The following is a 144,179-nucleotide window of genomic DNA, read 5'->3' on the forward strand; positions in this document are numbered from 1 at the left end:
GCACCCGGTACAGGTTCCTGTGAGGCGAGAGCACCCGGTACAGGTTCCTGTGAGGCGAGAGCACCCGGTACAGGTTCCTGTGAGGCGAGAGCACCCGGTACAGGTTCCTGTGAGGCGAGAGCACCCGGTACAGGTTCCTGTGAGGCGAGAGCACCCGGTACAGGTTCCTGTGAGGCGAGGGCACCGTGAGAGCACCCGGTACAGGTTCCTATGAGGCGAGGGCACCCGGTACAGGTTCCTGTGAGGCGAGGGCACCCGGTACAGGTTCCTGTGAGGCGAGGGCACCCGGTACAGGTTCCTGTGAGGCGAGTGCACCCGGTACAGGTTCCTGTGAGGCGAGGGCACCCGGTACAGGTTCCTGTGAGGCGAGGGCACCCGGTACAGGTTCCTGTGAGGCGAGGGCACCCGGTACAGGTTCCTGTGAGGCGAGGGCACCCGGTACAGGTTCCTGTGAGGCGAGGGCACCCGGTACAGGTTCCTGTGAGGCGAGGGCACCCGGTACAGGTTCCTGTGAGGCGAGGGCACCGTGAGAGCACCCGGTACAGGTTCCTGTGAGGCGAGGGCACCGTGAGAGCACCCGGTACAGTTTCCTGTGAGGCGAGGGCACCGTGAGAGCTCTCCGTACAGGTTCCTGTGAGGCGAGGGCACCGTGAGAGCTCTCCGTACAGGTTCCTGTGAGGCGTGGGGACCGTGAGAGCTCTCCGTACAGGTTCCTGTGAGGCGAGGGCACCGTGAGAGCTCTCCGTACAGGTTCCTGTGAGGCGAGGGCACCGTGAGAGCTCTCCGTACAGGTTCCTGTGAGGCGAGGGCACCGTGAGAGCACTCAGTACAGGTTCCTGTCAGGCGAGAGCACCCAGTACAGGTTCCTGTGAGGCGAGGGCACCGTGAGAGCACCCGGTACAGGTTCCTGTGAGGCGAGGGCACCGTGAGAGCACCCGGTACAGGTTCCTGTGAGGCGAGGGCACCGTGAGAGCACCCGGTACAGGTTCCTGTGAGGCGAGGGCACCGTGAGAGCACCCGGTACAGGTTCCTGTGAGGCGAGGGCACCGTGAGAGCACCCGGTACAGGTTCCTGTGAGGCGAGGGCACCGTGAGAGCTCTCCGTACAGGTTCCTGTGAGGCGAGGGCACCGTGAGAGCTCTGCGTACAGGTTCCTGTGAGGCGAGGGCACCGTGAGAGCTCTCCGTACAGGTTCCTGTGAGGCGAGGGCACCGTGAGAGCACTCAGTACAGGTTCCTGTGAGGCGAGGGCACCGTGAGAACACTCAGTACAGGTTCCTGTCAGGCGAGAGCACCCAGTACAGGTTCCTGTGAGGCGAGGGCACCGTGAGAGCACTCCGTACAGGTTCCTGTCAGGCGAGAGCACCCAGTACAGGTTCCTGTGAGGCGAGGGCACCGTGAGAGCACTCAGTACAGGTTCCTGTGAGGCGAGGGCACCGTGAGAGCACTCAGTACAGGTTCCTGTCAGGCGAGAGCACCCAGTACAGGTTCCTGTGAGGCGAGGGCACCGTGAGAGCACTCGGTACAGGTTCCTGTGAGGCGAGGGCACCGTGAGAGCACTCCGTACAGGCTCCTGTGAGGCGAGGGCACCGTGAGAGCACTCCGTACAGGTTCCTGTGTGGCGAGGTCACCGTGAGAGCACTCAGTACAGGTTCCTGTGAGGTGAGGGCACTGTGAGAGCACTCCGTACAGGTTCCTGTGAGGCGAGGGCACCGTGAGAGCACTCCGTACAGGCTCCTGTGAGGCGAGGGCACCGTGAGAGCACTCAGTACAGGTTTCTGTGAGGCGAGGGCACCGTGAGAGCACTCAGTACAGGTTCCTGTGAGGCGAGGGCACCGTGAGAGCACTCCGTACAGGTTCCTGTGTGGCGAGGTCACCGTGAGAGCACTCAGTACAGGTTTCTGAGGCGAGGGCACCGTGAGAGCACTCCGTACAGGTTCCTGTGAGGCGAGGTCACCGTGAGAGCTCTCCGTACAGGTTCCTGTGGGGCGAGGGCACCGTGAGAGCACTCCGTACAGGTTTCTGTGAGGCGAGGGCACCGTGAGAGCACTCAGTACAGGTTTCTGTGAGGCGAGGGCACCGTGAGAGCACTCCGTACAGGTTCCTGTGAGGCGAGGGCACCGTGAGAGCACTCCGTACAGGTTCCTGTGAGGTGAGAGCACTCCGTACAGGTTCCTGTGAGGCGAGGGCACCGTGAGAGCACCCCGTACAGGTTCCTGTGAGGCGAGGGCACCGTGAGAGCACCCCGTACAGGTTCCTGTGAGGCGAGGGCACCGTGAGAGCACTCAGTCCAGGTTCCTGTGAGGCGAGGGCACCGTGAGAGCACCCAGTACAGGTTCCTGTGAGGCGAGGGCACCGTGAGAGCACCCAGTACAGGTTCCTGTGAGGCGAGGGCACCGTGAGAGCACCCAGTACAGGTTCCTGTGAGGCGAGGGCACCGTGAGAGCACCCAGTACAGGTTCCTGTGAGGCGAGGGCACCGTGAGAGCACCCAGTACAGGTTCCTGTGAGGCGAGGGCACCGTGAGAGCACCCAGTACAGGTTCCTGTGAGGCGAGGGCACCGTGAGAGCACCCAGTACAGGTTCCTGTGAGGCGAGGGCACCGTGAGAGCACCCAGTACAGGTTCCTGTGAGGCGAGGGCACCGTGAGAGCACCCAGTACAGGTTCCTGTGAGACGAGGGCACCGTGACGGGACCCAGTACAGGTTCCTGTGAGACGAGGGCACCGTGACGGGACCCAGTACAGGTTCCTGTGAGACGAGGGCACTGTGAGAGCACTCAGTACAGGTTCCTGTGAGGTGAGAGCACCCAGTACAGGTTCCAGTGAGGCGAGGGCACCGTGAGAGCACCCAGTACAGGTTCCTGTGAGGCGAGGGCACAGTGAGAGCACTCATTATTGGGCTAGCCTTGGGGTGGGCATACTGTCATACTTTTCTCACCCACAGTAATAACACCTTAAAGAGTTATTCTCATGATCTGTCTTCAGGAGCACTCTGTTTGTTGGAGGCAGTGCACTCCTGATGATTGCTAGTCTGGACCAGGGGCTTGGTGGAACAATTGACCCAAACTGTGTCTTCTTCCATGCTACAAGCAAAGGCAGCTTTCCTCTGCTGCATCAGAAGAGTGCAGCAGCATTGAGGTTGGCCGGATCGCTAGAAAGAGCGTGTAAGCGCTACTCCTTGCCTAGGAAACCAGCCATCTTTGATAGACTGCAGCGGTGGCCGGTAACCTAGGCAATGAGCAAAAGAACCCATTTAAATGATTGACAGCAGCAATCGGAGCTCAGTTCTGGCTGCTATTAGACACAGATGCTGGCTATGTAATACGACATATATAAGCCACATACTGATCAAGGAAACTTTTTTTTTCTCCTGTGTAGGACCTTATGTGGAAGACCAAAGCACATTTTTTTCAGAAATTTTTGTCACAATTATGACAAGGAAAAGGATTATCCTGAGATAATCCCCTTTGGTTTTAAAGGAAACCTGTCATGTAAAAAAAAATGCTATTAACCTGTAAAATATGGTTAATCTGCAGGTTAATAGCGTTTTAAAGTCGTGCGGCTCCTGCACTGAAAGCCAACTGCTGAGAGGAAATTGACTTAATTCCTCCTGGCAGCCTCGGGCTTTCAGTCATAGAGACGCAGCTTCAGTTATATATTAGCACACAGTGAGCGGCAGCTGTAACTACGTCCCAGCGCTGACTGACAGTCGGCTCTACAGCGCATCATCTGGTTATTGCCGCTGCTCACTGTGTACTGAGCGGTGACTGAAGCCGCGCCCCTATTACTGAAAGCTAGAGGCTACCCAAGGAATAAAGTTAATTTCCTCCTGGTAGCTGGGTTTGTAGAGAAGCAGCTGGACAGGGCTTCAGAATGCTATTAACCTGCAGATTAACCCCTCATTTGCAGGTTAATAGCGCTTTTTTTTTTACATGAAAAGTTCCCTTTAAAGGGAACCTGTCACGTCCTAGTTGCTATGTACATGAAAACAGCTTGTTAGTGAGGCACATTGCATCACTAACAACGCTATGGGGGCAGTGTACATAGCAACTAGGATGTGATAGGTTCCCTTTAAGACAGAGCTGCCATTCAAAATAAGAGAAGGGAGGGCGGAGATAGAGGGAAAAACAAGTAGGTGAGAAGGTGCACTTTAAATCTTTGACCACACGAAGGGTGCACCGATCGCCTGAACTTGGTTTGATCAGTCATTCCGTGCAGAATCTTTTTCACCCTGAATGTTTTCTTTCTGTGAATTGTGTGCCTTGAAAGGTCTGAGTTGGAGGAGTAGCATTTGCCACATTCTATAGGGTTGTTTTCCTTTGAGAAGTTGCATGTGCGGAAACAGACTTGACCCTGAAATAAAATTTGCTTCACATTCCAAACAAACATAAGGTTTCGTCTCTGTACTGCTCCTCTTGTGTATATTTAGACTGGAGAGCATGGAGAAATGTAATCTGCGATCTGAGCCTGCAAATGGTTTTTCTCCAGCATGAGTTCTCATGTGACAAGCCAAGCTGTCTTCTACTGAAACATTTCTCACAGTTGCCCCAGGAATCCAGCTTCAGATCAGGATGCATTTTGTGGTGCTTGGAGCAATCTTCTTTATTAAGGCTGTGTGCCTACGATGCGTTTTTTAAGCGTTTCCGCAGCGGCAAAAACGCTTAAAAAACGCATGGTAGAAGGCCTGCCATGTTCCCCAATGATAATCCGCATGTGCTGTGCACATGCTGCGGAAATTTCCGCTGCAGATTATCATTGCGGAAAAAAACGCAGCACTACCAATTATTTTGCGGAAGTGCTGTTTTTTCACCGCCATTGACTTGCATTAGAACGTGCCAATTCCGCAAGACTGCAAATGTGCGGATGGTACCCGAGAGTGGAGGACAGGAGACTCTCCTCCACACCCAGGTACCCTAAAAGCTGTAAAAAAAAAAAAAGAATAAAATAAAAAATAAAGATTATATTCACCTTCCGACGGCCCCCGGACTCCTTCCCTGTGCAGATCGTGCAGGACTGAAGTACAGCGTACCGCGATCTGCCGGCAGCCAGCACAGGAGCGCAGCAAGACTTTGGGGGCCATAGGAAGGTAAGTATAGGTTTATTTTTTTTATTTTTTACCATTCTTTCAGTCACACTATATAAATCCATGCTGTTTGCATGGATTTATATAGTGTGACCGAGTAGTCAAGCACTTTCCAAGTGATGCTAAAATCGCTTGGAAAGGCGCTTGACACCCGCATGCGGAAATGCATGTGAAGAACGCTTCACATCCGCATGTCCCTGGCAGGAAAACGCATGTACAATCCGCATGCGTTTTTTTTCTGGCAGGGAGATGCAGAAACGCTCAGGAAAAAATCCTGAGCATTTCTGCATCGTGGGCACATAGCCTAACAGAAAACTTCTTGCACTGGAAGGATCTTTCAGCAGTATGAGTGTCTAGAGGCTCATTCAGTCTGGACTTTAACCACTGCACCCACGGGCAATTTTCTGTGTTTTTTTTTTTTTTCGTTTTCATATTTCCCTCCTCTTCCAAGAGCCATAAGTTATTTTTTTTTATATTTTTTCATCCACATAGCCATATGAGGGCTTGTATTTTGCAGGGCGAGTTGTACTTTTGAATGATATCATTCATTTTATTATGTGATGCACTGGAAAGCAGGGAAAAAAAGTCCAAATGCATTGAAACTGCAAAAAAGTGCAATTCCACAATTTTTACCATGTTCACAATATGGGAAAACTGACCTGGCAATATGATTCTCCAGGTCATTACGATTACGTAGAAACAATACATGTATAGTTTTTTTTTATTTAAGTGGTGAAAAAAAATGGAAATTTCTACAAAAAAAAAACAAACAAACAAAAAAAACTTTGCTTCTGTCGCCATTTTCCGAGACCACTAAGGCTATGTTCACACATGTATTTTGCTGCGTATTTTGCAGCAGATTTTTATGCAAATTTTCAGCTGCGTCTTGCAGTACCAACAAAGTGTGCGAGAAACCAGAATTCTCTGTTCACATATGTTGCTTTTTGTATGCGTATTTTCTGTTTTGCTTGCGTTTTCGGAAAACAGAGCATGTCACTTCTTTCAGCGTTATTTCACCTATAGGAAGTAATGGGTGGTGAAAAAAAAGGGAAAAAACGCATCAAAAAACACTAGTCTCAACCAGCTACACCAATATGAACTTTGCTTGGATGGGGCGTGACTACGTCCACCCATCAAATTTATGAAAATTTACACAACTTTAGTGGCATAACTTACTCCAGAAATGTACTCCATATATGTCCCTGGTTGGAGTATATTTCTGGCAGAGGCACATGCCAGTTAAGAGATATGCATAATTTATTAAGTGGCGTGCACCTCTTAATGAATTTGGAGCATCATTCACCAGGGAGCCTCTTCATTAAGACTGGCATATTCAACGCCACTGTTAATGAATTGACCCCCAAATTTTTAATGTATGCATAACTAACTGCAACTCTGGATTTTAAAGTGAACATGTCTTCAGATTTTTCCTAAAATATAAATTGCCACCATGTTCTACAGCCCTTTAATCCATTTCTAACAAACCCAATATATCCACTAGGTTACCTTAGGGTTACGTGTTCCTTAGAAAAAAAAAAAGCTTTGAAGTTTTCCACAGCTGCATTCCAATGTGCACCGAGCGGTCCGATAGGCGTCTCTGGACTGTGCTCAGTTCGTCCTTTTTAATTTGTAATGCTACCCCTCTGTGGCGACACAGAATTTAATTTTAATTACACCTGATGCAAATTTAGTAGGCTCAATGTCATAGACTATTGTCTGAATTATTGAGTTTTAAGTTTGTGTTTCTTTCTTCGGTTTGTCAAGAAGCATGGACTTTTGTCATAGGAGTCTGAATGTTGACTCTTCTTGTAGGTTGAATTGTTATTTGTAACTTGATGAATGGCTGTTATTTACCTCTGGTATCAGCTCCTACCGTTTATTGTACTGTTATCTTTGCAAGACTGGGACGCAGGGTAATTGAACAATGATATTTGCTAATGTGTTGATTACACATTATACCAAGCCATACAGTTTGTTGACTTGCATTGTTTGAGTATTTATAGTTTATCCTTCAATGTTTGCAAGTCAGCATTGGGGGATGAACTGTGGATGCTCAAACAATGCTAGTTAATATCAGAACCCCTTCCTCTTGACCTGTGGTTGATGGCTTGAAGAACAGTTGTGAACTATATAAAGGGGTCTCTGCGTCTGTTCCAAGTGACTCTACATGATGTCAGCTTAGGGGACCACGGCCCCAGCTGGAAGAACACAGATCTTCTCCATTGACCATTGCTAATCCCTCAGATGTTTTGAAGAATCCAGGTTGGGACAATGAGGTCACCTGGTCACTTACCCCCATGGACTGTCAGCTTCCTAAGCTTGCCGCTACTTCCTCTCTGTGGCTGTCCGCCCAAAGTTGGGTGCCACTGGTTGGGGTAGTTGGCCCTGGAAGACCCAAAGTCGCAGCTACCATAGAAGAGAAAGATCTGCATTACATGCTGACTCCAATGTACATTACGCCCTTGGCTTTCTTAAGGGCGAAACGTACGTAGGAGTCCAGCATCACATGCTATCTTTCTCTTTTATGGTATGTTGATTTTGTAATATATACATGCAGTATATCTATTGTGAGGCAATGACTGAGATCGTATACGAGGGACGGTATATATCCCCCAGAATGTGTACAGAGACCTATTAAACCCATTGAAGTGCACTGCAGTCACAGACACACCTGCGGCTGCAATGCAGGAATGAAGGTGAGCATTGACCTGGTCAGGCTATCTGGCTAAGGCAGATTAGTAAAACCCGGCAGGGCCTGGAGGAGGCTACAGCAAAGCAGTGGGAGAGCCTCCTCACTCCAACATGGATTTTCCAGTGGCTCTTGCCACAGGTCCTTTAAAAACCCTGCATTAAGGATTAGTGTTGTTCAGTGTTGGGATCTGCAGGAAAGCTCGGCGGGCCTGTGTGTAGCTGAACCCATGCCTGGGAAGGCTCTGCACCCATCAGGCTCTAAGCGGCCCGGCGCAACCGTTGCCCACAGCAACCGTTATTTATTGACTTGTGTTAACCCAGCTGCGAACCGGAGGACTTTCTATTTACCCGGAAGTTGCTGAATAAAAGCTGTTTATGTTGGACTTGCTTGGGTCACTGCCTCAGTTACTGCACGGTGTGAACACCGCCGCCTTACAGCTTGGTGGAGAATGCGGGCATTATGACTGAGACATACCTCACCGGCAGCTGCATGACCACAATCTGGCCTGCCACCTTTCAGCCCCACCCTGTGGACAAAATGGAGGAGCTGTTAAAGCAGCTGGTACTCACACAGCAGCTGCAGTCTTAGCGGCAACAGCAGGAGCAGCACCTGAGTCTCCAGCGGCAACAGCAGGAGTGGGAGCAGCAGCATAATCAGCAGCTACTGTACTAGTAGCAGCTAACAACAACTGAACTGTTGCTGCAACAGATTGCTGCCCTGCGGGAAACGGCCACAACACTGATTCCAGAATGTCGAGAGGCCCGGGACAAGGTTCACTCAGCGTTGAGGAAGATGGGACCGGAGGATGACGTGGAAGCCTTCCTGGCCATCTACGAACGCACAGCAGAGCGGGAAAACTTACCAGCGGGCCAGTGGGCGGAAGTGGTGGCTCTGTTTTTGGTCGGCGATGCCCAGAAGGCCTACTTCAACCTCAGTCGGGAGGATGCCCAGGACTACCAGAGGCTCAAAGGTGAGATCCTTGCCCGGCTGGGGGTCAATACGTACGTGAGGGCTCAGAATGTGTTTTCATGGGCCTTTGTGGAGACCCGACGTGCCCGGTCTCAGGCTTATGACCTTTTGCAGCTGGTCAAGAGGTGGCTCCAGCCTGAGTCTTTGACTCCAGCCCAGATGGTGGAGAGGGTGGTGGTCGACCGGCTGGTGAGGACTCTGCCAGCCGCTATCCAACGTTGGGTGGGGCAAGGGGACCCCGGCACCCTCGACCAGGTGGTCAGCCTGACCGAGCGCTACTCGCCCACTCAGGACTTTATCCGGGACTCTGCCCCCTCGCGGCTGTCATGCCGATCCCAGCCAACCCAGGAACCAGGAAGGGGGTCGCATCCCTCTGCTGAGGACAGTCAGCACCGTACCCGTGCTGAAGGGGTACCCAGGAGTGAGAGTAGCAGGAGACCGGTTCCCTCCCAAACAGTCATAAGAACTAATAGTACCCCCACCATTAGGTGCTGGTGGTGTCAGGGGCCGGGACATGTGGTTGCTAACCGCCCCCTGACTACGGAACCCATGGACTGCGGGTATAACCGCCGGGTCTCAATGTACGCCCAGACCGTCTGCACTGCAAGTGCTGACCCCTCGGACAGTGAACCCCAACTGTGCCAGGTACTGGTTAATGGGTACCCCACGGAGGCCCTCCTAGACTCGAGGAGCCTAGTGACTTTGGTAAATGGGTTGCTGGTGGCATGAGACAATCCCAGTGGATGGACAGTCAGTGTTGTGTGTATCCATGGGGACCTCTGAGAGTACCCAACCGCGGAGGTAGTTTTGTCCACGCCATGTGGCGACATAAAACATGTGGTGGGGGTGGTGAAAACTCTTCCCTATGGGACTCTGTTGGGAAGAGACTTGTCCCTGTACTGGACTCTGTGGAAAAACAAAATCCACTGTCCTCCGGTAAAATTTATTACAGGCGCTGTACCCAACGAACCCGAGTCAGAGGTACCTGCCGTAGGGGTGTCCAACCTAGGGACAGAGTGTGACCCCAATAGGTCTCCCCTAGAGGTGCTGGCAGGAGAGGTCGAGGAGACCCCATCGATCCCCGAGCTGGAACCGTCCCGGGTCACGTTTGGGACAGCTCAGCTACAGGACCCCACCCTGACTCAAGCGTGGGAAAGAGTGTTAGAGGTAAATGGCGTGGCTCAACAGCCCGATGTAGATACTGTATTTCCACGCATGGTAGTCAAAGTTGCTCTATAGGGTAGACAAAATCAGGGATGAGGTCGTGGAACAGTTAGTGGTACCTCAGTCGTACCGTCGGGCAGTTTTGGAGATGGCACACACACACCTGCTGAGTGGACACTTAGGGGTTAAAAAGACGCAAGAATGTATCTTGCAACGGTTATTTTGGCCTGGGATTTATGCGGAGGTCCAAAAGTACTGCAAATCCTGCCTTGAATGTCAAATGACCACACCCACCGCCAGTTTCTGTAGCCAATTGGTACCTCTGCCAGTGATAGAGGTACCTTTTGAGCGGATTGCAATGGACTTGGTAGGGCCCATTGTAAAATTTGCTTGTGGCCACCAACATATACTTGTGGTCGTCAACTATGGTACCCGGAGGCTGTACCGCTACGCCACACCTCGGCGAAACTGATTGCACGGGAGCTGTTTGCCATGTTCTGTCGCCTTAGGCTACCTAAGGAGATCCTGACGGACCAAGGGATCCCTTTTATGTCCAAGGTAATGAGGGAACTGTGCAAACTGCTAAAAATAAAACAATTGTGCATCTCGGTGTACCACCCTCAAACCGACGGGCTAGTAGAACGGTTCAATAAAACCCTCAAGTCCATGTTAAAAAAGGTGGAAGGGATTAGGACATGTTGCTACCCTATTTGATGTTTGCCGTCCGTGAGGTACCCCAGGCTTCCACAGGGTTCTCTCCCTTTGAGTTATTGTACAGCAGACACCCTAGGGGTCTGTTGGACGTAGCCAAAGAGACGTGGGAACAAGAGCCAACTCCACATAGGAGTATAATTGAACATGTGGCTAGTATGCAGGACCGGATCGCGGCGGTCATGCCCATCGGGAAAGAACATCTGTTAGATGCCCAAGCAGCACAGAAGAGTACATATAATAAAAGAGCCACAGTCAGGTCTTTTAACAAGGGCGATCGGGTGTTAGTACTGGTACCCACAGCCGAGAGTAAGCTCATGGCCAAGTGGCAAGGGCCATATGAGTTTCGAGAAAAGGTGGGGAAGAAAAATTACCGGGTGAATCAGCCCGGAAGGAGGAAACTGGAGCAGCTTTATCAGGTAAACCTGATAAAACCTTGGAAAGATCGAGAGTGTTTAATTACAGATGTCACTTCGGACATGCCGCCAGAGAATTCTCTACCTTCAGCCAGGGATGTGTCCGAAGGAGAGGTCAGGATAAGTGATGCTCTCACTAAACAGCAGTGATGGGAGGCTCGCTGGTGCAGCAGAATACCGACGTGTTCTCAGAGCTACCGGGTAGGACTACGGTTCTCCAACATGACATTGTCAGCGAACCTGGGGTAAGGGTGCGAATGAGACCGTGCCGCGTACCCGAAGCCCCGAGGCAAGCCATCACGGCTGAGGTAAAACAAATGCTTCAGTTAGGCGTTATAGAGGAATCACGGAGTGAGTGGGCTAGCCCCATGGTACTGATTCCGAAACCAGACGGATCTTTACGCTTCTGTAACGATTTCTGGAAATTAAATGAAGTGTCGAAATTTGACCTGTATCCAATGCCCAGGGTGGATGAGCTGATTGAGAGACTGGGGCAGGCCCAGTACTTTACCACGCTCGATCTCACCAAAGGTTACTGGCAGGTACCTCTCACGGAATCGGCGAAGGAAATGACTGCCTTCATAACTCTGGAGGGTCTATATCACTATGTGGTCTTACCTTTTGGGTTACATGGGGCCCCGGCTACATTCCAGAGGTTGATGGAAATAGTGCTCAAGCCTCATCAGGAGTACGCGTCCGTGTATCTAGATGATATTATCATCTTTAGCACCGACTGGCATATGCACCTATCCCAGGTACAAACGGTGCTGGATTCTCTCAGAGCTGCGGGGTTAACGGCAAACCAAAAAAAATGTGCGATAGGGCTAGAGGAAGCCCAATATTTGGGGTATGTGATTGGTCGAGGAGTTATCAAGCCCCAAATCAATAAAGTTGAGGCCATAAAAAACTGGCCTAAACCGTCAAGTACAAAGCAGGTGAGGGTGTTCCTTGGCATCCTTGGGTATTACCGCCAGTTTATACCTAATTTTGCTGGGAGAACGGCCGCCCTGACCAATCTCTTGAAAGGAAAAAAAATGGTAATGGTTCAGTGGAACCCTCAGGCAGAAGAAGCCTTTCAGTCCATGAAGATGGCCCTGTGTGGACAGCCTGTCCTCAACAGCCCCAACTTCAAGGAAATCTTCATTGTACAGACAGATGCCTCGGAGGTAGGCCTAGGGGCGGTATAGACACAAAAAGTGAATGGTGAAGAGCACCCACTTGAATAGAAAGCTTAACCCAGCAGAAAAAAACTATAGCGTGGTAGCGAAGGAGTGTTTGGCTATTAAGTGGGCCTTAGAATCGCCATGTTATTATTTACTAGGGTGTCAGTTCCGCTTGTTGACGGACCACTCTCCCTTGGTATGGATAAGGAATGCCAAGGAGAGGAATGCGCAAGTCACCAGGTGGTTTATAGCACTGCAAAATTTCAGTTTCTCTGTAGAACATCGCCCTGGGAAGTCGCAGGCAAACGCGGATGCCCTGTCCCGGGCACCTTGTATGGTGATATTCAACCCCACAAGTTTGAACAGAGGGGAAGGATATGTGAGGCAGTGACGGGGATCGTATACGAGGGACGGTATATATCCCCCAGAATGTGTACAGAGACCTATTAAACCCATTGAAGTGCATTGCAGTCACAGACACACCTGCGGCTGCAATGCATGAAGGAAGGTGAGCATTGACCTGGTCAGGCTATCTGGCTAAGGCAGATTAGTAAAACCCGGCAGGGCCTTAATTTTTTGGAGGAGGCTACAGGAAGGCAGTGGGGCGGCCTCCTCCCTCTAACCCGGGTTTTCCAGTGGCTCTTGCCACAGGTCCTTTAAAAACCCTGCATTAAGCATTAGTGATATTCAGTGTTGGGATCTGCTGGCATTATAGCAGGAAAGCTCGGCGGGCCTGAGAGTAGCTGAACCCACGCCTGGGAAGGCTCTGCACCCGTCAGGCTGTAAGCGGCCTGGCGCGGCCGTTGCCCACGGCAACCGTTATTTATGGACTTATGTTAACACGGCTGCGAACCATAGGACTTTCTGTTCACCCGTAAGTTGCTGAATAAAAGTTGTTTATGTTGGACTTGCTTGGGTCACTGCCTCAGTTACTGCACGGTGTGAACACCGCCGCCTTACACTTATCCATATAAGTATTTATACATTTATTGGTATAATTGATAGATATATGCTACATTTCATTTTTATATGTAACTATAGTATTGAAAACATAGCCATTAGCCCCTCCCACATACAGTTGTGCTCAAAAGTTTACATACCCCAGCAGAATTTTTCCTTTCTTGGCCTTGTTTCAGAGAATAAAAATGAAAACAAAAAAACTTTTTCTCCACTCATGGTTATTGGTTGGGTGAAGCCATTTATTGTCAAACTACTGTGTTTTCTCTTTTTAAATCTTAATGACAACCAAAAACATCCAAATGACCTGATCAAAAGTTTGCATTCCCTGGTGATTTTGGCCTGATAACATGCACAGAATTTGACACAAATGGGTTTGAAAGGCTACAAAAGGTAAAATCCTCACCTGTGACCTGTTTGCTTGTAATCAGTGTGTGCATAAAACCTGAGTGAGTTTCTGGGATCAAGACAGACTCTTGCATCTTTTATCCAGCCACTGACGTTTCTGGATTGTGAGTCATGAGAAAAGCAAAATAATGGTCAACGGATCTATGGGAAAAGGCCTTCACCCAACCATTAACCATGAGTGGAGAAAAAGTTTTTTTGTTATCATTCATATTCTCTGAAACAAGGCCAAGAAAGGAAAAATTCTGCTGGGGTATGTAAACTTTTGAGCACAACTGTATATCTCATGTATACATTTGTCGTGAACTTTCTTATTTTTTCTGTGTATTGCTCCCCAACATTTTAATATATTTTAATTGTATGTATTAATAAAATCTATACCTTTTTAATATATTTTTAAGTTTTGTCTGTGGTCATTCAATCCTTTTGTGTAGTCATATTTTTTTTCGTGAATACTCACATACATCAAACAATGGTAATATTTTCTTATTTGGGCTTGTATTCCCATATTAATCTGGCTTAACACGACATAGTTTGGTAAAAAGTTATGAGTTTGGATTCCCCCAGTAAATTGCATACTGTTACTTCAGTTGGAGAAGAAAGGAGGTACATATGTTAGACCATGTTCCCATGCTGTTTAAATGCTATGTTTCTGTATGCAGAAAAACTGCTGCATTTAACAATTTCAGAAAAGTGGATATGATTTCATGAAAATTCATACCACGTATGCGTTTATCCCCTTACTGTCATCCGCTGTACAATGCAATGGGAAAAAAAAAGTTGCATTTTTGTACATGGGAATTAGGGTCACCAACTTATTTTTTTATTTTTTTGGACAAATTATCCAAAAAATCAGTCAACATTTTTTACGGACACATTGTTAAACCAAAATTAATCATTAAGACTTTAAGTTGCATATGTCTACCGCCTATAATGATATAAACACATCAGTATTCACTGTGAACTGTAAAAAAAAGATGATAATTGCAGTAATAATAATCTGTACAAGTTTCTCCTGCTTCAAAAAAATTCACCTCACCTTTTTTGAGGAAATTCACTATTATTGTGGACTGTCCAGGAATTTCTAAATGGCTGGCAGCCCTTGTGGGAACATGGTATCACTATGTAGGATCTTTTCCAAATTTCATGCTTCAATATATTACGCAATAATTCAACTCCGTTCCCTGGAAATTCCAAGGAGGGTTGTCTGACAAGTTCATCATTATTGGCGTGTTAAGTTTAATAACCACCAGAGAAACTCTACAGGCCCGTCTTGTCGTATTTGTTACAATTTTTGTAACAAATTCATCAAAATGGCGCACATGCTTTATGGCTTTTGCACAAAATAAAAAAAGAAATTCTATTTTTTCTTCAACCCGATTTATAAGCTTCTAGTGGCAAAACTCATGTTTCACAAAATGGCACAATAACTTGCACGCAAATAGCTGGTGTACATAAAATCACTTGAGGGGGTACTGGTGTGCATACTCACCAAGTTTGCAACTTTTTGAAAAAGTAACATTTGATGAAATAGTCTGAAACATCTGGAATAACCTCAATGACGTAAAACTTAGAAAATGTACTAAACAACAAAAGACAACTTTAAAAAAGATGAAAATCATTTGACGATACTGTCGGAAATCTAAAAGTCACTAATTGAGTTTTTGTATATAAATGTAGAATAGTTACATGGATAATACACTGAAAAAAAAGATACATCTTCATCAAGTGAAACGGAGGAATGGGAGAAGATAAAAGGAAAGGGTATATGTTCAACCATAATGCATGATTCAAAAAAAGCGAATTTTTTTCTTCTGAACCCAATTGTCGATCTACTGGACCAAAAACTGAGAAAACATAATACATATTACAAATTGTTAATAAAGCCATAAATAAAGTCAGATTTTAGAAGGAAATATTCAGCCTGCATGTACAAGGTTCATAATCATGATTATCACGATTGTTCAGAACTAATAAAAACTGAGATGATAGAATTTCAGAATGTTGTTGAAACCCCAATTACCAAAGCAGATGAAGCACGTGAGGAAAAGTATGGAGTCTAGGTTTGAAGGGCCATTCCAATTAACCACCCCAATCTTGGTTAAACTGGAAGGAAAGACACCTTAGATATACATTTCTCAATGTAAAAAAGTTTCGGTAATGGTCAATAAGAGTTGGAAAATACCTAGTTATTTTCTCTTATTATTCTACGGCTAACAGCTTAGGCGATCGTAGGTGTTCCTTTAGCAGATATATTCTTGTTATGAATCTGGTTGACATATTAACCAATGGAATATAATACCAACTACCCTGTGAAGTGTATTTTGCTTGTGGACATAATGCTTATTAGTGCTACCTAACGGAGCAGGGGCAACATGCACCCTAGCTCAGCTTCAACTAGCCCTGTGGGTCTGGGAAGTAAAACATCTGCTTTATGAGAACATGCCTGCACTTATGTTAGGGAAATGGAAGGTAATTGAAGCCAGCACCTCCACCATAGCTTAGAGCAGGCTTCTCAGTATATGAAATGTGTGACAAACAGCCCTGATCTCCTAGTCTAACCTCCAGCATGATTAGAAAGCAAAGATGACTAACACTTTTCAGATAAGGTTCTTGTGAGGAGAGAGGCACCACAGCTGAGTTTAGCTGTGTCACATTAAAAACTCTTCTATCAGCTCTCCTCCCCCACACTGTCTGTACAGAGATGTGACAGCAATCACACTTATGTCTATTATGCCCATCCTGTAATCACTCTGCAATGAGATCAGAGCAGGCTGTCTGCTCTTGTGTGAGATATAATGACAGCCTGCTCACACTGCAGAGCAATTACAAGTTGCTTGAGCACAACAGACATAAGTGTGATACTGACACACTCAGTAATCAGGAGAGCTATTGGAAGGGTTTGTTATGTAACACAGCTAAAATGAGCTGCGCAGCCCCTTCCACCAGACTGACTCATGCAGGTTAACCTTGCGTTCAGCGCTGTATCTGTAACATTGGACGACGAATGTAACGCTGGTGGATGTGGACCCACTGCGCCATAGGCCGAGTTTACCCTGGAGGGGCGTGACTAGGTGTCTACCGGGTCTTCAATAGAACCTCTGGTGAACACAGGCTGGGCTGCTGGTAGACACCAGGTACCACTCCAGGGCAGTCCCTGAGACTGTAGGAACTGACCAGAGGGGCAGGTACGAGGTACAAGAGGGCGAAGACAAAGACGTGGTCAGACAGTCCGAGGTTGGGGCAGGCAGCACAAATACAGAATACGTAGCCGAGGTCAGGAGCAAAGAGGTCATACAGAATGGATATATGAGCTGGGTCAATAACAGGAGAACTGGACACTAGCAGAACAAACTTACTAGGATCCAAGGTTAAGACAGAGATGTGGGTGGCGCTGTCTGATATAGAACCTGCTTACACGGTATAGGCCGGGGAGCCTAATCTCTGCAGTACACAGCAGGGTTGTTTTCCTGCAGATATCGGCCAAGCCCCTCTAAAGCCAAATGGAAACAAACTCAGATGCAGCAGTGCTGCAAGAGGCAAAACTCATTGAGCCAGCCTAACTCAGGAGAAGCCGTGTGATGACCATGGTGAGTAAGGCAACACTGAGGAGGCTTGCGCGTTACTGCTGTGACAGTATCATTACATCTCACACACTGAGAAAATTGCTCTACGCTAGACCGGGGCAAAATACAACCTTTTGGCTGTTCTGGTGAGGACTGGGATAGCGAAAGGGCTTTATGCAGTGGCATCCTGCACCACGTGGCCACCCCCCCCCCCTAAGGGTCTCACTTTCACTGGTACCTAAATCGTTGGGCTGCAGATAGAGTGAATACAATGATGGACAAAAAATTAGTGATCAATATAGCCACCTTTCTTTATGATGACACTCAACAGCCTTCCATCCATAGATTCTGTCAGTTGCTTGATCTGTTTTCGATCAACATTGCATGCAGCAGCCAACACAGCCTCCGAGACACTGTTCCGATAGGTGTACTGTTTTCCCTCCCTGTAGATCTCACATTTTATGATGGACCACAGGTCCTCTATGGGGTTCAGATCAGGTGAACAAGGGGGCCATGTCATTATTTTTTCTTCTTTTAGACCTTTACTGGCCAGCCACGCTGTGGAGTAGTTGGATGCATGTGATGGAGCATTGTCCTGCATGAAAATCATGTTTTTCTTGAACGATACCGACTTCTTCCTGTACCACTGCTTGAAGAAGTTGTCTTCCAGAAACTGGCAGTAGGTCTGGGAGTTGAGCTTCACTCTATTCTCATCCCGAAAAGGTCCCACAAGTTCATCTTTGATACCAGCCCATACCTCCACCTTGCTGGCGTCTGAGTCGGAGTGGAGCTCTGTGCTCTTTACTGATCCAGCCTCTGGCCCATCAAGAGTCACTCTCATTTCATCAGTCCATAAAACCTTTGAAAAATCAGTTTAAAGATATTTCTTGGCCCATTCTTGATGTTTTATCTTATGTTTCTTGTTCAAAGGTAGTCATTTTTCAGCCTTCCTTACCTTGGCAATGTCCCTGAGTATCGCACACCTCGTGCTTTTTGATACTCCAGTAACGTTGCAGTTCTTAAATAGGGCAAAACTGCTGGCAAATGGCATCTTGGCAGCTTCACGCTTGATTTTCCTCATTTCATGGGCAGTTATTTTGCACGTTTTTTGGCCAACACGCTTCTTGCGACCCTGTTGGCTATTTGCCATGAAACGCTTGATTGTTCGGTGATCACGCTTCAAAAGTTTGGAAATTTCAAGACTGCTGCATCCCTCTGCAAGACATCTCACAATTTTGGACTTTTCAGAGCCCGTCAAATCTCTCTTCTGACCCATTTTGCCAAAGGAAAGGAAGTTGCCTAATAATTAAGCACACCTTATATAGCAGCACACAATGTTATTAGACTATATTACCGCTTCAGGAAGAATGTGTCTGGCCTGCTGCCATTATATTAACTTGTCTGGGGATATGCAGGTAAAGCGCAATATAGAACAGGTGAAAAAACTGAATAAGTAATTCCAAAAGGCTAAATCACAAGAATGAAATACTGAATGGCCCAGTTGGCCTTCTTGTCTAAATCCAGCTAACTGGTTTAAGGAAGTAGGCAGTGGTTTTCAGGAATATTATTAGTGGTAGTACAAGTGCTTACTATAGGATTAATTATATATGTAGTGATAAGCATAATAATGATTTGTGCACCAGCTTGTGAAAAAAGGCTAACAAGAGGTTTCCAGAAATCTAATGGTGCAATTTCTGTTCCAGCAAAGTAAGTTATTTGACAGGCATTAAAAAAGAGGTTAAAATACGGAAGGGGTTAATGTCATCCAGCCTTCCAAATCTCATAGGGAGTGATAGATCTTACAAGATCGGCTCAGAAAAAAAGAACTGATAAGGAGTAGGACTAAGCTAGGTGGAAACAGGGGGGGGGGGTGTCTTTTATTTATGATTCATCCATAAATTCTGCTATTTGCTATCCTGTATGAACTGCCTAAATTTATGCATGGAACGCCTATATTCATGACGGGTATAAAATAAATACTTTTTTAAACATTGAGGATTGCTGGAAATCTCAAGTCTGTGTATTTCTCTATTTCCCCAGGCTGTAAAATGAGTGCCAGAAAATTCTTAGTTGCAGTTGGGGCTACTCTAACATTGTATGGTGGCTTTGTGGACATAATACTGAGCGTTGAGGAGCTGTGGGGGCTTCATGTTGTGTTTATGCGAATGTACTTTGGCAGCACCACTATGGGGACATCATACTGTATGTGTGTGGCATCATAATGTGTGTGAGGTGCCGAGAGGCCCTCGCACTGTATGTGGAGGCATTCTGAACATCATACTGTGTTTGGGTTTTGTAGTCGGGTCATTATACTATGCGTGGGGAGTGCACTGTGGGGGCATCATACTGTGTGTGGGGAAATGTACTGTGATGGGAATTATACTTTGTGGTAGATGTACTGTGGACACATCATATTATATGTGGTCTGCTTTGAGGATATCATACTGTGTGTTAAAGGGGTTGTCCACTACTAAGACAACCCCTTCTTAAACTAAATGTTTGGCCCCGATAAAATAATGAAGCCTATACTCACCCCCACCGTGCCGGCTCTGTTCCAGCGGTGTCAGCACTCGCAGTCCTGGGGCTGTGATGCGCTGGAATGACACATGATGCCCGGCCCCCAATCAGCGCTCGTATCACTGTCCCCGCCTTCGGACAAACTGAACATGAAGAGGAAGTCCGGGATCAGCTGTAGCTCTGGCTTCCTCTTTATGTTCAGTTCGTACGAAGACGGGGACAGTGACACCAGAGCTGATTGGGCGCCAGCCATCATGTGCCATTCCACCGCATCACAGCCCCGGGACCACGAATGCCAACACCGCTGGAACGGCAGGAGGGGAGTATGGGCTTTACTATTTTATCGGGGCTTAAGATTTTGTTTAAGACGGGGTTGTCGTACTAGTGACCTTGAACCCGTTGAAGCGCCGGAAGGCAGAGAAACGGCCGTCGTCCTTTTCTCCTCTCCCCCGCACACCCTCCGGGGTCTCAGTCGAATGCCGCACGCTTATATATCCCGCATATAACAATAAAGGACGGATTTTTTAAGAAGGCTTGGTGAGTGCTACCTCTATCTCTGCTCTGTTTTTGAAGTTGTCGTACTAGTGGACAACCCCTTTAAGGCTCACTTGGTGAGGTGGATTCACTAAGGCACAGGTCAGAATGAACACAGGATCCATGGGAGATGCCACAGTGGCTAAACTTGTCAGATGGTACATTGAACAGTGAGAACCAGGATAGAAATCAGACAAGCATAGCAAGAAACACCAGAAGATATAAAACCAGGGATGTAGACAAACACAGGAACTGAAGATGTATAAACAGTCCAGGATTTGCAGCAGCATTTGTAATGTGAACTAGTCCACAGGCAAGCTCTTAATGCTTACAGCAGACGAAGGATTAATAAGCAAACAATTTATAATTGCTGGCAGAAGAAATGAAGAGGGAAGCTTGTGTATGGAGAAGATACGCTCTGTTTCAGTAGTGATAGTAAACTGAACAGTCTCTACACTGTGCACACAATTATTAAGCAACTGAGTATTTTGACCACATCATCATTTTTATGCAGATTTACAAGTTATATAAACTTAAAATATTTATTGGATGAAGTAGATGAGGTGATATGTATAATGGGGAGGGTGCATCCTAAGGATATTATATTACCACCCTTTATCAAGAGGTGGAGAATTATTAGGCAGCTTGTTTTCCTCAGGCAAAATGGGCCAAATAAAGGTTTTAATGATTCTGAAAAGTAAAAAATTGTTACAAATCTTAAGGGGTGTTGCTGCTCTCTTCAAATTACTACAATATCTTGCATTGACTTTATGCTAACACAATTTACCTATTATTGAATATCTATCAAGGCCTGTATCTGATCATAAATTAGGTAGACTTACTCTACAGTCAGACTATATTGTGAGCTTAATCCCACATGGCTAAAGCTCCTCCCACCGTCTCATTACTTTTGAACAATGGGACCATGTTCTTTGCAGAACATGCAGAGAGTGCCCCTATTATATGAGAAGCCATGTACACTTCATTTGTCCATTAGTGATCTTGAAGGGAATCTATCGCCAGGTTTTTGCCACCTAATCTCACAGTAGAGATAGAGACTCTGATTCCAGCAATGTATCACTTACTGGACTGCTTAGTGTAGTTTTGAATAATAAAAAAAAATCACTATTTTATCAGCAGGACACTATCACTACAGGACTAGTAAAACTGCTGCCATGTAATCCTCCATATTCATGAGGTCTGTATAACCCCACCCAACCACTGAATGGCCGCTTTCTGTGTAAACTGTACATGGGCAAAAAGCTGCCAATCAGTGTTCTGGGCAGGGTTATACAGAGCTCAGCATTCAGAGAACTGATAGATCTGCTGTAGATAAAACAGTGATTTTAATTAAAATGACAGCAAGCAGACTGTATCAAGCCAATTTAATGAACTCTGCGCAGATGGTCTTCTTTTCCAGATATTCTATGAATGCAAAGAAAAGTAAGGTAGATTTCTAGCTTACATGGCCAAGGTATTATCAGAAATAGTGTCCCAATAGGAACACCCACTTCCAATCAAAAGAGAAATACTAGACACCAGTCATAACTTCTAAGATGATCTATTTTACACTCAGAGGTGTAGGATCTTGACATAGGAGCATATTCAGTTTAGTTAGTGTTCTATCTGCTTTGGACAGGGATTTCCTCGACCAAACTTTCACTACTAAAGAAATTTTAGAAGCTATTGCTACTTTTCAACTATCTAATCTCCAGGTAGCAAAGGAATTCCCATCAAGCCCTGATTATCAAATTCTACAAAGAATACACAGATTAACTGGCACCAGTTCTCCTCCGTGTGTATAACAACTTTCAAGAAATTGATACTAACCAATTCGATATGTGAGGGGACAAAAATTGTCCTTCCTAGACCAGGCAAGGATCCCAAGTTATGTGATGCATATAGACTAATTTCCTTACCATAGACAGACATCAAAATTCTTGCTAAATTGTTAACTAGAAGACTAAACTCCGTTATCTTCCCTAGTTCTTTCTGATCAAATGGGTTTCATGCCCAGCAAGCCCACCACACTTGACTTGCACAGACTTTTCACAAATGTACAAGCATTTCACATGGAAGTGGGCTCTAGCATGATCTTATTCCTAGATGCCACAAAGGCTTTCAATTCCATTGAGTGGAGATTTTCGTTTCATACCCTCTCTAAATATAGTTTTGGCTTGGTGTTAATCAAATGGCTTAAACTTCTATATTCAGAGCCAAGCTATCAAATTTTGATCAATGGATAAAATATTATTTTACTAGAAAAAAAAATATATATTAATTATATGTTTACTTAGTTTAGATATTGCCTGTCAAAGTAGTATCTGTCTAAAGATTTTTGTTTAATGTACCTATTTTTCAATGGAAGAGCGCAGCTATCTTGTGAATAGCACGGCTTTTTGCTGATCCCTCTGTACCACACATTTCTAATGCCATGCGCAGGCAGAGAGACCGGAAGCAGGCTACTTTATTAGAACATTTTTCCCTGCCGCATTTCAGCTTCATTATCAGTCACATTGGTTTGCGCTCTGATTGGAGGGAACGCCTTCGGATCAGAGAAAAGACCAGTGTGATAGTGATAGAAAGGGAAGCTGCAGAGCAGCAGGGAAAACTATAATAATATACTGATCGCTGGTGAAGGAAGGTGGTGGTGAGCAATCTTCTAATGAAGTGGAGCAATGTCCCTGGGAACCGCACCTATTGTAACACTTTCTGGACTCTCCTTACTAAGCAGAGATCCCGCAATAACTAACAGTGGCTGCTGAGCAGAATGAAACATTTTTTTTTTACTTCATGTCTTGGATGCGAAGATATTAGCAATCAAAGTAGTTTCATTGAGTTTAATTTTTGTTCAGTCCAAGTGGGTGTTATCAAGTTTTGCTGGAGTCATGTACTTTTTCCCCTGAATGACACTGCACAATGATAAGCAGATAACAACATTCAGGAACAAAGATCACATCCCCCAGGTTTCTCCATGTGTGAGATGTATTGATACAGTCCTGATCTCTTTGTCTAACTTCCTGCATTAGAAAAGAGCTGGGAGAGCACAGATGACTAACATGTTTCAGGTAAGTTCCCTGTGTGGTTAGGGGCAGCACACCAGAGTTTAGCTGTGTCACATTACAAACCCATCTATTAGCTCTCCTTTTTTCATAACACTCTGCTATATTGCCCTACCTCCCACATGGTCTTGAGATGTGTCAGTAATCACAATTATGTCTGTTGTTCTCAGGGCAACTTGTACTCCCTTTGCAGATCAGAGGAGGCTATCATATGTTTCAGACAGGAGAAGTTTGCCTCTGGGCTACTCCTGTGTGAAATGTAATATAATTGCACCAAAGAGGCCAAATAAAAAAAAGTTTTACTCTGCTCTGCAGCCTATATTTCAACATGTCTCAATTTCACCATGAAAAAAATGGTGAAAGGTCTTCTTTAAAGAGCTTGTCTATTATCCTAATTCAATTATTGTTTTGCTATAAATGCTTAGGACTAATGCACCTAAAGATCCTCATATAACCTTTCTGCTAGTTTTATTGCTTTCGGCCTCACTTCCTTTGCTCTGGCATCAGCTCTGCAGTCACAGCCATCACTTGGTCTTCAGAATGCTCTGCTCCTTTCTGACATTTCCAATCAGCTTTTCTGCTATGCTGCAAGCCACCAGTGAGCACACCCCTTGTAACTGTTCCCAAACCCCTCCCACTCTTACCCCAGTACCACACACAGCATCAGTGTGTGTACAGGGCACTTATGCTAAGTGCCCACAATGCAGAAATGCTCTGGATCTTTTCCTGAGCGTTTCTGCATCTCCCTGGCAGAAAAAACAAAAGCGGATTTTACATGCGTTTTTCCTGCCAGGGGCAAGCGTAATTGAAGCGTTTTTCACATGCGATTTTGCATGCGGGTTGTCAAGCGCTTTCCAAGCGATTTTAGCATCACTTGGAAAGTGCTTGACAACTTGGTCACACTATATAAATCCATGCAACCGGCATGGATTTACAGTGGTGGCCAAAAGTATTGGCACCCCTGTAATTCTGTCAGATAATACTCAGTTTCTTCCTGAAAATGATTGCAATCACAAATTCTTTGGTATTATTATCTTCATTTAATTTGTCTTCACTGAAAAAACACAAAAAGAATTGTCCTAAAGCCAAATTGGATACAATTCCACACCAAACCTAAAAAAGGGGGTGGACAAAAGTATTGGCATTGTTTGAAAAATCATGTGATGCTTCTCTAATTCGTGTAATTAACAGCACCTGTAACTTACCTGTGGCACCTAACAGGTGTTGGCAATAACTAAATCACACTTGCAGCCAGTTAACATGGATTAAAGTTGACTCAACCTCTGTCCTGTGTCCTTGTGTGTACCACATTGAGCATGGAGAAAAGAAAGAAGACCAAAGAACTGTCTGAGGACTTTAGAAACCAAATTGTGAGGAAGCATGAGCAATCTCAAGGCTACAAGTCCATCTCCAAAGACCTGAATGTTCCTGTGTCTTCCATGCGCAGTGTCATTAAGAAGTTTAAAGCCCATGGCACTGTGGCTAACCTCCCTAGATGTGGACGGAAAAGAAAAATTGACGAGAGATTTCAACGCAAGATTGTGCGGATGGTGGATAAAGAACCTCGACTAACATCCAAACAAGTTCAAGCTGCCCTGCAGTCCGAGGGTACAACAGTGTCAACCCGTACTATCTGTCGGCGTCTGAATGAAAAGGGACTGTATGGTAGGATACCCAGGAAGACCCCACTTCTTACCCCGAGACATAAAAAAGCCAGGCTGGAGTTTGCCAAAACTTACCTGAGAAAGCCTAAAACGTTTTGGAAGAATGTTCTCTGGTCAGATGAGACAAAAGTAGAGCTTTTTGGGAAAAAGCATCAACATAGAGTGTACAGGAAAAAAAAGAGGCATTCAAAGAAAAGAACACAGTCCCTACAGTCAAACATGGTGGAGGTTCCCTGATGTTTTGGGGCTGCTTTGCTGCCTCTGGCACTGGACTGCTTGACCGTGTGCATGGCATTATGAAGTCTGAAGACTACCAACAAATTTTGCAGCATAATGTAGGGCCCAGTGTCATGGGTCTTCCAGCAGGACAATGACCCAAAACACACTTCCAAAAGCACTATAAAATGGTTTGAGAGTAAGCACTGGAGACTTCAAAAGTGGCCAGCAATGAGTCCAGACCTGAATCCCATAGAACACCTGTGGAGAGATCTGAAAATGGCAGTTTGGAGAAGGCACCCTTCAAATATCAGGGACCTAGAGCAGTTTGCCAAAGAAGAATGGTCTACAATTCCAGCAGAGCATTGGAAGAAACTCATTGATGGTTACCGGAAGCGGTTGTTCGCAGTTATTTTGGCTAAAGGTTGTGCAACCAAGTATTAGGCTGAGGGTGCCAATACTTTTGTCTGGCCCATTTTTGGAGTTTTGTGTGAAATGATCAATGATTTGATTTTTGCTTCATTCTCTTTTGTGTTTTTTTCATTGAAGACAAATTAAATGAAGATAATAATACCAAAGAATTTGTGATTGCAATCATTTTCAGGAAGAAAATGAGTATTATCTGACAGAATTGCAGGGGTGCCAATACTTTTGGCCACCACTGTATATAGTGTGACCGTAAAAGTATGGTAAAAAATAAATATCACATGACTAAAAGGACCAGTCACATGACTAAATGACGTCATGGCAGGTCCTTTTAGACCACCGCGAGCTGCCGGCAAGCCAGGACGGATCGCTATGGAGACCAGATGTGAGCAGAAGGTAAGTATAATGTATATTTTTTTATTTTAAATCCTTTTTTTTTTTCTTTACAGGTACTTTGGGGTCTGGAGGAGAGTCTCCTCTTCTCCAAACACGGGTACCATCCGCACATAGTGCTGCGGATTTTTCCTCAATGATAATCTGCAGTGGAAATTTCTGCAGCATGTGCACAGCACATGAGGATTATCATTGGGGAACATGGCAGACCTTCTACCATGCTTTTTTTTAAGTGTTTCTTGCCACTGCGGAAACACTTAAAAAACGCATAGTGGGCACACAGCCTTACCGGGAATTGAAGTAATGCACACAGCACAAGCCCTGGCAATAAAGATTCTCTCTATTTCCCCTCACTAATTAATGGATAGGGAGAGAGATTTAAATGTATTAATAATATAGAGTGTATACAGCAGGGTTTATATGCATTAAACAGGGTAGAGAGCGGTGTATGTATATCTTATATATACACAACCCACCCACCCTACTGTATACATTAAGATACGAGGAGAGCCATGTCTGCAGAGACAGTTGTACCTGCAGCAGCATGCACAGGAGCAGTGTGAGCTCTTCTTACAGAATGATTTGAGAAAATAAGGCATTTATAAAATTGCTGATCTATGGTAATTAATTCACATGAAAGGGACTTGTAAAGTAGTGGCCAACCCCTTTAAATACTGCACCCTTTTGCAGCAGATCCGATCTCTCTTATATTCATAAACATTTTTATATACATACCTTTTATCGCTTATCTTTCATTACCTATCCCTTTTTAATTGTAATTCTTATTCTAAATACATTTTGTTTTTATTCAAATCACCTGTGAAGACTGGATCTTTGCAAGTCAAATTTTACATACCACACTTCAATGACTTCCTAATGGCTACTTGGGTCGCTAACCCTTATGACAACTGTGTGAAATTACATAGTTGGCCTCAGAGCCCTGACCCACCCCAGTATTCAATAATATGACACAGCTGTTTGATATACTCTACCATAAAGCTTCATATCCGTTAATATTGACCCATAATATAATACAGTTGTGCCATATCATAGTTTATTGTAGACCTTTAAAGTCCTCATGACCCAGCTGTGATAATATAAATGGTTCCATAATAACACTGTAATATGTGTCATATCATACAGACCCATTGAGATCTCTATATTTTCATGACCATGATACATCCATATAAAAACACAGATATAATTATCCAATTAAGGCATCATATAACAAGTGATGCCATCCCGTCAAATATAAGAAAGACACAGAAGGAAAAACTTTACCAAACTGCAGTAGTGGATATTCATATTAACAGATATACAGTAATAGTCAAAAGTATGGACACACCTTTTCATGCAATGGTTTTCCTTAATGGAATGTGCACATTGTAGATTCAGACTGAAAAGCCACAAAGGAATATATATGGAAACACGGAGTAAATAAATATGTGTGAAAGAAACAAGAATATGGGGCCGATTCATCAAGTTGCGCATAAAGTTAGAATCAGCATCGTCAAAACGGCCACGCCAGCCCATTATGTTTTTTTTGTGTGCCAGAAACGCGTGCCTAACAGGAGTAGCATTTCTGGCGCGGCAGACTGAGACGCACGCCACTCAGAAGAGGAGCCAAATTAATTAATTTGCATACGCCTTCTACTCCTGCAAGACTGGCATACAGCGAGCATGTGCTATGCCAGTCTTGATAAATCAGCTCCTATGTGTACTTTGCATTCTCAGAGTATCCCCTCTTTTACTTTGATGACAGTGTTAAACCCCTTTGAATTCTCTCAAACAGCTTCATCTGGGGGTCAGCTGGACTGGCTTCCAATGAACAGATATGCCTTGTCAAGAGTTCATTTGTGAAATCACCAGCCTTAAGTATGTTTGTGACAATCAGTTGTGTTTTGCAGAGTCAGTGTTGATACATAGTTCCATGCAGTGCTAAGGCCTATTCCACAAAATGGCAAGAACCACTCAAGAGAAACAACAATCCATCATCTCTTTAAGACATGGATGTCAGTCAATCCAGAAAATTGCTAGAACCTTGATTGTATCCTCAAGGGCAGTCATGAAAACCATCACCAATTGCTATGACGAAACTGGCTCTTTTGAGGACTGCCCCATAACAGAAAGACCAAGAATGACCTCTGCTGCAGCGGAAAGTTCATCAAAGTTACCAGCCTCAGAAACTGCAAACTGATAGCAGCTCATATAACAGCCCTCGTATATGATGCACAGATACCAAGTAGCTGACAAATCTCAACATCAACTACCCCCAGAGTAGGCGGCAAGAAGCAGGCCTTTATGATCAAATTGCTGCAAGAAAGCCTCTATTGAGGACCGCAAACAAGAAGAGACTTGTGTGGACTGAACAATACAAGAATTAGACATTAGATTAGTAGAAATCTGTACTGTGGTCTCAGGAGTCAAAATTTGAGATTTTTGGTACCAACTGCCATATTTTTGAGAAAATAGAAAAGGTGAGCAGATGGTTTCTACATATGTGGTAATGTGATGCATAGAGGAGGAGGTATAGCACCAACATATTCTGCAGCACTTTACATTTTAGAGGGGACTTGTACAGACAATAAAGACATTACAGAATAACACATAACTCAACAGATACTAAAAGGAAAGAGGGCCCTGCTCGCAAGCTTACAATCTATGAGTATGGTGTGATGGTGCTTTGCTGGTGACACCATTGGTGATTTATTCCAAATTCATGGCCCACTAACCCAGCATGGCTGCCATAGCATTCTGCAATGATTTCCCAACCAGTCTGGTTTACATTTAGTGGGACCATCATTTGTATTGCAACAGAACAATGACCCAAAACACAACTCTAGACTGAGTAAGGGTTATGTGACCAACTGTGTAGCAACATTGACTCTGCAAAACACAAATTATTGTCGCAAACACATTCTTAAGGCCAGTGATTCACAAATAAACTGTTGACAAGGCATATATGTTCATTGGAAGCCAGTCCAGGTGATGACCTGAGGAAGCGGAGTTCAGAAAATGTCAAAAAGGTGTGTAAAGTTATCAGAGTAAAAAGGGGGGAACTTTGGCGAATCTAAGGTTTAACACATTTTCTGGTTTGTTTCTTTACTCCCGGTTTCCATATTTTTACTTTTGTGGGTTGCTGCCTTTAGTCTGAATCTACAATGTGCACATTTCAAAGAAAACCATTGCATGAGCAGGTATGTCCAAACTGTTGGCCAGTACTGTGCTTATGTTCTAAGCATATACAACATTAAAGTGAAATTTTAAAAAAGGATGGGCCATTATTGTGCAGCTTTCTATCACATGCTGGTATCCCAGCAATTCTTGCAAGTCTGTGTGAGAAGTGTATTCTTCATCAACAGAAAAAAAGTATTTTTGGCAATAGTGGTCTTCTAATGTCTAAGAGAATATATAGAATATATAGGCAGGAAAAGAGTACACATTGAATGTAATGTAACAGACTGGCAGTTTTGTTTTGGCAAATTGAGGGCCCTTCTGACTGTGCAATATACCTACTCTGTATGTTGCAGGATCTCTTACCATTCCTGGCCTACTTCAAGATGTCATCATCACTAAGAATCTTCTTGTTCATCATATTTAATAAGTGTCCTGCTGCTCTGGGTGCAGAATGCTAGACTGGACACCTGCAGGAAACACTTTTGTCTATTACATGAAATAAGGTTTTTATTTACCAAGACCATGTAAAGACATCAGGCTGCGGCTTTTAAGACTGGGGTTTGTCCCTCAGACCTAGTGCATATGATGGTCTAAAAGGAACAAAACTATATTGGCAAACAAAACCAGATAGAAAAACGTACGGTTTCCGAATGTTTAACAGCAAGACAAGGTGGCGGTCAGATTTCTCGCGCAAAGATAATCGGTTATCTTTGCTGAAACAGAGAGTCAACGGGAAGAAATTATAGTCCCTTGTCACACAAGGTTGTCTGATGATATTCCCAGCTTGTGAGCAGGTAAGTAAAACATTATTCAGTTTTGGTGGCAATCCGCTTCGAACCATAGTGAGTTCTTTGATGTTTTGCAACATTGGACTGGTTAGAGAAGCACTTGCCACACTCAGGGCAGGGGTACGGCTTCTCACCAGTGTGGACAACCTGATGCTTGATAAGATTAGACTTGATGGCAAAGCCCTTACCACATTCGGCGCACAGAAAAGGTCTTTCACCCGTGTGAATTCGCTGGTGTTTAACAAGGTTGGATTTGCTGGTAAAACCTTTTCCGCAGTCATGACAACAAAAAGGTTTCTCTCCGGTGTGGATTATCTGATGTTTTACAAGGTCTGAACTGCTGGTAAAACACTTTCCACATTCTGTGCAAGAATACGGCCTCTCCCCTGTGTGGATCCTTTGGTGCGCTACCAAGTTTGTGTTGGTGGAAAAACATTTCCCACAGGAAGCACAAGGAAATGGTTTCTCCCCGGTGTGTGTCCTCTGGTGGGCTACGAGTTCAGAGTTACAGGTGAAGTCCTTGCCACAGTCTGGACAGGAGACTACTCTTCCAGAGTGCATTCTGTGGTGCTTAACAATTCCTGACTTGCTGGTAAAAGTTTTGCCGCACAAAGCGCAGTCATAAAGTTTTCTAGTAGTTTCTGGAGACAAACCTTGGTTGGCCATGAAGACAGAATCAAAGTCAATGCGAACAAAGTCTGGGAGTGAATTTTTCCCCTTCTCTATGGGCTCATCTTTAACTTGAGTTAGAGTGAAATCTGTCTGAGTGTGTTCTGAGCGCATGTAAATTTTAGTATCGTGCTCCTTTTTTATAATTATGGACATGTGTTCATCTTGTGCTTGTTCTGGGCTGGTGTCAGCGTTTATGAAGGTGTCGTCTTCACAGGAGGCAGAGTTATTTGCTACATATCGAACGGGCTGCCCTTTCCTCTTCCGAGGCTTGTACATGCTTGGATAGTGTCTCATTTGATTAATGTTCACCATGCTTTTAGTTTCAGAAACCATCTTGTCAAGGGACTCACTCATATCTGTGGAAGAGAAATAATTGATCATACCTGGTAAAAGATACAATAGTTAACTATAGTCCAACATTAAAATATGCCCAAAAAGGCTTTTTGAGCACCATGAACTTGTGTTAAAGTGGATCCGTCATCAGAATATGTTGTCCTGTGGCACCCAGCACAGATGATCACAATCTTTGAATAGCAGAGCAAAGTACTCCGTTTTCACTGCTGTACAGAGAAGGGTTTTTCAATCCTTATTATTAGTGTTGATTGAGTTTGTATCATTAACCCTTTCCGGCGAGCAAGCTTGGGTACTCGCCGAGTATTTTGGCAAGATTGCCATGACACTTGCAGGCGCGGCGACAGTGAATGAAACGCCCAGCATGCCAAAATACTTGTGAGCACCCGAGTGTCCTCGACGGGAAGGGTTAATGATACATACTCAATCAACACTACTTATTATAACAATAGATGGAGACTAATGTGACAAAGTGACATGTAATAAAAAAAAGTGCTGTGTGACAACTGTAGATCAAAAATTGCTAAACGTGGTTTGGAGAACCAGGGAAAAACTACAAGTGAATTTTGGCAAACAGTTAGAGAACGAGTAGAGATGTAGTTAACGTTCATAAAACATGTAATGTGAAAGAATGTTTGTACAAAAGGTAAATAACACGGCCAACTGAGTGGCCATGCTATGCACACTGAACAGGCATGCAATGGTAACCACAAAATTGTTTAAAGGCCTGTCCAGACTCCGGCTAGGTTCACACATCATGTTTTTGCTGTGTTTTCCCAGTGAAAAACTCAGCATTATACTGAAATCTCATGGACATGTAGCTTATTTTTTCCTTGCAGATGTGAAGAAGATTCAAATCTGCCAAATGTCAATTCTTTATGCGTTTTTGCAGCACTTTTCACCCATGTTAACGAATAGGAAAAAACACATCAAATACATACGAAAAAACATGATCTTTCTGCTGTAAATACTGAACGTGTGCACATACCCTTAGAGTGGCTGCAGACTTCTACATTCTGACAGCATGTGGTGTGCATACTATCAGGATTCTCCGCTATTGCCGGGAGCACATGCGTATGATTTGCATACTTCCAGCTACATTCCGACTAGACGTGCTCGTTATTGCTCAATGCATTTCTATTAATGAAGGACGAGCATGTCTAATTGGCGTCTGATCGCAAGTATGCATATTGCATACATGCGGTCACGTGAATGCCCACTTGCACCGGCAACACTAGAGAATCCTGACAGCATGCACACCACACGCCGCCAGGATTCAGAAGTCTGCAGTCACATAGAGTCCTGGACAACCCCTTTAATGCCTGTAGCATCTGTAGATGACACCAATGTTCCGACACATCAGTGCAGAGCATAGTAGTGTGATGCAACCTATATCAAATGTATAGGATACACCATTAGGGAAGACTGACTGAAGAGTACGACAATGAGAGACTTAAAGGGGTATTCCCATCTCCAAGATCCTATCCCAATATGTAGTAGGTGTAATAATAGTAATATTAGCAAATACCTCCAATTAGAAATGTAGTATAGTATTTTTGATTCGCTATATCTCTTACCTCACGTACAGGCATCGCAGGACCTTAAGTATCCATGGTTACGACCACTGGCAACTTGCTAACTAACTGTGACTTTATCAGTGGACGTAACCATGGATACCTAAGGTCCTGTGATGCCTGCACATGAGGAAAGAGATAGCAAATCAGAACAAATATACTATATTTCTAATTGGAGATGTTTGCTAATATTATATTATTACACCCACTACATATTGGGTTAGGATCTTGGAGATGGGAATACCCCTTTAAGGTATTTTTCAATTCAAGACAGTAAACCCCACTCCTATAGAAATTGAAGCTTAGCATTTAAACCTATCTGTAGTGGCCTACTTCACCTGTTTTGAGTCCAATTTTTGGAGGGGCACCGCGTGGTGATATGAGCACTATTTAGGAAATCCACACTTTTAAAATCTGTCTTTAGTGAATTAAGATTTTCACATTGCTGAGACAGGAGATGGCAGCTGGTGTTCATGAAGTTGTATGGAACTTCCAACAGAATGTCTGTCTGCCTCTAGCTTCTTCATTCTCCTCCCCCTCCCATAGAATTATATTTAAAAGCACCAACTATCTCAGTAATGGGAAAATCTGTCTTCACTGAATACATACTTTACCCATGAATGGAGAGTGAAAGATCAATTCAGGAGAAGAAAGAAGCCCATTTCTCTGATATGATATTTTCATGTGTAGTATTGATTGATGAAAATTGAGGATTACTCGTTAATTGTCCAACTGTGCTGTCTCATCCAAATGTATCTACTGCGTCCATCAAATTGGCCTGTTGCTGTTTTGCTGCCTATCCACATGAGTATAATGAGTAAAGTAGACCCTCTAAACACTTTTGTTTAGTAATTACAAAACATTTTGGTTGTTTTCACCTCATATTATGATCTTACACTTGGACTAAACACCAGCCACTGCTTTCAGCCTTTATTGGCCTTATGTAAATCAGTATACCTTTGTTTTGCAATACAGAATAGCATTATAGACTATGCAAACTATACCACAGTATACAGTGTAAGAAAAAAAAAGTATATTGCACATCTCTATCAACCTGTGGGTGACATATGCAATCATATGCCAATACAGTAGGATACTTTGCTGTCATCTGTTGAAGATATACATTGGCAGCTGTTCCTGGTGTATATGTCAAATGATCCAGTCTGAAAACGATATGGAAAAGCATGTGGCTGTAGGGAGGCAATAGTTATGCCAGCACAAAAATGCAGTGGGTGGGGAGCTAATATTGAGTGAGATACAGAAAAGCTGGGTAGTAAAAGGGCAACTTGCAAATGGTTGGATTTGGGGTAATCTGAATTCTTAGATCAGTGTATCAAGTGGAAAACTGGTGCTGGACCGAAGATGGTCATTAACAGAAAGGTGTAAGCTATCACTGTATGCAGATATATGCATGATCAGTATAGGCATGCATAAATATATATATATGTTCACTACACAGGCACAATACATACATTCAGGTGAGGCCACATACTCTGCTTCCATACAAACAGCCATGCATATGCACGCTTATCATGGGCATTTGATAAAATTGTCCCCATAAGGGACAGTGGCACAGTCACCTAGTCACATGGTAACTTATCAGTCTCTGCTATAAATGGAACCTCAGAGCTGTAATGAGCAGAGGATGTGCTGTACATTTTTTTCATAAAAATTTGGGAAAGTTATGAAATGTCCTATAAATGTCTGTTCTTTTCCTGATCTAAGGCTCTCTGCTTTTAGTTGAGATGAATCTGTGCTGCACTTTATGTACACGCTCAGTAATGATGCAGTGCTGTGGAGTCGAAGTCAGGGAAATTGAGGAGTCGGAGTTGGAGGTTTGGCTTACCGACTCCACAGACCTGATTCTATTGCTCCCATTTTGTAGTCATTTTCGTTTTTCTTGCTCAGATGTAGAATCTTGCATTTCTCCCTGTTAAATACCATTCTATTAGTTGCTGCCCATTGTTCAAGCTTATCTAGATCCTCCTGAATCCTTTCTCTGTCTTCTCTAGAGCTAGCTATCCATCCTAGCTTTGCATCATCTGTAAATTTGATTAGTTTACCTTCAGTTCCCTTATCATTTATAAAAACGTTGAACAACACTGGGGCCAGGACAGAGCCTTGTGGTACCCCACTTTAAACACACTTCCAATTGGATGTGCAACAATTTATTACCACTCTGAGTAGGATCACTGAGCCAGTTATGAATACACCTAACCGTACCCTTGTCAGTCCCATGCTTGGTCATTTTTTTCAATAAGTTCAATAAGGATAGTATGAGATACTTTATCAAATGCTTTGCTGAAGTCGAGATATACAATATCAACCGCATTTCCCTGATCCACACAGTCAGTGATTCCATCATAGAAGGAATTTAGATTAGTCTGGCATGACTTGTTTGCTACAAACCCTAGCTGGCTTTGGTTAATTATGGTATTCTTATCCAAGTACTTACATACATGCTGTTTAATAATTTGTTCAAAGATCTTTCCTGGTATAGAAGTAAGGCTCACTGGCCTGTAATTTCCTGGCTCCATCTTCTTTCTTTTTCTGAAAATAGTGACATTTGCGCTTCTCCAATCTTCTGGGACTTCTCCTGTTCTCCAGGATTTTTCAAAAATTCTGGTTATTGGTTCTGCAATTTCCACTGCCATCGCTTTCAGTACCCTAAGATGTAATTCATCTGGACCAGATTTAAATTCATGTAACTTAGCTAAGTGTTCCCTTACCATCTCTCTGTTTATAGATAGTGTGGATTCTTTTATTCATTCAATAGCACTGTGAAGATCAGTTGATGTTACATTTGCTTTCTTAGAGAATACAAATGCAAAATAGGAATTTAACATTTCGGCCTTCTCAATTACATTTTTGTCCACTTTACCCTTTTCACCCTGTAAAATTCCCATAGCATCTTTGACTTTTCTTTTGCTTTTGACATATCCCCCAAATAATTTTTTATTGCTTTTGGTCTCCCTTGCAAGCTTCACTTCATTACTGGCTTTAGCTCTTCTAACGCTTACCCTGCATTCCCTGCAGACAGCATTATATTCTTCTTTAGATATACCCCCCTCTTTCCATTTGATATACATTTCTTTTTTTTTCTTTTGTTTTGAAGTGATGCGCTATTATGAGCAATGTATTTATGTTTACACAATAATTGTTGTCTGCAGACACCTTGATGTTCTTGTAACAGATGCTTGTTTGATACTTTGAAATAGACACATTGTTGGAGATCATAACTGATTACATATTGCGTGTAATGTACAATCGTATACATAGTGTCAGTAGGAATCATCTTCCCCTTCCTTTATCTTGGTCATAAATTTTATAAATTATTTTTGTGTTTACTGATAAAGTGTGTAGAATTATCTTTGTGGCATATAGTTATTTATATATAGGACTACTCCCTTTTATTCAACTTTTGCACTGGTGGGTGGAGACATATTCAAGTTTTGGAATCAGTTACACATTAGGGTGACCTAGGGATATTCTACGTTGAGAGGGGCGACATAAATAAAGTATTATTTTCTAGTTTTTTTTTCCTGTCTCTGGCTGATATATGGTGGTGGTCCTACCAATGGGAATCACACCAATCGATAGAATGGGAAAATTTTAACACCGAAAGAATTGAGCAGCACTGCATATGCTTGAGAGCTGCTCCATTCATTCCCTTCAGGGCTGCTGTGCTCTGCACTCAGCTTTTTCTAGCTGCCCTATAGAGAATAAATGGAGCAGCAGTAATAACATGTTTTATCTGGACAACTCTTTTAATTTTGTCTATTTTAACTACTACAGTGGATATAAAAAGTCTACACACCCTTGTTAAAATGCCAGGTTTTTGTCATGTAAAAAATCATACCACTTTTTCCACCTTAAATGTCACCCATAATCTGTAAAAATCCATTGAGAAACAAACTGATATCATTTTGAGAGGGATATCAAAATAACAATACTAAAATAATGTGGTTGCATAAGGGTAAACGTCCCTAAAACAGCTTACAACACAGCAAGGGAATCTCACTGATGAAAGTTATCAGTAATGAGAAAGGTACAAAAAAAAAGTTTTCAAGGCATTAAATATGCCAAGTAACACTGTGAAGACGGTCATCAAGAAATAGTTTAAATTTGTCACAACAGTGTCATTACCTAGAATTGGACGTCCCTCAAAAACTGATGAAAAGACTACAAGAATATTGATCCAGGCCTTCAGCAACATTAAAGGCAAGCACTGATGTACTACATGTGATAATAATCTCCCGTAATAGTCATATGTCTGGTCTGTGGGGGTAGGATGGCAAGTAAATGAAAACATCCAAGCTCAGCTATGTTTTGCCAAAATCTACATCAAGTCAACATTTTATGGGCTGATGAGGCCAAGGTTCAACTTTTTTGTTAATCATTCCAAAAAGGTGTGCTTGGCGCAAGACCAATACTGTACATAACACCCCCCCCCCCCAAAAAAAAAAAACACCAAATCCACAGTGAAGCATGGTGGAGGCAGCATTATGCTTTGGGGCTGTTTTTCAGCAGCTGGAACTGGGGTTTTAGTCAAGTTGGAGGGAATTATGAACAATTCCAAATATCAGTCAACTCTGCAACAAAACCTTCAGGCCTAAAAAGTTGAAGATGAATTTTATCTTTCATTTGTGAAAATGACCCTAAGCTAATCTCCAAATCAACAAAAGAATGGCTCCGCCAGAAGAAGATCAAAGTTTTGGAATAGCCCAGCCAGAGCCCAGACCTGAATCCAATAGAAATCGGTAGGTTGATCTGACTAGGGCGCTGTATACAAGAAATAAACCCGTAATCTGACAGATTTGGAGCTACTGCAAGGAAGAGTAGGCAAAAATTGTCAATTCTAGATATGCTTTGCTGACTGAAAAAAAGACAATCCTGTCATAAATTCAAAGGGTACTTCAAGAAAGTGTTAATTTAAGGGTGTGCATAAATATGCAACCACATTATTTTAGTTCTTTATTTTTACACCGTAAAAGATTTCAGTTTGTTTTTCATTTGAATTGCAACATTAAAGGTCGAAAAAGTTCTGAAATTATTATTCTTGGTATGATTTTTTTTAGGTGATTAAAACCTGGCATTTTAACAGTGGTGTGTAGACTTATGTCCACTGTATTTTCCATTTTTCTCTTTTTTTTTTTAAATGCTTGTATGTAAGTTGACAGGTCATCATTTCTGTATGTGGACATGCTATTAAAATATTCTAATGATACACAGTTGGTACATAGACACTTTTTAGCCTTTTTTTCCTATTTTTTTACATATGGTTAGCAATAATGCTGACCGAAAGTGTACATGGCTGGTAACACAAGAAGCCAAGTGCCAATTGTAAGTGAGATAGGAGAGCTTCCCTTATGACCAAAGTAGACAGTTACTATATTCTGTTGTAGGAGGAGGAGGGAAGGAATCCAGCACAACAATCCAACGCTAAAATCCAGTTTATTCACAAGCCATTAAAAACAAGGATCCAACGGAACATATAAAATCTGACGCAACACAGGCGCCCCTAGTCATAGGCTAAGGACGTCTGTTTTGGGCTAGAAACGCGGCAGTTTTATAGGTTTCCTTGGATCCTTGGCTTGTGAATAAACTGGATTTTAACATTGGATGGTTGTGCCGGATTCTTTCTTCCTTTCTCATTTTCATGGCTGTGCCTCACCAGCAGAAGCAGCACCCCCCCACGTGTATCTCCATCCCTGACATCAATTGCCTCGCATTGTGGTGGGCTCCATCCATTTTCCCTATGTTCTGTCATACACTTTATAAAATGGCACAATATATTTTCGTGCTATTTGAGCTAACAGTACATCAACCCTGACTATATTATGCATCCATTGAATAATGTACATATTCTAGTGAAAATCAGGTTTAAAGGGAATCAGTCACTAGGTTTTTGCTACCTCATCTGACAGCAGCATGATGTAGGGGCAGATACCCTGATTAATGCATTGTGTCCCTTACTGGGCTGTTTGCAGTAGTTTTGATGAAATCACTGTTTTATCTGCTGCAGCTATGGCAGTTCTCTGAATGCTGAGCTCTGTATAACTCTGCCCACATCACTGATTGGCAGCTTTCTGTGTACACTGTGCACTGGCTTAAAGCTGCCAATCATTGAAGAGAGCGAAGTTATACATAACTCATGAATATGGAGTTCTACATGGCAGCAGATTTACTAGTCCTCTAGTGAGAATTTCCTACTGATAAAACACTGATTTTATTGAAACTACAGCAAGTAGTCCAGCAAATGACATCGTTGGAATCAGGGTCTCTGCCCCTTCATTATGCTACTCCCAGACTTGGAAGCAAAAACAGACTCCGTTTAAATGGGTTGTCCACTAGTAATACATCCCCTTCTTGATCTAATTGTTTGGCCCTGATAAAATAAAATAGCTTATACTCACCTCCCGTGCCAGCGCCGTTCCAGCGGTGTCGGCCCTTGCGTTCCCGGGGTTCTCGTGCAGTTCTTATGACACGTGAGCCTGGTCAGCGCTGGCGTTCCTGTCCCCACCTTCATACAAACTGAACATGAAGAGGAAGCCAGGGCTGCGGCTGCTCTCTTACTTCCTCTTCATGTTCAATTCGTTCAAAGGCGGGGACAAGAACGCCAGCTCTGACTGGGCGCAGGGCTCACGTGTCACAACAGCCGCACGGGAGTCCCAGGAACGCGAGTGCTGACACCGCTGGAACGCCGCCAGCACAGGAGGTGAGTATAGGTTTTTTTTATTTTATCAGGGCCAAACATTTAGATCAAGAATGGGTTGTCCTTGTAGTAGACAACCCATTTAAGCATAAGTTCATCAACTACAGAAACTCTTTACATGTGTGTAGTAATAACAGATAATCTTACCCAATGAATTTAGCGTTTGATGATTCTCCATAATCATCATGTCCATGTTACTAACTGGGTCACGTCCAAATCGTTCCCACTCCTCCACTGTGAAATTTAGTGTGACATCTTCATCTCCTCTTGGAACCTGACACCACGAAAAAAAAAGATATGGTGATCACTAAAAAATTATGCAGAAACCTTACTAATAATGCTACAGTTGCAGTCAGGATTATTAAACCTCCATTACAGGTTTTTAGCGATATTTTCAAACTTTCTCCAAGTTCAACACAAAGTACCACTTTAATGAAGTCCAAGAATTATTCAATCCCTTCATAATTAACTTTAACTCTTAGTACAGCATCTTTGTCTGTTATGACATGCTACAAATGTAATGTATAACCAGCTTCTGGTCACGTTCCTGAGGAATCTTGGGCCATTCCTTATGGACAATGGCCTTCAGTTCACTAACATTCTTGGGTTGCCAAGATAGTGGTCCAAAAAGTTAAGAGAAGAGATGATTGTCTTGCACAAACAAGGATAAGGTTAGAAGAAGATACAAAGAAGTAGAATGTTCTTAGAGCTATAGTTGAAGCAAAGCTTGCAAGTTCAAAGTTCAAGGGAATCTGTCAGGAGATTTTTGTACTCCAAATTGATGTAATCTACGTTAGTTTGCTGTGATGCAGAATAAGTCCATACCTTTGTTTTATCAGTCCTTGATTCTGATGCATAGAAATCCCTTGTCCACGTTTTATGCTAATGAGACGCAAGTGCAGGGGGCTTGGCAAAGCACTTACAGCTCTCCGGCCTTTTTCACTCTTTCCCTGCTCGTCGAATGCCTCCTGTCACTGACTAACAGGTCACCGTTCTCTGTCCCCTGCTAGAGATCTTGCGCAGGCACCATCATTCCCAGGGGCAGTGACAATGCTTGCACGAGATCTCCAGCAGATGAGCAAGTCACAGAGAAGAGTGAGTGACGGGAGCCCACTGACAGGTGAGGAAAAGGTAAGATAAGCTGCAGTGCTGTAAGTGCAGGCTATGTCTCCTGCACTTGCGGCTCATTAGCATAAAACTTAGACAAGGGATTTCTCTGCAACAGAATCAAGGATCGATAAAAAAAAAGGTATGAATTTATTATGCATCACAGCAACCTAACATACTGTAGATTGAACCTTAAACTGATACAAAGACCTGCTGACAGGTTCTCATTAAAGGAACAATGGCTACACATAACAGACATAATGGAATGGAGAAGTTTCCACCAGGTGCTACCAGATTCCAGAGGAGGCATGTGGTTGAAAAACCCTTGAGTGAATGCAAAAGACCTGCAACAAGATTTAGTGTCTGCAGGCACTGAAGTTTCAGTTTGCATAGTAACTCGTGCACTAAACTCTAAGGATCCCCATGCCAGAGGTCCAAAACATACACCACTATTGACCAAAAAGAAAAAAAAATTGACTCCAATATGATCAAAACCATATAAATAAGTTTCTGGTTATTGGGGATTCTGTTCTGTGGAGCAATAAAATAAAGCTGGAACTTTTTAGCTCTAAAGATCAGTGGTATATCTAGAGGAGTAAGAATGAAGCCTCTGCCTAAAAGAACACATTACCTATAGAGAAGTATGGCGGTGAATCAATGATGCTCTAGTGCTGCTTTGCTTCTTCTGGCCTTCCTACTGCAAGTGGAGGGCAAGATGGATTCAATCAAGCATTAGTAAAGTCCTGGAGAATACATCATGCCTCCTGTGAAAAAGCTGAAGCTTGAGTGTTTGGACAATGACTCCAAGCAACAAAGTCCACCAAAGCTTGGTTTCAGAAGTAGTCCTGGAAGATTCTGGAAAGGCCAGGGCAGTTGCCTGACTACAGTCCCTTAGAAGATCTTTGGTTGGATAAGATTTGAAGAAGGCAGTTGTGGCACACAAACTGAAGAATATTAGTGACCTAGATGCCATTGCCCATTAGGGATGGTCTAAGATTTATCAGGAACGCTGCCAGAAGCGGGTGTTTAGCTATACATCACATCTAAGCAGGTTATAACAGCTAAAAGGGCTCCACTAAGTACTGGAGACACTTCTCATGAAGAGGTTGGATAATTGTGAGACTGCAGGAGACATTAAAGGGAATCTGTCAGACGATTCATGATGCTTAAACTGCGGACAGCAGGAATTGCAACCATGTATATTACTCTCTGAATTGCTCTGGTGTTTCAGATAAAATGTACTTTGGAGATCCCCTGGCCGGCTCTTCCAGGCGCTGCTACAGGTGATTAATAGGTGTCTCGCTATGTACAAACGAGGAGCAGACCAGTCAGTCACCTGGTGCTGGGAAGATCCGGCCAGGGCTGGTGTCAGATTAGACTTGTCTCGCTTATAGTCTCTGGCCGGATCTTCAAAGTATGCCCTCTCTTCAGAGAATAATATATCAATCGCGCAGGCAGGCTCTGATTCATGCAGCCTGTGGTTTGGGCAGCATGAATCGGCTGACAGGTTCCTATAAAAGTGGCATTTTGTGTTAAATTTTGTTAAAAAAAAAAAAATACTTCTCATATTAGTTATGTTGAGTTAAATTGTTCTTGTTTCATCGGTCGGTTTATTATTATTTGTGAACATCCTAATAAACTTAATTTGTAAAGTAGGTGGAATAATTTTTATTGCAACTGAATAGAAAGGCCAAGTACTCCCAGCAGCGCTCACCTCTCCAGTCAGCAGCTCAATGATCCTGTTGGTGAGTTCTAGGATCTTCTGATCATTGTTCCTCTCACAGATCAGAGAATGAGGATGTACTGCAATTTGCGTTCTGCCACTGATTTCATTAAAAAACGTGTTGTCCCCTGTCTGGTCAGAGGTCTTCTTCACAACAATATAATCCTAACAACAGAGCAATAAAAATAACATAAACATAATATGGTTCCACCACACATTGCTATGTTTATAACATATAGAATAAAATAATATATTTCTATGTACATATCACCTTTCCATACATGATGAAGTTCCTTATGAGAAACCAATCAACTTTTGACATTTTTTTTACTTTACTTAACAGATTAGCTAGCTATACACTCAGAATTTAATACTAATGTTCATGATACACAAGTCTTTCCATGTTTAGACACTTTCATCTGCCAGGCATCTCACCTAGGTGTTCAATTACCTACAGTGCTTACCTAATGAATGGTGCATCCATCTATAATCGGTGACACCACATCTGAAGGTGTCAAACTTCTTTTCCTTCTACATACACAGCCATCTTTGAACCTATATCTACATACATTAAATGACTTTAAAAGTACCAAAGGGTCTGAAGTTATTATTATTAGCAGCCCATCGATGACCATTGGTATTTGCTCCACTGGCGTCTGATCTCCAGGGCCTCCATGTCTCCTTTATTGATTACATGGACACAGGGGTGCATCTGTACTAGCTCTGCCTCCTAATGAAGCCTGTAGCTCCATACTGTGCTGAGCAGTAGGTTCCCAAAGATCAGATCCCCACTGATTAGGCCATCTAGTTTATGTTTTAAAGAATCTTATTAAATGGAATCTGTCAGTAGGATTTCACTCCCCAAACTATTTACAAGTGCTTCTCACTAAACTAGAATATCATCAAAAAGTTAATTTATTTCAGTGCTTCAATACAAAAAGTGAAACTCATATTATATAGAGTAATTACAAACAGTGATCTATTTCAAGTGTTTATTTCTGTTAATGTTGATGATTATGGCTTACAGCCAATGAAAACACAAAATTCATTATCTCAGTAAATTCGAACACCTGCAAAGTCTTCCTAAGCATTTAAAAAGGTCCCTTAGTCTATTTCAGTAGGCTCCAAAATCATGGGGAAGACTGCTGACTTGACAGATGTCCAGAAGAAAGTCACTGACACACTCCACAAGGAGGGTAAGCCACAAAAGGTCATTGCTAAAGAAGCTGGCTGTTCACAGAGTGCTGTATCCAAGCATGTTAATGGAAAGTTGAGTGGAAGGAAAAAGTGTGGTAGGAAAAGGTGCACAAGCAACCGGGGGAGATTCACAAGGAGTGGACTGCTGCTGGAGTCATTGCTTCAAGAGCCACCACACTCAGACATATCCAGGAAATGGGCTACAACTGTCGCATTCCTTGTGTCAAGCTACTCATGACCAATAGACAACGCCAGAAGCATCTTACCTGAGCCAAGGAGTAAAAGACCTGGACTGATGCTCAGTGGTCCAAGGTGTTGTATTCAGATGAAAGTAAATTCTGCATTTCATTTGGAAATCAAGGTCCCAGAGTCTGGAGGAAGAGTGGAGAGGCCACAATCCAAGCTGCTGGAGGTCTAGTGTGAAGTTTCCACAATCAGTGATGGTTTGGGGAGCCATGTCATCTGCTGGTGTAGGTCCACTGTGTTTTATCAAGACCAAAGTCATCATAGCCATCTACCAGGAAATTTTAGAGCACTTCATGCTTCCCTCTGCTGACAAGCTTTTTGGAGATGGAAATTTCATTCTCCAGCAGGACTTGACACCTGTCCACACTGCCAAAAGTACCAATAAGTGGTTTAAAAACAACAGTATCACTGTGCTTGATTGGCCAGCACACTCGCCTGACCTTAACCCCATAGAAGAGGAGAGACACCAGACCCAACAATGCAGACGAGCTGAAGGCTGCTATCAAAGCAACCTGGGCTTCCATAACACCTCAGCAGTGCCACAGGCTGATCGCCTCCATGCCACGCCGCATTGATGCAGTAATTGATGCAAAAGGAGCCCCGACCAAGTATTGAGTGCATTTATTGAACTTACATTTCAGTAGGCCAACATTTCGGATTTTAAAACCATTTTTCAAGCTGTTGTTATAAAGTATTCTAATTTACTGAGATAATGACTTTTGTGTTTTCATTGGCTGTGAGCCATAATCATCAACATTAACAGAAATAAACACGTGAAATAGATCACTCAGTTTGTAATGACTCTATATAATATAGGAGTTTCACTTTTTGTATTGAAGAACTGAAATAATTTAACTTTTTGGTGATATTCTAATTTAGTGAGAAGCACTTGTATATGTGCATGTAGCTCTCTCAAAGACATGTCCATCAATACCTTTACAGGACAAGTTCCTTCTTCTGTTACTGAGAAATCAGCATTTGAACAGATATGCAAATAAGGCTGAAGAACTATGGTAGATCTGAAGTCTGTGTCACTACAGCCCACTATTCCCCGCCCAGCACCACCTCCTCCTGCTTGACAATGCCTCAATGCTGGGTGAATTCAGGCAAAGGAGCTGTTAGTCAAGTAGGAGGAGGCGGTCTTGCTCAGGGTATAGTGCCAGAGGCTTCAGATCTACCATAGTTCTTCAGCCTTATTTGCATATTCATTCAAATGCTGATTTCACAGTAACAGAGGACAAGACTGTCCATGTAGAGGTATTGCTGGGCTTGTCTTTGAAAGCTATATGAACATATAAATAGTTAGGGGAGTGACTTTCCACTGACAGATTCCCATTACATAATCACCTGCTATACATTAATTGTAGTAACTCACATCTTCTACTGGTTTCACAGATCCTTCCCTTTTTTAATTCATTGTTCAGCCTGTGAAAATCAGTTTCTTTTTTCCTCAAATCTCAGCAATCACTGTTATAGAGAGAACAGTCAAGCAATGTACCATAGTCCCCACAATAATCACCTCTCCAGTCAACAGGTAGATGATCTCCAGCGTGAGGTTTAAGATCCTCTCAGGGATCTGACCTCTGTCCATCTTCTATGAGTTAATGAGACTTCCCACCTGTAGGAACATAACAAATGTAAAAAAAAAGGTCAATACACTACAAAGCCACCACACTAGATACCTTATTTTTTTGTTCTTAAAGGGGCTGATCGGTACTTTACATTGATGGCATATCCATAGTTTAGCCCGTCATTATCAGATCAGTGGAAGTGCAACACCCGACTCCTCCATCGATCAGCTGTTCTCAGTACTGATGGTGGCGGCCAAATGTGGTCATTTGTGGAACTACATAGCTCAGTCAACTATATCAAATGAATGGGAGTGAATCAGCAGTACCCCGCTGCTGCCACTATACAGCTGAGAGAGCCATGTAGTTCCGTTTCTCAAATGAGCATATTCGACAGCCACTGGCACCGAGAATAAGTGATTGTAGAGGGTGCTGGGTATAACACCTCCATCTATACGATATTGATAACCTAAGGATAACCAATCAATATAAATGAATTCCTTTAGGGCGCATTTTCAATGGCCGATAATCCCTCAGATTGTAATGTTAATGATCTATCGTTCATGATAATCGTGTAAAGATGTTTTTGAAAATGTTTGTTCATCATGCATGAAATCGTTTAGAAGAGCGAAAAAAATTCTCGTTTATCTTTCGAAAATTGTGTAATGTAAATGGAGTTTGTTTGCTCATTCAACGATTGGACCAGGGAAAAAAAGGAGTGGGAATTCAGGTCCTAAGACTTTCAGTGATTGGTTCATCGTGTTCTGGGGCAATCGTTCAGTTAGAGTATTAAAACGAGAACATATTTCTGTCGTATTGATAATGGTGATTATTGCAAATGCTCTCTTCATATAAAACCGGGAAATTGATTATGGAACATTTTTTATGACATTTTCTTTATACACTATTAACAAGAGTGTTTGTATAATACTATTTATTTCAAATACATGAATTCATGAAGTATCACTTATTGGATGTGAGCGTGGAACACATAACTACACTGCAGATTATCTGTGTGAACAGGGTGCACTATGTTCGATGCTACGAAGTAAAGATCGCTAATCAACCATTCCATTCACGATTCTCATCCTGTAAAAGTACTTGTCTGAAATCACTTGTTAGTCGCGAGTTACGATCGCACCGTCCATTATAGGCTTGTTTAAACGATCCTTTACTCCCTTGTTTTTCCACGGATCCCGTGACCATTCTAGATCATCTAGCTGACACACACAGACTCTCTCAATAAAAGTTCTCATGAATGTTTAAATCCTTTACCCTAAACTGGGTTTATGATTGGTCTACCATCCGGTGTAAAGATACATTTTATCTCATAAATTTTTCATCCAGCCAAATTATTTGGTGACTGTATATTAAAACCAAACTGGTAGTTGAGCCGCATATTAGACTGATACATGATTATTCTACCGTTCTGTAGAGGTCACTTTTCAGGAGTTAAAAGGGGTGGTCTGATACCTATAATGCCCTTTATAAATACCTATCTTTAACTCCTAGCACCTTTGTAATTTGCTTTATTATAAGATTCTCTACCATTCTCCCTATACAGCTAATCCCTATATCTGTTATTTTACTTTTCCTTCTGAGATATTTCATTTGAGAGGAGTCTGAAACAGGAATTCACAAGTGGAAAGCCCTGCAATCACTTCTCTGCAGCCTCTATCACCCTGTGTGAAACAGGACGTCACAAGTGGAAAGCCCTGCAATCACTCCTCTGCAGCCTCTATCACCCTGTGTGAAACAGGACGTCACAAGTGGAAAGCCCTGCAATCACTCCTCTGCAGCCTCTATCACCCTGTGTGAAACAGGACGTCACAAGTGGAAAGCCCTGCAATCACTCCTCTGCAGCCTCTATCACCCTGTGTGAAACAGGACGTCACAAGTGGAAAGCTCTGCAATCACTCCGCTGCAGCCTCTATCACCCTGTGTGAAACAGAACATCACAAGTGGAAAGCCCTGCAATCACTCCTCTGCAGCCTCTATCACCCTGTGTGAAACAGGGCGTCACAAGTGGAAAGCCCTGCAATCACTTCTCTGCAGCCTCTATCACCCTGTGTGAAACAGGACGTCACAAGTGGAAAGCCCTGCAATCACTTCTCTGCAGCCTCTATCACCCTGTGTGAAACAGGGCGTCACAAGTGGAAAGCCCTGCAATCACTCCTCTGCAGCCTCTATCACCCTGTGTGAAACAGGACGTCACAAGTGGAAAGCCCTGCAATCACTTCTCTGCAGCCTCTATCACCCTGTGTGAAACAGGACGTCACAAGTGGAAAGCCCTGCAATCACTTCTCTGCAGCCTCTATCACCCTGTGTGAAACAGGACGTCACAAGTGGAAAGCCCTGCAATCACTCCTCTGCAGCCTCTATCACCCTGTGTGAAACAGGACGTCACAAGTGGAAAGCCCTGCAATCACTTCTCTGCAGCCTCTATCACCCTGTGTGAAACAGGACGTCACAAGTGGAAAGCCCTGCAATCACTTCTCTGCAGCCTCTATCACCCTGTGTGAAACAGGAAGTCATCAGGGGCTGGCGCTGAGACCACTTACCACAACTTTGTCACTGCTGTACCCTGATGATGTCCTGTTTCAGGAAGGGGTGATGGAGAAGTGACTGCCACCACACTTCATCTGTGCATGCATCTTCAGTGGCCGCTACCACACTTCTGTGTATAAGTGTATGTGGTAGTGGCTTCTGAATATATGGGCGGTGGGCCCATATATTCAGAGACCACTGCTGCATACTTTACTTCTATTACCACAGTCTCTTTCCTTGATATGAGACGTCATCAGGGGGCAGTGATAGAAGCAGTGTAAGTGACAGCAGTCTTGCCCCACAGCTTCTATCATCGCCTTCAGAAGAATCAACTGAGGGCAGTGATAGAAGCTGTGTGAGTGACAACAGTGCCGCCCCCTGATTATGATTAATTTGAGGGCAGTGATAGAAGCTGTGGGGTGGTGGTGCTGTCACTCACCCTACTTCTATCACTACCCCTCTATCATGTCTCATCTCAAGGAGGGGAGGGAAATGGTGGTGAGAAGCAGAGATTGTGGCAGTGGGCTCTAAAGATGTGAGCGGCAGGCACAGATGAAGTGTAGCAACAGCCAATAAAGCTGCAATCACTTCTCCATAACCCCCTTGAAACAGAACATCATCAGGGGACACCGGTGACAACGCTGCCCCTGATGATGTCCAGTGTCAAGCATAGTGATAAAAGGGAGAAATGACTGCAGGGCCATCCTCCTATGACGTCCTGTTTCAGACTCCCTCTAACGAAACGTCACAGGCAGAAAAGTAAAAAAATAGGATGTAGGGATTAACTGTATAGGGAGAATGGTAGGGAATCTTATAATAAAGCAAATTACAAAAGTGGTTAGGACTTAAAGATAGATATTTATAAAGGGCATTATAGGTATCAGACAACCTCATTAATCACTATCACCACAGGCAGGATTACAATAATAGATAAAACTGCATCTACATTCAAATAGGTGACTGACACAGCTCAAATCCTCCCTTCACCACTACCTCTCCCCAAGCATGTCTACAACACACTCCCAAAACAAGTCACATGATTGCTGCGCTTATAAACTGTAAATGGTGTGTAGGAATGTATAAGGGCAGAAATAAAGAGTATACCCATTATATATATATATATATATATATATATATATATATATATATACACACACACATATATATACAGTACAGACCAAAAGTTTGGACACACCTTCTCATTTAAAGATTTTTCTGTATTTTCTTGACTATGAAAATTGTACATTCACACTGAAGGCATCAAAACTATGAATTAACACATGTGGAATTATATACTTAACAAAAAAGTGTGAAACAACTGAAAATATGTCTTATGTTCTAGGTTCTTCAAAGTAGCCACCTTTTGCTTTGATGACTGCTTTGCACACTCTTGGCATTCTCTTGATGAGCTTCAAGAAGTAGTCACCGGAAATGGTTTTCACTTCACAGGTGTGCCCTGTCAGGTTTAATAAGTGGGATTTCTTGCCTTATAAATGGGGTTGGGACCATCAGTTGTGTTGTGCAGAAGTCAGGTGGATACACAGCTGATAGACCTACTAAATACACTGTTAGTTGCTTTTTTCTTGCCATAATACAAATTCTAAGTAAAGAAAAACGAGTGGCCATCACTAATTTAAGAAATGAAGGTCAGTCAGTCCGAAAAATTGGGCAAACTTTGAATGTGTCCCCAAGTGCAGTTGCAAAAACCATCAAGCGCTACAAAGAAACTGGCTCACATGAGGATCGTCCCAGGAAAGGAAGTCCAAGAGTCACCTCTACTTCTGAGGATAAGTTTATCCGAGTCACCAGCCTCAGAAATCGCAGGTTAACAGCAGCTCAGATTAGAGACCAGGTCAATGCCACACAGAGTTCTAGCAGCAGACACATCTTTACAACAACTGTTAAGAGGAGACTTTGTGCAGCAGGCCTTCATGGTAAAATAGCTGCTAGGAAACCACTGCTAAGTACAGGCAACAAGCAGAAGAGACTTGTTTGGGCTAAAGAACACAAGGAATGGACATTAGACCAGTGGAAATCTGTGCTTGGATCTGATGAGTCCAAATTTGAGATCTTTGGTTCCAACCACCGTGTCTTTGTGCGACGCAGAAAAGGTGAACGGATGGACTCTACATGCCTGGTTCCCACCGTGAAGCATGGAGGAGGAGGTGTGATGGTGTGGGGGTGCTTTGCTGGTGACACTGTTGGGGATTTATTTAAAATTGAAGGCATACTGAACCAGCATGGCTACCACAGCATCTTGCAGCGGCATGCTATTCCATCTGGTTTGCGTTTAGTTGGACCATCGTTTATTTTTCAACAGGACAATGACCCCAAACACACCTCCAGGCTGTGTAAGGGCTATTTGACCAATAAGGAGAGTGATGGGGTGCTACGCCAGATGACTTGGCCTACACAGTCACCAGACCTGAACCCAATCAAGATGGTTTTGGGTGATCTGGACCGCAGAGTGAAGGCAAAAGGGCCAACAAGTGCTAAGCATCTCTGGGAACTCCTTCAAGATTGTTGGAAGACCATTTCCGGTGCCAAGAGTGTGCAAAGCAGTCATCAAAGCAAAAGGTGGCTACTTTGAAGAACCTAGAATATAAGACATATTTTCAGTTGTTTCAGACTTTTTTGCTAAGTATATAATTCCACATGTGTTAATTCATAGTTTTGATGCCTTTAGTGTGAATGTACAATTTTCATAGTCAAGAAAATACAGAAAAATCTTTAAATGAGAAGGTGTGTCCAAACTTTTGGTCTGTACTGTGTAATATATATATATATATATATATATATATATATATATATATATATATATATATATATATATATATATATATATATATATATATATATATATATATATATACACATATACACAGTACAGACCAAAAGTTTGGACACACCTTCTCATTTAAAGATTTTTCTGTATTTTCATGACTATGAAAATTGTATATTCACACTGAAGGCACCAAAACTATGAATTAACACATGTGGAATTACATACTTAGCAAAAAAGTGTGAAACAACTGAAAATATGTCTTATATTCTAGGTTCTTCAAAGTAGCCATCTTTTGCTTTGATTACTGCTTTGCACACTCTTGGCATTCTCTTGATGAGCTTCAACAGGTAGTCACCGGAAATGGTTTTCACTTCACAGGTGTGCCCTGTCAGGTTTAATAAGTGGGATTTCTTACCTTATAAAAGGGGTTGGGACCATCAGTTGTGTTGTGCAGAAGTCTGGTGGATACACAGCTGACAGTCCTACTGAATAGACTGTTAGAATTTGTATTATGGCAAGAAAGCAGCAGCTAAGTAAAGAAAAACGAGTGGCCATCATTACTTTAAGAAATGAAGGTCAGTCAGTGTGAACAATTGGGAAAACTTTGAAAGTGTCCCGAAGTGCAGTTGCAAAAACCATCAAGCGCTACAAAGAAACTGGCTCACATGAGGACCGCCCCAGGAAAGGAAGACAAAGAGTCACCTCTGCTTCTGAGGAAAATTTTATCCGAGTCACCAGCCTCAGAAATTGCAAGTTAACAGCAGCTCAGATTAGAGACCAGGTCAATGCCACACAGAGTTCTAGCAGCAGACACATCTCTACAACAAACTGTTAAGAGGAGACTTTGTGGAGCAGGCCTTCATGGTAAAATAGCGGCTAGAAAACCACTGCTAAGGACAGGCAACAAGCAGAAGAGACTTGCTTGGGCTAAAGAACAGAAGGAATGGACATTAGACCAGTGGAAATCTGTGCTTTGGTCTGAGGAGTCCAAATTTGAGATCTTTGGTTCCAACCACTGTGTCTTTGTGCGACGCAGAAAAGGTGAACGGATGGACTCTACATGCCTGGTTCCCACCAAGAAGCATGGAGGAGGAGGTGTAATGGTGTGGGGGTGCTTTGCTGGTGACACTGTTGCGAATTGATTCAAAATTGAAGGCATACTGAACCAGCATGGCTACCACAGCATCTTGCAGCGGCATGCTATTCCATCCGGTTTGCGTTTAGTTGGACCATCATTTATTTTTCAACAGGACAATGACCCCAAATACACCTCCAGGCTGTGTAAGGGCTGTTTGACCAAGAAGGAGAGTGATGGGGTGCTACGCCAGATGACTTGGCCTCCAAGTCACCAGACCTGAACCCAATCGAGATGGTTTGGGGTGAGCTGGACCGCAGAGTGAAGGCAAAAGGGCCAACAAGTGCTAAGCATCTCTGGGAACTCCTTCAAGATGGTTGGAAGTCCATTTCCGGTGACTACCTCTTGAAGCTCATCAAGAGAATGCCAAGAGTGTGCAAAGCAGTCATAAAAGCAAAAGGTGGCTACTTTGAAGAACCTAGAATATAAAACATATTTTCAGTAGTTTCACACTTTTTTGTTAAGTATATAATTCCACATGTGTTAATTCATAGTTTTGATGCCTTCAGTGTGAATGTACAATTTTCATTGTTTATGAAAATAAAGTAAAATCTTTAAATGAGAAGGTGTGTCCAAACTTTTGGTCTGTACTGTATATTTATTTATATATATATATATATATATATATATATATATATATATATATATATATATATATATATATATATATATATATATATATATATATATATGTGTCTGTGTCACTGTGTAATGACAGTGGAGAAGGAGAAATACGTATGTACGTGATATAGAAAAAAAAAAAGATGAGAATTACCCACATATCATGGATGTCTATCTATAGATGTTAATTAAGGGCAGTAATGATAGCAGCTATAACATGACATATATACACACAGAATTAATGTAGAGATAAGGGAAGATATATAAGGACAAAAGCAATGTGGATACAGATTCATAGATCATACTGTATATAAGGACGAAGGAGTAAATGATGAGTATAGAAGTATCAGGGGTGGATTAAGAGTAGCAAGGGCCCCGGGCAGTTTAGAAGGCGTGCCCCCCCCCCACCCAACACACACACCTGATGTATCACATGTCACATGATCCCCTTTGATAGATCATGTGATAGTTCACGTGAAATTAATTTGGCAGAATATTAATATATTAATTATAATATTTTTTTTTAGGCTGTGTGCCCACTATGCGTTTTTTTAAGCGTTTCCGCAGCGCAATTCCGCTGCAGAAATGCTTAAAAAACGCTTGGTAGAAGGTCTGCCATGTTCCCCAATGATAATCCGCATGTGCTGTGCACATGCTGCGGAAATTTCCGCTGCGGATTATCATTGCGGAAAAATCCGCAGCACTACCGATTATTTTGCGGAAGCGCAGAGTTTTCGCCGCCATTGACTTGCATTGGAACGCATAATATCCGCATCACTGCATCTGTAACTGCGGATGCCATCCGTTTCAATGTGCGGCTGGTACCCGGGTCTGGAGAAGAGGAGACTCTCCTCCAGACCCGGGTACCATAGTACCTGTAAAAAAAAGAATAAAATAAAAAAAGAATTAGACTTACCGGTAATTCGGTTTCTAATAACCCACCACGACAGCACCAAAGGAGGATGTCACCCCACCCTAATAGGGACAGGAAACACAAAGAGGTTAAATAGCCTCTCCCTCATCCTCCCTCCAGTGTTTTTATAAAGGACCACACAAGTATGGATGCTTCAAATTATATTTATTTGAATTAAATGATTGGCTAACTAAGCCTGGGAGGGAATTACCAGTGCTGTCGTGGTGGGTTATTAGAAACCGAATTACCGGTAAGTCTAATTCTATTTTCTCCAATAACCCCCCACGACAGCACCAAAGGAGGAGTACCAAAGACTCATGTTTAGGGAGGGACAATGGCCAGAAGCACTTTCCACCCAAAGGCCAAGTCTTTAATGGACATTAAATTAAGTAAAACTTGTAATGCTTGGTGAAGGTATGGACCGAGGACCATGTATCTGCTATACATATCTGATCGAGGGAAGCGCTAGCCTTTTCTGCCCAGGAGACGTACATGGCTCTAGTAGAGTGTGCTTTCAGTTTCTCTGGTGGTGAGAGATTCTGGATCTGATATGATTCCACAATTGCTTTCTTGATCCAAGTAGTGTTGGTAACCTTTGAGACCTTCTTCCCTCTGTTCTGACCTAATGGCTGAATAAAGAGGTTCTGATCCTTCCTCCAGGCCTCTGTCTTTTGGAGGTAGTGAAGAACAACCCGCCTTACGTCCAAAGTATGGAATTCTTCTTCTTCCCTTTTATTTTTTGGGTTTTGACAGAAGGAAGGCAGAATTATCTCCTGAGATCTATGAAAGTCTGAGACTACATTTGGCAAGAAAGATGGGTCCAGTTGTAGAATAATCCTATCATCCAGGATTCTCAGATATGGGTCATTCACCGAGAAGGCCTGGATTTCTCCCACTCTCCTGGCAGTGGTAATCGCTACTAGAAATGTTGTTTTCCAGGCTAATTTATCCAGCTCTATTGAGGCCAAAGGTTCAAACGGTGGTAGTGTCAGACCTTTAAGGACGATATTAAGATCCCAAGAGGGAACGTGGTTGATTATTCTGGGACGCAGACGAGTAGCTGCTGTCATGAACCGTTTTACCCATCGGTGTTCGGCTAGGCTCTGGTCAAAATAGATACTTAGCGCCGCGATCTGAACCTTGAGGATCCTGGGTCTAAGGCCTTTTTCCAGCCCCTCTTGTAGAAAATGCAAGATCTGGGTCATGTCAGGATGCCGAAGATCTGGTACATTTGGTTTATACCATGTTAGGAAGGTCTTCCATATCTTGCTGTATATGGAGTTTGTGCTTTGTTTCCAGCTTTTTTGTAGGGTATGAATTACTCTGTCTGAGAGTCCTTTTGCCTTCAGGATTGTGAACTCAGAAGCCAGGCCGCTAGATGGAGGTTCTCTGGATCTGGATGGAGGATTGGACCCTGATGGAGAAGGGTTTTGATTGCTGGCAAAATGAGAGGTCCTTCTATGCTTAAACTGTTCAGAGCACAGAACCAGCTCCTTTTGGGCCAAAGTGGGGCTATCAAAATTATTTTGACCTCTTCGGTCCTTACTTTCTGTAAGGTCCTGGGTAGCAATGGAATTGGGGGAAAAGCGTAAGCCAGATGGAAACGCCACAGGTGAGCGAATGCATCTATCCCCAGGCATACGTTGTCTGGATCTAGGGAGAAGTATTTTTCTGCCTTGGTGTTCTGGCGTCTTGCAAAGAGGTCCACCTCCGGACGACCCCATTGTCTGGTCAGCATGAGGAAAATGTCTGAGTCCAGCTCCCATTCCCCGGATGGATATTCCTTCTGCTCAGAAAATCGGCCTGGATATTGTCTGAGCCTTTTATGTGCAGACCTGATAAGGAACGAAGATGTCTTTCCGCCCAGAAGAATATTCTTGCTGAGATACTTTTTAGATTCTCGTATCTTGTACTCCCTTGATGGGACAGGTGAGCTACGGTAGTCATGTTGTCTGAATAGACTTTTACGTGTTTGCCCGTAATGACTGGAGCCGACATTTTGAGTGCCTCCTCGACTGCCTTTAACTCGCGGAAGTTGGAGGATCTCCTGCTGGTCTCTTCTGTCCAGACCCCTTGGAAAGGGGTTTGAGCAACGACAGCTCCCCATCCGGTCTTGCTGGCATCTACTGTGACTGTTATCAGAGGGAACTGAGACCATGGAACCCCTGTTCCTAGGTTTCTTGGGCAGAGCCACCATGACAGGGATGTTTTCACATAATGAGGGATCATGATCTTCCTGTTTAGGGAGTCTGGGGATCCGTCCCACTGTGCAAGAATATGGGTTTGCAATACCCTGGTGTGAGCCTGAGCCCAGGCTACGGATTGGATGCAGGCTGTCATGGAGCCAAGGGTTGACATGGCAAACCTTAGGAACACCCTGTTCAGAGTCTTCAGATTCGATATCTTGGATCTCAAAAGTATCTGTTTGTCCTTTGGTAGGAAGGAGGTTTGTCTGGCGGAGTCTAGTAGAACACCCAGGAATGTTTTTTCTGTGGCAGGGACCAGGTCTGACTTTTAATGATTTATCAACCCAACCACCCTACAGTGGTCAGGATTTGGATTGTTCTCTGCAGATCTTGCTGGAGTGCTTCCACCGAGGGACATACTAGTAAGAAGTCGTCGAGGTAGGGAATGATGCAGATTTTTTCTTTTCTGATTGAAGCCACTACCTCTGACATAATTTTGGTAAATATTCTCGGTGCTGAGGATATCCCGAACGGCAATACGTTGAATTGAAAATGTAATGTCTGATCCTCTTGAACCACCGCAAACCTTAGAAATTTCCGGTATGTTGGATGTATAGGGACGTGATAGTATGCGTACTGTAAGTCGATGGTTGCCATCACATATCCTTGTCCTATCAAGGGAACTGCTGATCTGATGGACTGCATTTTGAATCTTCTGTAGATGATGTATTGGTTTAGGGGTTTCAGATTTATTATTATTCTGTAGGTGCCGTTTGATTTTCTTATCATAAACAGGCGTGATTAGTGGCCTGTGTGTCTTTCTGTTTTTGGGACCGGTGAAATAGCCCGCAAGGATAGTAGGATTTTTAGGCCGGACATCAGTGCGGTCTTTAATCTCGGGGAGGTTAGACGAGTTATCCTTACTTTTCTTGGAGGATATGAGAAGAATTCGATCTTTACCCCTTCTTGAATTACTTTCAAGACCCATTGACTGGAGCAGATCTTTTGCCATTGGGGAAGGTATTTCATGATTCGTCCCCCCACTACTCTGGCGTCGCCGCTTCTGTTGTCGCTGTCCTTTCGGAGAAAAAAATATTCCTATCTTTCCCCCCTTTGGGGTAGCTCCATCAACTGGACTTGCCTTTCCCCTTGTACTGGGGATTCTGTTCCCGAGGGGGGCGAAAGGGGGTCTTCTTGTAATGTCTGGGTTCAGGCAGGGATTTCTTTTTATCAGCCGCCTTCTCCAGGAGGTCGTCTAGGGCCTGGCCAAACATATATTCTCCCCTGAAGGGAATGGAACAAAGTCTTATTTTAGAGGCCAAGTCACCGTTCCACGATTTCAGCCATAGTGCTCGCCTTGTGGAGTTTGATAGGACTGCTGCCCTGGCGGTTACCATCACAGATTCCGCTGAAGCATCTGCCAGAAAGTCAGTGGCCTTCTGCAGTAAAGGTAGGGAAGCTTGTATCTCCTCTCTGAATGTGCCCATAGCCAGATGCTCTTCAAGCTGGTTGAGCCATCTAGACATGGACAGTGCAACACGTGGAGACTACGTTAGTGTTCAGAAGGACTGCTGATGTTTCCCAGGATTTTCTGAGAAGGCTGTCCATCTTGCGGTCCAGAGGATCCTTTAGTTGCGACGAGTCCTCGAATGGCAATACTGTCTTTTTAGCGACTCTTGCCACCTGAATATCGACCTTAGGTATCTCAGTCCAACATTTTGAAGTTTCTTCATCTACCGGAAACCTGTCTTTCAATTCTGCTGGTGTATTCAGTCGCCTTTCAGGATTTTCCCATTCGTCCAGGATTAGATCCTGAATGTTTTTATGTATCGGGAACACTATCTTTTTCTTTGAGCGGAGACCACCGAACATCTCTTCCTGGACTGATCTAGTGGGCTTCTCTTCTTCCACTTACATCGTTCTTCTTACTGCTGAAAGGAGGTCTTCCATAAATTCCATTGAAAAATAATATTTCTTATTTTCCAGACCTTCTTCCGCTGGGCTAAGGTCACCTTACTCTATAAGGTCTTCTGGAAGGGATACTTCGTCCTGGGAGTCTGAGTCTCTTTTTTCTTCAAGGGAAATCTTCCTCTTTTTAGCCTTTGGAGGCTAATCAGAAGGGGATCAGGAAAAGGAGGCCAATGAAGACTGAACCTCCTGACGGACTATCCCTTTAATTTCGTCTAAGAGGGACGGCTGCTCTTCCCTAATAATCTTCTCCGTGCATTTCTGGCATTAATATCTTTTGCTTGAATAAGATAATTTTTTTGAACATATAGCACATTTCCGGCTAGATTTATTTCCTGGTGTCACCCTAAAAAAGAGGGAGAAGGGTAATTAATGTATCAATTCTACCCTGCACCTAGGAAAGGACCCCCAGTGCCAGACTTACTAGGACTGGAATTTCGCTGGGCTCCGCAGACATGAAGAAGGTAAATTCCTGACCATCCAGTGTAAAAATACTAAACGGATTAGGTCCTACCTTAGATGTCTTCAGTCCAGGGCTCTTATATAGGTGACTGGACTCAGCGCTCTCCCTCTTTCCCTGGGGAGAGGGGTGGCAAGGCTCCTCCCCCTTGGTCCAATTGGTGAAGCAGGAACATCTGCGATCACCTGCGGGGTTATTTATTTATTATTCATTCTTTTTTTTTTTTTCCCTTTGCTACAGCTGAGAGACCCGGAAGTGACCTAGGGGACCCTTTTTCGGCATCCCACGTCACTTTCCGGCCTCTTCCTAAGTAGTTGCGTTCCAGGGTGGAACGCACACCGGAAGTGACGTTATCGGCGGTCCGCGTCACTTCCGGGATCCAGCGCGCGTCTCCCCACTATGGAGACCGCCGGAGGCAGCCTTGAGAGGGGGGAGGAGCGGGGCTGGAGAGCTCGAGGAGGCCTCCAGCCCGACACCCACCGGACCTTACCCGCAGGCGCGGACTCGGTGGGGATAGGGGACCCGAGTCCCGGAGGAGATGGGAGCAGCATAAGGGGAGGAGGAGAAAAAACTGCCCGGTCCCAGCTGCCCGGCTTAAAGGTATACTGGGTGTCAGCCGCCGGAACAGAGCACCCTGGATGACCTCTTCATCCCAATAGGGACAGGAAAAAACACTGGAGGGAGGATGAGGGAGGGGCTATTTAACCTCTTTGTGTTTCCTGTCCCTATTAGGGTGGGGTGACATCCTGCTTTGGTGCTGTCGTGGGGGGTTATTGGAGAAATAAACATTATACTTACCGATGTCTTTATCCGATGCGTCCTGGCTTGCTGGCAGCTCGCGGTAGACTAAAGTACCTGTGGTGACGTCATTTAGTCATGTGACGGGTCAAGCGACCGCTGACGTCGGCAGGCCATCAGAAGGTAAGTATACACTGTGTTCCAAATTATTATGCAAATAATATTTTCTCAGATTTTCCCAAATTACCTATATGAATTGCAGTCATTGTAATTTTCCAGTCAAATAACTATTAGAGTACAATTGAAAGGTTTTTGTACAAACTGCCTATGATAACAGTATATTTTTAAAAAAATAAAAAACTCAAACTGCACTCAAAATGCATGTTCCAAATTATTATGCACAGCAGAGTTTTCAACCTTTTCATTTTAATAAAGAACAAAAAAATGGTCATTTTTGAAATTATAAGCATTAGCGGGTTATTACAAACTGAAATCAAACAGTTTTCAACTCAAAACTTTATTCTAGGTGATGTTACATTTTCACATAGGACCCCTTGTTCGAAAGGAGCTTCTGAACTCTCTCGTCCATTGAATTTGTCAGGTTTTGGATGGTTTCTGCTTCAATTGTTCTGCATGAGGACAGAATACCCTCCCAGAGCTGTTGTACAGGAGATATATATGGGTAGACATGAGGAGTGTACACATATAGTGAATGTAGATGTACAGGAGATATATATGGGGAGACATGAGGAGTGTACACATATAGTGGATGTAGATGTACAGGAGATATATATGGGTAGACATGAGGAGTGTACACATATAGTGGATGTAGATGTACAGGAGATATATATGGGTAGACATGAGGAGTGTACACATATAGTGAATGTAGATGTACAGGAGATATATATGGGTAGACATGAGGAGTGTACACATATAGTGGATGTAGATGTACAGGAGATATATATGGGTAGACATGAGGAGTGTACACATATAGTGGATGTAGATGTACAGGAGATATATATGGGTAGACATGAGGAGTGTACACATATAGTGAATGTAGATGTACAGGAGATATATATGGGGAGACATGAGGAGTGTACACATATAGTGGATGTAGATGTACAGGAGATATATATGGGCAGACATGAGGAGTGTACACATATAGTGGATGTAGATGTACAGGAGATATATATGGGGAGACATGAGGAGTGTACACATATAGTGGATGTAGATGTACAGGAGATATATATGGGCAGACATGAGGAGTGTACACATATAGTGGATGTAGATGTACAGGAGATATATATGGGTAGACGTGAGGAGTGTACACATATAGTGGATGTAGATGTACAGGAGATATATATGGGTAGACATGAGGAGTGTACACATATAGTGGATGTAGATGTACAGGAGATATATATGGGCAGACATGAGGAGTGTACACATATAGTGGATGTAGATGTACAGGAGATATATATGGGTAGACGTGAGGAGTGTACACATATAGTGGATGTAGATGTACAGGAGATATATATGGGGAGACATGAGGACTGTACACATATAGTGGATGTAGATGTACAGGAGATATATATGGGTAGACATGAGGAGTGTACACATATAGTGGATGTAGATGTACAGGAGATATATATGGGTAGACATGAGGAGTGTACACATATAGTGGATGTAGATGTACAGGAGATATATATGGGGAGACATGAGGAGTGTACACATATAGTGGATGTAGATGTACAGGAGATATATATGGGCAGACATGAGGAGTGTACAGGAGATATATATGGGGAGACATGAGGAGTATACACATATAGTGGATGTAGATGTACAGGAGATATACATGGGTAGACATGAGGAGTGTACACATATAGTGAATGTAGATGTACAGGAGATATATATGGGGAGACATGAGGAGTGTACACATATAGTGGATGTAGATGTACAGGAGATATATATGGGCAGACATGAGGAGTGTACAGGAGATATATATGGGTAGACATGAGGAGTGTACACATATAGTGGATGTAGATGTACAGGAGATATATATGGGTAGACATGAGGAGTGTACACATATAGTGAATGTAGATGTACAGGAGATATATATGGGGAGACATGAGGAGTGTACACATATAGTGGATGTAGATGTACAGGAGATATATATGGGTAGACATGAGGAGTGTACACATATAGTGGATGTAGATGTACAGGAGATATATATGGGGAGACATGAGGAGTGTACACATATAGTGGATGTAGATGTACAGGAGATATATATGGGGAGACATGAGGAGTGTACACATATAGTGGATGTAGATGTCTGCCCATATATATCTCCTGTACATCTACATCCACTATATGTGTACACTCCTCATGTCTACCCATATATATCTCCTGTACATGAGGAGTGTACACATATAGTGGATGTAGATGTACAGGAGATATGTATGGGGAGACATGAGGAGTGTACACATATAGTGGATGTAGATGTACAGGAGATATATATGGGCAGACATCTACATCCACTATATGTACACTCCTCATGTCTACCCATATATATCTCCTGTACATCTACATTCACTATATGTGTACACTCCTCATGTACAGGAGATATATATGGGTAGACATGAGGAGTGTACATATAGTGGATGTAGATGTCTGCCCATATATATCTCCTGTACATCTACATTCACTATATGTGTACACTCCTCATGTCTGCCCATATATATCTCCTGTACATCTACATCCACTATATGTGTACACTCCTCATGTCTACCCATATATATCTCCTGTACATGAGGAGTGTACACATATAGTGGATGTAGATGTACAGAAGATATATATGGGTAGACATGAGGAGTGTACAGGAGATATATATGGGCAGACATGAGGAGTGTACACATATAGTGAATGTAGATGTACAGGAGATATATATGGGGAGACATGAGGAGTGTACACATATAGTGGATGTAGATGTACAGGAGATATATATGGGTAGACATGAGGAGTGTACATATAGTGGATGTAGATGTACAGGAGATATATATGGGCAGACATGAGGAGTGTACACATATAGTGGGTGTAGATGTACAGGAGATATATATGGGTAGACATGAGGAGTGTACACATATAGTGGATGTAGATGTACAGGAGATATATATGGGCAGACATGAGGAGTGTACAGGAGATATATATGGGTAGACATGAGGAGTGTCCACATATAGTGGATGTAGATGTACAGGAGATGTATATGGGCAGACATGAGGAGTGTACACATATAGTGGATGTAGATGGACAGGAGATCTATATGGGTAGACATGAGGAGTGTACACATATAGTGAATGTAGATGTACAGGAGATATATATGGGGAGACATGAGGAGTGTACACATATAGTGGATGTAGATGTACAGGAGATATATATGGGTAGACATGAGGAGTGTACATATAGTGGATGTAGATGTACAGGAGATATATATGGGCAGACATGAGGAGTGTACACATATAGTGGGTGTAGATGTACAGGAGATATATATGGGTAGACATGAGGAGTGTACACATATAGTGGATGTAGATGTACAGGAGATATATATGGGCAGACATGAGGAGTGTACAGGAGATATATATGGGTAGACATGAGGAGTGTCCACATATAGTGGATGTAGATGTACAGGAGATATATATGGGCAGACATGAGGAGTGTCCACATATAGTGGATGTAGATGGACAGGAGATCTATATGGGGAGACATGAGGAGTGTACACATATAGTGGATGTAGATGTACAGGAGATATATATGGGCAGACATGAGGAGTGTACAGGAGATATATATGGGTAGACATGAGGAGTGTACACATATAGTGGATGTAGATGTACAGGAGATATATATGGGTAGACATGAGGAGTGTACACATATAGTGGATGTAGATGTACAGGAGACATATATGGGCAGACATGAGGAGTGTACACATATAGTGGATGTAGATGTACAGGAGATATATATGGGCAGACATGAGGAGTGTACACATATAGTGAATGTAGATGTACAGGAGATATATATGGGGAGACATGAGGAGTGTACACATATAGTGGATGTAGATGTACAGGAGATATATATGGGCAGACATGAGGAGTGTACAGGAGATATATATGGGTAGACATGAGGAGTGTACACATATAGTGGATGTAGATTTACAGGAGATATATATGGGTAGACATGAGGAGTGTACACATATAGTGAATGTAGATGTACAGGAGATATATATGGGGAGACATGAGGAGTGTACACATATAGTGGATGTAGATGTACAGGAGATATATATGGGTAGACATGAGGAGTGTACATATAGAGGATGTAGATGTCTGCCCATATATATCTCCTGTACATCTACATCCACTATATGTGTACACTCCTCATGTCTACCCATATATATCTCCTGTACATGAGGAGTGTACACATATAGTGGATGTAGATGTACAGGAGATATGTATGGGGAGACATGAGGAGTGTACACATATAGTGGATGTAGATGTACAGGAGATATATATGGGCAGACATCTACATCCACTATATGTACACTCCTCATGTCTACCCATATATATCTCCTGTACATCTACATCCACTATATGTGTACACTCCTCATGTACAGGAGATATATATGGGTAGACATGAGGAGTGTACATATAGTGGATGTAGATGTCTGCCCATATATATCTCCTGTACATCTACATTCACTATATGTGTACACTCCTCATGTCTGCCCATATATATCTCCTGTACATCTACATCCACTATATGTGTACACTCCTCATGTCTACCCATATATATCTCCTGTACATGAGGAGTGTACACATATAGTGGATGTAGATGTACAGAAGATATATATGGGTAGACATGAGGAGTGTACACATATAGTGAATGTAGATGTACAGGAGATATATATGGGGAGACATGAGGAGTGTACACATATAGTGGATGTAGATGTACAGGAGATATATATGGGTAGACATGAGGAGTGTACACATATAGTGGATGTAGATGTACAGGAGATATATATGGGGAGACATAAGGAGTGTACACATATAGTGGATGTAGATGTACAGGAGATATATATGGGTAGACATGAGGAGTATACACATATAGTGAATGTAGATGTACAGGAGATATATATGGGCAGACATGAGGAGTGTACAGGAGATATATATGGGCAGACATGAGGAGTGTACACATATAGTGGATGTAGATGTACAGGAGATATATATGGGCAGACATGAGGAGTGTACACATATAGTGGATGTAGATGTACAGGAGATATATATGGGCAGACATGAGGAGTGTACACATATAGTGGATGTAGATGTACAGGAGATATATATGGGGAGACATGAGGAGTGTACACATATAGTGGATGTAGATGTACAGGAGATATATATGGGTAGACATGAGGAGTGTACACATATAGTGGATGTAGATGTACAGGAGATATATATGGGCAGACATGAGGAGTGTACAGGAGATATATATGGGTAGACATGAGGAGTGTCCACATATAGTGGATGTAGATGTACAGGAGATATATATGGGCAGACATGAGGAGTGTACACATATAGTGGATGTAGATGGACAGGAGATATATATGGGGAGACATGAGGAGTGTACACATATAGTGGATGTAGATGTACAGGAGATATATATGGGCAGACATGAGGAGTGTACACATATAGTGAATGTAGATGTACAGGAGATATATATGGGGAGACATGAGGAGTGTACACATATAGTGGATGTAGATGTACAGGAGATATATATGGGCAGACATGAGGAGTGTACAGGAGATATATATGGGTAGACATGAGGAGTGTACACATATAGTGGATGTAGATGTACAGGAGATATATATGGGTAGACATGAGGAGTGTACACATATAGTGGATGTAGATGTACAGGAGACATATATGGGCAGACATGAGGAGTGTACACATATAGGGGATGTAGATGTACAGGAGATATATATGGGCAGACATGAGGAGTGTACAGGAGATATATATGGGTAGACATGAGGAGTGTACAGATATAGTGGATGTAGATGTACAGGAGATATATATGGGTAGACATGAGGAGTGTACACATATAGTGGATGTAGATGTACAGGAGATATATATGGGCAGACATGAGGAGTGTACACATATAGTGAATGTAGATGTACAGGAGATATATATGGGCAGACATGAGGAGTGTACACATATAGTGAATGTAGATGTACAGGAGATATATATGGGTAGACGTGAGGAGTGTACACATATAGTGGATGTAGATGTACAGGAGATATATATGGGTAGACATGAGGAGTGTACACATATAGTGGATGTAGATGTACAGGAGATATATATGGGCAGACATGAGGAGTGTACAGGAGATATATATGGGTAGACATGAGGAGTGTACACATATAGTGGATGTAGATGTACAGGAGATATATATGGGTAGACATGAGGAGTGTACACATATAGTGGATGTAGATGTACAGGAGATATATATGGGGAGACATAAGGAGTGTACACATATAGTGGATGTAGATGTACAGGAGATATATATGGGTAGACATGAGGAGTATACACATATAGTGAATGTAGATGTACAGGAGATATATATGGGCAGACATGAGGAGTGTACAGGAGATATATATGGGCAGACATGAGGAGTGTACACATATAGTGGATGTAGATGTACAGGAGATATATATGGGCAGACATGAGGAGTGTACACATATAGTGGATGTAGATGTACAGGAGATATATATGGGCAGACATGAGGAGTGTACACATATAGTGAATGTAGATGTACAGGAGATATATATGGGCAGACATGAGGAGTGTACACATATAGTGAATGTAGATGTACAGGAGATATATATGGGCAGACATGAGGAGTGTACACATATAGTGAATGTAGATGTACAGGAGATATATATGGGCAGACATGAGGAGTGTACACATATAGTGAATGTAGATGTACAGGAGATATATATGGGTAGACATGAGGAGTGTACACATATAGTGGATGTAGATGTACAGGAGATATATAAGGGGAGACATGAGGAGTGTACACATATAGTGGATGTAGATGTACAGGAGATATATATGGGGAGACATGAGGAGTGTACACATATAGTGGATGTAGATGTACAGGAGATATATATGGGTAGACATGAGGAGTATACACATATAGTGAATGTAGATGTACAGGAGATATATATGGGCAGACATGAGGAGTGTACAGGAGATATATATGGGCAGACATGAGGAGTGTACACATATAGTGGATGTAGATGTACAGGAGATATATATGGGTAGACATGAGGAGTGTACATATAGTGGATGTAGATGTCTGCCCATATATATCTCCTGTACATCTACATCCACTATATGTGTACACTCCTCATGTCTACCCATATATATCTCCTGTACATGAGGAGTGTACACATATAGTGGATGTAGATGTACAGGAGATATGTATGGGGAGACATGAGGAGTATACACATATAGTGGATGTAGATGTACAGAAGATATATATGGGGAGACATGAGGAGTGTACACATATAGTGAATGTAGATGTACAGGAGATATATATGGGGAGACATGAGGAGTGTACACATATAGTGGATGTAGATGTACAGGAGATATATATGGGTAGACATGAGGAGTGTACACATATAGTGGATGTAGAAGTACAGGAGATATATATGGGCAGACATGAGGAGTGTACAGGAGATATATATGGGTAGACATGAGGAGTGTCCACATATAGTGGATGTAGATGTACAGGAGATATATATGGGCAGACATGAGGAGTGTACACATATAGTGGATGTAGATGGACAGGAGATATATATGGGGAGACATGAGGAGTGTACACATATAGTGGATGTAGATGTACAGGAGATATATATGGGCAGACATGAGGAGTGTACACATATAGTGAATGTAGATGTACAGGAGATATATATGGGGAGACATGAGGAGTGTACACATATAGTGGATGTAGATGTACAGGAGATATATATGGGCAGACATGAGGAGTGTACAGGAGATATATATGGGTAGACATGAGGAGTGTACACATATAGTGGATGTAGATGTACAGGAGATATATATGGGTAGACATGAGGAGTGTACACATATAGTGGATGTAGATGTACAGGAGATATATATGGGCAGACATGAGGAGTGTACACATATAGGGGATGTAGATGTACAGGAGATATATATGGGCAGACATGAGGAGTGTACAGGAGATATATATGGGTAGACATGAGGAGTGTACAGATATAGTGGATGTAGATGTACAGGAGATATATATGGGTAGACATGAGGAGTGTACACATATAGTGGATGTAGATGTACAGGAGATATATATGGGCAGACATGAGGAGTGTACACATATAGTGAATGTAGATGTACAGGAGATATATATGGGCAGACATGAGGAGTGTACACATATAGTGAATGTAGATGTACAGGAGATATATATGGGTAGACGTGAGGAGTGTACACATATAGTGGATGTAGATGTACAGGAGATATATATGGGTAGACATGAGGAGTGTACACATATAGTGGATGTAGATGTACAGGAGATATATATGGGCAGACATGAGGAGTGTACAGGAGATATATATGGGTAGACATGAGGAGTGTACACATATAGTGGATGTAGATGTACAGGAGATATATATGGGTAGACATGAGGAGTGTACACATATAGTGGATGTAGATGTACAGGAGATATATATGGGGAGACATGAGGAGTGTACACATATAGTGGATGTAGATGTACAGGAGATATATATGGGTAGACATGAGGAGTATACACATATAGTGAATGTAGATGTACAGGAGATATATATGGGCAGACATGAGGAGTGTACAGGAGATATATATGGGCAGACATGAGGAGTGTACACATATAGTGGATGTAGATGTACAGGAGATATATATGGGCAGACATGAGGAGTGTACACATATAGTGGATGTAGATGTACAGGAGATATATATGGGCAGACATGAGGAGTGTACACATATAGTGAATGTAGATGTACAGGAGATATATATGGGCAGACATGAGGAGTGTACACATATAGTGAATGTAGATGTACAGGAGATATATATGGGCAGACATGAGGAGTGTACACATATAGTGGATGTAGATGTACAGGAGATATATATGGGTAGACATGAGGAGTGTACATATAGTGGATGTAGATGTCTGCCCATATATATCTCCTGTACATCTACATCCACTATATGTGTACACTCCTCATGTCTACCCATATATATCTCCTGTACATGAGGAGTGTACACATATAGTGGATGTAGATGTACAGAAGATATATATGGGGAGACATGAGGAGTGTACACATATAGTGAATGTAGATGTACAGGAGATATATATGGGGAGACATGAGGAGTGTACACATATAGTGGATGTAGATGTACAGGAGATATATATGGGTAGACATGAGGAGTGTACACATATAGTGGATGTAGATGTACAGGAGATATATATGGGCAGACATGAGGAGTGTACAGGAGATATATATGGGTAGACATGAGGAGTGTCCACATATAGTGGATGTAGATGTACAGGAGATATATATGGGCAGACATGAGGAGTGTACACATATAGTGGATGTAGATGTACAGGAGATATATATGGGGAGACATGAGGAGTGTACACATATAGTGGATGTAGATGTACAGGAGATATATATGGGCAGACATGAGGAGTGTACACATATAGTGGATGTAGATGTACAGGAGATATATATGGGGAGACATGAGGAGTGTACACATATAGTGGATGTAGATGTACAGGAGATATATATGGGGAGACATGAGGAGTGTACACATATAGTGGATGTAGATGTACAGGAGATATATATGGGCAGACATGAGGAGTGTACAGGAGATATATATGGGTAGACATGAGGAGTGTACACATATAGTGAATGTAGATGTACAGGAGATATATATGGGTAGACATGAGGAGTGTACACATAGTGGATGTAGATGTACAGGAGACATATGGGCAGACATGAGGAGTGTACACATATAGTGGATGTAGATGTACAGGAGATATATATGGGCAGACATGAGGAGTGTACAGGAGATATATATGGGTAGACATGAGGAGTGTACACATATAGTGGATGTAGATGTACAGGAGATATATATGGGGAGACATGAGGAGTGTACACATATAGTGGATGTAGATGTACAGGAGATATATATGGGGAGACATGAGGAGTGTACACATATAGTGGATGTAGATGTACAGGAGATATATATGGGCAGACATGAGGAGTGTACAGGAGATATATATGGGTAGACATGAGGAGTGTACACATATAGTGAATGTAGATGTACAGGAGATATATATGGGTAGACATGAGGAGTGTACACATATAGTGGATGTAGATGTACAGGAGACATATATGGGCAGACATGAGGAGTGTACACATATAGTGGATGTAGATGTACAGGAGATATATATGGGCAGACATGAGGAGTGTACAGGAGATATATATGGGTAGACATGAGGAGTGTACACATATAGTGGATGTAGATGTACAGGAGATATATATGGGGAGACATGAGGAGTGTACACATATAGTGGATGTAGATGTACAGGAGATATATATGGGGAGACATGAGGAGTGTACACATATAGTGGATGTAGATGTACAGGAGATATATATGGGCAGACATGAGGAGTGTACAGGAGATATATATGGGTAGACATGAGGAGTGTACACATATAGTGAATGTAGATGTACAGGAGATATATATGGGTAGACATGAGGAGTGTACACATATAGTGGATGTAGATGTACAGGAGACATATATGGGTAGACATGAGGAGTGTACACATATAGTGGATGTAGATGTACAGGAGATATATATGGGCAGACATGAGGAGTGTACAGGAGATATATATGGGTAGACATGAGGAGTGTACACATATAGTGGATGTAGATGTACAGGAGATATATATATGGGTAGACATGAGGAGTGTACACATATAGTGGATGTAGATGTACAGGAGATATATATGGGCAGACATGAGGAGTGTACACATATAGTGGATGTAGATGTACAGGAGATATATATGGGCAGACATGAGGAGTGTACACATATAGTGAATGTAGATGTACAGGAGATATATATGGGTAGACATGAGGAGTGTACACATATAGTGAATGTAGATGTACAGGAGATATATATGGGTAGACATGAGGAGTGTACACATATAGTGAATGTAGATGTACAGGAGATATATATGGGCAGACATGAGGAGTGTACAGGAGATATATATGGGCAGACATGAGGAGTGTACACATCTAGTGGATGTAGATGGACAGGAGATATATATGGGCAGACATGAGGAGTATACACATATAGTGGATGTAGATGTACAGGAGATATATATGGGTAGACATGAGGAGTGTACACATATAGTGGATGTAGATGTACAGGAGATATATATGGGCAGACATGAGGAGTGTACACATATAGTGGATGTAGATGTACAGGAGATATATATGGGCAGACATGAGGAGTGTACACATATAGTGAATGTAGATGTACAGGAGATATATATGGGCAGACATGAGGAGTGTACAGGAGATATATATGGGTAGACATGAGGAGTGTACAGGAGATATATATGGGCAGACATGAGGAGTGTACACATATAGTGGATGTAGATGTACAGGAGATATATATGGGTAGACATGAGGAGTGTACACATATAGTGGATGTAGATGTACAGGAGATATATATGGGGAGACATGAGGAGTGTACACATATAGTGGATGTAGATGTACAGGAGATATATATGGGTAGACATGAGGAGTGTACATATAGTGGATGTAGATGTACAGGAGATATATATGGGCAGACATGAGGAGTGTACACATATAGTGGATGTAGATGTACAGGAGATATATATGGGTAGACATGAGGAGTGTACACATATAGTGGATGTAGATGTACAGGAGATATATATGGGCAGACATGAGGAGTGTACAGGAGATATATATGGGTAGACATGAGGAGTGTACACATATAGTGGATGTAGATGTACAGGAGATATATATGGGCAGACATGAGGAGTGTACACATAGTGGATGTAGATGTACAGGAGATATATATGGGTAGACATGAGGAGTGTACAGGAGATATATATGGGTAGACATGAGGAGTGTACACATATAGTGGATGTAGATGTACAGGAGATATATATGGGCAGACATGAGGAGTGTACACAAATAGTGGATGTAGATGTACAGGAGATATATATGGGCAGACATGAGGAGTGTACACATATAGTGAATGTAGATGTACAGGAGATATATATGGGTAGACATGAGGAGTGTACACATATAGTGAATGTAGATGTACAGGAGATATATATGGGCAGACATGAGGAGTGTACAGGAGATATATATGGGTAGACATGAGGAGTGTACAGGAGATATATATGGGCAGACATGAGGAGTGTACACATATAGTGGATGTAGATGTACAGGAGATATATATGGGTAGACATGAGGAGTGTACACATATAGTGGATGTAGATGTACAGGAGATATATATGGGCAGACATGAGGAGTGTACACATATAGTGGATGTAGATGTACAGGAGATTTATATGGGCAGACATGAGGAGTGTACACATATAGTGGATGTAGATGTACAGGAGATATATATGGGCAGACATGAGGAGTGTACACATATAGTGGATGTAGATGTACAGGAGATATATATGGGTAGACATGAGGAGTGTACACATAGTGGATGTAGATGTACAGGAGATATATATGGGCAGACATGAGGAGTGTACACATATAGTGAATGTAGATGTACAGGAGATATATATGGGCAGACATGAGGAGTGTACACATATAGTGAATGTAGATGTACAGGAGATATATATGGGCAGACATGAGGAGTGTACACATATAGTGAATGTAGATGTACAGGAGATATATATGGGCAGACATGAGGAGTGTACAGGAGATATATATGGGTAGACATGAGGAGTGTACACATATAGTGGATGTAGATGTACAGGAGATATATATGGGCAGACATGAGGAGTGTACAGGAGATATATATGGGGAGACATGAGGAGTGTACACATATAGTGGATGTACATGTACAGGAGATATATATGGGTAGACATGAGGAGTGTACACATATAGTGGATGTAGATGTACAGGAGATATATATGGGTAGACATGAGGAGTGTACACATATAGTGGATGTAGATGTACAGGAGATATATATGGGCAGACATGAGGAGTGTACACATATAGTGGATGTAGATGTACAGGAGATATATATGGGTAGACATGAGGAGTGTACACATATAGTGGATGTAGATGTACAGGAGATATATATGGGCAGACATGAGGAGTGTACACATATAGTGGATGTAGATGTACAGGAGATATATATGGGCAGACATGAGGAGTGTACACATATAGTGGATGTAGATGTACAGGAGATATATATGGGTAGACATGAGGAGTGTACACATATAGTGGATGTAGATGTACAGGAGATATATATGGGCAGACATGAGGAGTGTACACATATAGTGGATGTAGATGTACAGGAGATATATATGGGCAGACATGAGGAGTGTACACATATAGTGAATGTAGATGTACAGGAGATATATATGGGTAGACATGAGGAGTGTACACATATAGTGGATGTAGATGTACAGGAGATATATATGGGCAGACATGAGGAGTGTACACATATAGTGAATGTAGATGTACAGGAGATATATATGGGTAGACATGAGCAGTGTACACATATAGTGGATGTAGATGTACAGGAGATATATATGGGCAGACATGAGGAGTGTACACATATAGTGGATGTAGATGTACAGGAGATATATATGGGCAGACATGAGGAGTGTACACATATAGTGGATGTAGATGTACAGGAGATATATATGGGGAGACATGAGGAGTGTACACATATAGTGGATGTAGATGTACAGGAGATATATATGGGTAGACATGAGGAGTGTACATATAGTGGATGTAGATGTACAGGAGATATATATGGGTAGACATGAGGAGTGTACACATATAGTGGATGTAGATGTACAGGAGATATATATGGGCAGACATGAGGAGTGTACACATATAGTGGATGTAGATGTACAGGAGATATATATGGGCAGACATGAGGAGTGTACACATATAGTGGATGTAGATGTACAGGAGATATATATGGGTAGACATGAGGAGTGTACACATATAGTGGATGTAGATGTACAGGAGATATATATGGGCAGACATGAGGAGTGTACACATATAGTGGATGTAGATGTACAGGAGATATATATGGGGAGACATGAGGAGTGTACACATATAGTGGATGTAGATGTACAGGAGATATATATGGGGAGACATGAGGAGTGTACACATATTAGTGAATGTAGATGTACAGGAGATATATATGGGCAGACATGAGGAGTGTACAGGAGATATATATGGGCAGACATGAGGAGTGTACACATATAGTGGATGTAGATGTACAGGAGATATATATGGGGAGACATGAGGAGTGTACACATATAGTGGATGTAGATGTACAGGAGATATATATGGGGAGACATGAGGAGTGTACACATATAGTGAATGTAGATGTACAGGAGATATATATGGGTAGACATGAGGAGTGTACACATATAGTGGATGTAGATGTACAGGAGATATATATGGGGTGACATGAGGAGTGTACACATAGTGGATGTAGATGTACAGGAGATATATATGGGGAGACATGAGGAGTGTACACATATAGTGGATGTAGATGTACAGGAGATATATATGGGCAGACATGAGGAGTGTACACATATAGTGGATGTAGATGTACAGGAGATATAAATGGGGAGACATGAGGAGTGTACACATATAGTGGATGTAGATGTACAGGAGATATATATGGGGAGACATGAGGAGTGTACACATATTAGTGAATGTAGATGTACAGGAGATATATATGGGCAGACATGAGGAGTGTACACATATAGTGGATGTAGATGTACAGGAGATATATATGGGGAGACATGAGGAGTGTACACATATAGTGGATGTAGATGTACAGGAGATATATATGGGGAGACATGAGGAGTGTACACATATAGTGGATGTAGATGTACAGGAGATATATATGGGCAGACATGAGGAGTGTACAGGAGATATATATGGGGAGACATGAGGACTGTACACATATAGTGGATGTAGATGTACAGGAGATATATATGGGTAGACATGAGGAGTGTACATATAGTGGATGTAGATGTACAGGAGATATATATGGGTAGACATGAGGAGTGTACACATATAGTGGATGTAGATGTACAGGAGATATATATGGGTAGACATGAGGAGTGTACATATAGTGGATGTAGATGTACAGGAGATATATATGGGTAGACATGAGGAGTGGACACATATAGTGGATGTAGATGTACAGGAGATATATATGGGGAGACATGAGGAGTGGACACATATAGTGGATGTAGATGTACAGGAGATATATATGGGCAGACATGAGGAGTGTACACATATAGTGGATGTAGATGTACAGGAGATATATATGGGGAGACATGAGGAGTGTACACATATAGTGGATGTAGATGTACAGGAGATATATATGGGGAGACATGAGGAGTGGACATATAGTGGATGTAGATGTACAGGAGATATATATGGGTAGACATGAGGAGTGGACACATATAGTGGATGTAGATGTACAGGAGATATATATGGGGAGACATGAGGAGTGGACACATATAGTGGATGTAGATGTACAGGAGATATATATGGGCAGACATGAGGAGTGTACACATATAGTGGATGTAGATGTACAGGAGATATATATGGGGAGACATGAGGAGTGTACACATATAGTGGATGTAGATGTACAGGAGATATATATGGGGAGACATGAGGAGTGTACACATATAGTGGATGTAGATGTACAGGAGATATATATGGGCAGACATGAGGAGTGTACAGGAGATATATATGGGCAGACATGAGGAGTGTACACATATAGTGGATGTAGATGTACAGGAGATATATATGGGGAGACATGAGGAGTGTACACATATAGTGAATGTAGATGTACAGGAGATATATATGGGTAGACATGAGGAGTGTACACATATAGTGGATGTAGATGTACAGGAGATATATATGGGGAGACATGAGGAGTGTACACATATAGTGGATGTAGATGTACAGGAGATATATATGGGCAGACATGAGGAGTGTACACATATAGTGGATGTAGATGTACAGGAGATATATATGGGCAGACATGAGGAGTGTACACATATAGTGGATGTAGATGTACAGGAGATATATATGGGGAGACATGAGGAGTGTACACATATTAGTGAATGTAGATGTACAGGAGATATATATGGGCAGACATGAGGAGTGTACAGGAGATATATATGGGCAGACATGAGGAGTGTACACATATAGTGGATGTAGATGTACAGGAGATATATATGGGGAGACATGAGGAGTGTACACATATAGTGGATGTAGATGTACAGGAGATATATATGGGGAGACATGAGGAGTGTACACATATAGTGGATGTAGATGTACAGGAGATATATATGGGCAGACATGAGGAGTGTACAGGAGATATATATGGGGAGACATGAGGACTGTACACATATAGTGGATGTAGATGTACAGGAGATATATATGGGCAGACATGAGGAGTGTACAGGAGATATATATGGGCAGACATGAGGAGTGTACACATCTAGTGGATGTAGATGGACAGGAGATATACAGTTATATGAAAAAGTTTGGGCACCCCTATTAATCTTAAGCTTAATGTTTTATAAAAATTGGTGTTTTTGCAACAGCTATTTCAGTTTGATATATGTAATAACTGTTGGACACAGTAATGTTTCTGCCTTGAAATGAGGTTTATTGTACTAACAGAAAATGTGCAATCTGCATTCAAACAAAATTTGACAGGTGCATAAGTATGGGCACCCTTATCATTTTCTTGTTTTAAATACTCCGACCTACTTTTTACTGACTTACTAAAGCACTTTTTTTGGTTTTCTAACTTCATTGAGCTTTGAACTTTATAGCCAGGTGTATGCAATCATGAGAAAAGCTACTTAAAGTGGCCACTTGCAAGTTGTTCTCCTGTTTGAATATCCTCTGAAGAGTGGCATCATGGGCTCCTCAAAACAACTGTCAAATGATCTGAAAACAAAGATTATTCAACATAGTTGTTCAGCGGAAGGATAAAAAAAGCTGTCTCAGAGATTTAACCTGTCAGTTTCCACTGTGAGGAACATAGTAAGGAAATGGAAGAACACAGGGGCAGTTCTTGTTAAGGCCAGAAGTGGTAGGCCAAGAAAAACATCAGAAAGGCAGAGAAGAATGGTGAGATCAGTCAAGGACAATCCTCAGACCACCTCCAGAGAGCTGCAGCATCAACTTGCTGCAGATGGTGTCACTGTGCATCGGTCAACTATACAACGCACTTTGCACAAGGAGAAGCTGTATGGGAGAGTGATGCGAAAGAAGCCGTTTCTGCAAGCACGCCACAAACAGAGTCGGCTGAGGTATGCAAAAGCACATTTGGAGAAGCCAATTTCTTTTTGGAAGAAGGTCCTGTGGACTGATGAAACCAAGATTGAGTTGTTTGGTCATACAAAAAGGCGTTATGCATGGCGGCAAAAAAACACAGCATTCCAAGAAAAACACTTGCTACCCACAGTAAAATTTGGTGGAGGTTCCATCATGCTTTGGGGCTGTGTGGCCAATGCCGGCACCGGGAATCTTGTTAAAGTTGAGGGACGCATGGATTCCACTCAGTATCAGCAGATTCTTGACAATAATGTTCAAGAATCAGTGATAAAGTTGAAGTTACGCAGGGGATGGATCTTTCAGCAAGACAATGATCCAAAACACCGCTCCAAATCTACTCAGGCATTCATGCAGAGGAGCAATTACAATGTGCTGGAATGGCCATCCCTGTCCCCAGACCTGAATATCATTGAACATCTGTGGGATCATTTGAAGAGGGCTGTCCATGCTCAGCGACCATCAAACTTAACTGAACTGGAATTGTTTTGTAAAGAGGAATGGTCAAAAATACCTTCATCCAGGATCCAGGAACTCATTAAAAGCTACAGGAAGCGAATAGAGGCTGTTATTTTTGCAAAAGGAGGATCTACTAAATATTAATGTCACTTTTCTGGTGAGGTGCCCATACTTATGCACCTGTCAAATTTTGTTTGAATGCAGATTGCACATTTTCTGTTAGTACAATAAACCTCATTTCAAGGCAGAAACATTACTGTGTCCAACAGTTATTACATATATCAAACTGAAATAGCTGTAGCAAAAACACCAATTTTTAAAAAACATTAAGCTTAAGATTAATAGGGGTGCCCAAACTTTTTCATATAACTGTATATGGGCAGACATGAGGAGTATACACATATAGTGGATGTAGATGTACAGGAGATATATATGGGTAGACATGAGGAGTGTACACATATAGTGGATGTAGATGTACAGGAGATATATATGGGTAGACATGAGGAGTGTACACATATAGTGGATGTAGATGTACAGGAGATATATATGGGGAGACATGAGGAGTGTACACATATAGTGGATGTAGATGTACAGGAGATATATATGGGTAGACATGAGGAGTGTACATATAGTGGATGTAGATGTACAGGAGATATATATGGGCAGACATGAGGAGTGTACACATATAGTGGATGTAGATGTACAGGAGATATATATGGGTAGACATGAGGAGTGTACACATATAGTGGATGTAGATGTACAGGAGATATATATGGGCAGACATGAGGAGTGTACAGGAGATATATATGGGTAGACATGAGGAGTGTACACATATAGTGGATGTAGATGTACAGGAGATATATATGGGCAGACATGAGGAGTGTACACATAGTGGATGTAGATGTACAGGAGATATATATGGGTAGACATGAGGAGTGTACAGGAGATATATATGGGTAGACATGAGGAGTGTACACATATAGTGGATGTAGATGTACAGGAGATATATATGGGCAGACATGAGGAGTGTACTCATATAGTGGATGTAGATGTACAGGAGATATATATGGGCAGACATGAGGAGTGTACACATATAGTGAATGTAGATGTACAGGAGATATATATGGGTAGACATGAGGAGTGTACACATATAGTGAATGTAGATGTACAGGAGATATATATGGGCAGACATGAGGAGTGTACAGGAGATATATATGGGTAGACATGAGGAGTGTACAGGAGATATATATGGGCAGACATGAGGAGTGTACTCATATAGTGGATGTAGATGTACAGGAGATATATATGGGCAGACATGAGGAGTGTACACATATAGTGGATGTAGATGTACAGGAGATATATATGGGTAGACATGAGGAGTGTACACATATAGTGGATGTAGATGTACAGGAGATATATATGGGCAGACATGAGGAGTGTACACATATAGTGGATGTAGATGTACAGGAGATTTATATGGGCAGACATGAGGAGTGTACACATATAGTGGATGTAGATGTACAGGAGATATATATGGGCAGACATGAGGAGTGTACACATATAGTGGATGTAGATGTACAGGAGATATATATGGGTAGACATGAGGAGTGTACACATAGTGGATGTAGATGTACAGGAGATATATATGGGCAGACATGAGGAGTGTACACATATAGTGAATGTAGATGTACAGGAGATATATATGGGCAGACATGAGGAGTGTACACATATAGTGAATGTAGATGTACAGGAGATATATATGGGCAGACATGAGGAGTGTACAGGAGATATATATGGGTAGACATGAGGAGTGTACACATATAGTGGATGTAGATGTACAGGAGATATATATGGGCAGACATGAGGAGTGTACAGGAGATATATATGGGGAGACATGAGGAGTGTACACATATAGTGGATGTACATGTACAGGAGATATATATGGGTAGACATGAGGAGTGTACACATATAGTGGATGTAGATGTACAGGAGATATATATGGGCAGACATGAGGAGTGTACACATATAGTGGATGTAGATGTACAGGAGATATATATGGGTAGACATGAGGAGTGTACACATATAGTGGATGTAGATGTACAGGAGATATATATGGGCAGACATGAGGAGTGTACACATATAGTGGATGTAGATGTACAGGAGATATATATGGGCAGACATGAGGAGTGTACACATATAGTGGATGTAGATGTACAGGAGATATATATGGGCAGACATGAGGAGTGTACACATATAGTGGATGTAGATGTACAGGAGATATATATGGGTAGACATGAGGAGTGTACACATATAGTGGATGTAGATGTACAGGAGATATATATGGGCAGACATGAGGAGTGTACACATATAGTGAATGTAGATGTACAGGAGATATATATGGGTAGACATGAGGAGTGTACACATATAGTGGATGTAGATGTACAGGAGATATATATGGGCAGACATGAGGAGTGTACACATATAGTGAATGTAGATGTACAGGAGATATATATGGGTAGACATGAGGAGTGTACACATATAGTGGATGTAGATGTACAGGAGATATATATGGGCAGACATGAGGAGTGTACACATATAGTGGATGTAGATGTACAGGAGATATATATGGGCAGACATGAGGAGTGTACACATATAGTGGATGTAGATGTACAGGAGATATATATGGGGAGACATGAGGAGTGTACACATATAGTGGATGTAGATGTACAGGAGATATATATGGGTAGACATGAGGAGTGTACATATAGTGGATGTAGATGTACAGGAGATATATATGGGTAGACATGAGGAGTGTACACATATAGTGGATGTAGATGTACAGGAGATATATATGGGCAGACATGAGGAGTGTACACATAGTGGATGTAGATGTACAGGAGATATATATGGGTAGACATGAGGAGCGTACACATATAGTGGATGTAGATGTACAGGAGATATATATGGGCAGACATGAGGAGTGTACACATATAGTGGATGTAGATGTACAGGAGATATATATGGGGAGACATGAGGAGTGTACACATATAGTGGATGTAGATGTACAGGAGATATATATGGGGAGACATGAGGAGTGTACACATATTAGTGAATGTAGATGTACAGGAGATATATATGGGCAGACATGAGGAGTGTACAGGAGATATATATGGGCAGACATGAGGAGTGTACACATATAGTGGATGTAGATGTACAGGAGATATATATGGGGAGACATGAGGAGTGTACACATATAGTGGATGTAGATGTACAGGAGATATATATGGGGAGACATGAGGAGTGTACACATATAGTGAATGTAGATGTACAGGAGATATATATGGGTAGACATGAGGAGTGTACACATATAGTGGATGTAGATGTACAGGAGATATATATGGGGGTGACATGAGGAGTGTACACATAGTGGATGTAGATGTACAGGAGATATATATGGGCAGACATGAGGAGTGTACACATATAGTGGATGTAGATGTACAGGAGATATATATGGGGAGACATGAGGAGTGTACACATATAGTGGATGTAGATGTACAGGAGATATATATGGGCAGACATGAGGAGTGTACACATATAGTGGATGTAGATGTACAGGAGATATATATGGGGAGACATGAGGAGTGTACACATATAGTGGATGTAGATGTACAGGAGATATATATGGGGAGACATGAGGAGTGTACACATATTAGTGAATGTAGATGTACAGGAGATATATATGGGCAGACATGAGGAGTGTACACATATAGTGGATGTAGATGTACAGGAGATATATATGGGGAGACATGAGGAGTGTACACATATAGTGGATGTAGATGTACAGGAGATATATATGGGGAGACATGAGGAGTGTACACATATAGTGGATGTAGATGTACAGGAGATATATATGGGCAGACATGAGGAGTGTACAGGAGATATAAATGGGGAGACATGAGGACTGTACACATATAGTGGATGTAGATGTACAGGAGATATATATGGGTAGACATGAGGAGTGTACATATAGTGGATGTAGATGTACAGGAGATATATATGGGTAGACATGAGGAGTGTACATATAGTGGATGTAGATGTACAGGAGATATATATGGGTAGACATGAGGAGTGTACACATATAGTGGATGTAGATGTACAGGAGATATATATGGGCAGACATGAGGAGTGTACAGGAGATATATATGGGTAGACATGAGGAGTGTACACATATAGTGGATGTAGATGTACAGGAGATATATATGGGCAGACATGAGGAGTGTACACATATAGTGGATGTAGATGTACAGGAGATATATATGGGCAGACATGAGGAGTGTACAGGAGATATATATGGGGAGACATGAGGAGTGTACACATATAGTAGATGTAGATGTACAGGAGATATATATGGGCAGACATGAGGAGTGTACACATATAGTGGATGTAGATGTACAGGAGATATATATGGGCAGACATGAGGAGTGTACACATATAGTGGATGTAGATGTACAGGAGATATATATGGGCAGACATGAGGAGTGTACACATATAGTGGATGTAGATGTACAGGAGATATATATGGGCAGACATGAGGAGTGTACACATCTAGTGGATGTAGATGTACAGGAGATATATATGGGCAGACATGAGGAGTGTACACATCTAGTGGATGTAGATGTACAGGAGATATATATGGGCAGACATGAGGAGTGGACACATATAGTGGATGTAGATGTACAGGAGATATATATGGGCAGACATGAGGAGTGTACACATATAGTGGATGTAGATGTACAGGAGATATATATGGGCAGACATGAGGAGTGTACACATATAGTGGATGTAGATGTACAGGAGATATATATGGGCAGACATGAGGAGTGTACACATATAGTGGATGTAGATGTACAGGAGATATATATGGGCAGACATGAGGAGTGTACACATATAGTGGATGTAGATGTACAGGAGATATATATGGGCAGACATGAGGAGTGTACACATATAGTGGATGTAGATGTACAGGAGATATATATGGGTAGACATGAGGAGTGTACAGATATAGTGGATGTAGATGTACAGGAGATATATATGGGCAGACATGAGGAGTGTACACATATAGTGAATGTAGATGTACAGGAGATATATATGGGTAGACATGAGGAGTGTACACATATAGTGAATGTAGATGTACAGGAGATATATATGGGTAGACATGAGGAGTGTACACATAGTGGATGTAGATGTACAGGAGATATATATGGGCAGACATGAGGAGTGTACACATATAGTGGATGTAGATGTACAGGAGATATATATGGGCAGACATGAGGAGTGTACACATATAGTGGATGTAGATGTACAGGAGATATATATGGGCAGACATGAGGAGTGTACACATATAGTGGATGTAGATGTACAGGAGATATATATGGGCAGACATGAGGAGTGTACACATATAGTGGATGTAGATGTACAGGAGATATATATGGGGAGACATGAGGAGTGTACACATATAGTGGATGTAGATGTACAGGAGATATATATGGGTAGACATGAGGAGTGTACACATATAGTGGATGTAGATGTACAGGAGATATATATGGGCAGACATGAGGAGTGTACAGGAGATATATATGGGTAGACATGAGGAGTGTACACATATAGTGGATGTAGATGTACAGGAGATATATATGGGCAGACATGAGGAGGGTACACATATAGTGGATGTAGATGTACAGGAGATATATATGGGTAGACATGAGGAGTGTACACATATAGTGGATGTAGATGTACAGGAGATATATATGGGCAGACATGAGGAGTGTACACATATAGTGGATGTAGATGTACAGGAGATATATATGGGGAGACATGAGGAGTGTACACATATAGTGGATGTAGATGTACAGGAGATATATATGGGCAGACATGAGGAGTGTACAGGAGATATATATGGGGAGACATGAGGACTGTACACATATAGTGGATGTAGATGTACAGGAGATATATATGGGTAGACATGAGGAGTGTACATAAAGTGGATGTAGATGTACAGGAGATATATATGGGGAGATATGAGGAGTGTACACATATAGTGGATGTAGATGTACAGGAGATATATATGGGGAGACATGAGGAGTGTACACATATTAGTGAATGTAGATGTACAGGAGATATATATGGGCAGACATGAGGAGTGTACAGGAGATATATATGGGCAGACATGAGGAGTGTACACGAGATATATATGGGCAGACATGAGGAGTGTACACATATAGTGGATGTAGATGTACAGGAGATATATATGGGGAGACATGAGGAGTGTACACATATAGTGGATGTAGATGTACAGGAGATATATATGGGCAGACATGAGGAGTGTACAGGAGATATATATGGGCAGACATGAGGAGTGTACACATATAGTGGATGTAGATGTACAGGAGATATATATGGGCAGACATGAGGAGTGTACACATATAGTGGATGTAGATGTACAGGAGATATATATGGGCAGACATGAGGAGTGTACACATATAGTGGATGTAGATGTACAGGAGATATATATGGGGAGACATGAAGAGTGTACACATCTAGTGGATGTAGATGTACAGGAGATATATATGGGGAGACATGAGGAGTGTACATATAGTGGATGTAGATGTACAGGAGATATATATGGGGAGACATGAGGAGTGTACACATAGTGGATGTAGATGTACAGGAGATATATATGGGGAGACATGAGGAGTGTACACATATAGTGGATGTAGATGTACAGGAGATATATATGGGTAGACATGAGGAGTGTACATATAGTGGATGTAGATGTACAGGAGATATATATGGGTAGACATGAGGAGTGTACACATATAGTGGATGTAGATGTACAGGAGATATATATGGGGTGACATGAGGAGTGTACACATAGTGGATGTAGATGTACAGGAGATATATATGGGCAGACATGAGGAGTGTACACATCTAGTGGATGTAGATGTACAGGAGATATATATGGGCAGACATGAGGAGTGTACACATCTAGTGGATGTAGATGTACAGGAGATATATATGGGCAGACATGAGGAGTGTACACATATAGTGGATGTAGATGTACAGGAGATATATATGGGGAGACATGAGGAGTGTACACATATAGTGGATGTAGATGTACAGGAGATATATATGGGGAGACATGAGGAGTGTACACATATAGTGGATGTAGATGTACAGGAGATATATATGGGCAGACATGAGGAGTGTACAGGAGATATATATGGGCAGACATGAGGAGTGTACACATATAGTGGATGTAGATGTACAGGAGATATATATGGGGAGACATGAGGAGTGTACACATATAGTGAATGTAGATGTACAGGAGATATATATGGGTAGACATGAGGAGTGTACAGGAGATATATATGGGCAGACATGAGGAGTGTACAGGAGATATATATGGGCAGACATGAGGAGTGTACACGAGATATATATGGGCAGACATGAGGAGTGTACACATATAGTGGATGTAGATGTACAGGAGATATATATGGGGAGACATGAGGAGTGTACACATATAGTGGATGTAGATGTACAGGAGATATATATGGGGAGACATGAGGAGTGTACACATATTAGTGAATGTAGATGTACAGGAGATATATATGGGCAGACATGAGGAGTGTACAGGAGATATATATGGGGAGACATGAGGAGTGTACACATATAGTGGATGTAGATGTACAGGAGATATATATGGGGAGACATGAGGAGTGTATAGGAGATATATATGGGGAGACATGAGGAGTGTACACATATAGTGAATGTAGATGTACAGGAGATATATATGGGGAGACATGAGGAGTGTACACATATAGTGGATGTAGATGTACAGGAGATATATATGGGTAGACATGAGGAGTGTACACATATAGTGGATGTAGATGTACAGGAGATATATATGGGCAGACATGAGGAGTGTACACATATAGTGGATGTAGATGTACAGGAGATATATATGGGTAGACATGAGGAGTGTACACATATAGTGGATGTAGATGTACAGGAGATATATATGGGCAGACATGAGGAGTGTACACATATAGTGGATGTAGATGTACAGGAGATATATATGGGCAGACATGAGGAGTGTACAGGAGATATATATGGGCAGACATGAGGAGTGTACACATATAGTGGATGTAGATGTACAGGAGATATATATGGGCAGACATGAGGAGTGTACACATATAGTGGATGTAGATGTACAGGAGATATATATGGGTAGACATGAGGAGTGTACACATATAGTGGATGTAGATGTACAGGAGATATATATGGGGAGACATGAGGAGTGTACAGGAGATATATATGGGGAGACATGAGGAGTGTCCACATATAGTGGATGTAGATGTACAGGATATATAATGTCTCATACACATATACAGGAGCTACATTAATAATGCACACATACATGAGCCACTTCCAGCAGGCACACTATATGCCTCTTATCACTAACCTTCTCTCCCTGTTATCCGCAGACTAGGAGCGGAAGGTTACACCGGAAGCAGTCATCGGTAGAATTGCCCTATGACCTTGCTCGCACAATCGGGGCTACACCATAATGGCGGAGGAGTGCCGGTGCTCTCTTGTGACCGCTGGGCTGCAGCCTCTCACACACCAGGCTTTGGGCTTGGGCCCTCTCGAGCTCTCCGATATAAACAAGCAGCACTTTTTATTGTTATCTTTGCTCCAGGCTGCGACGTTTTACTTCCTGTGTGTGGAACGCATCATCCGGAAGTGTCCTGATGACAACCACTATGGCCCGCAGGGAAACCGGATGTGGAGGAGATTCGGTGCTCGTTGGCGCTGCAGGAGGTGAGAGTTCAGCTGTGAGGGAAGCCACCATCGGGAGCTTTCATGTACCGGGTAATCCTCTTTACTCCGTCATATGCCTGTGTGATGCCTTCTACCAATGACCGTTAGCAGACCCACCCACCTACCTACGTACTGACAACGTTTGGGGTCTACTTTTGTAAAAGTTGAAAACCCCTTTAAGAGCGGAGTTCAAACTAAAATATCTGGTTCAACTGGACATGAATTAGTAAAATGGCTCACACGTTTCCTGGCAGATGAGTCCAGTGGTAATGGGACAGTGTATTGTCATGGGAGGGGCTTGGGCCCATGGCAAGTGGCTCCTTTTTGGTAATGTGCCACATATACCCATTTGTGACATAGACATGGGAATGTTTATAAACCTAAGCCCCTGCTGCATAACAACATGTTATAGTTGGTAGATTGGTGGCCCCTGTCCTAGAGACAGGTAATGGATGAGTTAATCAGAGGACGGTTTACCTTTTTCCTGCACTGCAGCGTACATTTAGGGTGCTGTACTCACACAGCTTGCCACTGATGTCGGTTGTGTGCAAATAAAACTTGTATCCCAGCGTGTAACGGGGTTGTCTGACACTAAGATATGTATAATATATATATATATATATATATATATATATATATATATATTTTTAGGCGCAGATTGATTAAAAATAATAAACTTTATAAATAATAAATATATTTTAAGTTATGACTTGTTCAGGTGAGTGTTATGCTTCTGTTTATAACAGTCAGAAACACTATTATTAAAGGGGTGGTCCGAAATACAGCTTGATTTTCATCCTAAATCTTTATCTATTTAGTGCATGCTGGGATACTCAAAGCGTCATTAGGGGGCAGAGGCTGCGGTCACTGCTGCAGCATCGGCCCACTCCCTGAAACAGAGCGTCATCAGTGACCTTCATTTCAGGTGCTGGGCTAGTCCCTGCATGGTGTGCACAATGACAGTGCACGCTCTCGCCTGCTCATATCAGCAATAACAAGTTGGCAAAAGAGCACACTGTCGGTGCACATTGTCAGAATACCCAGCGTGTAATGACCAGCTAGGTACAAAAAATTTGACATTAGTTGCGGGGGAGACGGTGGTCTCTGCGCAGCATGTATTTTGACAGTGTGCACCGAATGTGCGCTCTGTTGCCGGCTTGTTACTGATGATGTGAGACAGAAAGAGCGCTGTCGTTGTGCAGGGACCAGCCCCTGCAACGAAGGTTACTGAAGACTCTTCAAGTCAGGGAGTTGGTAGAGGCTGTGACAATGACCACAGCCTCTGCCCCATGTTGATTCTTCTTTTGAGTATTCCAGCATGCACTGGCCTTCTCTAACGAAGTGTCATCAGAAAGGAAGTAGGGAAAAATAAGAAAATCAGTTTGCTAGTGTAGTGAGGGGAGGATAGGGAATTTGTAATTAAAGTATGTTAGAAAATAGGTTAGATTATGGCTTTAAATAGATAGGGATTTAGGATGAAAATTAAGTTGCATTTCAGACCACCCTTTTAATCTAAAAGTGTATTTGATCATATACATTTTAAAATGTTGATGTATAAATGCAGATCCTACGTGGACGTCACATGGATGACAATACGTATGAAAATCTTCTGAGTTTTCTGGATGAAGATTTTGACTATTTTTCATATGTTGGTCTGAGCCCATCCTTATACCTCCCCTCCCACACCCTCACCGATGTAGCGCAGGCTGCTTCTGAGGTTTGCCCCAGCAATGCTGTGACTTCCAAACAGGGCAGACACAGCCTCTTTAGCCAACAAGAGAGACTTGCGGAGTGGCCATCACTGCAGTTATGGGCGTGCTGCGATGTGAGTGTAAGGTTGAGGTCAGACAGGCGTATTAAAGTGGTCCAGTTTTTCAGCCATAACATACAGACTATTGTCATCTGTGTGTCAGTATTTTACGTCTGTTTGACATCCATGTGGCATCTTTATTTATATGTAACGTTTTAAAATATGTATGACCAAATAGAAGGTCAAAGAGTTACATTGTGGCAATTTATCTGTACAATGAATCCAATATAATACTCGTCTGAACGGGCCCATACTCTGGTTGTCCCCGGGTCTAATACTCACCTTCCTGACCCCCCATGGATCCAGGGCAGGCAAGAAGTCTCTGACAGCAGTCTCTGCTTCATTAGCACCCTTATAATTGGATGCTGTAGTCAGATGACTAGACCAGCCTGTTATCGGAGAGACATTCACTTCCGGAGCCGGCACAGACCTCCGGAGTAACCTGAGCTGAATCTTCGGGGGCGCTGGAAGGAGAGTATAAGGTCACAAGTATAAGGTTTTTACATCAGTATTTTTAAGCCAAAGCCAGGAGTGAAACAGTCAGAGGAAAAGTATAATAGAAACACGTCACCACTTCTGTATTTATCACCCACTCCTGGTTTTGGCTTACATATACTCGGGGAAAAAAACTCACCAAATACTGAACATGTGCACGTGGTCTCAGGCTGAGCTCAGACGAGTGTCTGTATTCGAAATCTGTGTGACATCTGTATTTATACATCAACATTTTAAAACGTGCATGATCGAATACAGTTTCCTATGTTAATTATGGCACTGTATCTGTAAAATCCGATTTTTTTCCACGGACAACAGTAGACTTGTCTGAATGAGCCCTAACTACTTACTATTTTTAATTAATCCATGCCTTTAAAAAAATGACCATCAGACAACCACTTTAAACTCTGAATATTTAGTAATTAGCGCATCCATAGTTACAATAAGCGTCTCTGCTATGTCTCAAGCCCTGGTGATGGAGATCAGTGGAACTGATGGTTATAAGAGACATCATAAAGCTACTTATTCTCATTAAACAAATCTCGACCAAACTTGATTTCAGCAGAACCAGCTAAATGTATATTGTGTATGAAGGCTACCTGACTCTCCTGACAACAGGGGCCTCATCCCTCATCACCTCCTGTGAAATGTTTACAGCCCCCACTCAGGGTTCTTTGCTTAGCCAAGCTTCCATATTTATGGAATCAGAGATTTATTGTTGTACTGCAGGCAGTCATAACTTGTGATATTTCTTTATATGTAGGAGCATCATAGAGTCTCCAAAAAACAAAAAAAAAATTAGGGAAAACTTGAGCCGAAGAGCGTAGAACTGGCTGAAAACAGCATTGAGTTGCTGACTGGAGAGGTGAGTGCTGCTGGTTATACTTTAAACGTTTAATTAGTCTGCATGGTTAATTTATCATTGTGTGCATCAGGATCTTAAATGTTTATTTATTTTTTTTCTACAGAGTTGAACGCATTGAAAAGAGATACAAGAAAGAAGTCATCATGGTGGAAAATGACCAGTCCCTCAAATCTCTATGTAAGATGTTTTGCTGTCCATCACCATACATAAATCACATATCTGTGCTTTTTATGATGTCCATCTCTATATTCTCTGCTACATGTAGATATCTGTCAGGTCTGTCTCCCTATTGTAGATTATGTATAAAAGTGATTGGCAAGATGATATGTTATCCAATGTCTCCAAAATGTATTTATTTTTTCTCAACAGGTAAACTTAAAGATTCTGTACTTGAATATCAAGTCACTTATATTAAAGAGGAACCTGTGTCATGTGGTGGAGGTCATCTTGGTGAAACGCACATTTTTGTTCCTCCATCTCATACACAACAGTATCCATTAACTCATATGAAGGAAGAACCATACTCTGAAGATAAAAATATCATTTACTCATCTAAGTGTACATCCACAGGTCCTATACAACATTATACATCTACTTATATAAAGAAAGAGCCAGCCTTTTGTGACGAACAGGTGATAAACGAAGTCAATTATCAACCCAAGGACCATATAAAATGCACGTCTACTTGTGAAAATGAAGGACAAGTCTCTTGTGATAGAGGAAACCTCACAGACACCAATACTTATATACTCTCAGGCCATACTCCACTACTTTCATCTACTCATGTTAAAGAAGACTTAGATTCCTTCAATGGTGGACCCATGACATGCCCTGGCAGTAATATATTTGCAGACCATATTCAACAGTATCCACTTACTCATATCAAAGAGGAACTAGAACCATCTGATGGTGGAAACATTGCTAACACTAACATGTATTCAGTCATAGATTGTACACCTTATCTATCTGCTAATATTAAGGAAGAACCGCAATCTCACGAAGAGGAACAATTAGCGGTGACCAATACATTTATACACACGGATCCTACACACCATCCATCGTTAAGTATTAAGGAGGAACCATACTCATATGATCAACGAAACCTTACAGACTTGATGACTTATACTATGTCGCATCATACAGTACACCATCTATCTACTGATGTTAAGGAGGAACAAGTTTCAAGTCCTCAAGAATCACTCTCCCACAATGGAAGACCTCTCATGGACATAAAAAGTCATACACCTACAGATTACTTACAGAAAAAGTCTTCTAGTTTTGATGATGAGAAAACTGATTCATGTGATGAAGCAGATTTCACAGGCCATTATAACACCAAACAACAAGCTCCAGTAAATGTTGGTTTCCAACATCTGAACAAAGGGGTTGGGTTACAAGAAAAAAACGTTGAGTTTAGTCAAAATTCTAATCATTCTGTTTCCACCCACCACCAGGAAGCTCAGTCAGCAGACTTCACTTTCAAGTGCCTGGAGTGTGACGCATGTTTTACTAGCAAATTAAACTTTGAAGAACATATGACAATTCATAGAGGAAAGAAGGCCCATGTATGTTCTCATTGTGGCAAATGCTTTTCCTACCAGTCTCAGCTTCTTATACATGAAAGGACTCACACAGGCGAAAAACCTTTTACATGTTCTGAATGTGGCAAATGCTTCAACCAATATGTCCACCTTGCCATCCACCTGATGAGCCATACAGGGGAGAAGCCGTATGTTTGTTCCGAATGTGGAAAAAGTTTTAATAGGAAAACGACTCTTACAATCCACCAGAGAGTCCATACTGGTGAGAAGCCATTCCACTGTTCTCAGTGTGGAAAGTACTTTAGTACAAGCTCAAATCTTATTAAACATCAGAGAGTCCACACTGGAGAGAAACCATACTCCTGTTCTGAGTGTGGAGAGCTTTTTGTTCACTACACGCAACTTATCAGACATCAAGTCAATCATATGTCTGAAAAAATATTTTCTTGTACTGAATGTGGAAAGTCTTTTTCACAAAAGGCACAATGTCTTAAACATGAAAGGTTTCACAAATCAGATAATACCTATTCATGTTCTGAGTGCAATTTTTCAAGCAGTACAAAGATCTCATAATTCACCAGTCTACTCACACAGGTCAGAACCCATTTAAGTGTCAGACATGTGGGAAGCAATTTGATGAAAAAATGTACTCTGGTCTCGCATCAGAGATTTCACTCTGGGGAAAAAATGTTTTCCTGTTCAGAATGTGGTAAATCTTATGGTTGCTCCACCGTTAGCTCCACCGTTGCTAAACATAAACAAATTCACACCAAGAAGGCGGTCATGTCTTTTCCAGAAGGTGGCGAGAGCTTTGATGATGAGAGACAGTTTGAAAGACAGCAGGCCAATTTTTCTGGAGAACAGACATGGTCATGCTCTGTGTGTGGGGAAGAATTTATAGAGAACACTGCTCTTGTTAAGCACATAATGACTACAGATAATGCAATAATATTCCTTCCATCAGGAGGGAGAGATATGATATCCAACACAACAAATTACTTCATAATCAATGTCCTTAAAGGGAACCTTTCAATTTGAAAATGGTGTCAGATCTGCGTAAGAGCTGGTCAAACTGATATACATTTTTGTGGGAATAGTTTGACTAAAACTTACATTTTATGCATACAACTCCAGTGGGTGGTCCTATTCAGTCATTGGCACTTAGCATGACTGCATGCAGAGGTAACTGTCAATCACTAATTAGCACCGCCCACTGGACTCGAACACATACACACAGGATTTTGAATGAATGTTTTTTTCTTTTCCAACAAACCTATATAAAATTCTGCTCAGTTTCTTTGTCTATACCATGCTGTCCACAGATCAGACTGCATGTTCAACGTGAAAGGTTCCCTTTAACATTATCACTTACTACTGGTGCAGTTTAATGCTTATACGGTTTAGAGGATGTTATTTGTCTTTTTTGTAACTGTATATAAAAATCCAATTTGAAATATTCCGTTTCTATATTGGCCATTGGTAGTCAGGAGCAGAGGGGGTACCTGTGATCAGCTGATTTTTGGGGCATTGTTCAAATAAAAACGATTATGCCAAGTGACGACCCTTCTAATTGAGTAGTGTTGGTAGCAGAGCGTGTATAGTATAACATACAAATAGCCTTACTGAGTATGTACGTAGCCAAGCAGTGGTCTCCCACAACTATAAATTTTCTCACTTAGAGGGGTTATACAGCTTTTAGCTTATTTTTTTTTATAAACAGCAGCCATTGTTCTAAAATAAACACTAGGTGTGATTGAAGTGCTTAAAGCACCACTCCAGCGTTTGTTTTTTATTGCACCGCTGGAGTGGTGCTTTAAATGTATTTCCCCTGTCTAATAGTTGCCTTCCGGCTTTTCCGCCGACGCTCCCGTTGGTCTCCACTTAACAGTGACCTGCCTGCAGCTCCAGTGTTTCATGGAGAGGTGCGGAGGTCATTTTACAATATACAGGTGCATCTCACTAAATTAGAATATCATCAAGAAGTTAATTTATTTCAGTTCTTCAATGCAAAAAGTGAAACTCCTATATTATATAGAGTCATTACAAACAGAGTGATCTATTTCAAGTGTTTATTTCTGTTAATGTTGACGATTATGGCTTACAGTCAATGAAAACACAAAAGTCATTATCTCAGTAAATTAGAATACTTTATAACAACAGCTTGAAAAATGTTTTGAAAATCCGAAATGTTGGCCTACTGAAATGTATGTTCAATAAATGCACTCAATAGTTGGTCGGGGCTCCTAAAGTCATTATCTCAGTAAATTAAAATAATTTGCAAAGACTTCCTAAGCGTTTAAAAAGGTCCCTTAGTCTGTTGCAGTAGGCTCTACAATCATGGGGAAGACTGCTGTAAGCCATAATCATCAACATTAACAGAAATAAACTCTTAAAATAGATCACTCTATCTAGGTGAGTATATGGGCAGGGGGCTTAGATTTAAAGCACCACTCGAGTGCTGACAAAAAAAAAAAGACGCTGGAGTGGTGCTTTAAACAATAGGTCATTTTCTGACAATAGCTTCTGTGAAGACCCTGGGTCTTCCGTGGGCATAATACTGCTCAGACAACACAGGGTGAGGGTAAAACAGTGTGGCAATACTTTATTGAACCACCAAACTGACAATAAACACATGGAACAGTCCCAGCAAATACTCAAGATTGTACAACATTACACAGTTTCACCCTTCTTCTGGCCCGCCTGGGATAGAACAGTTGGGACTTCCAGGGCCAACTCCATCAACCAGCGAACCCCTGCTTTTGGCGGGCCCTCACAGAGAGGATGTAGCGGTAAGCTTAAGACGCTGACAGTCCATCGAGGTACAAGGCCAGGAGACCCGAGGGTCCCACTCTGGTCTCTCAGAGTTTCCATTGGGCCAGATGACCTGCTGGTCCCAATCTGGCTTCTCTGAATGTCTACATGGGTTCCAGGCGACTGGAGGATCCCACCTGGCAACCCCAAGCAACATATCCATGGGGCCAGGTGACTTCATCGTCCCAACCTGGTCTCCCCAAATGTATCCATGGGCTCCCTGATTGTCAATGGAGCAGATCCGTATCTTTCCAGTCAGGGCTATATACCCTTAGGCTGGAATCACGTAGAATCCAAATCTGTGACTCTGTGGATAAAGCCATGCTACAAAGCTGATGGTCTGAAAAGAGTCTGATCTTTGATTCTCCTTGTAAAGTCTGTTTCAATTCTGCCTGCTACAGAGGCATATGTTCCTTAAATAGTTAACATTTGTTCATTCAAGTACACATCCCCAGGAGAAGGGTTAGGGAAGGTATTATTCCAAAGGCTCAGGTCTCATTGTTTGAGCCTTTAATCAAGTTACATAGTTGGTATAGCAGGGGGCTCTTGTAAATAAACATCTAGCTGGCTTTAGTACAATATGCAATTAGCATAATAACAAACATAATTTTTTCAGAACCAAGAGAAGACTACATTCGGGGTTATACAAATACTGGTCTGTCCTTCTTGGCCCACCATAGAAACACAGAACTATTCACAAGTCAACACAAACACAATAGTGTATTTCACTTGGCTTAACAAATCTAGACGTCTGGCTGATTAAGACAAGAAGCTGTTTCGTCACAGCTTCCCTTCAACGTCAAGGCATTTAAGGGTGGCTTCAGAGAAAAATACGTTTTTGTGTCAATTTTTCACTTTTTTGGTGAAAAGATAGTTCATTAAAAACAATAGGAAATATGAAGAAGGCCATATATTGATGCCCATAACATTTTTATATTGTTGGAACTATGTTAGGGCTTATTTTTTTTCTTTATTTTTTCAGGATATGCTGTAGTTTTTATTGGCACATGCACCATTTTGATCACTTTGTATTCCATTTTTTGGGAGGCGAGGTGACCAAAAATGCAGCTATTCTAGCATTTTAATTTATTTTTTTATATGACGTGCATGATAAATATTGTTATTTTAATACATCAGAATGTTATTTTTTTATAATTTTATGTGATGAATAAGAAAAGTGGGTTTACTATAATGTTACTTGTTTTTTTATAATGATTCATTTATTTAATCACATGATTAATATGAGTACTTACCTTACAGGCAATCCATCTGGCATGACAACTCATCAGCACTTGATGAATGCATTCTGGGGGCCAGTATAGTGTCTAACCACTTAGATACTGTAGTTAAAGGGCATCTATGGGGAGGATCAACCCTCCTAGGACAACTATATGGGCATGTAGGTCATAGGAAGCTGAATAAAATGATACCTTGATATCTGTGATCCGGTGTCTTATTCCAGAGATATCCACATTTCTCTTAGAGTGGGGAAAATATGTATTTGATACACTGCTGATTTTGCAGGTTTTCACACCTACAAAGAATAGAGAGGTCTGTAATTTTTATCATAGGTACACTTACAATGTGATTTTCTGTTTCTCACAGTTTATGATTTTTAAATAATTAAATTGCATTTTATTGCATGAAATAAGTATTAGATCACCTACCAACCAGCAAGAATTCTGTCTCTCACAGACCTGATAGTTTTAATTTAAGAAGCGCCCCTACTCTGCACTCATTACCTGTATTAATTGCACCTGTTTGAACTCGTTACCTGTATAAAAGACACCTGTCCACATCCTCAATCACACTCCAACCTCTCCACCATGGCCAAGACCAAAAGGCTAAGGACACCAGGGACAAAATTGTAGACCTGCACAAGGCTGGGATGGGCTACAGGACAATAGGCATGCAGCTTAGTGAGAGGGCAACAACTGTTAGCACAATTAGAAAATGTAAGAAAAACAAGATGACTGTCAATCTTCCTTGGTCTGGGGCTCTATGCAAGATCTTGCCGCGTGGGGTAAGTATGATTCGGAGAAAGGTCAGGAATCAGTCCAGAACTACACTGGAGGACTTGGTCAATGACCTGTACAGAGCTCTGACCACAGTCTCAAACATTACCGTTAGTAACACACTACGCCGTTAAGGATAAAATCCTGCAGGGCACGCAAGGTCCCCCTGCTCACACCAGCACATGTCCAGGACCAATTGAAGTTCGTCTGTGACCATCTGGATGATCCAAAGGAGGCATAGGAAAAGGTCAGATGAGACCAAAATAGAACTTTTTGGTATCAACTCCACCTGCCATGTTTAAAGGAAGGATGAGTACAACCCCAATAACACCATCCCAACCGTGAAGCATGGTGGGAGAAACATTTCTGCAAAGGGGACAGGATGACTGCACCGTATTGAAGGTAAGATGGATGGGGTCATTTATTGCGAGATTTTGGCCAACAATCTCCTTCCCTCAGAGCATTGAAGATGGGTCATGGCTGGGTCTTCCAGCATGACAATGACCCGAAACACAGCCAGGGCAACTAAAGAGTGGCTTTGTAAGAAGCATTTCAAGGTCTTGGAGTGGCCTAGCCAGTCTCCAGACCTTGACCCAATAGAAAATCTTTGGAGGAAGCTGAAACTCAATGTTGCCCAGCAACAGCCCCGAAAACCTGAAAGATCTGGAGAAGATCTGTATGGAGGAGTGAGCCAAAATCCCTGCTGCAGTGTGTGCAAACTTGGTCAAGAACTACAGGAAATGTCTGACCTCTGTAATTGCAAACAAAGGTTTCTGTACCAAATATTAAGTTCTATTTTTCTATTGTATCGAATACTTATTTCATGCAATAAAATGCAAATTAATTAGGTAAAAATCATGCAATGTGATTTTTTTGATTTTTTTAAGATTCTGTCTCAAACAGGTGAAGTGTACCTACAATAAAAATTACAGACTTGTCCATTCTTTGTAGGTGGGAAAACTTGCAAAATCAGCAGTGTATCAAATACTAATTTTCCCCACTGTATATCGAGGTTTTCCATCTAAATCTCCAACTGACGTGATTCAGATGAAACCCCTGAGGGATACATTCACTATAATGAGGCAGCAGAGTGTATCAGATACTTTTTTTCCCCACTGTATATGTAAATGAGCTGTTAAGGGTGGAACATAGATCTCTCTTGGATCTACCTCCCGGGCCTAATTGAAAATTAAATGAATAAATAAATGAAATGGGTCGTTACCAGTGTGAGACGTAATGACGTAAATCAGAAGAGCAGAGTGTCAATGTCTCACAGTGGTAATGCCCCTTTTCATTTAAAATAAGCGCTGGGGGAAGATTCTCAGGGAGATCTATGTTTGGCCTATAGATCTTAACAACTCATTTACATATTAAAAAAAATGTGGATTTCTCCGGAATAAGACGTTGGATCGTAGATATCAAAGTATCATTTTATTCAAGTTTTTATGATCTGCATGCCTATGTAAGATGGATTAGGAGAGATAATTATACTGACAGAGTCCCTTTAACTGTGGCATCTAAGGTGTTAAATTGCCTGGTTTAGAGTTATTGCTGATCTTGGCATATGCGAGTGTCAGCTATATAACACAGCCACCAACAACTGCTTATGGAGAAAGCTCAGTTTCTGAGCCCTTTCTATACAGTGCCTTCTTCCACCGTACATGTATGGCTGATGTTGTGATGGGATTAAATCTGGATTGGCCACATGGGAGCTCACCACATTCTCAATAAAGAGATGACTGCACTAGGATGGTTGCTTTGCTTTCACCAGTAAAGTTGGCATTTATGAAGCCCTTCAAGCGATGCCATTCAATCCTTGCCAATTGTTTGCCTTTTGTTATAGGTAAGTGACTGTATAGGGTACAATGTCTTCTTCTGAAGGTGACCATTCACATGAAGGTCCTCTTTAGATTCTATTCCAGGGTTGTCGCCATGTCTTTTGTAGTTTTGAGCTACTGTTTTGCAAATCAGTTTTGTACAATTAGATGATGCTGTCCTAGAAAAGCCAGAGATAGCACCATAGTCATTGGACTTCTGGTCCTAGATTTGTCCTTCTCTTGTCTGAGCCAAGCTCACGCTACTTATCTACTTCTGGACTGCCCATATACTTTATATGTCCTGACAGTCCACGCTGAACCCTGCACTGACGTTCTAGAACTTTAAAGGGAATGCATTTGTAATTTTTATTTTTGTATTAATAATTACAAAATGACGTGTTTAACATTTTTTATTTTTTGGTGGGTGCCAGTTTTAATTGCTGGTGTGTAAGTGTCTGAGCATGACCTTTACCTCAAATACGGCAGCCTTTGGCTATAGTAGACTGTGGTCGGTGTTTGACCACATCTCCTAAACTGTGGTTGCCTCAGCTGTGAACTGGGCATGTCCCCAGGGCTGTTCAGGTCTGTGGAGGAGAGCAGGTGCCATTTTTTTTAGCCTGCAGCCCAGTGTTCAGCAAGAGCGATGACGGGAGCTATGGTGGAGCGATTATAAGAGAGGCGGTGACTGGAGGTACTACTTTCAGGCTACTGAGCTGTTCTCGCCACTGGACAAGTCACCATCGCAGCCCTGCTCTGAGCAGTGAGACCAGGGCTGTGGAGGTGACCTCTTCCAGAGATGAGAATGGGTCGTCGGTAGTGTGATAGTAGTACAATACCAGGATACTGACCTCCGCTGTTGGTGCTGCATTGTCCACAGGAAAGCGACGTAATTATCACGCTGCTGTGCTCTGAACACTGACTCAGCTCTGCAATGTCAGTTTAAGCCTCATTCAGACATCCCTGCATTACAAACATCTGAAGGAGGCTTTATGCTGACATAGCAGAGCCGCGTATCTACAGTAATCCCATCGTCTGTGATACAGTGCTGTGTATCTAATGCCAATCAACTGTGATACAGCCTGTAGAGCCACATATCTAATGTGCCTCGTGTGATACAGTCTGCAGAGCTGAGTATGTAATCCCTTCACGTATCATACAGCCCATAGTGGCGCATATCTAATCCTAGCGTGTGATATGCTCCACGTATGTATCTAATCCCGACACGTGATGTGCTCCGCGCATCTAATCCTGGCGTGTGATATGCCTCGCTTATCTAATCATGGCATGTGATACGCTTTTTGTATAGAATACCCGTGCGTGATATGCTGTGTATCTATTTACGGCACGTGATACGCTCCACGTATGTAAACCCAGCGTGTGATACCACTCCGCATATTCAATGTTGGCCCGTGATGCCCAATCCCGGGGCTCATGATGCGCTCCAAGTATCCAACCCGGGCTTGTGATTATCTCCGTGTATGTAGCAGCACAAACTTACAGAATCAGCGCTGTTACAGTCCACGACGACTGTCCATTCCCCACTTTCACTTTTCAGTCACCAGTAATATGTCTCCGCACTGTGATCCTAAATTTCATCCTCCCTTATCCTTTCGCAAACACCCAGAAAGAGGAGAGGAGTGAGGTTACACACATGAGTAAATCTTGCCCACTTTACTTCAGTCGTAATCAGGGTCAGACTGGGGTGTCTGGGGCCCACACGGGGAATTGACCCTAAGGGCTCACCCTACAGTTATATGCAAATATCTGTTAGCCGTTATCCCGTTATAGTGGAGCATCGACTGTAAAATACATATTCCACCACATAGTGACCAACTAATACCACATATGAGGGACAAATACCACCACACCACATATTATCACCACATAGTGACCGAATAATATAAAGGAACAAATACCACCACACCATGAACAGACCACATATTACCACCACGTAGTGACTGAATAATATGACATACAACAGAGAAATACCATCACACCATGACCAGATCACATATTACCACCACATAGTGACCAAGTAATACCACATACAAGGGAGAAATACCACCACACGATGAACAGACCACATATTACCACCAGATAGTGACTGAATAATACCACATACATGTACAATGGAGAAATACCATCACACCGTGACCAGACCACGTATTACCACCACATAGTGACCGAATACTACAATACTGATCATAAATAAAAACCACAATACTAACAACACTGTTTTTACCACCAGTGACATTATACACAGGAGCTTTGTATATAGTGTACAGGTAATACAGTGATCACCAGTGACATTATACACAGGAGCTTTGTGTATAGTGTCATTGTAAAAGTAATACCGGGATCACCAGTGATATTATACACAGGAGCTCTGCATATAGTGTATAGTGTGCATGTTCATGTAATACACAGACTCTCTCTAGGTGGAGTCCTTCATCTTCGCTTTTCTTCATCTGGCACAGACCGCCATCACTTCTTACTTCCTGGACGAGTTGCTGCAGAACATAAGTCATCTCTTCTATAGCACATTCCCCACTTTTTTCCTGACTTCTACACTATGCCAGAGGAAGAAAAAAAGTGACATAATGTCGCCTTGCACAATAACAGGACCCCCTTTTTGTTAAAGTAAATTATATTACAGCAGTAATAATGTCCCCCACTTGCCACCATAAACTACTGTATGCAGGCTTGGACTTGGCCCACAGGAGAATCATCCGATGGGCCATTGTGCAAGAGTGGGCCACCACCCTCTATATGAGCAGCACTTGGCACAATATACTTGACTCACTATGTATAGACAAAGGCAGCATCTTATTCATTTATCAATCTACCTAGTTCATTGTTATATATATATTTGTGATTGATGATAATGTCACATTTGCATGTAGCTGAAAAGTGGGGCCCTGGAGTTGGTTACTAGTGGGACCTTTTACTTCCCAGTCCAACACTGCTTGTGTCTCTTGTATTCGATAGCTCTGTGTCCAAGTCTTCAGTCTTCTATCAGTTAGTAATGTAACTTGGGAAGGAGCTGACATTATGATACCACAATGGGTGAAGATTAGTGTTGAGCGAACATGCTCGACACTGCTCGGTACTCGCCCGAGCATTACGCTACTCGGGATGTTCGGCGAGCACCGAGCATTTCCGGGTTACTCGGGCGGGAGCTCGGGTCTCCGCCCTGCATGTTTGGCGCTCTTTACAGAGCCAATGAACATGCAGGGATTGCCAGCCAGTCACTGTAATGCCGCAGCCATGTTGTTTGTGGGCATTACAGTGATTGGCTGGCCGCACAGCGTCACCTCGAGTATTTAAAACCGGGCGCCGCCATCTTGGACACAGTCGCTCCGGATCAGCTAGTGTAGGGACAGCGCTGCTGATTTAGGGAGAGATATATCCTGCAAAATAGTTAGTGTAGGGTCTGTAAAGGCTGCCAGATCAAACAAACAGTCCTTCTCAGGACTAATATCCATCCCAGGTATATCAGGCAGGCAGGCTGTATAGGACAGGGTTCCCCAACTCCAGTCCTCAAGGCCCACCAACAGGTCATGTTTTCAGGATTTCCTTCGTATTGCACAGGTGATGGAATTATTGCCTGTGCAGGTGATGCAATTATCACCTGTGTAATACTAAGGAAATCCTGAAAACATGACCTGTTGGTGGGCCTTGAGGACTGGAGTTGGGGAACCCTGGTATAGGAGACGCAGTGGTTATACCAGCAAACGCTGCATTACAGTCCTGTGTGCTGCTCCTGTTGCTGAAACTGCTGGACTTAGCTCCAGGTCCCGGGGGCCAGGAAAAATCCTTTTTTTTTATCTAAATCCTTTTTTTTTTTCCTCCTTCACAATGTACAAATACCCATCTTATTAACCTTTTGGTGCCCCCCCCCCCCCAAAAAAAAAAAAATAGTGTCTCCCTGATTTTTCAGATACAAATATATCTGTTGAAAATAGTCTGGTGTAGGCCCGACATCCCAGTGTGGTTTCGCAGTTCCACGGGTCAAATCGCTGTACTATCCAGTTTTGGGCCTTTGGTATCTAAAAAAAAAAGCAGTTTGAGTGTGTCACTCACTGTTCAGCCGCAAATATCTCTATTTAAAAAAGTGTGGTATACCCCAGTAAACAATAACTGTGGTTTTCCTCTTCCACGGTTCTAATCTACTCTTTATTACCCTTTTTCCATTGATAGTGCAAGTGTAAGCTATTTTACTTCATTTGCAATGGGCAAGGCGCGTGGCAAGGGACGTGGAAGTGGACGTTCTGGTGATGGTTCGTGCAGAGGACGGGGCCGTGGCCAAGGTGAAAATGTGCCACAACCAACAGCCACATCTTCTCGTTCCCACTTCTTGACCGAATTACTAAGGAAGCATAGAACAACACCAGTATTGAGAACTGATCAGTGTGAACAGGTTATTAATTGGATAGCAGACAATACTTCCAGTTACCTGGGCACCACCACCTCCGGTCTGTCTTCCACACGGTCAACTCTTAGTAGCCGTGAACCTCGACCGCATACTCCTCCTCACCCTGATGCTCCTTCCTCCCACCATGCCGAGTGTCTTCAGACAGCAAGTGATCCCACACTTGGACACTCTGAAGAGCTGTTCACTGGTCCATTTCCATATTTGGGCCCCTCGCCTGATACGCTTGAAGTGGTGGAAGAGGAGATCCCATGTTGCGATGCCCAAATATTTGAACAGCCACGGCCACAGGAAGTCGACGTTGGCAATCTGTCACAAGAGGTGGACGATGACGAGACACAATTGCCAGGAAGTGAGGAGGAGGATCGTGGTGCGCAAGTGGAAGAGGAGGAGGAGGTGGTGGATGATCTAGTAACTGACCCAACGTGGAAGGAGGACATGCAGAGTGAGGCCAGCAGCACACAGGGGGAGGGAGGCAGAGTACCCCAACAGGCAGGAAGAAGCAGTGTGGTGGCCGCAGACAGAAGGCAGGCAACCGTTCCCCGTAACACCAACACGAGGGACGTTGCCAGTACAACCGGTAGGTCTTCCAGAGTCTGGAATTTTTTTAAAGACTCTGCTGATAACCCCAAAAAGGCCATATGTTCCACCTGCCATGCCAGCATCAGCAGGGGTGACAAAACTACCAGCCTGACCACCACCAGCATGATCAGGCACATGGCAGCAAAGCACCCGACTTTGTGGGGCGAAACCCAGGTTCCACGACCAGTGTCAGCGGGTGTCAGCGGGTGTCACCACTGCTTCTTCCACTGTTGTGCGTGCAATAGAACCCCCTGTTGTGTGTGCAAGGCAATCCTCTGTCCATACTGCATGTAAAGATGCCCCCTCCTCTAAGTGTTCACTTGTTATGGCAGTTTCTCAAGACACAGCATCAACGTCCACGTCCCACCGCAGCGTTCAGTTGTCCATATCCCAGACCTTTGAACGAAAGCGGAAATTCGCAGCTAACGCCCCACAGGCCACAGTCCTAAATTCACACATTTCACAACTGCTTGCATTGGAAATGCTGCCTTTTAGGCTGGTGGAGACGGAATCCTTCCGCAATCTTATGGCGGTGGCCGTCCCTCGGTACTCGGTCCCCAGCCGACACTATTTTGCCCGGTGTGCCATCCCAGCACTAAACAAGCACGAGTCCCAAAGCATCTGCCGTGCCCTCAACAGCGCAGTTACTGGGAGAGTCCACCTGACAACGGACACGTGGACAAGTGCTTGTGGCCAGGGACGGTACATCTCTCTGACGGCACACTGGGTAAACATAGTGGAAGCCGGGACTCAGTCGGACCTTGGGACGGAACACATCCTCCCGACACCGAGGATTGCGGGCCCTATGTCAGTCAGAGTTGCCCCCACAGTGTACAGCTCCTGCGCATCCTCCTCCTCCTCATGTTCAGCCTCCATCTCAGATATCACCACATCAGTTACAAGCTGGAAGCATTGCAGTACTGCCTCCGCCAAACGGCAACAGGCTGTGCTGAAACTCATAAGCTTAGGTGATAAACCTCACACTGTTTGTGAGTTGTGGACAGCTGTGAAAGAGCAGGCAGATCTGTGGCTGAGACCGCTGAACCTACATCCCGGCATGGTTGTGTGTGACAATGGCCGTAACCTGGTGGCTTCTCTGAGGCGAGGTGAGATCACACAAGTACCATGTCTGGCTCATGTGCTTAACCTCGTGGTTCAGCGGTTTCTTAAATCGTACCCCGAGTTGCCAGATCTGCTCGTGAAAGTACGCTGCCTGTCAGCTCAATTTCGCAAGTCGGCTACAGCTTCCGCCGCCCTTGCTGTGTTGCAGCAGCGTTTGCAGCTTCCGGCACACTGACTGGTGTGTGATGTCCCCACACGTTGGAACTCTACCCTCCACATGTTGCAAAGGATTTGTGAGCAGAAGAGAGCAGTTGTGGAGTACCATCTGCAACAAGGGCGTCGATATTCAGGTCAGACTCCACACATAAGACCTCAGGAGTGGACCTGGATGTCTGACATATGTACCATCCTGACAAACTTTGAGGAGGCCACCAAGATGGTGAGTGGCGATGACGCCATCATTAGTGTCAGCATCCCACTTGTCTGTCTTTTGCAACGCTCTCTGCAGAGAATTAAAGAGGAGGCATTGCAGCCAGAGTATGATGAGATGGATCAAGAAGCCGTAGCGGGCGATTACACACAGCCCAGCCTCATCTCATCCCAACGTGCATTGGGAGACAATGAGGAGGAGGAGGAGGAGGAAGAACAGGAGCTGCTATCATGCGTTGTAGACGGTAGTACCTGTACAAGTGTCATACCGTCGGTTCAGCGTGGGTGGCCTGAGGACAGGGGGGAGGAGGAAGAGGAGGAGAGCATGGTCAGTCGTCATCTAGGTGAGGACACGGAAATGTTGCCCGTTACCAGTCTGGCACGCATGGCTGACTTTATGTTACGCTGCCTTAACCGTGACCCTCGCGTTGTCAAAATGTTGGGTGACAGTCATTACTGGTTGGTGACACTTGTAGACCCCCCCTACAAGGAGAACTTTCACTCTCTTATTCCTGAGGTGGAGAGGTCTACAAAAATGGGGCAATACCAGAAGGCCCTTGCTGCAGAACTCTTAAAAAAAATTCCCATCTGAACACGCTAGCAGCAGAGGTCACAGTTCGTTGCCCAACCAAGGCGTACAGGCAAGAGAGATGCAACTCCAATCCAGCAGAGGCAGGGGAACACTGTCAACGTTCTGGGACAGTTTTCTGACACCCGCCCAGCTTACAGGCGCTGAGGCGCGGGGTACTCTCACAAGGAGTGGAAAGTTTCAAAAGATGGTGAGGGAGTATCTTGCCGATCGTACCAGCGTCCTCCATGATTCCTCTGTGCCTTTTAATTATTGGGTATCCAAGCTGGACACTTGGAATGAACTCGCTCTGTACGCCTTGGAGGTCCTGGCCTGCCCTGCCGCTAGCGTGCTATCGGAGCGTGTTTTTAGTGCCGCTGGGGGAATTATAACTGATAAGCGCACTCGCCTGTCAACTGACAATGCTGACAAGCTGACCCTTATCAAAATGAACAAGGGCTGGATTGGGCCAGACTTCTCATCACCACCAAATGACAGCAGAGTAACATAAAGTCAAATCCACTGTGTTATTTCGGGAGGTGTATTCACATGCACCGCTTCACACCCACACATGGGTATACGCTTCCTTGTTTCGGCTGTTTAATCTTCTCCTTATCCTCAGCCTCCACCACCACTATACCACCAGGGTGCCAGCATTGCAAGTTCCTCCGTCCTAATTTTTGGCAGCTTTTGCTGGGAAAGCATAAGCAAATACCATGGGACACCCACTCCCCAATAATGGGACTTATGTTTGTAATATGCTGTACTGCATGGCTCTTGTAAGGGGCATTGCAAGTTGCTCCGTCCTAATTTTTGGCAGCTTTTGCTGGGAAAGCATAAGCAAATACTATGGGAGACCCACTCCCCAATAATGGGACTTATGTTTGTAATATACTGTACTGCATGGCTCTTGTAAGGGGCATTGCAAGTTGCTCCGTCCTAATTTTTGGCAGCTTTTGCTGGGAAAGCATAAGCAAATACTATGGGAGACCCACTCCCCAATAATGGGACTTATGTTTGTAATATGCTGTACTGCATGGCTCTTGTAAGGGGCATTGCAAGTTGCTCCGTCCTAATTTTTGGCAGCTTTTGCTTGCAAGGCATAAGCAAATACTATGGGACACCCACTCCCCAATAATGGGACTTATGTTTGTAATATGCTGTACTGCATGGCTCTTGTAAGGGTCATTGCAAGTTGCTCCGTCCTAATTTTTGGCAGCTTTTGCTGGGAAAGCATAAGCAAATACTATGGGAGACCCACTCCCCAATAATGGGACTTATGTCTGTAATATGCTGTACTGCATGGCTCTTGTAAGGGGCATTGCAAGTTGCTCCATCCTAATTTTTGGCAGCTTTTGCTGGGAAAGCATAAGCAAATACTATGGGAGACCCACTCCCCAATAATGGGAGTTATGTTTGTAATATGCTGTACTGCATGACTCTTGTAAGGGGCATTGCAAGTTGCTCCGTCCTAATTTTTGGCAGCTTTTGCTTGCAAGGCATAAGCAAATACTATGGGACGCCCACTCCCTAATAATGGGACTTATGTTTGTAATATGTTGGACTGCATGGCTCTTGTAAGGGTCATTGCAAGTTGCTCCGTCCTAATTTTTGGCAGCTTTTGCTGTGAAAGCATAAGCAAAGACTATGGGAGACCCACTCCCCAATAATGGGACTTATGTTTGTAATATGCTGTACTGCATGGCTCTTGTAAGGGGCATTGCAAGTTGCTCCGTCCTAATTTTTGGCAGCTTTTGCTTGCAAGGCATAAGCAAATACTATGGGACACCCACTCCCCAATAATGGGACTTATGTTTGTAATATGCTGTACTGCATGTGACGCGCCCCCTGGGCCGTGTGTACACGTGTGTGGGATACCCGGTGCCGGGTCTCTGGGGTCTGTAGTCTCCGTGGCGGTGACCCGGTCCCGTGGCTCAGGCTGGTCAAACCAGTGGCAGTCTTTCTTAGGTTTTGAGGTTAATTGTCTGACTGCGCCACCCGTGGATTGCGGTCAGGGAGTACCACCGCTGTGAGGCAGACCGCTGAGGCTGGTGTTGTGTGCGCAGCATAGAATGGGATAACTCCCCTCGGGAGGAGTATAGCCTCAGGGCAGTGAGTGTGGATGATAGGGGTGATGGTGCACGAGCGCAGCAGGAACGACTCAGAGTCTTTGCAGTGCAGTTCAGGGTCTTTACTGATGATTATAAGGTAGACCCTCCCGGGAGTACTGGCTAGCATAAGAGGCCTGGTCAGTCTGTGAGCAAGCAGGAGTTCCCCTGGCCAGGTGGAGTTGTAGGCCTCCCCGTCTGTCTGCACTCTTCCTGGCTACCTTGCTGTAAGCGGGTAGAAGTAGCCCACGTCCCTGAGTGTACCGTGTAGTGCTCACCCGTATGGCTGGTGACTTGGGGCCTTCTGTTAGCCTCCGCTCCACGACGGCGGTGCTGGTCCCTTGCTTGTGACTGAGCCTCCGGGCTTCTATGGCCAGAGGACCTGAAATCCCCTGCTGGCTGGTTTCTGCTGCTGGATATATAAGTCCTCACAGCTTCGGACTTCTGTGTCCGGTTCCTATTGTCTTCTGCCAGGGCGAGCTCTGCTCAGCTTCCAGCCCCTGGTCTTTAGCTCCTAGCTCCTACAGAGCTCCTTGCTGTTACTTTCCCTTGCTCTCACTCTGACTCTGACTGTTCTCTGACTCACTCAACCCCGCCCCAGATCCAGTTTATAAGGGCAGAATTCTCCCCTCCCAGGACTGGGGCAGGAGGATGTTGCATGTTTAAGGGATCCTGACCAGGAAACCTCCCACTTACTGTCCGACGTAATATCTCTATTACTGTGGTGACCAGACCCCTGGGGTGCCACACATGGCTCTTGTAAGGGGCATTGCAGTTCCTCATAATTTTTGGAAAGCCTTCCATTCACTGCTTAGGCCAACAGTGCACGGGAGACCCAGTTGCTATAAATCGAAAAAAAGGTTTAGTTAACGCCCTCTGACCTCCATGTCATTTCCAAGGGGCATTGGAGTGGCTCGAAATTTTTGGTAGGCATTGCACTCACTGTATGCCCTATAACTGTGTAGCCGAACCGCTCCTTTTGTTACAGAAACATATCCTACAAGACATATCTGGTTGACTGGCCTGATATTGATGTGAATGGTCCCTGTTCCTCCTGCTCTTTCTCCTTTGCCACCACCTCATCCATCATTTATCACCTGAAGCTTTGTTTTAACGGGAGTCATAGAACTGGGATAGTAGCAGGAAAACATCCAGCAATCCTCGGAGGAGGTAGGATATGCGCCAAAACGCGGACCACCTCAGGCCTAGCCGCTACTACATACATGCGCTTGCATTCCAAGAAAACAAAGCAGATGCTAACTTCTATCATCATCATCATGCTCCTCACCTAGGCACTCTCAACTCCCCTGATGGAGAAGCCAGGGCCCACCGGAGGAGTCTGGTTCTCTGGTGGGCTCGTCCAATGCTGCGCTAAAGCAGGCCAGGCTAAGAAAAGTGTGGGGGAAGGTGACAGGAGAAATCAGGGCGGCTGGGAACCGAGTATGGACACCTGGCCGCCACCTGGCGGCTGGGGTCCAAGCGTGGACACCCGGCCGCCGGGCGGCTGGGGACAGAGTATGGATACCTCGCTGCCGAAGCGGCCATGAGGTAGTGGCCAGCTTTGGCCTCCTCCAAACTAAAAGGCCCCATTTCAAGTGAAAGCTAGCAGTATGGTATTGCAGCCTGCGGGTGGGTGGGTGGTTGGCTGCATATTTTCGCTTGCATTGCAAGGAATGGGGGAGGTACAATTGAACACTGCCCTGGGACAAGGACTTGCACGGGGATAGTTGCAAGTCTGCATCTTCTGATGCGGCAAGGATCACTTCTGATGGGCACACTTTTAGACAGTGACCTGGGGGTCAGAGATGCTTCCAGGGGTCTTCCCCATGCTGATCCCTTGTCTTTTCAGCACTGTATGCATGTGTCACACAGCACATGGCCAGATAAGGTTGTAAAATGTTAAAATGACATTTCCCGGTGAACGCATTTGTCACGGTTGAAAGCAATACAAAAGTGCAAAAACGCATAAAAAATGCTACTTGTGAGCATAGCCCAAGGTGTGGAGGAGTATTTTTGTTTTTGGTTATTTATTTTACCTTATACACAAGTTTTTACCCTGGAAAGGAAATTCCTTAACATATTTCACAGGAAAACCATTTCAGTTTCGTTTTTGAACGTTTTATTGTGAGCCCTTAAAAGTGGCTTAATACCTCTGACCACGTTGTTGACAGCAGTGACCTGGGGGTCAGAAATGCTTCCAGGGGCGATCCCCATGCTGCCCCCATGTCTTTTGACCACTGTCACTATCTTTTTGGGCACTTTTTAGGCTTTCTACAGACTCTCGGGGGTGCTGCCGCAAAAATGCTCGGGTCTCTCATAGAATAACATTGGGCTCGTTGCTTGGGTTGAGCACCCGAGTATCACGGTAAGCTCGGCCCGAGCTTCGAGCACCCGAGCATTTTAGTGATTGCTCAACACTATCAGTCGTCATCTTGGTGAGGACACGGAAGTCTTGCCCGTTACCAGTCTGGCACCCATGGCTGACTTTATGTTACGCTGCCTTAACCGTGACCCTCGCATTGTCAAAATGTTGGGTGACAGTCATTACTGGTTGGTGACACTTGTAGACCCCCGCTACAAGGAGAACTTTCACTCTCTTATTCCTGAGGTGGAAAGGTCTACAAAAATGGGGCAATACCAGAAGGCCCTTGCTGCAGAACTCTTAAAAAAATTCCCATCTGAACACGCTAGCGGCAGAGGTCACAGTTCGTTGCCCAACCAAGGCGTACAGGCGAGAGAGATGCAACTCCAATCCAGCAGAGGCAGGGGAACACTGTCAACGTTCTGGAACAGTTTTCTGACACCCGCTCAGCTTACAGGCCCTGAGGCGCGGGGTACTCTCACAAGGAGTGGAAAGTTTCAAAAGATGGTGAGGGAGTACCTTGCCAATCGTACCAGCGTCCTCCGTGATTCCTCTGTGCCTTTTAATTATTGGGTATCCATTAACTGATAAGCGCACTCGCCTGTCAACTCACAATGCTGACAAGCTGACCCTTATCAAAATGAACAAGGGCTGGATTGGGCCAGACTTCTCATCACCACCAAATGACAGCAGAGTAACATAAAGTCAAATCCACTGTGTTATTTCGGGAGGTGTATTCCCATGCATCGCTTCACACCCACACATGGGTATACGCTTCCTCATTTCGGCTGTTTTTTGCTCTTCTCCTTATCCTCAGCCTCCACGACCACTATACCACCAGGGTGACCGTGGTCCATGTTGCCAGCATTGCAAGTTCCTCTGTCCTAATTTTTGGCAGCTTTTGCTTGGAAGGCATAGGCAAAGACTATGGTAGACACACTCCCCAATAATGGGAATAATGTTTTTAATATGCTGTACTGCATGGCTCTTGTAAGTGACATTGCAAGTTCCCCCTTCCTAATTTTTGGCAGCTTTTGCTTGGAAGGCATAGGCAAAGACTATGCGAGACCCACTCCCCAATAATGGGAATAATGTTTTTAATATGCTGTACTGCATGGCTCCTGTAAGGGACATTGCAAGTTCCCCCTTCCTAATTTTTGGCAGCTTTTGCTTGGAAGGCATAGGCAAAGACTATGGGAGACCCACTCCCCAATAATGGGAATAATGTTTTTAATATGCTGTACTGCATGGCTCTTGTAAGGGGCATTAAAATCGTCTTGTTAAGCTACTGTGACCTCCACGTCTCTTCCACGGGGCATTGATATTGTCTTTTTATTCCACTGTAACCTCCACCACTCTTCCAAGGGGCATTAAACTGTCTTGTTAAACCACTCTGACCTCCACGTCTCTTCCAAGGGGCATTAAAACCATCTTGTTAAGCTACTGTGACCTCCACATCTCTTCCAAGGGGCATTAAAACTGTCTTGTTAAACCACTCTGAACTCCACGTCTCTTCTAAGGGGCATTAAAACCATCTTGTTAAACCACTCTGAACTCCACAGCTCTTCCAAGGGGCATTGACATGTTGTTTTTAATTACCTCTAACCTCCACGACTCTTGCAACGGGCATTGCATTTCCTCCTAATTTTTGTCAGCTTTTGCTTTTCAATGCATAGGCGAACACTAAGGGAAACCCACTCCCCAATAATGGGTAGAAGGTTTTTAGTACGCTGTAATCCACGGCTGTTTCAAAGGGCATTGCAGTGCCTAATACTTTTTGGAAAGCCTTCCATTCCCTGCTTAGGCCAACAGTGTACAGGAGACCCAGTTGCTATAAATGGAAAAAACGGTTTAGTTAAGGCTCTCTGACCTCCATGTCACTTCCAAGGGGCATTGGAGTGCCTCGAAATTTTGGTAGGCATTGCATTCACTGTATGCCTTATAACTGTGTAGCTGAACCGCTCCTTTTGGTACAGAAACATATCCTACAAGACATGTGTGGTTGGCTGGCCTGATATTGATGTGAATGGTCCCTGTTCCTCCTGCTCTTTCTCCTTTGCCACCACCTCATCCATCATTCATCACCTGAAGCTTTGTTTTAACGGGAGTCATAGAACTGGGATAGTAGCAGGAAAACATCCAGCAATCCTCGAAGGAGGTAGAATATGCGCCAAAACGCTGACCACCTCAGGCCTAGCTGCTACTACATACATGCGCTTGCATTCCAAGGAACAGAAAGCTAAGGAGGTGGATGGCCTCATGATCATGAATAATTTACTCGTTGTGTAGGAGGCCGACCACTGCTGCTGTCTACCTTCTGAACTTTGTGTTGAAGCCTGATTGACCCAGGACCCGCAATCCTCTATGTCTGGAGGACGTGTTGCATCCCAGTGTCCAACTGTGTCCCGGCTTCCACAATATTAACCCAGTGTGAAGGCGTCAGTGAGATGGACCATTCCTGGCCACATTCACTTGTCCACGTGTTTGTGCTTAGGCTGTCCTTCCCACTAAATGCACTGGGGAGGGCACAGGTCATGTTTTGGTATGCGCGCTTGTGTATAAGGCGCACCGGGACAAATAGGGGCGGCTGGGGCCGTTTATGGACACCCGGCCACCCCCACGCGGCTGGGGACTGTGTGTGGGCACCCGGCCGCGGGGCGGCTGGGGACTGAGTATGGACACCCGGCCGCCCCCTGGCGGCTGGAGAGCAAGCGTGGACACCCGGCCGCCGGGCGGCTGGGGACTGAATATGAATACCAGGCTACCGACGCAGCCATGACATGGTGGCCAGATTCCACCTCCACATGCCTAAAAGGCCCACTTTCAAGTGCAAGCAAGCTAGCAGTATGGTATTGCAGCCTGGGGGTGGGTGGGTGGCAGGCTTCATACTTGCGCTTGTATTGCAAGTTATGGGGGAGGTACAATTGAACACTGCCCTGGGACAAGGACTTGCACGGTGATAGTTGCAAGTCTGCATCTTCTGATGCGGCAAGGATCACTTCTGATGGGCACACTTTTAGGTAGTGACCTGGGTGTCAGAGATGCTTCCAGGGGTCTTCCCCATGCTGATCCCATGTCTTTTTAGCACTGTATGCATGTGTCACACAGCACATGGCCAGATAAGGTTGTAAAATGTTAAAATGACATTTCCCGGTGAATGCATTTGTCACGGTTGAAAGCAATACAAACGTGCAAAAACGCATAAAAAATGCTACTTGTGAACATAGCCCAAGGTGTGGAGGAGTATTTTTGTTTTTGGTTATTTATTTAACCTTATACACAAGTCTTTACCCTGGAAAGGATGTTGCTTAACCCCTTTCCGACCTGGTCAGTAATAGTACGCACCAGGTCGGGAAGGCCGGTTCAGCGGGGGCTCCGGCGGTGAGCTCGCACTGAAGCGAGCACATGTCAGCTGATTATTGGAATCGCAATCCACCCGCAGCTGTTAACATGTTAAATCTCTGACAGTGGCATTTAACTCGCGCTTCCGGGAGTCCTAAGCCCCGCCCATCAGTGACCCCGTCACGTGATTGCGGCTCACCAATGGGTGGGCATGACAACTCAGGGTCTGCAGCAGACGCCTGTGGTTGTCATGTCTCAATTGCTATGAGCGCCACCTAGTGGTCAGCGCTCATAGCAAGTGAGCATTTCTCCTGCATACAAGCGATCTGCTCATCGCTTGTATGCAGTATAAGCAATCAGACAACTGCTGCTTCTAGTCTCCTCTGGAGACTATAGAAGCAAGCAGAAAGTGTAAAAAAAAAGTTTTTAAAAAAATAAAAAAAATAAAAAATATATAAAAGTTTAAGTCACCCCCCTTTCGCCCCATTCAAAAAAAAAAAAAATATATATATATATATATATATATATATATATAAAAAACCACATACACATATTTGGTATCGCCGCGTTCAGAATCGCCCGATCTATCAATATAAAAGAAGAATTAATACAATCAGTAAACGGCGTAACGAGAAAAAAATTTTAAACGCCAGAATTAAGTTTTTTTTGGTCGCTACAACTTTGCAATAAAATGCAATAACGGGCGATCAAAACATCAGATCTACCCCAAAATGGTATCAATAAAAACGTCAGCCCGGCACGCAAAAAATAAGCCCTCACCTGGCCCCAGATCCCGAAAAATGGAGAAGCTAAGGGTCTCGGAAAATGGCGTCATTTTTTTTTGTTTTTTTAGCAAGCTTTGTATTTTTTTTTCAGCACTTAAATAAAAAAGAACCTATACATGTTTGGTATCTATGAACTCGTAACGACCTGGAAAATAATGATGGCAGGTCAGTTTTAGCAATCTGTGAACGTGGTAAAAAAAGGACCCAAAAAAACAACTGTGGAATTGCATTTTTTTTGCAGTTTCACTGCACTTGGAATTTTTTTCCCATTTTACAGCACACGATATGGTAAAACCAGTGATGGTGTTTAAAAGTACAACTCGTCCCGCAAAAAATAAGCCCTCACATGGCCATATTGAACGAAAATTAAAAAAGTTCTGGCTCTGGGAAGAAGGGGAGCAAAAAAGGAAAACACAAAAACAGAAAGACCCATGGTCGTTAAGGGGTTAACATATTTCACAGGAAAGCACTTTCACTTTCGTTTTTGAACGTTTTATTGTGAGCCTGTAAAAGTGGCTTAATACCTCTGACCATGTTGTTGACAGCAGTGACCTGGGGGTCAGAAATGCTTCCAGGGGCGATCCCCATGCTGTCCCCATGTCATTTGAGCACTGTCACTATTGTTTTGAGCACTTTTTAGGCTTTCTACAGACTGCCGGGGGAGCCGCCGCAAAAATGTTTGGGTCTCCCATAGACTAACATTGGGCTCGTTGCTCGGGTCGAGCACCCAAGCATCACAGTGAGCTCGGCCCGAGCTTCGAGCACCTGAGCATTTTAGTGCTCGCTCAACACTAGTGGAGATATATGTGGCCTGCCGTCTGTAAATGGCACCATCCATAATTCCTGGTTCTACTTGAGAAATATTGAGGGTAGGAATGGTCACTCCCATCATTGTAACTGTGTAAAGAAAAAAACTTAAGACAAAAAAACTCACATGACACTTTTATTTTATTTTTATTTTTTATTGGAATAGCAATAAGCAACATTGTAATAAAAATATTACTGGCCCTTTAAGAAATTAAACCATGATCACAATGACTCTCAGGTCAGGCCCCATAGAGACCACAGAACTGGCTGTGGTCATTGAGGACCGGCTGAGAGCCACTGGACCCAAAGATCCAGAGGAAGGCGAAGAAACCCCCCGGAGAGTCCTGCCTCAGGTGTGTGGGGGGGGGATTCCTTCCTGACCCCAGTGGTGGCGATCGGAAATTTCCCTGGGAAGGAAAAGACAAATACACCCTGCTCAAGAGGAGCTTAGAATTTAATATACAATATACAGGCTGCTCCTGAGGGCATACAGAATAATGCACACCCTGTCCTAGGAGCTTACAATCTAATATACAATATACAGGCTGCTCCTGAGGGCATGCAGAATAATGTACACCCTGTCCTAGGAGCTTACAATCTAATATACAATATACAGGCTGCTCCTGAGGGCATGCAGAATAATGTACACCTTGTCGTAGGAGCTTACAATCTAATATACAATATACAGGCTGCTCCTGAGGGCATACAGAATAATGCACACCCTGTCCTAGGAGCTTACAATCTAATATACAATATACAGGCTGCTCCTGAGGGCATGCAGAATAATGTACACCCTGTCCTAGGAGCTTACAATCTAATATACAATATACAGGCTGCTCCTGAGGGCATGCAGAATAATGTACACCTTGTCGTAGGAGCTTACAATCTAATATACAATATACAGGCTGCTCCTGAGGGCATACAGAATAATGTACACCCTGTCCTAGGAGCTTACAATCTAATAAACAATATACAGACTGCTCCTGAGGGCATGCAGAATAATGTACACCTTGTCGTAGGAGCTTACAATCTAATATACAATATACAGGCTGCTCCTGAGGGCATACAGAATAATGCACACCCTGTCCTAAGAGCTTACAATCTAATATACAATATACAGGCTGCTCCTGAGGGCATACAGAATAATGTACACCCTGTCCTAGGAGCTTACAATCTAATATACAATATACAGGCTGCTCCTGAGGGCATGCAGAATCATCTACACCCTGTCTTAGGAGCTTACAATCTAATATACAATATACAGGCTGCTCCTGAGGGCATACAGAATAATGTACACCCTGTCCTAGGAGCTTACAATCTAATATACAATATACAGGTTGCTCCTGAGAGCATACAGAATAATGCACACCCTGTCCTAGGAGCTTACAATCTAATATACAATATACAGGCTGCTCCTGAGGGCATGCAGAATAATGCACACCCTATCCTAGGAGCTTACAATCTAATATACAATATACTGGCTGCTCCTGAGGGCATACAGAATAATGCACACCCTGTCCTAGGAGCTTACAATCTAATATACAATATACAGGCTGCTCCTGAGGGCATACAAAATAATGTACACCCTGTCCTAGGAACTTACAATCTAATATATAATATACAGACTGCTCCTGAGGGCATACAGAATAATGTACACCCTGTCCTAGGAGCTTACTATCTAATATATAATATACAGGCTGCTCCTGAGGGCATGCAGAATAATGTACACCCTGTCCTATGAGCTTACAATCTAATATATAATATACAGGCTGCTCCTGAGGGCATACAGAATAATCTACACCCTGTCCTAGGAGCTTACAACCTAATATACAATATACAGGCTGCTCCTGAGGGCATGCAGAATAATGTACACCCTGTCCTAGGAGCTTACAATCTAATATACAGTATACAGACTGCTCCTGAGGGCATGCAAAATAATGTACACCCTGTCCTAGGAACTTACAATCTAATATATAATATACAGACTGCTCCTGAGGGCATGCAGAATAATGCACATCCTGTCCTAGGAACTTACAGTCTAATATATAATATACAGGCTGCTCCTGAGGGCATACAGAATAATCTACACCCTGTCCTAGGAGCTTACAATCTAATATACAATATACAGGCTGCTCCTGAGGGCATGCAGAATAATGTACACCCTGTCCTATGAGCTTACAATCTAATATATAATATGCAGACTGCTCCTGAGGGCATGCAGAATAATGTACACCCTGTCCTAGGAGCTTACAATCTAATATATAATATACAGGCTGCTCCTGAGGGCATACAGAATAATCTACACCCTGTCCTAGGAGCATACAATCTAATATACAATATACAGGCTGCTCCTGAGGGCATGCAGAATAATGTACACCCTGTCCTATGAGCTTACAATCTAATATATAATATACAGACTGCTCCTGAGGGCATACAGAATAATGCACATCCTGTCCTAGGAGCTTACAATCTAATATACAATATACAGGCTGCTCCTGTGGGCATGCAGAATAATGTACGCCCTGTCCTAGGAGCTTACAATCTAATATACGATTTACAGGCTGCTCCTGAGGGAATGCAGAATAATGTACACCCTGTTCTAGGAACTTACAATCTAATATACAATATACAGACTGCTCCTGAGGGCATGCAGAATAATGTACACCCTGTCCTAGGAGCTTACAATCTAATATACAATATACAGGCTGCTCCTGAGGGCATGCAGAATAATGTACACCCTGTCCTAGGAGCTTACAATCTAATATATACAGACTGCTAATAATAATAATCTAATAATACAGACTGCTCCTGAGGGCATGCAGAATAATGCACACCCTGTCCTAGGAGCTTACAATCTAATATACAATATACAGACTGCTCCTGAGGGCATGCAGAATAATGTACACCCTGACCTAGGAGCTTACAATCTAATATACAGTATACATACTGCATGCAGAATAATGCACACCCTGTCCTAAGAGCTTACAATCTAATATACAATATACATGCTGCTTATGAGAGCATGCAAAATAATGTACACCCTGTCCTAGGAACTTACAATTTAATATATAATATACAGACTGCTCCTGAGGGCATACAGAATAATCTACACCCTGTCCTAGGAGCTTACAATCCAATATACAAGTTGCTCCTGACGGCATGCAGAATAATGTACACCCTGTCCTAGGAGCTTACAATCCAATATACAATATACAGGCTGCTCCTGACGGCATGCAGAATAATGTACACCCTGTCCTAGGAGCTTACAATCTAATATATAATATACAGACTGCTCCTGAGGGCATGCAGAATAATGCACACCCTGTCCTAGGAGCTTACAATCTAATATACAATATACAGACTGCTCCTGAGGGCATGCAGAATAATGTACACCCTGTCCTAGGAGCTTGCAATCTAACATACAATATACAGGCTGCTCCTGAGGGCATGCAGAATATTGTACACCCTGTCATAGGAGCTTACAATCTAATGTATAACATACAGACTGCTCCTGAGAGCATGCAGAATAATGCACACCTTGTCCTAGGAGCTTACAATCTAATATACAATATACAGGCTGCTCCTGAGGGCATGCAGAATAATGTACACCCTGTCCTAGGAGCTTACAATCTAATATATAATATACAGACTGCTCCTGAGGGCATGCAGAATAATGCACACCCTGTCCTAAGAGCTTACAATCTAATATACAATATACAGGCTGCTCCTGAGGGCATGCAGAATAATGCACACCCTGTCCTAGGAACTTGCAATCTAATATACAATATACAGGCTGCTCCTGAGGACATGTAGAATAATGTACACCCTGTCCTAGAAGCTTACAATCTAATATACAATATACCGGCTGCTCCTGAGGGCATGCAGAATAATGTACACCCTGTCCTAGGAGCTTACACTCTAATATACAGTATACAGACTGCTCCTTAGGGCATGCAGAATAATGCACACCCTGTCCTAGGAGCTTACAATCTAATATATAATATGCAGACTGCTCCTGAGGGCATGCAGAATAATGCACACCCTGTCCTAGGAGCTTACAATCTAATATACAATATACAGGCTGCTCCTGAGGGCATGCAGAATAATGCACACCCTGTCATAGGAGCTTACAATCTAATATACAATATACAAGTTGCTCCTGACGGCATGCAGAACAATGTACACCCTGTCCTAGGAACTTACAATCTAATATATAATATACAGACTGCTCCTGAGGGCATGCAGAATAATGCACACCCTGTCCTAAGAGCTTACCATCTAATATACAATATACAGGCTGCTCCTGAGGGCATGCAGAATAATGTACACCCTGACCGAGAAGCTTACAATCTAATATACAATATACAGGCTGCTCCTGAGGCCATGCAGAATAATGCACACCCTGTCCTACGAACTTACAATCTTATATATAATATACAGACTGCTCCTGAGGGCATACAGAATAATGCACACCCTGTCCTAGGAGCTTACAATCTAATATATAATATACAGACTGCTCCTGAGGGCATCCAGAATAATGCACACCCTGACCTAGGAGCTTACAATCTAATATACAATATACAGGCTGCTCCTGAGTCCATGCAGAATAATGTACACCCTGTCCTACGAACTTACAATCTAATATATAATATACAGACTGCTCCTGAGGGCATGCAGAATAATGTACACCCTGTCCTAGGAACTTACAATCTAATATATAATATACAGACTGCTCCTGAGGGCATACAGAATAATGCACACCCTGTCCTAGGAGCTTACAATCTAATATATAATATACAGACTGCTCCTGAGAGCATGCAGAATAATGCACACCTTGTCCTAGGAGCTTACAAGTTAATATACAATATACAGGCTGCTGCTGAGGGCATGCAGAATAATGTACACCCTGTCCTAGGAGCTTACGATCTAATATACAGGCTGCTCCTGAGGGCATGCAAAATGTACACCCTGTCCTAGGAGCTTACAATCTAATATACAATATACAGGCTGCTCCTGAGGGCATGCAGAATAATGTACACCCTGACCTAGGAGCTTACAATCTAATATACAGTATACAGACTGCTCCTGAGGGCATGCAGAATAATGCACACCCTGAACTAGGAGCTTACAATCTGATTAGTGTTGAGCGAACATGCTCGACACTGCTCGGTACTCGCCCGAGCATCACGCTACTCGGGATGTTCGGCAAGCACCGAGCATTTCCGGGTTACTCGGACGGGAGCTCTGGTCTCCGCCCTGCATGTTTCGCGCTCTTTACAGAGCCAATGAACATGCAGGGATTGCCAGCCAGTCACTGTAATGCCGCAGCCATGTTGGTTGTGGGCATTACATTGATTGGCTGGCCGCACAGCGTCACCTCGAGTATTTAAAACCGGGCGCCGCCATCTTGGACACAGTCGCTCCGGATCAGCTAGTGTAGGGAAAGCGCTGCTGAGCTAGGGAGAGATTTATACTGCGAAATAGTTAGTGTAGGGTCTGTAAAGGCTGCCAAATCAAACAAACTGTCCTTCTCAGGACTAATATCCATCCCAAATATCAGGCAGGCAGGCAGGCTGTATAGGAGACGCAGTGGTTATACCAGCCAACGCTGTATTACAGTCCTGTGTGCTCCTGTTGCTGAAATTTCTGGACTTATCTCCAGTTCCTGGGGGGCCAGGAAAAATCCTTTTTTTTTTTCATCTAAATCCTCTTTTTTTTTCCTCCTTCACACTAGACAAATACCCGTCTTATTAACCTTTTGGTGCCCCCCCCAAAAAAAAAAAAAAAAAAGTGTGTCTGTGACAGTTCAGACACAAATATATCTGTTGAAAATAGTCTGGTGTAGGACAGAGAAACAGAAGTGTGGTTTTGCAGTTTCACGGTTCAAACCTCTGTATTATCCACTTTTGGGCCATTTTTACCTAAAAAAAGCAGTTTGAGTGTGTCGGTCACTGTTCAGCCGCAAATATATATATTGAAAAAAGTCTGGTATACACCAGTAAATTATAACTGTGGTTTTGCTGTTCCACGGTAAAAAATCTCTATTATCCTGCTTTTGGCATTTTTTGCCGTAAAAAAAAAACTGTAATAGTGTCTCCCTGATTGTTCAGACACAAATATATCTGTTTAAAATAGTCTGGTGTAGGCCAGAGAAACAGAAGTGTGGTTTTGCAGTTCCACGGTTCAAATCTCTGTATTATCCACTTTTGGGCCATTTGTACCTGTTCAGCCGCAAATATATATATTTTAAAAAGTCTGGTATATACCAGTAAATTATAACTGTGGTTTTGCTGTTCCACGGTAAAAAATCTCTATATTATCCTGCTTTTGGCATTTTTAGCCGTAAAGAAAAACAGTAATAGTGTCTCCTGATTGTTCAGACACAAATATATCTGTTGAAAATAGTCTGGTGTAGGCCCGAGAAATAGAAGTGTGGTTTTGCAGTTCCATGGTTCAAACCTCTGTATTATCCACTTTTGGGCCATTTTTACCTAAAAAAAAAAACAGTTTGAGTGTGTCGCTCACTGTTCAGCTGAAAATATATCTATTTAAAAATGTCTGGTATACACCAGTAAATTATAACTGTGGTTTTGCCGTTCCATGGTGAAAAATCTCTATTATTCTAATTTTGTCATTTTTTGCCGTAAAGAAAATCAGTAATAGTGTCTCCTGATTGTTCAGACACAAATATATCTGTTGAAAATAGTCTGGTGTAGGCCCGAGAAATAGAAGTGTGGTTTTGCAGTTCCATGGGTCAAATCTCTGTATTATCCTACTTTTGCCATTTTTTGCCGTAAAGAAAAACAGTAATTGTGTCTCCTGATTGTTCAGACACAAATATATCTGTTGAAAATAGTCTGGTGTAGGCCCGAGAAATAGAAGTGTGGTTTTGCAGTTCCACGGGTCAAATCTCTGTATTATCCTGCTTTTGGCATTTTTTGCCATAAAGAAAAACAGTAATAGTGTCTCCTGATTGTTCAGACACCAATATATCTGTTTAAAAGAGTCTGGTACACACCAGTAAATTATAACTGTGGTTTTGCCGTCCCACAGTAAAAAATCTCTATTATCCAGCTTTTGGTATTTTTTACGTAAAGAAAAACAGTAATAGTGTCTCCTGATTGTTCAGACACCAATATATCTGTTCAAAAGAGTCTGGTATACACCAGTAAATTATAACTGTGGTTTTGCAGTCCCACAGTAAAAAATATCTATTATCCTGCTTTTGGCATTTTTTGCCATAAAGAAAAACAGTAATAGTGTCTCCTGATTGTTCAGACACATATCTATCTGTTTAAAATAGTCTGGTGTTGGCCCGAGAAATAGAACTGTGGTTTTGCAGTTCCACGGGTCAAATCTCTGTATTATCCTGCTTTTGGCATTTTTTGGCCGTAAAGAAAAACAGTAATAGTGTCTCCTGATTGTTCAGACACAAATATATCTGTTGAAAATAGTCTGGTGAAGGCCAGAGAAATAGAAGTGTGGTTTTGCAGTTCCACGGTTCAAACCTCTGTATTATCCACTTTTGGGCCATTTTTACCTAAAAAAAACAGTTTGAGTGTGTCGCTCACTGTTCAGCCGCAAATATATCTATTTAAAATTGTCTGGTATACCCCAGTAAACAATAACTGTGGTTTTGCCATTCCACGGTAAAAAATCTCTATTATTCAGCTTTTGGTATTTTTTCCGTAAAACAAAACAGTAATAGTTTCTCCCTGATTGTTCAGATTGTTTAAAAGAGTCAGGTGTAGGCCAGAGAAATAGAACTGTGGTTTTCCTCTTCCACGGTTCTAATCTACTTTTTATTACCCTTTTTCCATTGATAGTGCGAGTGTAAGCTATTTTACTTCCCTTACAATGGGCAAGGCGCGTGGCATGGGACGTGGAACTGGACGTTCTGGTGATGGTGAGTGCAGAGGACGGGGCCGTGGCCAAGGTGAAAATGTGCCATAACCAACAGCCACATCTTCTTGCTCCCACTTCTTGACCGAATTACTAGGGAAGCACAGAACAACACCAGTATTGCGAACTGATCAGTGTGAACAGGTTATTAATTGGATAGCAGATAATACTTCCAGTTACCTGGGCACCACCACCTCCGGTCTGTCTTCCACAAGGTCAAATCTTAGTAGCCGTGAGTCTCGACCGCATACTCCTCCTCACCCTGATGCTCCTTCCTCCCACCATGCCGAGTGTCTTCAGACAGCAACTGATCCCACACTTGGACACTCTGAAGAGCTGTTCACTGGTCCATTTCCAGATTTGTGCCCCTCGCCTGCTCTGCTTGAAGTGGTGGAAGAGGAGATCCCATGTAGCGATGCCCAAATATTTGAACAGCCACAACAGCAGGAAGTCGACGCTGGCAATTTGTCACAAGAGGTGGACGATGATGAGACACAATTGCCAGGAAGTGAGGAGGAGGATCGTGGTGCGCAAGTGGAAGAGGAGGAGGTGGTGGATGATCTAGTAACTGACCCAACGTGGCAGGAGGACATGCAGAGTGAGGCCAGCAGCACACAGGGTGAGGGAGGCAGAGTACCCCAACAGGCAGGAAGAAGCAGTGTGGTGGCCGCACACAGAAGGCAGGCAACAGTTCCCCGTAACACCAACACGAGGGACGTTGCCAGTGCAACCTGTAGGTCTTCCAGAGTCTGGAATTTTTTTAAAGACTCTGCTGATAACCCCAAAAAGGCCATTTGTACCACCTGCCATGCCAACATCAGCAGGAGTGACAAAACTACCAGCCTGACCACCACCAGCATGATCAGGCACATGGAAGCAAAGCACCCGACTTTGTGGGGTGAACCCCAGGGTCCACGACCAGTGTCAGCGGGTGTCACCACTGCTTCTTCCGCTGTTGTGCATGCAATAGAACCCCCTGTTGTGTGTGCAAGGCAATCCCCTGTCCATGCTGCATGCAAAGATGCCCCCTCCTCTCAGTCTTCACTTGTTATGGCAGTTTCTCAAGAAACAGCATCAACGTCCACGTCCACGTCCCACCGCAGCGTTCAATTGTCCATATCCCAGACCTTTGAACGAAAGCGGAAATTAGCAGCCAATGCCCCACAGTCCACAGTCCTAAATTCGCACATTTCACGACTGCTTGCGTTGGAAATGCTGCCTTTTAGGCTGGTGGAGACGGAATCCTTCCGCAACCTTATGGCTGTAGCCGTCCCTCGGTACTCGGTCCCCAGCCGACACTATTTTGCCCGGTGTGCCATCCCCGCACTACACAAGCACGTGTCCCAAAACATCTGCCGTGCCCTCAACAATGCAGTTACTGGGAGAGTCCACCTGACAACGGACACGTGGACAAGTGCTTGTGGCCAGGGACGGAACATCTCCCTGACGGCACACTGGGTAAACATAGTGGAAGCCGGGACACAGTCGGACCTTGGGACGGAACACATCCTTCCGACACCGAGGATTGCGGGCCCTATATCAGTCAGATTTGCCCCCACAGTGTACAGCTCCTGCGCATCATCCTCCTCCTCCTCATGTTCAGCCTCCATCTCAGATATCACATCAGTTACAAGCTGGAAGCACTGCAGTACTGCCTCCGCCAAGCGGCAACAGGCTGTGCTGAAACTCATAAGCTTAGGTGAGAAACCTCACACTGCTTGTGAGTTGTGAACAGCTTTGAAACAGCAGGCAGATCTGTGGCTAAGACCGCTAAACCTACTTCCAGGCATGGTCGTGTGTGACAATGGCCGTAACCTTATGGCGGCTCTGAGGCGAGGCAAGATCACACACGTACCATGCCTGGCTCATGTGCTTAACCTCGTGGTTCAGCGGTTTCTTAAATCGTACCCCGAGTTGCCAGATCTGCTCGTCAAAGTACGCCGCCTGTCAGCTCATTTTCGCAAGTCGGCAACAGCTTCCGCCGCCCTTGCTGTGTTGCAGCAGCATTTGCAGCTTTCGTTCACCGACTGGTGTGTGATGTCCCCACATGTTGGAACTCTATCCTCCACATGTTGCAAAGGATTTGTGAGCAGAAGAAAGCAGTTGTGGAGTACCAGCTGCAGCAAGGCCGTCGATATTCAGGTCAGACTCCACACATAAGACCTCAGAAGTGAACCTGGATGTCTGACATATGTACCATCTTGACAAATTTTGAGGAGTCCACCAAGATGGTGAGTGTCGCCATCATTAGCGTCAGCATTCCACTTGTCTGTCTTTTGCAACGCTCTCTGCAGAGAATTAAAGACGAGGCATTGCAGCCAGAGTATGATGAGATGAATCAAGAAGCCGTAGCGGTCGATAACACACAGCCCAGCCTCATCTCATCACAACGTGCATTGGGGGACAATGAGGGAGAGGAGGAGGAGGAGGAGGAGGAGGAAGAACAGGAGCTTGTATCATGCGCTGTAGACGGTAGTACCTGTACAACTGTCATACCGTGAGTGGCCTGAGGACAGGGGGGAGGAGGAGGAGAAGGAGGAGAGCATGGTCAGTCGTCATCTTGGTGAGGACACGGAAGTCTTGCCCGTTACCAGTCTGGCACGCATGGCTGACTTTATGTTACACTGCCTTAACCGTGACACTTTTAGACCCCCGCTACAAGGAGAACTTTCACTCTCTTATTCTTGAGGTGGAGAGGTCTACAAAAATGGGGCAGTACCAGAAGGCCCTTGCTGCAGAACTGTTAAAAAAATTCCCATCTTAACACGCTAACGGCAGAGGTCACAGTTCATTGCCCAACCAAGGCATACAGGCGAGAGAGACGCAACTCCAATCCAGCAGAGGCATGGGAACACTGTCAACGTTCTGGGACAGTTTTCTCAGACCCTCCCTTCGGACAGACCCTGAGGCACAGGGTACTCTCACAAGGAGTGGAAAGTTTCAAAAGATGTTGAGTGAGTACCTTGCATCCTCCGTGATTCCTCTGTGCCTTTTAATTACTGGGTATCCAAGCTGGACACTTGGAATGAACTCGCTCTGTACGCCTTGGAGGTCCAGGCCTGCCCTGCCGCTAGCGTGTTATCGGAGCGTGTTTTTAGTGCCGCTGGGGGAATTATAACTGAGAAGCGCACTCGCCTGCCAACTGACAATGCTGACAAGCTGACCCTTATCAAAATGAACAAGGGCTGGATGTGGCCAGACTTCTCATCACCACCAAATGACAGCAGAGTAACATAAAGTCAAATCCACTGTGCTATTTCGGGAGGTGTATTCACATGCACCGCTTCACACCCACACACGGGTATACGCTTCCTCATTTCGGCTGTTTTATGTTCTCCTTATCCTCAGCCTCCACCACCACTATACCACCAGGGTGACCGTGGTCCGTGTTGCCATTATTGAAAGTTCCTCCGTCCTTATTTTTGTCAGCTTTTGCTTGGAAGGCATAAGCAAACACTGTGGGAGACCCACTCCCCAATAATGGGAATAATATTTTTAAGATGCTGTACTGTATAGCTCTTGTAAGGGGCATTAAAACCGTCTTGTTAAGCTACTGCGACCTCCACCACTTTTCCAAGGGGCATTAAAACCGTCTTGTTAAGACGCGACCTCCACGTCTCTTCCAAGGGGCATTAAAACCGTCTTGTTAAGCTACTGCGACCTCCACGTCTCTTCCGAGTGGCATTAAAACCATCTTGTTAAGCTATTGGGACCTCAACGTCTCCTCCAAGGGATATTAAAACCTTTTTGGTCAGCTACTGCGACCTCCACCACTTTTCCAAGGGGCATTAAAACCATCTTGTTAAGCTACTGCGACCTCCACGTCTCTTCCAAGGGGCATTAAAACCGTCTTGTTAAGCTATTACGACCTCCACATCTCTTCCGGGGGGCATTAAAACCGTCTTGCTAAGCTACTGCGACCTCCACCACTTTTCCAAGGGGCGTTAAAACCGTCTTGTTAAGCTACTGAGACCTCCACGTCTCTTCCGAGGGGCATTAAAACCGTCTTGTTAAGCTACTGCGACCTCCACCACTTTTCCAAGTGGCATTAAAACCATCTTGTTAAGCTACTGCGACCTGCACGTCTCTTCCAAGGGGCATTAAAACCATCTTGTTAAGCTACTGCGACCTCCACGTCTCTTCCGAGGGGCATTAAAGCCATCTTGTTAAGCTAATGTGACCTCCACCACTTTTCCAAGGAGCATTAAAACCGTCTTGCTAAGTTACTGCGACTTCCACGTCTCTTCCGAGGGGCATTAAAACCGTCTTGTTAAGCTACTGCGACCTCCACGTCTCTTCCGAGGGGCATTAAAGCCGTCTTGTTAAGCTAATGTGACCTCCACCACTTTTCCAAGGGGCATTAAAACCGTCTTATTAAGCTACTGCGACCTCCACGTCTCTTCCGAGGGGCATTAAAACCATCTTGTTAAGCTACTGCGACCTCCACGTCTCTTCCGAGGGGCATTAAAAGCGTCTTGTTAAGCTACTGTGACCTCCACCACTTTTCCAAGGGGCATTAAAAGCGTCTTGTTAAGCTACTGTGACCTCCATCACTTTTCCAAGGGGCATTAAAACCGTCTTGTTAAGCTACTGCGACCTGCACGTCTCTTCCAAGGGGCATTAAAACCATCTTGTTAAGCTACTGCGACCTCCACGTCTCTTCCGAGGGGCATTAAAGCCATCTTGTTAAGCTAATGTGACCTCCACCACTTTTCCAAGGAGCATTAAAACCGTCTTGCTAAGTTACTGCGACTTCCACGTCTCTTCCGAGGGGCATTAAAACCGTCTTGTTAAGCTACTGCGACCTCCACGTCTCTTCCGAGGGGCATTAAAGCCGTCTTGTTAAGCTAATGTGACCTCCACCACTTTTCCAAGGGGCATTAAAACCGTCTTATTAAGCTACTGCGACCTCCACGTCTCTTCCGAGGGGCATTAAAACCATCTTGTTAAGCTACTGCGACCTCCACGTCTCTTCCGAGGGGCATTAAAAGCGTCTTGTTAAGCTACTGTGACCTCCACCACTTTTCCAAGGGGCATTAAAAGCGTCTTGTTAAGCTACTGTGACCTCCATCACTTTTCCAAGGGGCATTAAAACCGTCTTGTTAAGCTACTGTGACCTCCACGTCTCTTCCGAGGGGCATTAAAACCGTCTTGTTAAGCTACTGGGTCCTCCACGTCTCTTCCAAGGGGCATTAAAACCGTTTTGTTAAGCTACTGTGACCTCCACCACTTTTCCAAGGGGCATTAAAACCATCTTGTTAAGCTACTGCGACCTCCACCACTTTTCCAAGGGGCATTAAAACCATCTTGTTAAGCTACTGCGACCTCCACGTCTCTTCCAAGGGGCATTAAAACCGTCTTGTTAAGCTACTACGACCTCCACGTCTCTTCCGGGGGGCATTAAAACCGTCTTGCTAAGCTACTGCGACCTCCACCACTTTTCCAAGGGGCATTAAAACCGTCTTGTTAAGCTACTGGGACCTCCACGTCTCTTCCGAGGGGCATTAAAACCGTCTTGTTAAGCTACTGCGACCTCCACCACTTTTCCAAGGGGCATTAAAACCATCTTGTTAAGCTACTGCGACCTGCACGTCTCTTCCAAGGGGCATTAAAACCATCTTGTTAAGCTACTGCGACCTCCACGTCTCTTCCGAGGGGCATTAAATCCGTCTTGTTAAGCTAATGTGACCTCCACCACTTTTCCAAGGAGCATTAAAACCGTCTTGCTAAGTTACTGCGACTTCCACGTCTCTTCCGAGGGGCATTAAAACCGTCTTGTTAAGCTACTGCGACCTCCACGTCTCTTCCGAGGGGCATTAAAGCCGTCTTGTTAAGCTAATGTGACCTCCACCACTTTTCCAAGGGGCATTAAAACCGTCTTATTAAGCTACTGCGACCTACACGTCTCTTCCGAGGGGCATTAAAACCATCTTGTTAAGCTACTGCGACCTCCACGTCTCTTCCGAGGGGCATTAAAAGCGTCTTGTTAAGCTACTGTGACCTCCACCACTTTTCCAAGGGGCATTAAAAGCGTCTTGTTAAGCTACTGTGACCTCCATCACTTTTCCAAGGGGCATTAAAACCGTCTTGTTAAGCTACTGTGACCTCCACGTCTCTTCTGAGGGGCATTAAAACCATCTTGTTAAGCTACTGCGACCTCCACGTCTCTTCCGAGGGGCATTAAAAGCGTCTTGTTAAGCTACTGTGACCTCCACGTCTCTTCCGAGGGGCATTAAAACCATCTTGTTAAGCTACTGCGACCTCCACGTCTCTTCCGAGGGGCATTAAAAGCGTCTTGTTAAGCTACTGTGACCTCCACGTCTCTTCCGAGGGGCATTAAAACCATCTTGTTAAGCTACTGCGACCTCCACGTCTCTTCCGAGGGGCATTAAAAGCGTCTTGTTAAGCTACTGTGACCTCCACCACTTTTCCAAGGGGCATTAAAAGCGTCTTGTTAAGCTACTGTGACCTCCATCACTTTTCCAAGGGGCATTAAAACCGTCTTGTTAAGCTACTGTGACCTCCACGTCTCTTCTGAGGGGCATTAAAACCGTCTTGTTAAGCTACTGGGTCCTCCACGTCTCTTCCAAGGGGCATTAAATCCGTTTTGTTAAGCTACTGCGACCTCCACCACTTTCCCAAGGGGCATTAAAACCGTCTTGTTAAGCTACTGAGACCTCCACCACTTTTCCAAGGGGCATTAATACCGTCTTGTTAAGCTACTGTGACCTCCACCACTTTTCCAAGGGGCATTAAAACCGTCTTGTTAAGCTACTGCGACCTCCACATCTCTTCCGAGGGGCATTAAAAACGTCTTGTTAAACCACTCTGAACTCCACAGCTCTTCCAAGGGGCATTGAAATGTTGTTTTTAATTAACTCTAACCTCCACGACTCTTCGAACGGGCATTGCATTTCCTCCTAATTTTTGGCAGCTTTTGCTTGGAAGGCATAAGCAAAGACTATGGGAGACCCACTCCTCAATAATGTGAATAATGTTTGTAATATGCTGTACTGCATGGCTCTTGTAAGGGGCATTGTAAGTTCCTCCGTCCTAATTTTTGGCAGCTTTTGCTTGGAAGGCATAAGCAAAGACTATGGGAGACCCACTCCCCAATAATGGGAATAATGTTTGTAATATTCTGTACTGCATGGCTCTTGTAAGGGGCATTGCAAGTTCCTCCGTCCTAATTTTTGGCAGCTTTTGCTTGAAAGGCATAGGCAAAGACTATGGGAGACCCACTCCCCAATAATGGGAATAATGTTTTAATATGCTGTACTGCATGGCTCTTGTAAGGGGCATTGCAAGTTCCTCTGTCCTAATTTTTGGCAGCTTTTGCTTGGAAGGCATAAGCAAAGACTATGGGAGACCCACTCCCCAATAATGGGAATAATGTTTGTAATATGCTGTACTGCATGGCTCTTGTAAGGGGCATTGCAAGTTCCTCCATCCTAATTTTTGTCAGCTTTTGCTTGGAAGGCATAGGCAAAAACTATGGGAGACCCACTCCCCAATAATGGGAATAATGTTTTTAATATGCTGTACTGCATGGCTCTTGTAAGGGGCATTGCAAGTTCTTCCATCCTAATTTTTGGCAGCTTTTGCTTGGAAGGCATAGGCAAAGACTATGGGAGACCCACTCCCCAATAATGGGAATAATGTTTTTAATATGCTGTACTGCATGGCTCTTGTAAGGGGCATTGCAAGTTCCTCCGTCCTAATTTTTGGCAGCTTTTGCTTGGAAGGCATAAGCAAAGACTATGGGAGACACACTCCCCAATAATGGGAATAATGTTTGTAATATGCTGTACTGCATGGCTCTTGTAATGGGCATTGCTAGTTTCTCCATCCTAATTTTTGGCAGCTTTTGCTTGGAAGGCATAAGCAAAGACTATGGGAGACCCACTCCCCAATAATGGGAATAATGTTTTTAAGATGCTGTACTGTATGGCTCTTGTAAGGGGCATTAAAACCGACTTGTTAAGCTACTGTGACCTCCACCACTTTTCCAAGGGGCATTAAAACCGTCTTGTTAAGCTACTGCGACCTCCACGTCTCTTCCAAGGGGCATTAAAACCGTCTTGTTTAGCTACTGCGACTTCCACGTCTCTTCAAAGGGGCATTAAAACCGTTTTGTTAAGCTAATGCGACCTCCATGACTCTTCCAACGGGCATTGCATTTCCTCCTAATTTTAGTCAGCTTTTGCTTTTCAATGCATAGACGAACACTAAGGGAGACCCACTCCCCAATAATGGGTAGAAGGTTTTTAGTACGCTGTAATCCACGGCTGTTTCAAAGGGCATTGCAGTTCCTCATAATTTTTGGAAAGCCTTCCATTCACTGCTTAGGCCAACAGTGCACAGGAGATCCAGTTGCTATAAATGGAAAAAATGGTTCAGTTAAGGCCCTCTGACCTCCATGTCACTTCCAAGGGGCATTGGAGTGCCTCTAAATTTTCGGTAGACATTGCACTCACTGTATGCCCTATAACTGTGTAGCCGAACCGCTCCTTTTGGTACAGAAACATATCCTACAAGACATGTGTGGTTGACTGGCCTGATATTGATGTGAATGGTCCCTGTTCCTCCTGCTCTTTCTCCTTTGCCACCACCTCATCCATCATTTATCACCTGAAGCTTTGTTTTAACGGGAGTCATAGAACTGGGATAGTAGCAGGAAAACAACCAGCAATCCTCGGAGGAGGTAGGATATGCGCCAAAACGCTGACCACCTCAAACCTAGCTGCTACTACATGCGTGCGCTTGCACTCCAAGAAAACAAAGCAGATGCTAACTTCTATCATCATCATGCTCCTCACCTTGGCACTCTCAACTCCCCTGATGGAGAAGCCAGGGCCCACCGGAGGAGTCTGGTTCTCTGGTGGGCTCTTCCAATGCTGCCCTAAAGCAGGCCAGGCTAAGAAAAGTGTGTGGGAAGGTAACAGGAGAAATAGGGGCAGCTGGGGACCGTTTATGGACACCCGGCCGCCCCCAGGCGGCTGGGGTCCGTGTGTGGACACCCGGCCGCGGGGCGGCTGGGGACCGAGTAAGGACACCCGGCCGCCGCCTGGTGGCTAGAGACCGAGCATGGACACCCGGCCGCCGTGTGACAGGGGACTGAATATGGATACCAGGCCTCCGACGCAGCCATGACATGGTGGCCGGCGTCTGCCTCAACATGCCTAAAAGGCCCAATTTCAAGTGCAAGCAAGCTAGCAGTATGGTATTTCAGCCTGGGGGTGGGTGGGTGACAGGTTGCACACTTACGCTTGCATTCCAAGAAAACAAAGCAGATTCTAACTTCTATCATCATCATGCTCCTCACCTTGGCACTCTCAACTCCCCTGATGGAGAAGCCAGGGCCCACCGGAGGAGTCTGGTTCTCTGGTGGGCTCGTCCAATGCTGCCTTACCACAGGCCAGGCTAAGAAAAGTGTGTGGGAAGGTAACAGGAGAAATAGGGGCGGCTGGGGATCGTTTATGGACACCCGGCCGCCCCCAGGCAGCTGGGGGCCGTGTGTGGACACCCGGCCGTGGGGCAGCTGGGGACCGAGTATGGACACCCGGCCACCCCCTGGCGGCTGGGGACCGAGCGTGGACACCCGGCCGCTGGGCGGCTGAGGACTGAGTATGGATACCTCGCTGCCGAAGCAGCCATGAGGTAGTGGCCAGCTTCGGCCTCCTCCAAACGAAAAGGCCCCATTTCAAGTGAAAGCTAGCAGTATGGTATTGCAGCCTGTGGGTGGGTGGGTGATTGGTTGGCTGCATATTTGCCCTTGCATTGCAAGGAATGGGGGAGGTACAATTGAACACTGCCCTGGGACAAGGACTTGCACGGGGACAGTTGCAAGTCTACATCTTCTGATGCGGCAAGGATCACTTCTGATGGGCACACTTTTAGGCAGTGACCTGCGTGTCAGAGATGCTTCCAGGGGTCTTCCCTATGCTGTTCCCATGTCTTTTCAGCACTGTATGCATGTGTCACACAGCACATGGCCAGATAAGATTGTAAAATGTTAAAATGACATTTCCCGGTGAATGCATTTGTCATGGTTGAAAGCAATACAAAAATGCAAAAACACATAAAAAATGCTACTTGTGAACATAGCCCAAGGTGTGGAGGAGTATTTTTTTGGGGGTTTTTTATTTTACCTTATGCACAAGTCTTTACCCTGGAAAGGAACTTCGATAACATATTTCACAGGAAAACCGTGTCAGTTTCGTTTTTGAATGTTTTATTGTGAGCCCGTAAAAGTGGCTTAATACCTCTGACCACGTTGTTGACAGCAGTGACCTGGGGGTCAGAATTGCTTCCTGGGGCGATCCCCATGCTGTCTCCATGCCATTTGAGCACTGTCACTATCGTTTTGGCCACTTGTTAGGCTTTTAAAAGACTGCCGGGAGTGCCGCCGCAAAAATGCTGGGGTCTCCCATAGACTAACATTGGGCTCGTTGCTCGGGTCGAGCACCCGAATATCACGGTGAGCTCGGCCCGAGCTTCGAGCACCTGAGCATTTTAGTGCTCGCTCAACACTAGTGGTAACGAATACATCTTGGTGGTGATGGACCATTTCACTCGATTTGCTCAAGCATATGACACCACCAATAAATCAGGTCGAACAGTGGCAGAGAAGATCTTCAATGATTTTTCTTTAAGGTTTGGGTTCCCTACAAGGTTACACCATGACCAAGGAAGAGAATTTGAGATCCAGCTCTTTGCCAAGCTAGGAAAGTACTGTAGAATTCAGAGATCCCACACAACGCCCTATCACTCAGAGGGTAATGGACAAGTGGAACTTTTTAACCGGACATTATTATCGATGTTGCGCACTTTAACAGCTGATGAGAAGAAAGACTGGAAGAGTTCTCTGTCAAAAGTGGTACATGCCTATAACTGTACAAAGAGCGATGCAACAGCCAAGACTGCCAATCGACATCAAGTTCGATACGCCAGGCTCAGCAGGGGCGTACATAGGAATCATGGGGCCCCATTGCAGAAGCTCTAATTGGGCCTCCCCCACCAAAAAAAAAAATTAAATAATTGTCGGGGTCACCAAAGATCAGATCTCATAACTTTCCATCCTTTACATAGTAATTTTCCTCCTGCTGACGTCCTAGATCTCTCTTTCATTGCCCCATAAATTGTGATGCCAATAAAAGGGCCCCCCAAACACAGTATGATACACCCATGGTGAATTCCTCCACATGCACAGTATGATGACCCTACTGTGCCCCACCTCAACTCCCAGGGCAAAGTATGCTGACCCAGCACAGTATGATCCCCCAACTGTGAGCCGCTAGAGAGGATGGTGCATAATAAGGGAGGGTGTTATACATAATAAAAGAGGAAACTATATAACTAAGGATGGTGCTATACATAATAAGTGAGTACACTATATACTAAGGGACTGTGCTATACATAATAAGGCTACATTCCTGCACTTGTGTGCAGTGTCTGTGTGCTGCCCTGTTTTACTGACGCATTGAGCATGTCCTATTCTAATCCTCAAGATCGGATCAGAACAGGACATTCTCTGACCCTCTTAGATCTCTTTCTCAGATCCGTGATTTTTTGGATGTGTAAATGGATCTATAAAACTGTACGAGTCCGTGGACCATCCGATAAAAAGATCTGGCAGCACACGGACATTTCACACAAATGTGAGAATGCAGCCTAAGGGATCAGATCTACATTTAGACAACTGAGTATATTAGATGATGAATTAATAGCGCTGGGATCGACTACATCCTCAGCGCTTTCTTCTTTGGTATATATTGAAGACACTATTTAGGAACTCTGCATTCTCTTGATCTTCACTGATCAACTCCACATTACAATAATGTCTAATACTCAACTGCCATGGATTTATATTGTGTGACCAACTTATGCTGCTTTAAATGCAGCATCAATAGTAAAAAAAATAAATAATTAAAAACGTAAAAAATAAAAAAAAAACACATTATACTTACCGCTCAGGTGGCGTCCTCTGTCCTCGGCGTCCCGCGGTGTTCTGAAAGGACCAGCGGTGACGTCATTTAGTCAGCTGACAGGTCGCGTGACCATCACATGACTAAATGACGTCATCGCAGGTCCTTTCAGAACACTGAATGGTACCCGGGTCTGGAGGAGAGTCTCCTCTTCTCCAGACCCAGGTACCATCCGCGCATTGAATCGCTTAATATCCGCAAGAATACATGTATACATGCGGATGTTATGCGGTTCAATGCAAGTCAATGGCGGCGATTTCGCCATGATTACACATGATAATTGGTAGTGCTGCGGATTTTTCCGCAATGATAATCCCCAGTGGAAATTTTCGCAGCATGTGCATAGCACATGCGGATTATCATTGGGAAACATGGCAGACAACTTAACAAACGTTTTAATGCATTTTCGCGGAGGAGATGCAGCTCCGGAAATGCATTAAATCCGCATCGTGGGCACAGAGCCTTATACTAAATCCAGAGCTGCAGTCACTATTCTGCTGTTACATTGTGTCTTATACTCCAGTCACCTCCAGAGCTGCAGTGGAAATGTCTACATACAACTTCAAACCAAACAATAATGTATCAACCTAACATTTTTTACACTTTACCTAATCTATTTATTCTTTACATTCTGTTATTTTTCTGATTCTTTAGCATTATGCAGGGGGCATGACATGTTTTTTACGGACATGGTTTAAAATATGTGGCCGTCCTAGAGGGCAGATAGGAAGTGACAGACCCCACACTAGACTTAGAGGGCAGGCAGAGTGACAGACCCTGCAGTATACATGGAGGGCAGGCAGGGCTGCCACCAGGAATTTCAGGGCCCCATACTGGCAAAATTTTTGGGCCCCCTTGAGACTCCGCCAAAGGGACATAGTGTCGCCCTGCACAGTAAAAGGACCCCCCACTGAAAACAGTGTCCTCAAAAATAAAATACATCACAACTGTAATAATATCCCTTAATTAGCCCCTACAGTAAGAATCCTAAATCTTGTCCCCTTTCCTGTAATAATGGACCCCATCCTGGCCCACATGTGTCTCCATCCTGCTCTCATATGTCCTCCCATTCTGGCACCATATGTCTACATCCTTCCCCCCATATGTCCTCCCATCATGGCCCCTCTCATCCTGGCCACATATGTGCTCCCATTATGGCCCTATATGTCTCTATCCTGTCCCCCATATTTCCTCCCATCCTGGCTCTGTATGTCCTCCCAACCTGCTCCCTTGTCTCCATCCTGCCCCCTCATATGTCTCCATCCTGCCCCCTATATGTCCTCCCATCCTGGCCCCATATTTCTCCATCCTGCCCCTTCATATGGCCTCCCATCCTGGCCTCATATGTCTCCATCCTGCCCCCCATAGGTTTCAATCCTGCACCCCCATATGTCTCTATCCTGCCCCCCATATGTCCTCCCATTATGGCCCTATATGTCTCTATCCTGTCCCCCATATTTCCTCCCATCATGGCCCCATGTGTCTCCATCCTGCCCGCATATTTCCTCCCAACCTGCTCCCTTGTCTCCATCCTGCCCCCCCCATATGTCTCCATCCAGCCCCCTATATGTCCTCCCATCCTGGCCCCATATTTCTCCATCCAGCCCCCCATACATCTCCATCCTGCCCCTTCATATGACCTCCCATCCTGGCCTCATATGGCTCCATCCTGCCCCCCATAGGTTTCCATCCTGCACCCCCATATGTCTCTATCCTGCCCCCTATATGTCCTCCCATCCTGGCCCCATATTTCTCCATCCAGCCCTCCATACATCTCCATCCTGCCCCTTCATGTGACCTCCCATCCTGGCCTCATATGGCTCCATCCTGCCCCCCATAGGTTTCCATCCTGCACCCCCATATGTCTCTATCCTGCCCCCTATATGTCCTCCCATCCTGGCCCCATATTTCTCCATCCAGCCCTCCATACATCTCCATCCTGCCCCTTCATGTGACCTCCCATCCTGGCCTCATGTGTCTCCATCCTGCCCCCCATAGGTTTCCATCCTGCACCCCCATACATCTCCATCCTGCCCCAAACATAGAACCAATGTCATTAAAACTATCCTCAGTGTAAAGAAGAATAAGGAGTCCAGCAAGTGATGATCAGGCCTCCACAGAGCCATAATCTCAGCATCATTCAGTCTGTCTACAATTACATGAAAAGACAAAAGGATTAGCAGAGGAACACTGTATGATGGTCCCACCCACAGCTCGTCAGTTCATCAGATGACGCCCAAACTCTGCATTCAAGCCACAGTACACTCTGAAGACAGTGAAGCATGGTGGTGCAAGCATCATGATATGGGCATGTTTCTCTTACTATGGTGCCTGACCTATTTACCGCATACCAGGGACCATGGACCAGTTTGCATATATTATAATACCTGAAGAGGTCCTGTTACCTTCCAAGAGGATATGCCCTTGAAATAGGTGTTTCAACAAGACAACGACCCTAATCACACCAGTAAACGAGCAAAATCTTAGTTCCAGTCCCACAAAATTGAGGTTATGGAGTGGCCAGCCCAATCCCTGGACCTTAATCCGATAGAACACTTGTGGGGTGAAATAAAAATGCAGTTTCTGAGGCAAAGACAACAAATGCCCAAAAATTGTGGGATGTAGTCAAAGCATCCTGGCTAGAATAACAGTTGACAGGTACCAGAAGTTGGCTGACTCTATGCAACATAGATGTGAAGCAGTTCTAAAGAATTGTGGTTATACTAACGAAATATTAAGTTAGTGATTCACAGGAATGCTAAATCCTCAAAAAAAGAGTACATATTGTGACTTTGCAAAGACAAATGCAGACACTGCTATTTTTTAGAACAGCCCAATGTTCATTTTTTGTTATTTCTGCAAAGGAGCTAAAATTATACACATTTCTCTTCATATTTTGAATTAGAAAACAGAGTGCAATGTTCCCAATGCATGGAAATAAAGACTAGTATAAAGATTTTGTGCTTAACTCATGTTTTTGAACACACTGCTATTATTTTGAACACTACTATATGTCCCCCATCCTGGTATATATCTTTCATCCTTGCCCCATCCTGGTAAATACAGTATATCGCCTATTCTGCTATATGTCCCATATCCTTGGCCCCATCCTGATATATATCCCCCATCTTAGTATATGTCATCCGTGCTGCTGCTGTTCTTTAATGTATAAAATAAAATTAATTATCATACTCACGAGGGGCGTACATAGAAGTCATGGTGCTCCATAGAAGAAGTATAATGCATTCCCCATAGACCTCCATATACAGGTGCTTCTCACAAGATTAGAATATCATCAAAAGTTAATTTATTTCAGTTCTTCAATACAAAAAGTGAAACTCATATATTATATATAGTCATTACAAACAGAGTGATCTATTTCAAATTTATTTCTGTTAATGTTGATGATTATGGCTTACAGCCAATGAAAACACAAAAATCATTATGTCAGCAAATTAGAATACTTTATAACAACAGCTTGAAAAATGTTTTGAAAATCTGATATGTTGGCCTACTGAAATGTATGTTGAGTAAATGCACTCAATACTTGGTCGGGGCTCCTTTTGCATCAATTACTGCATCAATGTGGCGTGGCATGGAGGTGATCAGCCTGTGGCACTGCTGAGGTGTTATGGAAACCCAGGTTGCTTTGATAGCAGCCTTCAGCTCGTCTGCATTGTTGGGTCTGGTGTCTCTCATCTTCCTCTTGACAATACCCCATAGATTCTCTATTTGGTTAAGGTTAGGTGAGTTTGCTGTCAATCAAGCACAGTGATACTGTTGTTTTTAAACCAGGTATTGTCGGCAGAGGGAAGCATGAAGTGTTCTAAAATTTCCTGGTAGACGGCTGCGCTGATTTTGATCTTGATAAAACACAGTGGTCCTACACCAGCAGATGACATGGCTCCCCAAACCATCACTGATTGTGGAGACTTCACACTAGACCTCAAGCAGCTTGGATTGTGTGCCTCTCCACTTTTCCTCCAGACTCTGGGACCTTGATTTCCAAATCAAATGCAAAACTTACTTTCATCTGAAAACAACACCTTGGACCACTGAGCAACAGTCCAGGTCATTTTCTCCTTGACCCAGGTAAGTAGCTTCTGGCTTTGTCTATTGGTCATGAGTGGACTGACACAAGTAATGCGACACTTGTAGCCAATGTCCTGGATACGTCTGTGTGTGGTGGCTCTTGAAGCAATGACTCCAGCAGCAGTCCATTCCTTGTGAATCCCCCCAAATTTTTGAATGGCTTTTCTTAACAATCCTTTCAAGGCTGCTGTTATCCCAGTTGCTTGCGCACCTTTTTCTACCACACTTTTTCCTTCCATTCAACTTTCCATTAATATGCTTAGATACCACACTCTGAACAGCCAGCTTCTTTAGCAATGACCTTTTGTGGCTTACCCTCCTTGTGGAGTGTGTCAATGACTACCTTCTGGACATCTGTCAAGTCAGCAGTCTACTCCATGATTGTGGAGCCTACTGAAACAGACTTAAGAACCTTTGTAAATGCTTCGGAAGCCTTTGCAGCTGTTTTTTGTTAATTATTCTAATTTACTGAGATAATGACTTTTGTGTTTTCATTGGCTGTAAGCAATAATCATCAACATTAACAGAAATAAACACTTGAAATAGATCACTCTGTTTGTAATGACTCTATATAATATACGAGTTTCACTTTTTGAATTGAAGAGCTGAAATAAATTAACTTTTTGATGATATTCTAATTTTGTGAGAAGCATCTGTTGTATAATGCATCCCATAGTCTTTCATATAATATAATGCACAGCTCATAGTCCTCCATATAATATCCTACACAGCCCATAATCATCCATGTAGTATAATATACAGCCCATAGTAATCCATAAAATATAATGCACCCTCATAGTCACTCATAAAATATAATGCACCCCATAGTCATCCATGTACTAGTATGGCCACAGATTAAAAAAAAAACAAAAAAAAACACTCACCTATCCTTCGCTCCCTCCGCTGCACGTGTCCTCTTGTGAAGCCGGAAGTTGACTTTGGCCTGCGACAGGACCATAATAGGGTCACTGCCATGCACCCTGTCACATGCACGTTGATGTCAGCTGCTGGCCTCTGATTGGCTGGCAGCATGTATTGTCGCGCATGTACCCGATGAGTCTGTGCAAGGCAATACACTTCAACTGGATGTTACTTGTAAATATTTCAAAAATAAGGCATGAATGTGTAAGCCAGTGACCGGATGCAATGCCCAGATAAAGCACGAGGCGGAAGTAACCACTGAAACTATTTAGTTACCTGATATGGCAGGAATAGTGGTAACTAAAGCAATGACAAATAATGCTAAACAGAATAATTACAGCATAAAATATACAATAACAAATATACAATGAATCCTCGGGTTCACTCTAGCTGCTATAACAGTCTCTTGTTATACCTTCTTATAGCCTCTGACAAAGGGAATGATATCAACTGGCCCCTGCCCTTGCTGTTGCACTTGCCCAGACCAACCCCCATACAATACGACGGTGCTGGAAGCAAGACCCGGCTCACTTGTGCCTACAGTCTTCAGGAACCAGGAGCAACAGGACAATAAGCAATCAGCTTGGTGAGAAGGCAACAACTGTTGGCACAATTATTAGGAAATGGAAGAAACACAAGATGACTGTCAATCTTCCTCGGGCTCGGGTTCCATGCAACATCTCACCTCGTGGGGTAAGGATGATTCTGAGAAGGGTCAGGGATCAACCCAGAACTACATGGGAGGACCTGATAAATGACCTGAAGAGAGCTGGGACCACAGTCTCAAACATTACTGTTAGTAACACACTACGCAGTCATGGATTAAAATCCTGCAAGGCACGCAAGGTCCCCCTGCTCACGCCAGTACATGTCCAGGCCCATTTGAAGTTTGCCAATGGCCATCTGGATGATCCAGAGGATGCATGGGCGAAGGTCATGTGGTCAGATGAGACCAAAATAGACCTTTTTTGTATCAACTCCTCTCGCCGTGTTTGGAGGAAGAAGGATGAGTACAATCCCAAGAAGACCACCCCAACCGTGAAGCATGGTGGGGGAAACATCATACTTTGGGTGTGCTTTCTGCAAAGGGGACATGACGACTGCACCGTACTGAAGGGAGGATGGATGGGGTTATATATCCTGAGATTTTGGCCAAAAAACTCCTTCCCTCAGAAAGAATATTGAAGATGGGTCATGGCTGGGTTTTTCAGCATGACAATGACCCGAAGCCCAGCCAGGGAAACTAAGGAGTTGCTTAATGTACCTGATTGAAGTTTTTTTTTTTAAAAAAAACTGTGATTCTATTGTGTAAATGCACCCTGAGCCCCCCATGCTGCCTCACTTTACATAGCAAGCCCCAATGCTGTCCTTTCTCCATACTAATTCCACCATGCAACACCCTCTCCACAGTGAGCCCCCCATGCTGCCCTTTCTCCATAGTGAGCTCCCCATGGTGCCCCTTTTCCATACTGAGCCCACCACACTGACTCTTCATACTAAACCTGTCACATTGCCGAACTGTCTATTTTGTGCCCCCCATACTGTCCCGCTCCATGTACCCCCCATGCTGACCCAGCCAAGCTGCCACCTCTCCATACTAAGGCCCCTCACACTGCCTCTTCTCCATACTGAGCCCATCACTTCCCAACTCTCCATACATAGCCCCCATGCTGTGCCTCTCATACTAAGCCCCCATGCTTTCTCTTCTCCTAACTGAGCCCATCCCACACTGCTACTTCTCCATACTGAGCCCCCCCATGCTGCACTCTCTTAATACTTAGCCCCTCACACTGTCACACATCCATTTTGTCTCTTGCACTATCCCTCTTTCTGAAAGCGCTCCTAACAGTTGAAAAAGATCACAGTCCATGATGGTCCAGCTTCAAGTTTGAGGCATGAATAGTTAAAATCAATTATTTATTGGTTGTGATTAAAACCTGGTCATACCTTGAATATTTTGTGAACTGTATCATCATGTTTTAATTGCAACAAATGAATAATGGATTTTAGCTATTGAGGTCTCAAACTTGAAGCTGAACCAGGTGAGCTGGTCTCCTTTTTCACTAGAAGTCCCACAACCCCCCAGTCTACAGTAATACTCCCCCCAAGCTCCAGTCTACCGTAAATTCCGAGATGAAATTTTGACTTTATATGCTTACCTGCTCCGTGCTCCAGTTTATTTTTTTTGTGTTGCATTCTTCAGTTACTTCTGCAGCCTCATCATGCTTCAGGATGTCAGCAGCATGAGTACACTGCCACATTAGGGCAGGGAATGGATTGGAGCTCCTCTGACCCTGGCAGTGCCAGAACACTCAGAAGTTCATTTGTATTTATGTCTTGTATCCTGGTGCAGCTCCCCACAACCCGCCGCCCTAGGCATTGGACCTCCATTGCCTAGGGCCTGGATAGGTGATAACTTTCTTTTACCAAAATACCATTTTTGTTTTTCTTTTGCTAATTTTATTTTTTTTTATCTTATAACATTTTCTCAGCACACTCTTCCTCATCTACTGCAGTAGGCGAACAGTTAGTATCAATAGTTGCTCTTCCGGGCTTTATGAGGACTCTTGCAGACAACTCTCCATTATGATATACATTCACAGGAGTTGTAGGCACTGTCTCCGCTTGGAGGAGTCACGTTGTCCACCATGTACATAGTCTTCAGAATAGCATGCAGGCCGTGAGCAGGATCTTCAGTTTTGGAAGAGGTGCATCCTTGGTCATATTCTGTGAATGTGGATAACAGGAATGACTTGTTAAAACAATAATAAACTTATTTTATATAGTAAGGACATATAACTTTATGAATATGATCATGCTTGCTCTCCCATGTCAACTAAGTCTTACAGAAAATTTTCTTTGCTCACTTGTTATTTCTTTTAATATTGTCTGAAATGTAAATCTGCCATTCAGTGGGTATTCACTCAGTGGTATCTGCCATGCTGTGAGTAGATAAAACAATGTTTCTCTAGGATATGTGTTTCCTGCCATGTACTGGACACTGACGATTGTATAAATGTTGTGTATACTGTACTTACATTTGGTAATGGAATCAATAGATCGCATCCACTTAATATTACAGCCGGGATTGAGTTTCTGCAGGTTTTGTTGGATTATTCCAGATTCTGGTCTAATATCTGATATCTATACTGCAGTTCTATCTTAGCGTTTGTGTGGATAGAGTATGATGACTATGAGATAAATGGTCCTCGTCTTGGGTGGTGCTCAGTATGAGTCGTCTACCTCTCCATTTTCAGCAATATGCTCTCTCATCATCAATATTTATCTATGGAGACAGAAAGAATAGACATTAACTGAAAAAAATGAACTGGATTATAAATTGATATGCATGCAAAGTATAGGATAAAAACAAAATGAACATATACCCCGCTATAAGTAAGAGCAATAGTGCATATAAATAACATGGGGTACTTATTAAACACAGTTTTTGATAAAGAAAAGCAGAAAAGCCATCCCACCAGCATCAAGGTGTACCCAAATCGAGATGGTTCTAAACTCTAGTATTAAAACCTTACCATGTGTCAAAGTGGCATCAATGTGAATAAGGACTGAGCAGAACCGTGTCCCGAATATGGGCACCCAGCAATGAGACGCTATATAAACGTAATGTGTATATGTTTGACGCTGGTGGGATGGCTTTTACGCTTTTTTTAAATTAAAAACGGTGTTTACTAAGTTCTTTATGTTCTTTATATGCAGCATTGCTTTTATTTATATACTTACAGCAGGGTATATGTTCATTTAGTTTCTATCTTCAGAATAGACATTAGTAGATAGAAAATGACAGGAATATCAGTTATTAGAGGAAGGGCATGGATTATTAGTGGAATATTAGATCCTTGTCTTCAGTGATCTTTTGGTGTCAGAATATAAATTGCATTAATATACTTTATAATTATATGACAATAAAATATCTTCTTGCCTGTTTTCACACCTTGCACACATGTAGATGTCGTCAATTGTGTGATACATGCTCACTGGTGGAAGCCCAGGGTGAACACTGGTGACCTATTGAGTGTAGGACATCTACAGTGGACCATGTCCATCATTTGCACTCCGTCACAATGCCAGCGGGCAGCATGGCACATTTCTGTGCTAATGGGTCTCTTAGGCACTCTAAAGATAGAAAATATACAATAAATATTAGTAGTGTATCCACTGTTCACCTTTTATACAGGTAACGAGTTCAAACAGTTGCAATTAATACAGGTAATGAGTGCAGAGTAAGAGGGCTTCTTAAAGAAAAACAAACAGGTCAGTGAGAGCCAGAATTCTTGCTAGTTAGTAGGTGATCAAATACTTATTTCATGCAATAAAATGCAAACTAATTATGTAAAAATCATACAATTTGATTTTCTGAATTTGGCTCACAGTTGTAGTGTGCCTATGATAAAAATTACAGACCTCTCCATTTTTGCATTTTTTTTGTAGGTGGGAAAACTTGCAAAATCATCAGTGTATCAAATGCTTATTTTCCCCACTGTATATACTTACATTTGATAATGGAAGCAATAAATTGCTTCTGCTTACTAGTACAGCCCTGATTACATTTCCGCAGGTTTTGGTGGAATTTTCCAGATTCAGATCTAATATCTGGACTACGGGTCTTCCTGAGATGGGTGGTCCTCATCTTAGGTGGTGTTTTGCATTTGAAGTCTGCCTCCACATTTTTTACAAAGTGTCTTCTCTTCACACATCTTTGTGAAACGGCCGACCCTAAGGAGACAAGAAGAACAGGGATTAGCAGACAAGAAAGAGCAGGAATATCAGTTATTAGAGGAAGGGAATGGATTATTGGAGGAAAATTAGATCTCAGTCTTCAGTGACCTCCTAGTATCATAATATTAGTTGCATTAATGTAGTTTCTTTATCATTGTATAAAAATAAAATATTTCCTTACCTGCGTTCACACCCTGCACACACATAGTTGTACGTGTATTTGATGTCATATGTATGATATGTGCTCACAGGTGGTAATTCGGGGTGGACATGTGCGACCTGTTCAGTGTACCCTACAAAGAATGGACCATGTCCATCCACTTGTACACCATTTAAATGCCAGCAGGCGGCATGGCACATTTCATGCATTAATGTGTCTCTAAGGCGCTCTAAAGATAGAAATAATACAATTACTACAAGTTATAGAGATTTCAATTATCCTATCCAGTTAAGACCTTATAGTCATGCATGTGTGTGTTTCTCTGGTTTGGAAGCTATGAAAGTTGCAGTAAATTCAGTCTGGCCCTAACAACATGTTACTTATATCAAAATGTCCATTTTTTGCCAAATGATTGTCATATCAAACTTACCTGCGGAGTCACACACTTTTTCAGACAGTTCAATGGTGGAATATAGATCCCCATGCTTAAAGTTGTTAATGCACTGTCCAGCGGCTACCCTCAGTCTTTTACTCCACTTTATTTCTAGATTTGACTCAGGGAGCTAAAGATGAGAAATGAATAAATAAAATACATTATATCTGTAATTCAATAAAAAGCAGCGGAAAACGCAGTCCCTTCTAGGACACTACAAAAGGAAGGTATAAGTTGTGACTACTGGTCCTAAAGACTCCCTTAGGCATCAGGTCCCGGGGTGACTGCGACCTCCTCCGCACCAGTATAACTCAGCATTTACATGGAGGATTAGTACAGATAGCAGAATATAGATGAGGATGTACAACCCGGGGATTATAATATCTTACCTCGTTCTCAAACACGGTGCTGTTGTAGAGCTTGAACAGCCGCGTCACAAACTCGTATTTGGTCTTCTGAAAATCCGTCACATAAGGAGATTCGGGGGATGTGATCTCCTCTAGCAAGCAGCCCTGGATGTTACAAATAGGACTAGAAAGAACAGAAGATCATACATGAAGCCATAGGTTATATCGCAGAACATACAGACCATTTACCTATTCATTCCTTTCCCTGACAATTTAGAAGGGATTTACC

General features: G+C 43.4%; 1 protein-coding gene and 1 pseudogene across 1 annotated transcript; one reads left to right on the forward strand and one right to left on the reverse strand.

The window, feature by feature from the left end:
- Nucleotides 1-26,517: 26,517 nt before the first annotated feature.
- On the reverse strand, nt 26,518-85,424 carry LOC141273079 (gastrula zinc finger protein XlCGF66.1-like). Its single transcript, XM_073684440.1, has 5 exons — nt 85,119-85,424; nt 45,006-45,104; nt 42,035-42,208; nt 39,361-39,487; nt 26,518-30,929 (listed from the first exon to the last, which is right to left on the reverse strand). The coding sequence occupies exons 2-5, from the start codon at nt 45,075-45,077 to the stop codon at nt 29,920-29,922; spliced, it is 1,383 nt and encodes a 460-aa protein (XP_073540541.1). The 5' UTR covers nt 45,078-45,104; nt 85,119-85,424; the 3' UTR covers nt 26,518-29,919.
- LOC141273077 (uncharacterized) lies at nt 85,193-91,945 on the forward strand (annotated as a pseudogene).
- The last annotated feature ends 52,234 nt before the right edge of the window (nt 91,946-144,179 follow it).

The sequence above is a fragment of the Phyllobates terribilis genome, unplaced genomic scaffold, assembly GCF_046119375.1.
Source record: "Phyllobates terribilis strain yellow unplaced genomic scaffold, ASM4611937v1 Scaffold_5__5_contigs__length_657084704, whole genome shotgun sequence".
Lineage (NCBI taxonomy): Eukaryota > Metazoa > Chordata > Amphibia > Anura > Dendrobatidae > Phyllobates > Phyllobates terribilis.

Bases quoted from the DNA above. Each gene is read 5' to 3' on its own strand.
- LOC141273079 (XM_073684440.1), bottom strand. From the start codon at position 45,077: ATGGACAGAGGTCAGATCCCTGAGAGGATCTTAAACCTCACGCTGGAG. The intron at 42,209-45,005 runs GTGATTATTGTG...CTCTGTTGTTAG, and splicing joins TCTACCTGTTGACTGGAGAG to GATTATATTGTTGTGAAGAA. The intron at 30,930-39,360 runs GTAAGATTATCT...TCTCTTCCACAG, and splicing joins TCAAACGCTAAATTCATTGG to ATATGAGTGAGTCCCTTGAC.